The 144,179-nt window shown below is 37.0% G+C and overlaps 1 protein-coding gene and 1 pseudogene across 2 annotated transcripts; both read left to right on the forward strand.

The window, feature by feature from the left end:
• Positions 1 to 38,363: 38,363 nt before the first annotated feature.
• Positions 38,364 to 85,759, forward strand: VGLL3 (vestigial like family member 3). 2 transcript variants are annotated; one of them, XM_028844721.2, is made up of 4 exons: positions 38,364 to 39,311; positions 51,645 to 51,762; positions 61,439 to 61,969; positions 82,931 to 85,759. In XM_028844721.2, exons 1-4 carry the CDS (start codon positions 39,186 to 39,188, stop codon positions 82,972 to 82,974), a joined length of 819 nt encoding a protein of 272 aa, XP_028700554.1. In that variant the 5' UTR covers positions 38,364 to 39,185; the 3' UTR covers positions 82,975 to 85,759. The 2 variants fall into 2 exon arrangements, with proteins under 2 accessions (XP_028700554.1, XP_001104200.1); XM_001104200.5 differs by having other exon boundaries at positions 38,442 to 39,311; positions 51,480 to 51,762.
• LOC106995695 (uncharacterized) lies at positions 84,417 to 91,980 on the forward strand (annotated as a pseudogene).
• The last annotated feature ends 52,199 nt before the right edge of the window (positions 91,981 to 144,179 follow it).

Below are 144,179 nucleotides of genomic sequence, written 5' to 3' on the forward strand. Positions count from 1 at the left end.
ATTTGGCCCAATTCCTTAGGCCCCCATGGCACTTAGTCAGGAAGTGGCCCACTGGGATGGGTCCACAAAGGAGGATGAGGTCTTTGAACAAGCTATAAGTCGCAGTGAAACAAATAAAAGCCTTGAGGGTTCCAGTGCAGGGACAGCCTTGTGAATTAGGCATAGCCCAAGCCCCTGACAAGTTTGGGTGCGGCTTGTGGCAAGGACATAAATGGGTGAATTCAGGATTCTGCTCCCTACTAGGGAAGGGGGATGAAGGTGGATTATGGTGCCATGGAGCAAGAACTCTGAGCTGTGTATTGTGCTTTGCAGCAGGTAGAGGACACTGTAGAGGGGGTCCTGGTGCTAGTGCATACCCAGTACTCCATGACAGGTTGACTCAAGAATGCTTTCCCAGAGACTGAGGTCTGGGAATTCTCAGACACAGACTGTGGCCAGAGGGCATGCATGCCTGCAACAGAGGAGCACATTGACCGGTAGCCCCTTGAACACAAAGCTCCATTGGATATTTGACCCTGTCACCTATATGACAGCTGAAGGACAGTCTTTGATGGAGGCCACTAGACCTCTGTGGATTCCTTCCTTCATATAGGAGGGACTGGGTCCCATTCCTGACTCACCTTTGCCCTACCCTGGGACTCAAGGTAACCTACTATTGCCCTTGCCACAGGAGTGACCCACCACGGAATCCATCATTCCATGGTCCCGGAAGTGGCAAATCAGCCATGGTTTGTTTTTTCTGCTCCATAGAGAAAAAGGCCTAGAACAGGGTATACAGGTCACAGTTGTTTTGCACCCTACTTCCCCTCGTACTTCTAGGATGGTGGGTCCTGGTCCTCTCTTGTGCAGGGGGATGATCGTTCTCTTGCTCTGGAAAAATCATCCTCTTATTGTAGAACATTGTGGTGCCGCTGGTGTCTTACTCTGGCCTCCTGCAGTGCAGAGGGGGGCAAATCCATTTGGTATCATAAACCAGGTACAAGTCCTCTGCCGGAAGTGGTGCTCTCAGAATGACACAACTTCCTGTATCTTGACTGCTCATGAGTACCCTTTCTTATACCACTAAACATCTCACCTTCCACCCATAGATGGTGTACAGCAAACCTCTTTACCAACTGGGCACAACTGGTGGCCTTTCTCTTGAACAAAGTAGACTGTTGGGCCTGCAGAGAGCTTCCCCTCTCCTCCACCACAGGCCTGCCGTGGCGCATCCAGGATCAACTTCCAAGCATTCGGAAGAGCTTTATGATTATCATGATATTTGTTGTTGTAGTTTATATTGTTGCTGGTATCTACTGCTATGCTCCTTTGCATACCTGGCCCTGGGGAAAAATCACGGACCACAGGCGTGATAAGAATGTGAGGGTCATTCAAGGGTATGCTGGAGTGGAGGGTAGGGTAAATGAACCTGAGAGCAAAAAGTTAAACATACCCTTAGGATGGCCCTGTAAGGCAGACACACCCGAATGTATGGAGTGGTCAACCCGGAGATTCATTCCTTGTCTATGAGGAACGTCTGAGTCTCTGTCTCATCCAGTGGAACACAGGCCACACAGAGGATTGAAGCCCTGAGTTTTGGGTTGGATGAAGGTTGCCAGGTGAGATCGTCAAAGGGAGGGTGTTAAGTAAAAATGCTATATAAACTGCATGTTGTTGCCATTTTCCTGCCCAGCCTGCTGCTGTGGCCACTGGGCATTGTGGTTATCTTGTCCAGCCCACCTCCACTGGATGGTATGTAAGGCAGATATCTTGTCCGGCCGGCTGCCACAGGACGATTTCTATATGTAAGGAGGTTCTCCTGTTCTGCCTGCTGCCATTGGACTCTCTACCCTGTTTGTAACCCCCTAAAAAAAACCCACGACTTGTTTTCTGACTCTGCATCTCTTCTTCCACCTCTTGAACCTGGTACCTTCTCTGTTGAGGTTAATAGGTATTCAGCACAACACCTGTCCCTAAGTACTTGGCATTATTTGAGTCTCCTAGAATTTAAACCCAGCCTCAGAAAAAGAAGCAGGAAGCCCAAATTAATTTAGGACAATTTTCTGCTACAATGGCAAAATGAGAGCCGAAAGTAAAATTAATTTGTGTCACAGGAAAAGAAAGAATGCTTCTCCCACAAGCTCTTGCACACTTATTGAGCTTCATACTTGCTATGAACACACACATGCAGCAAATACTCTGCAGTAAGAAAAGGCTTCACACTATTTGTCAATATGATAACATTTAAGCAAAGTTTGAAAGATGAAAAAGAATATGTCAGGTGAATAATAGGTGAGGTGCCTTTAGGGAAACGAAGAGTATATGCAAAGATATGGAAGCATGAAAAGTAACTCTGTGCTTGGGTAGGATCTAGAGATAATTCACAGATGACTGGCACTTAAGAATTAGTAAACAGAGCCATGACAATGGAAAAAGCAGATCTAGCTAGAACATAAAAGTCTTTGCTAAGAAATGTTGGTTTTGTTCTATAGTTGAAAAAGATCTATTAAAATATTTTAAACATAAGAATGGCATGAGCAGATTCAAACTACTATCAAGATAATTTAGGCAGAGTGTATAGGATGAGTTGAAACATGATGACAATAGAAGCAGACAGACCCTTTAGGAAGCTAGTGAGAAATTATTAGGGCCTAAACCATGGGGGTGGAGACAGAAGACTAATTGAGGCTTACTTGACATGTAGAATTGATGGGATTTGGCCAGTTAGATATTAGCTATGAGGGAGAGGTTGATGATCGTTTCCAGTTTCTGTGTGGAATGTTAGTATCATTAATCAAGCAAGATAAGGACTATGGGGAGGAGATATGAAGAGATGACCAGTTGACTATTAGAAAGAGGTACTTGAATCTCTGGAGAGATTTCTGGACTAAAAGTAGATTAGGAAAATTCCATAACCTCAAACTCATAATGATGGTTTGGGGAAATTTATATAGACTTCCATATGTTCAGTCTCTCCCATGAATTGTCTCCTTCTCTGTCATCTTCCGCCTTTGACCTTGGATCAAGCAGCAAAATCTGATATCATCAATGCTGCTCAAATTTGACATCATTTGTGACTCTGACTTTATATTTGGTCCCAGGTTGCATTTTATTGCAGTAGCCCCCTCTGTTGATTTAATTTTGGAATCTTGAACTTAGTTCCCTTGACTCTTGCTTTAGAATGATTTGAAATGACCCCTGTCCTTTTTTATAGTGGGCAATAGGTCATGAATTATACCAGCAAAACAGGAAAATAATAGAGTAGGAGGCAATGTATTTCCATACAGTGTAGACAGAAAATCACTTGGCCAATAGACCAAGCTGCCATTCATATATCAACATAGCAGGTGGCAGCTATGCAGGAACTACATAAGAGTTACCGATTAATGGCCAGATGCGATGACCCATGCCTGTAATCCTAGCACTTTGGGAGACCGAGGCGGGCAGATCACCTGAGGTCGGGAGTTTAAGACCACCCTGACCAGCATGGAGAAAACCCATCTCTACTAAAAATACAAAATTAGCTGGGTGTGGTGGTGCATACCTGTAATCCCAGCTACTCTGGAGGCTGAGGCAGGAGAATCGCTTGAACCTGGGAGGTGGAGGTTGCAATGAGCCGAGATCACGCCATTGCACTCTAGCCTGGGCAACAAAAGCAAAAAACTCTGTCTCGAAAAAAACAAAAAACAAAACAAAAAAACACAAACAAACAAGAGTTACTGATTAACTCTCAGATATGCCAGTTGCTCCAATTCTAAACATAATGTATAATACATATACAGTGATTCTTCATTCAAGGCTCATATTTATGTTTTACACATATTAGTTAATTTAATCCTTGCCTCAACCTTCTGAAATAATTACCATTATTATTCCTATTCTACTGATGAAGAAACTGAAACAGAAAAATTAAATTGAACAATATCACACAGAGATGTGGATTCAAACCCAAACAATCTAGCTCCAGAGATTTCTCTCTTATTTAATTTGTAAACCCATTTGCATTAGTTTCCCATTGATGCTGTATCTAATTACTACCAACTTAAGGACTTAAAAACAACACAAATTTATTATCTCATAGCTCTGGAGGTTAGAAGTCTGAAAGGGTCTTGTGGGCTAAAAGCAAGGGCAACATTCCTTCTGGACTGTAGAGACTAATCTCTTCCTTGTTTCTTTCCATTTCTAGAGGCAATCTGCATTCCTTGTCTTGTAGCCTTTTCATCTTTGAAGTTAGCAATGTAGCATCTTCAGATCTCTCTGACACTGCTTTCATCCTCACATCTCCTTCTCTGACTCTGATTATCCTGAATTCTTCTTATAAGGACAGGTGTGATTACACTGGACCCACCAGATAACCAAGGTTAATCTCCCTAGGTCAAGATCCTTAACTTAGTCATGTTTGCAAAATCCCCTTTGCCACATAAGATAACGTATTCACAGGTTTCAGAGGTTAACATATGGACATCTTTGGAAAGCATTATTTTATTCTATTATATTATTCTTGATATTTTCATAGATAGAGGAGATATATTTTACCTGGAGAATCTCAATATTAACTTTCTACTTTGTCTGCAATTATTTCCTCTAAAAATAACACACATAAAGACGTAAAGACACTTGCCCACTTTTACAACATACTTTTTCAGTGTGCAAAAGAAGTTTGCATTAAACACTTGAAACAACATTAATGATGAGACCTGGTACCCCCTAATGATCAAGACCTATACTCTTTCCTAGATACTCAAAGAGTACCAGAAAATTCAGTCAGCAACCAGTGTGGAGGACCAATTTCATCAATTGTTACTCAGCATGTATTTATCACACCAGATCCCTTGCAAAAGTTTTGGTTTATTTATTTATTTTACCCTATTCTGCTTTCCAGTGAATTTAAAATGATGAATCACTACTGAAGCTAGATAAGAATTAAAATTTTCCATGCTATTATAGTCTTCCTCAACATGTAGGATTATACCAAATAAGTAATGATCTGGAGTTGTCTGTGATTGATTCAAGACTCCTTATAGTTGAGTCAAAGGTGAAAAGATACGTCAGGAATCACCCCATAGCTCTTTCATATGGCATAAAGTTATAGTATCTAGCTGAGGAAGTGTTGGTAAGAGACCAAGGTCATGGATTCCATGGCCTTTGTTTTATGACAGGTAGTACTTAGCTGCCATTTGCTTTAATAAGTTTCTCACAGGCTTATTGCATTCCCAGATGAAACACAGCATAGAATTATACCTTTAAATCAAGTAGTAAAATCTCAAATGTTTTAGTAATCATTGTTTTAAATATTTCCCTTACTTGGGAATATTTTCACAAGATTGAAGTTCTAGATCTTTTCATCTTTTTCATTTCAATAGGGTGAAATGAATCTACATTGAACCATTATTTTGGTTGGGTACAGTCTTGGGTTATGACTCTCTTTGAATGGGTTCAGACCTGAGCTTTATGTTTATCCGTCTATAGAATTTTCATTTTTATATGTACATATTATGTTCAGCTCCCACTACCAAGTGAAAAGAGTCTCCTTTCACTCTTAGTACTGTTAGAAAAATACAGGGGGTTTTTGGACATGAACGTATCTTATTCATGTCCATTAATCTGGCAAATTGGTACAATTCCAGGTTATTTTTAACTCCCCTTCCTAGAATCTACTTATCTATTTTGAAACATTTAGACAATTTTTCTTTCTTTATATGGATTGACAATTCTTGTACATATTCACTTGCTAAATACTTGGGAAAACAAAATGTCAGATTAGAATCTTTCGCATTGCTGGGGTCCAGTTGATTTTCTACATTCATGGAGAAAACAGGTAGCACTTGTTAACTAAAAGAAGGCTAAATTCTTTGACTTTCAGTTTAAAAAAAACAATTGGGAAATAGGCAAAGCAAGTTATCTATTTTTTCTCCAAACTGCTTAGATTTAAACGTATGTCCTAAATCCAGGTTTAAAAAACATATTTTAAGTTACTTTGGAGAACAAGAAGGTACTAGGTCAATGCAAGACCGTATTGACTCTATGAAGTGTGGATTTAGAGATTAAGGCAAGTTGTTGGATATTAAGATTGGCAGAGATGATTCTCTTATGTCTTGCTCTACTTCCAGGAGGTAACAAAATCTACTACTAAGAATACAACATACTTGTTTTAGCTGATGGGATGGATGGAGAGTTCCTGGCCTTTTATAAACTTCCTCACACAACTTACCCAAATTTAGATGTTTGAGCAGGAAGCATTGTGAGCATTGCAAATTAGTGCACATATGACCAGACTCTCATTACATACTTGTTGACTGAGTTGCTAGCTGGAGGAAGAACTGACATTCGAAATATGGCCTGGGAAAAGACTTGAGGAAACTGGTTAAGGAAGAAAAGCAGGGAGCTGTTGGAAAGTATGTTTCTTAGAGCAGAATAAAGCTTCAGACTGATTATGGATTTGTGGTCTAAGTGAGAGGAAGAGCGAAAAGGAGTTTTCTGGTTTGTTTAAAGTTTTATTTTTAAAGAAGAATTTCTCTTTGCAAAATTGGGCCACAACTGGCACTAGACTTGAGCCACAAGATAATTGGATTTTTACAAATTTGAAAGTAGCTGAGTTGTAAGCTGGAGCAAACTGATTCACCAGCACTGAGTCCATACTTTTTATGACTCCACAGGCTGGTATATTTCTCCGGAAGAGCACCCCAAGGCCCTCAGGGTGGCTGTCTCTCTGAGAATAAGCAGCTGGCACTGAAAATCTCTGGGCATCAAATTCTTCATTAAAATAAAAAGGTTGACATTGATATGATCTAAAGTTATTCACAAATTGTTTGACCTAAAAATGAATAAATATCAATGAATCCTGAAATTCTGCTTAATCAATTAGTCAGGTGATATGTGTTCTTTCATTCAGTCATTCATTCTTCAAATATCCATTAAGTGCCTACCATGTGCCAGATATTTTGGCAGCAGTGAAAGTATATTTATGGGTCATAAACAAAAGACTCCTTTCATTTATTATAAAAATAAAAGTATTTATTATATTAATATGTTCTGGTAAGGCCTCTGAGAAGAATTTTGATTCTTCCTTCTGCTTCAGACAGCCAGAATCCAGACATCATCCTCATCCTGAAGAGCTACTTTAATGCGTTTGAGCCAGGTAACCAAGAACAATAAATGAAGAAATAACTTAGAAGTGTGGATCTGTTAAAAACATTTCTATGCTTTTCCCTAAAGGAATTTTGGACTAGAATAACCTGCGATCCTTCATTCTTCTTACCTGTAAGTCTTCAGTATGTTGCTGGGGAGTTTTGCTAGTTTACTTACAGAAAAGAAATATGTTTCTTCAACTGACTTGGAGACGTCTTTTTATAGTACTAGCCAAGTTAGCTGGTGCAAAAAGTTCTGAAAACTTGTAATTAGAGTTTGCTCCATTGAACAGTGAAACAAAGATACCCAGGTATGACAACACTGCAAATACTACTGGAATAGCATAAAATGATAAAATTCAAGCATACAAATAAATGTGGATCATTTGTAAATATACGTATGGTGATAACAAATGCATACATTGTCTGGTTTCTTTGCCATTTTTCTTCTTGATATTTCTAAGCAGTTTTACTAATCATTTTGGGCTTGGGCATGGGGGAGCATAGCGTAGCTACAGGTTTTTGGATTTGTCTTGCATCACAAAGAGTTGCCTTTGCTCTGCTATCCTCATTTAGCATGAACCAGGAGGGAATTTCAAAGTTCTGCTCATTACTTTCTTGGCTCATCACAGTACTTCATAGGGAATAGCAAAATTCCTGAGCCAAGCAACTCAGTCTACAGAAGAGGTCAACTTCAGGAGGGGTGTGTTATTCAGTGTTTAAGTATTTATAGTCCACAAGTGAAATGGCCAACACCATGAGGTAAAGAACATGTGTGGCTACGTGCTGATGCTTTTTCCATAGTGTGATCTTGTCAAACTCTCCTCTAGTCTCTAGAAGGGTGCTTCTAAGAGGAGAGAGAAAGAAACAGAGAGAGAGAGAGAGAGAAACAGAGAGAGAGTGGTGTGGGTCACATGAAGAAAATAAATCTGTGGATTATGTTTCTAAAAGCATCATATACAGAATATATTATCAATACTTACATTTTAATTTAAACCAATGAAATAGACATATCTAAAGTAATGTAAATCCTGAAAGTAAAGATGATAACAGTCTTTGTGGACTGACATAGAATACAGAAAATAATGAATGGCTTTGCTTGAGAGTTCTATCAGGGTTTTCTTCACAATAGTCTGTGATCTTAGGCCCTAGCAATATGGTTCACCAAAAATATACAAATTGACATATAGATAAATAGATAGACCTAGCAATACAATGTATCAAAAATATAAAAATTGACACACACACATATATATATATATATATAGAGAGAGAGAGAGAGAGAGAGAGAGAGGGGGAGGGAGAGAGAGAGATGGAGAGAGATGGGTCTCACTCTGTCACACAGGCTGGTGTGCAGTATTATGATCACAGCTCACTGAAGTCTCAACTGCCTGGGTTCGAGAGATCCTCCCACCTCAGCCTCCTGAGTAGCTGAAACCACAGGTGCACACCACCACGCCTGGATAATTTTTTTATTATATTTATTTGTAGAGACACAGTCTCACTGTTTTCCAGGCTGGAAGTATTTTTTATAAAAGTGTCAAACTATATAATCTTGGGAGAATTTAAAAGTAAATATTGTATCACAACATACTCATAATTGTAACTATCACTTGTAGAGCTTATCCAATATTTTAAATACTATAAAAAGTTTTATTCAAGTATTGATCCATTATTAACTCCTTTGATTCATATGAGTATACAATCATTGACTCAACACATATCATACAAGGGTTCCTCTATATGAGGCATGGTGAATACTGGGACTACAGAAGGAACCAAGCAACACACCTTTATAGAACTTATAGTTCTGGAATTAAATGACACATCCCAAATGCATGAGGCAGATAATTATCAGTACTCACATTTGTAAAAATGGAACCTAAGGCTTCCAGAGAGCAAGTAATTCTCCAAGGATACTTGACTGGTTGGCGGAACCTATGAAGTTTGAAGTCAGCTTGTCAGGTTGAAGAGCTGTCTTCATGGTGTATGCCTCCTTAAACCTTAGTACACAAAGAAGCAGTGCGATTCAGATTCTAGAGTAAAAATAGAAGTGCTTTATTAATGGTTAGCCTAAACAAAAGTGAGGATCTGAAATGTGTTGGATAAATGTTGACAGTCAAAACATAATAGCAATTTCATTCTTGGCTATCAAGAGTCTAGGTTAGAAAAAGGAAAAGTTTTACAACCAGTGGAAAGCAAGATCTATTTCACTGATAACCCTAAAAAAGATCTCCCCAAATGAATTTATTTTCAAAGAAAACTTAAAAGAAGTTAAAAATCAATATGTCATTATAAAAATTGCTGAATAAAATAGAAAAAAATATAAGTGTTCTTTTGGTTGTTCAGTCTATTCAATGATTAGCCTCTAAAATTAGAAACACATGGAAGTCTAAGTTTTTAAAAAAATTTTTACTTGGATTTTTTGACATTGGTATAACTTTTTGGTGATAGTTTTGAAGTTAGAGGAAATATATTTTTAAATTCCTTTTATATTTAAAACATTACCATATAACACATGAAATCATGAAAATGTAGTCAAAAAGGGAAAACTTAGCCATATTTCTTGGAAAAAGGAATGACTTGGAAAATAATATACACAAACACTGCATTTTTAGTAAAATTGAGTCCATGTGCGACATTGTTTTCCAAAAGATAGAAACTAAACCATCTTTTCTGGATATAAATTAAATGCAGAAGAGGAAAATATTCTCTATTATACCCCATTTCTCTTTATGGTTTATATAAAACTAATTTTGAAGTCTTTTTATTTTATTGTAATTGCCTGACATTAAATGGAAGCATACTTGTGCTTCAAGTGTTGTTGATTGTTTTAAAAATAACCCTTCTATCGGGCATATTAATGTAATCGATTTTTGGAAACCATACTTTTATGGCCTGATATTAGACTTGTAATGGACATGTGTTTTCTCCTAAATAAAACAGAATTATGAAATGTAAGTGTTGAACTTAGTCAGCGAAGGCTATGCTACACTGTGTTAACAAATAACCCCCAAATCGGCCGGGTGCGGTGGCTCACGCCTGTAATCCCAGCACTTTGGGAAACCGAGGCGGGAAGATCCCGAGGTCAGGAGATCAAGACCTTCCTGGCTAACATGGTGAAACCCCGTCTCTACTAAAAATACAAAAAATTAACCGGGCGTGGTGGCGGCGCCTGTAGTCCCAGCTACTCGGGAGGCTGAGGCAGGAGAATGGCGGGAACCCGGGAGGCGGAGCTTGCAGTGAGCCGAGATCGCGCCACTCACTCCAGCCTGGGCGACAGAGTGAGACTCCGTCTCAAAAAAACTGCAAAAAACAAAACAAAACAAAAACCCCAAATCTGAAAAACGACAAACATTTTCACTCATGCTGTTTGTCCGACACAGTCCGTTGTGGTTCCTTGCTCTACCTCAATCTCTTCCTCCAGTCACCACAAGGCAGGGAGAAAGAAGGAAAGAGTGAACATTGCAGTGTCTTACCTTGACAAGGGGCATATGTCACTTCTGCTAAAGTCACATGATCATGCCACACTTCAGACTAACATGGGCCTGGTAGGTGGAGCACCAGAATATTTACGAACAAGGCTAATGGCTACCATAAAAGAAATTGTTGAGATCCTCTTATTCATACTCATTTTACATATGTGAAAACTTACTCCTAGCAGAAGGAAAAAGTTTGCTTAAATCATACATCAAATTAACTTAAAATAGTGGTCTTAACCAAGAGTTTCCTTGGTTCTTTTGGAAGGTTTGTATTAAATAGCTTTTATATACCAGCTCTGGGTTAGGATCTGGAAATTAAGAAAGAAGAGCCCCAGAGAGACTGGAGGGTATGGACATGCTATCAAGGGAAAACAAGATAAAATGAGACTACAGGGAGAAGTACAACCTGTAGGTAGCTATTGAAGCAACTTTCACAGAAGAGGTGACTTCAGAGTGACATTTTGAAGGAAAAATGAAGGTTCAGAAAAATACAAAAACACACAGATGAAAAAACCAGGAGTGAAAGAGAATGTTTAGGTAGGCAGAAGTGAATCAAAAAACAAGCATGAAATAGCAGTGTGTTTTCACTGAGCCACACATAGTTTAGTATGGATGACTCCCAAGGTATAAATGAGACTCTGGTCAGTTAGAAAGAAGAAGGACTCTAATATGAGGGAAATGCTAGGAGCTTGAATGCATTTGGTGATCTACTGGTAGGGAGGGTCCTTCTGACTTCCAATCTGACACTACTTTAAAACTTGATGTTACTACCAAATGTAGGTTAATGACCTGATTTTTCCTAAGGCGGAAGGCTATTTTGGGGGCTATATTCTGGTGTCATTTGCATCAGGTTGATACAAGAGAGGTAGGGTTGAATCCATCTTCTGTAACTAGATTTTTTTGGTGTTTCACAGGCTGGAAGAGTAAATCAGTGATTCAAAAGGTCAACTGGCATAGGTCCAGATTCACAGTCCCTAAACAGGATTCAACAGAGTGGGAATGGACACCCCTGAGATTATGCCACAGGCTTTGCAGGCTCTTCTGCATTCCAGAACCAGAGAAAAGCCATACATCCACTTCATATGTATTTAGGAGGTTTCCCTCTTCCAATTCCATGCTCCTTGCTTGATGAAAAAAGGGCTTGATTTTTTCCTCAGCAGGGCCTGGACCCAGCTTGATTAAAGAACTCAGTGGCTCATTTAAAGGACGCTCTCTTCATTTTGCCTTGTATTTCATCCAAACCACATGCTGGGAGGGTATCATTGATTTTCTTGAAAAACAGGGGAAATATGTATGCAGAAAAATGCTAATGTCAGAGAAGCAGAAAAACTGGCTCAAAATATGGTTATCATGAAACTGACTCTCTATGAACTTTAATATATGGAAAAGTACGATTCATGGGTTTTTTGTTTTGCTTTGTTTTTTGTTTTTTTTCAGACCTGAAACTTTCTTTGTGGTAGGCAATTTTACACATTTGATAATATATTATTAACAAACATGGTTGAAACTTTAAAACAACAGAACAAAACAAAGCCCCAAAGAAACCTTTCTACTGCAGTCCAAACACCCCAGACTGCAACAAACTTTAACTCTGACCACATGCAAAGCATGTTGCCTGGAAACCCACAGCAAAGACGTTGCCCAGCAACTTTAGATCCCACCAGCTGCCCTGGTGATGAAACTGATGTTGGTCACCACAACATTAAAACTAGGTATAAATTGAAGTCATCTGAAGAGGATAATAAAAGTAACATAAGCAGGTCTAAATAATTTAGCTTTTGTTTGAAGTTTAAGAAACGATATAAAATCTGAAGCCCTGACTTCAGTGTTTGGGTGTAAGATCAAATTCATAGTGCTTATGAGGGTTACAATCTGTGATGGCTTTCGGCCTCCCTGGTCAGAAACTGTTCACTCTTGACACTAATTTTAAATAGTCAAATTGGGGGTATGTTTAAGTATTTTTTGTACTGGTCTCAAACATAGTCTCACAATCCTATACGGTACTACATGTGGTTATAAACTTCCTTGTGACTTCATATTAGGAATAACCATAACCCAGATATAATAATGAAAGGTTATAGATTGTGTGGAGTAAAGATACTCTTAGCCAGATTATACAGTAGTTCTATCTATTTTATGGTGGTCTGTCCAGTCCTCAGGTCACAGTTTACATTAATAGCAGAGAAAACTTTCTAAAATGCAAATCTGATCTTGTCACTCAGCTACCTGGAAATTGCTATTGGTTCACCCATTAAAACACAATCAAATCTAAACTCTTTAATATAGCATACAAAATGCTGCTATTGCTTCCCAATAATCCATCCTAGTTTCACTGCCCTGTGAACATGCAATGTCCTTTCAAATGTCCGTGTATTTTTTCCAAGCTGTTTTATAGTCCTGGAATGTTTCTCCCCCTGCTCTCAGACTGATGAGCACCTACTCACACTAAAACCCAAGTAAAATATTATTCCTTTGGGGAAAGGTTTCCTGATTTTCCCCAGAGAAACACAGTGTTACCACAAACACAAAGCCTTGCATATGGCCCAATGGAGGAGCTTAATAAAATGTGTTAGCTTGTGAGCGAGATTCCTTTTCCATCACACATTTGACTTTCAGATATCGGTAATCTTCCAGTCATAATGGTAACTTCATTACATGCGTTACAGTCTGGAAATAGCTGTAGTTAAAGAAAGTTAACCTGGCATCACTGTATCAAATAATATCTTCTCATTGACTTACATTTAAATTTTGAAACTATGATCCTTCCAAAGGAGTTATGACCTACTCCCAAATTGATAGAGGTAGTAAAATATTGTTATATACATTCTTTTCTTTAAGTAGCTTTCTGGCTTAATCCAGGTGTAATATCGATTACTCCAATTGTATTTAATTATTTATATGTTTGGTTAGTTAAATAAACACATATTAAAAATCAATTTTTATTTATGAAGAGTTTAGACCATGTGATTATCTGGTCATTCTTATTTTATTTGACGTGAGAATTCTGGGTCTTTATATTTAACTGATTTACCCTCATTCTGCATCCAGTACATCAGACACTCTCATAGAACCAACTGACTTCTTCATAGAGTTATACAAATAAAATGTTAATTATTTATTTGATATGGATTTTTTTCCCTTTAAAATACACAAGACATAAATACTGTGACCTGGATATGATATCTTGCTCCACAGTCTAGCCTTAGTGATTTATCCAGAGTGGGAAGCACATGAGTCTCTTAACAAATGTTTATTGAAGGAATGAAAACAAGGATTGGATGCTTAACACATGTATTCAATTTTCCTTTCTTGAAAATATTAAGCACGGAGTTTTAGCATAAAGGACTTTGTGAATGTTTACTTTAATTGACACAGTATAACTTGCTAATAATCCCACCCTGTCAAACATGATTAATTGATTTTTCCAAAAAGAGAGTTTCAAGTACTTATTATTTATTAAGAACCGCATTTATAATAAAGACTAGACCAAATAGAGATGATAATACCATCACCATAAGCAGCAATTTCAGCAATTTGTGGGCCTGTAATGAATTTTGCAGATGATGAATGTTTTAAAAGTTTCTTTTGTGGCAAACTCTCTGCTACTACAAGCACTGGGAGGTTTTTTTTTCTTTTCAGATATGTGAAACTTTACTAAATGAATGCACAAATATGGACTTTTACAATCTCTGTTGGTGTAGGAGATAAATGGATGCTTAAGCATGAGGAAAAGTTAACTAAATCCACTCTTGCAAATACTACCAGGAAGAAAAGATTAGGTTTTTGTTTAGGAAGAAAGTGGTGTGTTAAAGGCAATGAGGTCTAAAAACAGAGGGTAGAGGGGACTGAGTCTGAAAGAGAGGCCTAGCGGGTGGTTGGAGGGTTGGCGAGAGAGAGAAAGGGTGAGAGAGAGAAGGGAGAGGCAGAGAGAGAAAAAGAGAGAGAGAGATCAAGACAGTTTTGATCTGAGTAATTATATTTCAAACATGGTGAATTTTTTAATGAAAGTATTAATGGATGGGAGATTTTTCATCAAGTTGAAAAAATAAAGAAAATACGGTAGAGGTGGTGTGGGGGGCATTCAATAAGAAAAAAAAGAACATCAATATATTTGTAATTAGAGAGCACTAAGATTCCACATACTTTGAAAAAACCAACGGTAATGCTTTTAGCAGAATAAGAGATATTTGCTCTGATTCTGTCTTCTCGATCAAGGAAGCATTTTATTCAGGAAGAATGGACCTTTAGTAGTTTAGTCTAGTAGTTGAAGAGTCTAACATCTAAGGAATGGCTGGTGTGAACATGATCAGCAATGTGTTCTGGACTGCATTTTTCCCTGCTACTATAAACTTTAATAGCTTTTGTGTGTTGCATTTTTAAGGCTAAAAACGTATTTACATTAAATGCAACTTAGGAAAATTGACAGGGGAAATTAGAGTGTAGTCCAACAGGAAAGTAAAAACTAAGGCTTTTTGTTTTTTCTTTCATGTTTACAATGGCATATTCTGCACATTCTTTCTAACATGAAATACTAGTAATACTGATTAGTTAACATTTTGGTTAACTAAACAGCCCTAGGTTACACAGCTAAGAAATAAAGTTGGGATTTGAACTCAAGTTGGTCTGACTCAAGAGCTTGCACTGTTGACTTTGTGACACTGTCACCACATAAGTAAAAGGAGGCAGCTTGTCCCTAGGTGTGCTGAGTGACCAGATCCCAGGGGAGTGATGTAAAGATGGTGAGAAAAAGCAAGAGAGCTAAGTTAAGTGAACCAAGGAGAGAACATGGATGGACTCAGTGTGGAATAGAGCCGTTTTATGTCTGTGTCTAAGACCCCCACTTAGTGAAAGTTACATAATGATGAAGGAGCAGAGATTTACTTTGCATGAAACCCGATAGTCACATTTTCCTTGAAGGAAGACTGTAAAGAAATGATGGAATGCACAACACCTTGAAGGCCCAACATTCTTGACATGTGATATACCTTAAATATTTTCTTTACCATCTTCCAAGCTGATATTTAAACTCTGCACAAGAATCACTTAATCAATTACTATGCCCAAGCCGTCTTGTGCATAGAACTCAGGGATTAAGTCACCTAACAATTTAATTTAAAGAGAAGAAATTTAAAGTTAATACTTATGCAAAGTAATAACTCATTCACATAATGTTTATGTGGTTACAGTGGAAAGCACTAGGTGGTCTGATAATATTGAAAGTTACCATTGGAATAAAAAGGCGAGTGTAGTGCAAAGCTTTATAATCCTCAAAGAAAGTATGGTTTTGGAGATGTTTCTGTCGCTGGCAAGGTATCCATTAAATTCATCTAAGGACACGAAAGCTATATCTAGATTTTTTAATGTCATAGAAAATTCTCAAACAGTTAACTCATGGGCAACTAAACACAACATTATAACTTATGCAAATAGTGATACTCTAACACACTTATGTCAATTCAGAACCCCTATAGTTGATAAACTACCTGAAACTTCCTAAGGAGTGTCAGAAACACATTTGCAGTTTTACAGATCTGATGCTGGGTTTTACATTAGGATCTCTGGATGATCACAGTTAAAAGATACTTGAAACACTTGATGACAAAAGTCCCCCTGTTGATTTCACTGTTGCTGAGGGTATGCGCAATAGCTTAGACTGTGTTAGATGAGATGGTATTTTATAATGGTTAGCAGTGCAGGCTCTAAGTTCTTAAACATCTCAAGACATTAACCAGAGTTGTCACTTGATAGTTTTGTGACTCTGAGCAAGTTCTTTAATTTGTGCCTTAGTTTTTTCATGTGCCCAAAGTAAATATTCATAGACCCCTCGTCAATAGACAACACTTGGTACCATATGTGACTGACAGTCAGTGCTCAGTGAAGAACAACCGTTATCATTTCAGTGAGTATCAGAGTTATAGTTGCAAGATTTAGTCAATAAAAATAAAAGATTCCCAGTTAAGCTTGAATTTCAGAGAAATCACTCATAAATGTACTATAAGTGTGTCCTAGGCTATACAGAAAGCATACACCAAAAAATTATTCATGGCTGAGATTTTTATCTGGCAATCCTAATCATAGTGCTTGGGATGGTAAGTGCTCAGGAGTTTTTGCTTGAATAGTTTTGTTTATGTAAATGATACTATGGACTAAATTTTTTAAAATAGCAAGATGTTGATGAATTTTAATATATAAATCTGGCTGCATCTACTAACCTTCAGTTGGTGAGTACTCTTATTCACTAATAGCCAGAAAGTATGCATTCATTCAACTAATAACTTAGGACCCTTGGGTGTGTTTGTTGGTATAGCAGTGATGCAAACAAAAAAATGAGCAAGGAAGAATGACAAAGACTTAAATTACAAATCAATACAAGACTGCCAGTTGATATGATAATGCATAACAAATAAAAGATAAAGACAGAAGGAAGAGCCCAGGCATCATGGACTTCAAGTTTTTGAGTTCTAACTGTCAACAAATATTTATTGAGGGTATACAGCATGCCAGATACTGTTCCATGGGTAGGGCAGGTCTATATTGCTGAAGTCCAAGCAGGTAGATAATGTAATAATCAAAAAATAAATACAAAATTACAACAATACTACGTACTCTGAAGGAGGGGTAGATAAATCATGCTATAAAGGCATGATCCAAATAAAAAGTTTGGACCTGCACAGAGAGGTCAGAGATTTTTCTTTGGAAGTAATAAGAGAATTAAGAACTGAAGGACAAGAAGGAGTTAATTAGAGAATGACAAAAGAATCACATTATAGAGCAAATAACAAGCACTGAGATCCTGTGGTGGGAGGGAATATGGTGTTCAATAGAGCCACAAGATGATACCTGTGGCCAGAATGCTAGACAGAGAGTAAAACAGACAATACATCTCTATATTCTTCAAGATCTTTAGTATGTTTTTCCCTAAATGCCCAGTGAAATAATTTAAGTAGGGTAGATAGAAGGGATGAAGGATACGTGTCATTGAAAGGTCATTCTTGCAGCTTTGCAGAGAGTGGCTTGAAGGGGTCAATGGTAACTCAATGAAATCAGTAGAAATAATTTCTTGGAAAGAATGGAATTTAAGATATATGTCTTGGAAGATTTCAAATGATGGAAAGAAATAGGGTTCGAAAGAGATTGAAATATATGCTGCAAATCCTGAAACGAGGAGCATACCCATACAGTTTAAAGAGTGTTAATTCGATAGAGAAATGGAAGATGCTTGCAGTGGTAGAAGTGATAGGGAAGGCAGTTCAGAAACCAACTGAAGGACCTTGTTAACAAAGGTGAGATGGTCAGATTAACCTTATAAGTAATGAGTGGTTACTAATGATTTTTAGTAGAAACATAATATAAGGCAAATATTATTTTTAAAGTTAAATCAAATATCACAAATACATAGTCCAAGCTAGGAGATTAATAGATTCAAAACTGTGAAACAATTAAACAATTACTACAGTACAAGTAGTGTGTGGAGGTAAAGGTGTGATTTACAGATTTAGTTTTGTAAAGAATGGCAGTAGAAAGAAAATCCAATGAAAATAAGAATGAAAAGAGCAAAGAAGAGGTTAGAAAAGAAAAAACAAAAACAAAAAAAACAAGTCATATATCAAGTTAAAGGGAATAAAGAAGGAAGTTCAAGGAAGCGGGTTTCAAATGATACATGAAGTTAAGTGCAGTAGAAAGGAGTTTCCAAAGGTTATCAGTTAGCTTTGGCTAGGTCATGGTGACAAACTCAAAGGTTCAGTTATATACGATGGCAGATGTTTGTTTCTCACTCAGGTTACATGGAGGCTGTGGATTGATTGTGGTTCTGCTTCATCTATCACCTTCAATCCTAGATCCAGGATAAAAGAGCAACTTTATTAAGTACCAGTGGTTCTCTCAGTAGAGAAAAAAGCATGAGGAAGAATCATGCATTCTTTTCTCTCTTTTTTTTAATTTTAATAGAATTTATTCTTTAGAGCAATTGTAGGATCACAGCAAAATTGAGAGCAAATCACAGAGATTTCCCATATATCCCCTTCCTCTCACATGCATAACTTTCTCTATTATCAACACCATCCACATAATGGTATGTTTCTTACAATTGATGAATGTACAATGAAACATCATATTCACCAACGTCCACGGTTTACATCAGGGTACTCTTTTGTTGTTGTACATTCTATGGGTTTGGACAAATTTATAATAGCATTTATGGACCATTATAGTATCATACAGAGTATTTTCACTGCCCTAAAAATCTTTAGTGGTCTGTCTATTCATCCGCTACTTCTGTATTACCCCGGACCCTGGCAACAACTGATCTTCTGTCTCTGTATTTTTTTTGTTTTTCGGAATGTCATGAAGTTGGGATCATATAGTATGTAGGCTTTTCAGATTGACTTCTTCCACTTAACACATGCATATAAGTTTTCTCCAAGTATTTTGAGGGCTTGATAGCTCATATCGTTTTGGTACTGATGGGATTTTCTTGTCTGGATGTATCACAGTTTATTTATTCTTTCCTACTGAAGGACATTTTGGTTGCTTCAAAGGTTTGGCAATTGTAATTAAAGCTGCCATTAACATTTATGTATAGGTTTCTGTGTGGACATATGTTTTCAACTCCTCTCAGTGAATACCAAAGAATAGGATTGCTGGATCATATGCTCAGAGCATGTTTAGTTTTATAAGAAACACTCAACTATCTTCCAAAGTGACTATACCATTTTGCATTCCCATTAGCAATGAATGAGAGTTCCTGTTGCTCTACATCTTTGCCAGTATTTGATATTATCAGTGCTTCAAATTTCTGCCCTTCTAACAGTTGTAGTTGTGTGGTGGTTTCTCATTGTTTTTTAATTTGCATTTCTGATAATATATGATGTGGAGTATGTTTTCATATGCCATTTGTCACCTGAATATCTTCTTTGGTGAGGTATCTTTTAAGGTATCTTTTTGCTCGTTTTTCTTTTCAGGTTGTTTGTATTTTTCATTGTTGAGTTTTAAGAGTTCTTTGCATATTTTGGGTAACAGATTTTTATCAGATACTTCTGCTCTGTGAAAGATACTGTCAAGAAATCTCATTTACAAAAGCTACAAAAGAAATCTAGGAATAAATTTAGCCAACGAAATGAAATATTTCCACAAGAAAAACTATAAAACACTTATAAAAGAAATTGAAGAACACACAAAAATGAAAACTATATCTCATGCTTATGGATTAGAAGAACTAATATTGTAAAAATTTCCATACTACCCAAAGCAATCTACGGATTCAATGCACCCTGTGTCCAAATACCAATGACCTTACTCACAGAACTAGAAAAAACAATCGTGAAATCTGTATGGAAACTCAAAAGACCCTGAGTGGCTAAAGCAATCTTGTGCAAAAAAATAAAACTGGAGGCACTACACTACCTGACTTCACATTATACTACAAATCTGTAATAACCAAACAGCATAGTACTGGCATAAAAACAGACATGTAGACCAATGGAATAGAATACAGAACCTAGAAATAAATTCACTCATTTATAGCCAACTCATTTTCGACAAAGGCACAAAGAACACACACTGTGAAAAGAGCAGTCCCTTTAATAAATGGTACTGGGAAAACTGTATGTTCGTATGCAGAAAAAATAAACTACATCCTATCTTTCACCATATAAAAAATTAGCTCAAAAGGGGTAATGATTTAAATGTAAGACCTAAAACTATGAAACTACTAGTAAAATACTTTGAGGAAACACTGCAGATTTTTTGGATAAGACCTAAAAACCATAGGCAGCAATGGCAAAAATAGGCAAATGAGATTACATAAAACTGAAAAGCTTCTCCACAGCAAAAGAATCAACAATGTGAAGAGATGGCTTAGAGAATGGGAGTCAACATTTGCAAACTATCCATCTGACAATGGATTGATATGTGGAGTATATAATGTGCTAAAATAATTCAATAGCAGCAAAACCAAATAATCCCATTTAAAAATGGACAAAGGACCTGAATAGACATTTTTCAAAAGAAGACATACAAATAGTCAATGAGAAAAAAAAAAATGCTCAGCACCACTAATCATCAGAGACATGCAAATCAGAACCACAATGAGATAGCATCTCACCCAATTAAAATGGCTATGATCAAAAGGAAAAAAAACACAAAAAGAAAAAAAAATAACAGATGAATGAGAGTGGGGAAAAGGGAGAATGCTCTCATACACTGTTGGTAGAAAGAGTATTTCTTGGTAGAAATTTAAGGTAGTACAGCCACTTTGGAGAACAGTATGGAGGTTCCTCAAAAAACTAAAAATAAAACTACTCTGTGACTCAGCAATTTTACTGCTGGGTATATATCCACAAGAAAGGAAATCAGTATATTGGAGAGACATCTGCATGCTCATGTTTATTGTAGCACTAGTCACAATAGCCAAAATATGGAATCAACCTTCATGTCTATCAATGGATGAACTGATACAGAAAATGTTGTATATATACACAATGGAATGCTATTCAGCAGTAAAAAAAGAATACGATTCTGTCATTTGCAGCAACGTAGATAGAACTGGGAGTCATTATGTTAAACAAAATTAGCCTGGCACAGGAAGACAAATATTGCATGTTTTCACTCATATGTGGGAGCTAAAAAAGTGGATCTCATGAAAGTAGAGATGAGAAGAATGGTTACCAGGGAAAAAGGTAGAGAGGAGGGGTGATGAAGAGAAGTTGGTTAATAGGTATAAAAATACAGTTAGAAAGAAGAAATAAATTCAGTATTCAGTAGTATAGTAGGGAGATTAATGGTTAAAATTTATTTTATATTTAAAAATAGTTAGAAGAGAAGGATTGCAATGTTCTCAACAGGAAGAAAAGAGATGGCAGGTATCCCAATTACCCTGATTTGATCATTATACATTATATACACAAAATATCACATGTACCTCAAAGATATATACAATTGTTATACATCAATTAAAAACAAGTAAAAAAAACTAATAGATACTTGAAAATATGTAGTCAAACTAATAAAGACAAAGCAATGTATTCATTTACATATTGTTTTGGAGGAGCAGTAATTTATGAATCTAAATGTAACCTTTGATAACTACCACTTAGATATGAAATTTTGCAATTGAAAATTTAATTTTTATTTTCTTTTTAAAGAAATAATACTTAGCATGTAATGCCTATTATAGATTTTATGGTCTGTGCGTTTTATAAAAGTAGGTCTCAGTAAATAATTATAAAATGCTTTTGAGTCACTCCCATTACTTAAGAAATACTGCATAACCTAAATAAAGAATGCTACACTTCAATGGGCATACTATTTTAATTTGACAGTTTTACAAAATTGTGTTCTGGCAGTTTATAAATTATATAAGCATATGCAGATTCAACTGGCATGCATTATTCAAGAACAAATATTCAGAAATATGAATGGAGAAAAAAGAATGAACTATAACCTCTCTCCCTCTCTCTCTCTCTAAGATAGCATAGTAAATGTAGAAAAAAGGGGGAAATATTATTTATTTATTTTCAGTAACAGTCCAGTAAACACTAAAAATAAGCATTAACAAATAATATAATGAAAAATAGTTCAAATCTTTGATTCGGTCTAAAGTAGAATCATAAAGTGTCTTAGTCCATTCTGGCTACTATAACAAAATACCATAAACTGGGTGGCTTGGAAACACTACAGACTGATTTATTTCTCACAGTTCTGGAGGCTGGGAAGTCCAAGATCAAAGTGCTGGCAGAGTCGTGGTCTGGTGAGGGCCTTCTGTCTGGTTCATAGATGGCACTGTCTAACTCTGTCTGTATATGGTAGAAGGGGCAAGGCAGCTTTCTAGGGCACCTTCTGTAATGGCATCAACTCCATTAATGAGGGCTTCACCATCTAACTACTAATTGCACCCCCCGCAAAGCCCTTACCTCCCAACACCATGACACTGGTGATTAAATTCCAACATATGGGTTTTGGAGGCACACAAACATTTAACTCTAGCATGGAATAAGCAAATATGCTTCCTAAGAAGACTGAAATAATGTGAGTAAGCCATTGATCTCAATCATCTGAAGCCTAAACTGACAGCAGGGAAGGGACATATTTCCATCATGTAATGACTGGGAGGTTGACTGAAATTCAGTTTTTTTGTCCAGCCCAGCTCCTGGACATTAGAATAGTGCTTTTTGTAAGGTCTTCATCCCCACTTCCTTGCCACACGAATTGCTGATCAGTAGATTCACGATAGGACTATATCTAGACTCACTTGACACTTGTTTTCTACACTCCTCTAGGTAGTTTTTCCAACTTCCAGTTTCCAAGAATTTTCACTCACACCCTTTTGCTCCCTTATAAATATATGGATTATTTTTCTGCCTTTTGTTCTCCCATGTTAGGATGGACAGACTCTTAGAGAGGAGCATAACCATGCATTAGAATAAAGCCCAAATCCATTAGTAATTTAAAACAAGTATTTATTTTTCATTAAAGATAAAGAAAACTTTGTTTTAAGAAAATTGATTCTCATGCTTAGCTCAAGTCTTAACAGGAAAAAATAGATACTTCATGTTATTCTGGGAAGGAAGTATGCCCTCAAAGTTGAGACTGAATGGCTCCTTCTAGTGGAATACAAGGGAAACTGGAACTTTTATATAGAAAACACACGTTGAAGTGTTATATATTATCAGGAGAAAGTCAGAATTCACTCAATTTACTTTAAAATTGTTGCTTCATTCTATTTTTTTTCTTTTTTTATCTTTTTCCTTTCTATTTCACATTTTCATAATGTATGTCCACAAAGCAGTTTAGAAAAATTATTGAGATTCTAGGTGAAAAGGAAAAATACACAATTAAGCACAATTAAGCAAGAGCATCTATTGATACACTTTCCTTCAAAAAGCTGAAAAAAATTGAGTTTTTGGAAGGCCATTATAAAATATCCAAATGCTCATTAAAGCATAGAGGCAGTAAAGACAAGCTGAAAGAATACTAGAATGGAGATATTGTTCTATTTTTATGACTTAGTTAAATCTCTCAGTTTCTTTAGTACTCAGCTTCTCCACTTGAAAATCAAATAACTATACTAGAAAAGAATATAGTGCTAACAATCTATGAGCCTACCCCATTCCCAGCTTATTCTCATCTTTAATCATTATAACAGTCTGACAGTATATAAAATCCCTCATATTTATTGACCCTAGACAACTAAAACACTGCACTGATGAGATTCACACCTGATCCCTTTACCCAGCCAATTACACATGACCTTACAGTTGGACAGATTTCCTTAATTTCAGATAAACCCATACTAGGTATTTCATAGCAACGATGAAGCAAGAAATAACATTCATATATCCATATCTAAAAATGAACTTGCCTGAATTGTATGCATAGGACAAAATGGGCACCATTAGTTTTCTGCTTTCTTCTTCTGCTCTATCAAACCTGCTCCTTCTTTGTTCTTATAAATGCATAGATGATTGTAACAAGCCTAGATTTTAATATTGCAGTGGTATGTACATTTTGAAGGAGGACAAATGTGAAACTCTAACCTTGACATTTCAAAAATCAGCTATCGGTAAAGGAAATCCCAGGAGAATCATTCTTTGGGAGCTCTGGAATTATTCAATGACAATTCTGCGTCAGAGAATTCGATGTGTTAACATTCAGGCTCTGTAATGTGAATCTTGCCCAAAAAAGAGAAGGGTGTCTAAAGGCACTATGCACAAGTCCAGAGGAAATGTGAGCTGAAAGAACACACTTGTATAAAATACAGAGAAATAAGCAGTCCTACAAGATGTTCAGTATGAGGCTATTTGCTAAAAACCGTTTTAAATAAAAATAAGGAAGGAAGAAAGGAAAGAAGAAAAGGAAATTGAAAACAGCAAATACAACAACCATAAAAAAAGTAGTTGAAATCATTGGTTATTTTGTTAAGATCATTCAGTCCTTTAAAAATTATGGTTATGAAAACCAAAGAGTCACCTGGGAAAATGATTAAAAGTTTAAAAGATAGCTTTCAAAATTTTATGTATATTATCTAGAAAACCATCTCTAGAATATATGCAGGAATATCTGTTTCATTTTGTATACTGCTATATGCCCAGCACCTTAAACGGTATCTGACATGTAGTAGGTTCTCAATAAATATGTGTTGTGTGAATTTGTTGATGAATTACTTAAATATTGGAGAAAAATATACAAATTAATATGATAATGGTTCTACACTGGGATGTGGAATTATGTGTACATTTATTTAATTTCCTGATTTTCCAAACTCTTTCCTCTTTTTTCCCCACCTTTTTCTCCATTATATCCCCGCTGATATGCAGTAATATGTATTTTTCAGTCTCCTTCTACCCAAATGCATGCCACTTTATATTTACAACCTGGAAAAATGAGATCATTCTATGAAGAGGGGGACTAGAAATGAACAGAGTGTAATTTCTGAAAAACAAAAATCAAGACATAGAGCAGTATATACTTTGTGTAGCTACAGTCGTGTCTATATCCAGGGACGGCTACATAGCACAGAAATGACTTCTCTCTCTTTTAAGCATGAGCTAGTTTTTCCATTGTACATTTATTCCACAGCTAATAAAATAGAGCCATTCTTCTTGTTTTTTAATGTTCTGCCAATGGACACACTGCTAAGAACAATCAGTATGAAATAAATTCTTGCGTTTTTCAGATAGAATTAGTCTTTTACCATAAAGTTTGGCCAAGTCAGGCAAATTAAACCTAGACACTAAAGCTTCCATTAGATATGTTACAGCACAGGCATCTCAGATTCCCTGAGCAGATTGCAGTTACAGAAATCAACAAATAGTAAAACAATATGCATTAGCCTCTGATTTTAATAGTATGTGAGGTCTGGAGAAAGAACTGCACTGTGTTCAAACTCATAATTGCAGCATAATACATAGCTTGATGCATATAATCACAGAGGCTGCTTTTCCATTTCATAATTTTCCAGCCATCTATTAATCCAATGTATTTATTTTAGAAATATATATATTTATGTTGCAACACTTGTTAGTTGTTTGGTCTTAGATGAGTTTCTAAATTCTTTTGACTTGGTGCCAAATGAAGGTAACGTTTGTAACTATATAATAGTAGTTAGAATTGAGTTTACATACACAAGGTTTGAAAAGTCTGACATATGATGAGACCTCAGTAAGTCTTAGCTCCTTATACTGTGCACTAGGCAGTGGGGAAGAAATTGAATATGGTGATGAAAAAGATAGGATCTGGTTCGTGGTAATTTGAAATCTAGCAGGTATGATTATTGCAAGGCAATTTCTGTGAATCTCTAGCGTTTCTGTGTGTCTGGGAACGGAAGTACTGACAGCCTTTTGTTCTATCTTTTCAGATAAGTTTCAGGTTTGTATAGAAGACAACCTTGGAAGATAGAGAGTGTCTCCTTTGAGGGCAGAGACCAGGCTTGTTTGCTATCCATTATGAAAATAAGTAATGTTTCCCTCTGGGACAATGTTTGGGCAGGCTTGCTTGCAGCCCATTCTAAAAGCCTGAGATTTCCTAAATTTGGTATTCCTCCCTGTAATCTAATGCAACCCGTTGCGTGTGCAGGTGCCACGTGGCCCTCATCACATCTACTTATAGGAATTGGGACTCAGGCAACCAGTGTAAATGCTGATATTTTGGTTACTGCTATTGATGTAAGCGATAAACTGTCCTTTGTTTCTGATTCAGGAGTCTTTTGCCTTCTGTTAGCATCCACGAAACTACGGCAAGCTAACTTGTTATCTTACAAGTACGATAAAAATCTCAGATTATTTACAATTCTTAAAAATCATTAGGCAAGTTATCAGAAGTATAAAATTGTGTTTAAATAAAAATGCATAAATATGCATACACACTAATGCATATGGAAAAAAATGAGATGGCTGAATATTATAGGAACTTTAATGGTGCGGTAGGATTTAGGAGTAGCAGTATCCTGTTAAATTATTAAATTGATCCTATAACTTTTAGGATCAGAAGCAAACATAAAAATCACCTAATCGGAACAACCAGTCAATTTTGAGAGGCCAGGCTGATCTTGCCTCCAATTTTTCTTCATCTCATACTAGAATAACAGGCACATATTATGTACTCAATGAAGATACGTATTTTGAGAAATGTAAAAATAAATTTAAGGAAACATTTACTGAATAAATGTATCCTTTTTACTGCTCAATAATTTCCATAATAGAATAGGTGCTTCTGCATGGGAAATCCAGTTCATTGATGAATATCTGTCCCAGGAAATTCTTCCTTACTATACGATTCAAGGTAGGAGAACATGCTGTGATAAAATAAAAATCACAAAATATTAGTGATGGCATTACATAATAAAAATTTTATTTCTCCTTCATATCACCATTTGAAATGTGTAAAATACCTGCCTTCCTCGTGGCCTTTCCCTTCAAATCATATCTCAGGAATTGGGGTTTTTCTATAATGTTGCTCCATCCAGAAGTAAAATGAAAATGGCAATGTTTTCTCTGCCATACTTAATTTGAACTAAAGTTAGATTTCTTAAATTTAATTCACCAATTCTAATTCATTCTGCTCTTGGAACAAGCAATAACAATAGCAAAACTTACTTACTTTTCCCCGTAAATATGATAGATGTTTAAATATTTATTTCCTCTTAGTCTATTTTTTCTAGGCTAAATAATCGTACTTCATATAATCAGACCTCACAGGAGATCATTCCCAGACACCTTTCCATTTTGATTCTTTTCCTAAGACCATCCGTTAGGTTGACAATGACATTTAAAGAGTGGTACTAAGAACTGAATTCAGTATCTAAGATATTCTCAGACAAACAGATTAGATGAGCCTAAGTTTCCATGGTTTAAACTCTAGAAAGTCCAGCGCTCTAGAAGTTCATATATCTCATGAGAATTACAGGTCACCAGAAAGGACAATATTTTTAAATATTAGCCAATGCTTGCCATACCTCATTCCATTTTACCCTGTTACCTCTCCTCCATTTAGGTCACCAGACAGACTTGAAGCAGGCGTTGCCTTAAGGGGAAGTGGCAGCTATGGAAACTGAAAAACAAAACCATCCAAATCCTGACTTTTAAGCTTTAAATTAAAAGCCACATAAAAATACCCGAAGATCTAGTTTTTCTTGCCTTTGAAGAGATAAGAACTCTCTGGGCTAAAAGGAATAGGGAAGAGTTGTACAGGAAACAAAAGAGTAGAGAATTGGTGAAAACATATGAGAGGGGGCACCTCTGGCCTGTCCACTCCTCTCCTGTCCCCACCCTTGCAGTTGGATCCTAAAAGGGAAGAGGAGAAATAGAAGTTGATCATAAGTGGAATTTTAAAGGATGGAATGCCTGTGCCTCTGCTCTCTGCCTAGCATGCCAAGAGGCACAATCTCCCAAGAATGTCACCATGGAAAGGGGAAAGAGTAGAGATGGCTACGTGGGATGTCAGGACTAAGAACCTGAGGCAACCACAGCGTCTCCTCCAAACCATGTCCCCACATATGCACTCCCCTACCCCACCAAATAGCCTAATAACATTTCAGGCGGAATAAGAAGGGAAACATCTGAAATGTCTAGTTTAACCTCAAACCATTGCGTTTATCCAGAAAATGTCAAGAAAATCTTAGAGTGACATGGTTTCCTTGTGCTTGACTAAATCACCTTTTCTACCTTCATGAAGACTGGGAATTGTATTGGGAATACATTGTGTCTTAGAAAAATAGACTGTCAATCCTTCAGCGTTTCCTGAACGCAACTTAAGAATGCTCTGACAACTGCAGATGCTTGTCTCTGGAATGGAAAAGGCCTCACTATGTCTCAAAAGTGAGGGTGTTAAAGTGGATTTGGATTTACAAGATCAAGGTTTAAATTACTACCTCTATGCATTTGTCCCCATGATAATTTCTCTCTTAGCAACAGTTTACCATTAAAAACATGTACATATTCTGAATTTCTCAAAGGCAGAATAAGGATTTTACATGAGGTAAGTGCCTGGGAAAGGGTTTTATAGATTTAAATTGCCATAAATATGTCATAATTAGTCTATTTTTTAAGGTGGCTATGGTCTAAAAATTAGGCTAAAAGGTAATATAAGTGATGTGATGTTACATTTTGATATTGGATATAGAGAAGACATGTTAGTTCAGTGAATATCCAATTTTAATGTGCTTGGAGGATCCTATCAAAATGCAGATTCAGATTCAGCAGATTTGGGTTGGGACCCTGAGATGATTCGTTTCTAACTCAGATAATAACAATCCTGCTGGACCATAGACCACACCTTGAGTAGCAACATTCTAGTTAATGACTAATTTTTGCACATTTCCTGAGCTTAAAAGTAACAATTAATATTCAGCATCATATCTCACATCGTCCAAGAACAGCTCCCACATTTCTTTATTTCTCCCATTTGTTCACATTGAGTTCCTCATATTCTCACCATACCTGAAGTTGATGATGCCATGACCTGATTACCAAATGCTCTGAAATTTCTTTTAGGTTTTCTTTTCAAATTGTTATTATCTATACAGAACATGGTGTGCTCTCAAGGGAAATATAAACAAGCAGTTCAGTCTTTGAGAATTTGTGAGATTTAATCTCACAAAGTTGGCAGCAGGCATGTCATTATTTCAGTTATTCAATTTTAAGAAAGAATGAAATTTATATTTGTATTCTACAAATAAGAGAACTAGGCAAGTATTATATTGAGGCATTAGGTGTTGTTTTCTTTTAGTTGGTTTGTTTACTTTCCTGTCCCTGCCCCCTTGAGATTCGAAGAAGGTGGCATATGTAGGGGACAGGTTATTATCACCTGCAATTTTTCCTTTTAGTGAAGATCATTGATATCTAGAGTACAGAACATCATCTTAGATTTCAGAGATGATGTTATCTACCTAGTTTCTAAGAACAAATTGTAGACAAGAGACTATGACGTTTTATAATAGAATGGGTAAAATGATCTAGAACTGGCAAAATTACACATCAGCTTTCTTCAACACCCTCACCTTTGAGACATAGTATGCACACTGGTTAAGGGCTAAACTGTGGAAACAGGCTGCCTGGCTGCATAACGTTGAGAAAATCATTTAACCACTTAGTGCCTCAATTTTCTAATCTGTATGATGGGGAAAATTATTGTTCTTACCTCGTGAGGTTGTTGTGAGGAATAATTGAGTTAGTACGTGTAAAGCACTTAAGACCTGCCTACAATATTGTAGGCGCTCTAAAGGTTAACTATTATCATCATTATTACTATTGATTGCTATTATTGCTGTTACTTTTTCCTTTATATTCATCAAGTTTACGTTATGGCTACATAATTTCAAGAAGTCTGCCCCTTACTATACCACCAAGATGAACTTGATTTTGCAAGGCCTCAAGATACAAACATATGAAGATGAGCTGCTAATATTTATAGTTACTGAAGGTGATGCATGGCTTCTGAAATAATTTATTTTATATTTTTCAGTTTTATTATAATTGTATTATACTAAAGAAACTGCTGTAGTTAGAATTCTTAGAAAATAAAAAAAAATCTTCAAAAGTATTGTCCATCACATTCAACATTTTGACATTATTCTGTAGATACTTTTTTTCAAAAGAGACACCTACTTGAAGACATAATTTATTCATAAAAGTAAATTAGGCAACTAAGCTAAAACATAATGCAACATGTATTTCTTATATAATGTTCACATAAAAATTCTTAGCATCTCTGTTCTTCTTATTTGATGTTGAAAGAGACCAAAGCAAGAACATCTGTAGATTGACAATCCCACAATATTCACAGATCACAGTTATAATTGCTAAATTCAAATTAAATTCAGCAGATATAAACTTTGTGCCTACCTTTTGTGCTATGTGAGTCATCCAAGAGGTATATCCAACTCTGCCTTTTCCTTTAAGGAATTTGTCTTCTCATTAGGGAGACAATTATGATAATGGAAATGATTGGAGCAAAATAAGGAGCAACAATAATAATTACATACAATCAAGTCTCCAAATATAAGACGCAGGCAACACAAATTATAACAGTATAGGGAAGTCAATTTTCAAATGTTAAGATGCACGTCCTAAAGGAGGTACTACTTATAATGAGCTTTGGAAGTAGATAGGATTTTGAATATATTCCAGAAATCAAAATCCACAGGGACAATAATGTTAAGACATCCTCTCCAGTGACCTATTTATACAATGAGAATGAATTGGGCAGTTGGGATGCAACTAAGTTACTCTTAGGATGTGAAAATACATGCATACCTCATTTTTGGATCAAACACAAAACTGACAATCTGGAAACAGCAACAACAGAGCAGAAAATTTTTGTTTTTCATAACAGTACTTTTTTTTTCATAAAAGTTATTGGCCTTCAAAGTAGTTCAAAAAAGTTTTCCTTAAATACAAAGCCTCTTTTGTGCTTCTTAAATTACTTGAAAGAATTGTGAGTTTCTCTTAACATTCTCAGCTGACACCTCTTGTACAAAGTGAGAGCACATCTCATAGTCTTGCTTTGTGCTGGGATTTCATGTGGGATAGCTTTTCCTCCCTGCTTTCTCACTTCTGAATGACGGCAACATTGCCTTTGGCTTCATTTCTTCCAAAGTTTCTATTTTCTTTTCTCTTTTTTCTTTTTACATTTTTAATTTTAAAATATTTAAATCAAATTATAAAAATAATGTATTGAAAATGAGATATAAATGCAAACCAGATACTTCTGGCTGCTGTGATTTATTCGTCCAATTGGTCTTTGTCTGTGGCTACTTAGCCTGGTGGGTTAGAACACAGTGCTAATGATGCCAAGATCAAGGGTTTAATCCCCCTGGCCTACTTCACTTTGTTCCATTCCATGGACAGAACTGTACTCATACCCAGGCCAGATTTCGTGTGAATATGTTCCTCTGGTCAGAGGCTGAGAGAGACAATGTAGTTACATTAGCCCAGATCTGTCATTACTATGAGGAAAACTAGCAAAGAAACAAACAACAAACTCAAAGTATGCATTGAACTCAAGGTCTGTCATTTGTGATGACAGATAACCCTATTATACAGTTAAGTACATATTCTTTGCTCATATTTTAAAAATAATTAACATTTTAACAGCATATAGTTAAATGATGAGTTGATATTATCTGAATATTTCTAAGACTAACCTGTATTTTTTAAAATTTCATTTTAATCGACCAATAATAATGGTATACACTTAAGGGTGTACAATGTGATGCTATGATATGTTGTAGAATGTAGAATATGTATATATTTTGGAATGATTAAATCAGGTTAATTAACGTATCTATCACCTCACTCTGCTGATAGATCCTAAATAGTGTCTTGACATCTTTTTTTTTTTTTTTTTTTTTTTGAGACGGAGTCTCGCTGTGGTCTTGACATCTTTTAATCTCACCTCACGATTTATCATCTTGGATTCCTCTATGTTTAAGTATCTATAAAATATACTAATAATATAGTATCATACACATATATTTGCATATGTGTGTGTATGCCTTCTAGTGAAATCCTGTAACTCCAGCCAAATTCATGAAAAAATATGAAAATTTTTGATGAAATTATGAGGAAAAAAACACTTAACAGAAAGAGTGTGCTGACTCTTTCAGGAGTGTGTGCTAATGGTAGATAGAGGTGCTAAGAGAGGGTCCTGGCCAACCCTGGCTGGGCTCCCAGCAAATGAGAATCTTGTGTGAAGCAGGTGCTACCATTTGCTATGTGTCTCTGCTGAAATATTTAAAGTCTCATTTTTCATTAAATAAATCAAACCATGAAGATTGAAAGTAGCCCATCATTAATTGTTACAGTTGAAAACCCAGCCTCAGAATCTTTATATGAGGTGTACTCAAATCTAACAACCTCATAAGAGCCATTAATAAGAGAAGGGAGTATTTCACTAGATGTTGTAAACTCATCAGGAAAGAAAATATACTACCTTGAATTAGAGTACATATAAAATCTCTTCAAGAAGTACTACCTAAGGATGAGAAAAGGGTACAGGACCAAATGCTAAGACACTCAGTGTTTAAAGTTTAGGTAGAGGAGGCTGTCACAGAGCAAACAGGAAGAACAGCCAAAGTATAAAGAAACAGATGCAGACAGGAGGATACCATGAAAGGATGTAATTTAAAGAAGGGATTAATTCACAATGGCAAAATTTATAAGGCATCAATTAGGATGAGGTTTTAACAGTTAACTTCGAATTGGACAACATGGTCAGTACTACTGACCTTAATATATGTTGGTGGGGTGATGGAGACAAATAGAGAACAGAGATGGAGAAAGTGGGTAAAATTTTTGAATTGGAGAGATTTGAGAATGGTGGACAAGACAGGAAGCAATAGTTACAAGACGACATGGGTAAGCACATTTAGAGAAACAGTAAAGTTGCAGTGCCATTGAGGAGGGCAGGTGATCCTGAATGACAACTGATTAAAACGATCTTCATTCTTCCGTGCAAGTATTGACCTCCTGTTTTTACTTCTATCCCACTGGCACAATTGATACCACTCTTAGATCCAGGCAGCTAGAGTCCGTCCCTGGCCCTGAGTTTTACAGTACCCCTCACTAGCCCTCTTCCTGTGGTGCCTTTCTCCATTGGAAATTGTAGGGCAAAGGGGAATTGCTCACCAAAACTTCTTCCAGCATCTCCTTCCCCATCCTACCACTGTATTTGGGTTCTATTGCTACTGTCACCAATGATCGCAAACTTAGTGGCTTTAAATAAGGTAAATTTATTATCTTATGGTTCTGGACATCAGAAGTACAAAAACAGGGCTGACATGTGTCCGCAGGGCTGTGTTCTTTCTGGAGACTTTAGGAAAATCCATTTTCTCGCCTTTTTCAGCTTCTGAAGGCTGTCTGCATTCCTTGGATCATGATTCGAATCCCTTCCATTTTCAAAACTAGCAATGGCCTGCAGAGTCATTTTTCTTTCTTTGCATCAATATGGGAGACTCCTCTGTCCCTTGCCTCCCTTATATGAGGAGTCCCACCTCATAATGATTACATTGGGCCCATCCAGAGAATCAAGCTTATCTTCTTAAAATCCTCTCATTAGCAAGCCTTAATTCCATCTGCAATCTTAACTCCCCTTTTCTAAGTAACAGAACATTCAAGAGTTTCAGGAATTAGAATGTGGACATCTTTAGGGAGGGACATAATTCTGCCTAGAACAACTATGTTTCTTTACTCAAGACCTGACAATTTCCTGCACAGATGACGCAGGCCCATTTCCTCAGAGCCACGGTTCCTAGAGCAGGTTGCATTATCAATGGGCTCAGCTTAGGGTAAAGGGCTGGTCAAGACTCAACTGTTTGGTAGCAGGGGGCAGGTAGAGGAGATTTGAATACTTAGTTTGAGATGTCTACATGCATGTACTGCAGGGTCCAGGGAGTTCTCTTACATTGGGAACCCAAGTTAAAGGTAGGCGTGGCTGTCACCACTCAAAAAGTAAGCTGCCCCTGCTTTTTACCCTATCTCATTCCAAAATATATTAGGAAAACCCACTTCAAGTTATCCCTCCAAATAAAACTAGATGCGGGGGGTGGTCCACCTCACTAAATTCCAGCTGGAAAATTTGGAAACAAACATTTTGAGAAATTTGGTGGTGGGGGAGAAATGTAGTGACTGTAAACCCACAATTCAGAAGTTTTGGGAATGTTTCAGGGCAAACTTTGAGGAACTTTAGCTCAGAACTACATAAAATTGAATTCCATACCGTTGCTGCTTTTTCCAAGTAATTGTGACACACTTACATAGTAGAGATAACAATGAGTACACCAGTGGTCAGATCACATTCTCTGATCTGAGTGACTCACTCTTGCTAAATGCAATTGGCCCGCATCCCCACCCCATTCACATACTGCTCTTCTTCAACTCCAAGTTGACCCAAGGAGGATCTGATCAAAAACTTCTTCCTTCGTGTGTGTGTGTGTGTGTGTGTGTGTATGCATAAGTAAATATCTAAGAATATGTACACACATGTATAATGCATGTGTGCATATACATATGCATATGTATTTGTTTATATATCTTTATTATGCGATTATGGAAAGAGAACTAAATCAAGAGTCAAGAGAAATGAGACTTTGGTTTTAGTTCTGCCACTGGTTCCCTAGAAGACATCAATCAGATCGTATATTTACTTATTTATGAAAAAGGATGTTTTAAACTTGATGATCCTTTTTATTATTTTCCATTCTAAAACTCTAAATAGCTACCCAGGGGAAGTCAGGTACATCTGCTTTCTTACTAGAACTCAAATGTAGATTTCCCTAACATTAATTATCAGAATTTTTATTAATGACCTCACGAAGACTACAGCCTTTGACAAACCATTTTCTTTCTCTGTCCATTTCTCTAGATTCTAAGGCAAGGTAGAATTAATCTTTACTCTCTTATTTTCTTCCAGCAGTACAATATAGAAACAAAGACAGGTATCAAAAACAATATTGCATTGTAGGAAGATTTCGCCAAACACCTACGGACTTTTGTGTCCATGACTTATTAGTACCAAGTAACTTTTTTTTGTCATAGAATAAATATTTGCAACACACTGGAGGCCATATGGAGCGTTGAAGATGCAGCAGTAAGGGGTATGGACATGTTGAATCAAGTTCTGGCTTTATTTTATCATTCAGAAAACATAGAATGTCTTCTAAGTGTTAGATATGGAGATGAACAAGATATAAATAACCTCTGTCAAAGTCTAGCTAAATAGACAGATACTGAACTAATAATTGTACAAAAACATCAACTACAGATATAAGTTATTTGAAAAAAGTTGCAGACATTAAACATTTGAACAGCAGGTGTGGCTCTGATAAGTGGCTGTCATTTTCTAAGTCCTTTTTTTTTTTTTTTTAACATCCTAAGGATTTTCTCAATCTAACATACAGTAGAAAGCCTAAAACAGAGTTTGAAATCATATTCTACATTATAGCCTTCACGGATTTCGTATGTGCTCAGATCCCCCCAAGAATTTGTAAGTTATTCTAATAGTTTTGTTTCTCCTCCTATTATAAGCTTTACTTATTCAAAGAACGTTTACTAAGCCAGACACAATATGATTGAAATTTAGAGATAAAAGTCAGTCTTTCCTCTCAAGCAGCCATGGTCATATTGGGGAGACAAGCAAATAAGCAACTTCAAATCAAGTAGTTAACTATTAGTATGATGGGAGCAGTATTCTTAAAAGTACGAGAGCTGGTGAAATAGAGGCATTAAAGCTGATCCTCATCGGATGTTTTGGAGGACAATTACATGAAGAGCAAGAAGGAGTTAACAAGTGAAGAGGGTGGGGGATGTGTGGGTGCACATGTGTAAAATGACATGCTGGTAGAAAGTACCACAGCTTCGCAGAATGCAGATCTCAATTCAGATAGCTGGTAAACATTCGCAGGAGGTAGTGACATAGGCAGGGATCAGAATCAGAAGGTTAAAGAGTTGTTTCTACAGACTGCGGGATGTGAGTGTGAAATTTTTAAAAGAAGAATGAATCATCATTCCACAGTTGGATTTTCAGTGTCATTAAAGAGCAGTAGTATCAACTATGCAGAACAGGAAGAGGGTTCGTCTTAGGGCCCGGAAATCACTCAGGGTCTCTTGCAGGAGTCTGAGTGAGAGATGCCGAGTAAACTAACGATTATAGCAACAGAGATAAGGAGAGAGTCAGTAGAAATGGAAAACTGAGGGTCAACTTGACTCCAAGACCAGGTGTGGGGACTGTGAGGAGAAGGAAGGAGTGCCAGAAGATTCCCACATTTCCAGCTAGGGCAACTGGTAGTGAGGGAGTTTCAGTAGAGATGAAGATTAAACAAGAGGATCAAACTGGGGACATGAGACCATCAGGAGTATTAGGACTGAGGTCCTTATGTAACACCTATGTGGACCTGCCTAGAAAGAACTGAAGAGATAAACCTAGAACACAGGAAAGGGATTTAATCAAAGGATATCAATTTGGGAAAAGACAATAATAAACATTTAAAGTAAATTATGAAACATATCATTGCTGGAAATACTGTTGCACTACAAAGAGCACAATTTAAAGTCCAAAAACTGTGCAAACCCTTAATAAATATGCTTTCAATTTTCAGTGGATAAAACGAGTGAATAAAAGCTGTTATGGCGTGGCGAAAATTTCCTATCCAATTTTTATAGTGTGAGTGTGCGTGTATGCTTGTGTGTTTATACATGTGTATGTATCTGTGTAGCTAGACATGCACACAGACACTTATCTAAACATTAACAATATATGAGAACTGTGTATCTGTATTAGTCTGCTAGGCCCGTGGTAAATACCACAAACTAGGTGACCTAAAAAAACAAATTAAGCTGGGTGCCCTGGCTCACATCTGTAATCCCAGCACTTTGGGAGGCCGAGGCGGGCAGATCACCTGAGGTCAGGAGTTCAAGACCATCCTGGCCAACATGGTGAAACCCTGTCTCTACAAAAATACAAAAAATTAGCCAGGCATGATGGCGGGTGCCTGAAATCCCAGCTACTACCAAGGCTGGGGCGGAAGAATCGCTTGAATGGGGGAGGCGGAGGTTGCAGGGAGCCGAGATCCTGACATTGCACTCCAGCCTGGGCAACAGAGTGAGACTTCGTCTCAAAAGAAGAAGTTAATTTTTTCATAGTTCTGGGGGCTAGAAGCATAAGATGAGGTGTGGTCAGTGTTAGTTTCAAGGTGAGACCTTTCTTCCTGGCTTGTAGGCAACTCACTAGGACTTCAGATGACCTTTCCTCTTTGGCAGAGCAGGGAGTGCTGTTTGGGGGAGAGACAGATATATCTGGTGTGTTTTGTCTTCTTATAAGGAACCTAGTCCTATCAGATTAGGGCCCAACCTTTTACATCTCATTTAACCTTATCACCTCTTTCTATGTCCTATCTTCAAATACAGCCTTATTGTGGGTTAAGGTTTCAATATATAAATTTTGGGGGAAGATACAATTCAATCTATAAAAACATTAGTACATTTGACTTTCAAATTGACTTTTTCTCTGAGAAAAGATAGTCTGTGAAAATGAGAGATTGCTTTGAGTCATAAAAGAGGATGCCTATGTACAAGAAAAGATGTGTTTGCTGAACCTCAGAACTAGAGTTTGCTCATTTATAAAATGAGGCCCAGTACGGTGCATCATGCCTGTTATCCCAACACTTTGGGAGACCGAAGCAGGAGGATCCCTTGAGCCTAGGAGCTAGAGACCCCCCTAGGTAACATAGCAAGACCCTCTACAAAAATTTAAAAAAAAAAAAAAAAGCTGGGCGTGGTACTGCAGGCCTGTAGTCCCAGCTACTCCAGAGGCTGAGATGGGAGGATCTCTTGAGCGTAGGGGTGGTAGCTGCAGTGAGCTGTGCTCATGCCACTGCACTCTAGCTCGGGCAACAGAGGGGAACCCTGTCTCAAAATAAATAAAATAATGTGAGTATAATTATTTCTACTGATTACGTCGGAATGCAAGTATATTCTCACAGATTTTTCCCCCCATTTGGAGAGGGTCAGATCCAATTGCAAATAGATAAACCTTTATTAGCTGAATGGGCTTAATCAACTACCCTTTATTGCTCTATGAAAACCAGGCTGTAAAAGCCAGAAATGGTGGACGTCCCACAGCAGTGTCATACCATGAAGATGTAAACTTAAAGCAGAGATTGCTTGTGGAAAACTGTGTTGCATTCTTGGCCTGTGCGCACTTGTAGTGATGTTAACTTTCACTTATGATTATTTTAGTGTAGGAGCTAATCCCCGTGTATTCTGCGCCTGCTCTGTTTTACCCTCTTTGTACACTTGGCTTTTGTTTGGCCCCAGCCTCTGAGTTGGTGTTCCCTGTAAAATCTCCTTGGAGCTGGGAAGCCCTTGCCCTGGCGGCCAGGTGACAGAGACAGGGTGGGAACCTGCCGAGCATCGAGGGCGCGGAGCCTCTGCATACCATTCCCCTCCCACCACCATCCAGTGCTGAGAGGCGGAGAGGGCTGCAAACTTCGCTCCAATCCGCAGCCAGCCTTCGCCGGGGTCCCCCTGCAGGGTGACCCGCCGGCTGCAAAGCAAGTTGGAGAAACTTCGCAAAGTTCCGCGTCAGAGCCTGGGGAGGCGAAGTGCTCCCCCTCCTCCCCGGCGTTCCCCCTCCCTCTGCCCCCGCCTCCCGGTCCTCTCACAGCCGGGAGCACTCGTGATAGGACGAGCCCCGGGCGTGCATTGTGTATATGCAAACCAGAACCGGGCTCCCCACGGCTGGCCGACCCGGGCCTGGGCTGTGGCTGTGACTGGCGCTGCCGTGGGCGCCGCAGCCCTCGCGGGAGCCGGACGCGGTAATGCCCCAGCGGCGCAGCGGGCGGCTGCGTCCCTGAGCCGCTATATAAGCGCGGCAGGGGACACCCGGAGGGGCTGAAGATGAAGGTGCCCGCGCACGGGCCCCCGCTGATTGCCTGTCCCTCCCGAGCCCGCGCCCCGCGCGGAGCCCGAGGCCGCCGAGGACCCGCCTTCGCCGCAGTAGCAGCTGGAGCAGCGACAGAGGCGGCAGCTGCGGCGGCGGCGCCCGCGCCCCTCGCGCCAGCGCGTAGAGCGGCGGCCGCAGCTCGGGGGCCGCCACTGCCCCGGCTGCCATGAGTTGTGCGGAGGTGATGTATCACCCCCAGCCGTATGGAGCGTCCCAGTATCTGCCCAACCCCATGGCAGCGACAACCTGCCCCACAGCCTACTACCAGCCGGCGCCCCAACCTGGCCAGCAGGTGAGTCACCGGCCGGGCAGCCTGCCGGGGGCGGGGGCGAAGGGCATCGAGAGTATCGGTCTGGGGCTCGGCGACGTCCCGCCGGCACGCGTGGCGCGGAGGATGCGCTGGGACCTGCGGGAGCGTCCTTGAGCAGAAGCCATCCCGAGAGAGCCGGGAAGGGAGAGCAGCGGGGTGTACGGGTGGGTGAGGCATGACCTGGCTGGGGGCTTCATTGAGCTGTGGTCACCGGAGCTCAGAGGCTGCGCCTCATAGCCACCCGAGCTCTTAGGACTCAGTTCTCTGAAGCTCACCAAGGGCATCTGTCTTAGGACTATGTGAGTAAACTTCCTTTACACCAACTATTTTGTTTGTTTGGAAAGTTGGAATGTTTGAGGGTTTTATTGATGAGGAAGATGAAGTGCGCTGACAGAGGTAGGGGAGGCTATCTGGAGAGTGAGTTCACGAAATGATCTGGGACTTTCATCGGGGAACACTGGTCTAGCATCATGTCTATCGGGTGTTACTAGAACTTCTCCACAGAATGTTTCTCCCTGTGACTGTGACTTAGAGGACAGGGATGGATTCCAAGGTTCTTCATTCATTTTTTCATCCCAGCAAAGCACAGAGCTTGTTATATAGTACGTGCTCAGTCTGTTGACAGTGTGTCCCTAGGCCAAAAGGTTACCTTGGATCTCTGAATGCTGGGTCTCCACTCTTCCAAGAGTGACTGAAGATGTCCGTAATAAGGGGTCGTGAACTGAGGAGATGATATCGTTACTTTAGAAGGAACAGTAGAGTTCTGGGGAATTTGGCACGAGGCGCCCTTGGACATTACTCTCTGGATACAATGGAGAGTGTGCCAAGGCTTAGTTAGTGCTACATTAAAATAAAAAATGTATGTGGCAAGGGCTGTACCAAAATAGAGTCCACCTCAGACTATGGGAATTAGGGTGGGTGGATTTGGAGAAACTTAAAAATGTATAACTAGATTTGGTTAGGAAATTACCATCCGTAGAATACATTGATTTATTTCTTTTTACTTTCTTAGGAACCACATGTTTTATTGCAAACCTTCATAGGTTTGGGCTGTTAATTAATCTGACTTTTTACTTTCTATATTTCCTCTACGTCTGTCTGTTTGCTAGAATTACAGTGCTATGCCTTAGAAAGAAATCTAACTTTCTGTTTAGAATTTAGGAACTATGAAATTCAGCTAACTCTGGAAGGGTACATGTCCCAGATTCATCTGCTGAATAGTACCAGCTTCACTAGGACCAATTAGGGCCAAAGAGGAAGGAGCCCTACTTTCCTGCTATCCTGTTTAAAAAAAAAAATATTCAACAGCACCAGCATTTCAAAGCATCTCTGATATTATAGAGGCCTTCAATTATCATTTGGAATGTGGATGAGCAGCAAACTAAAACTTCTCTACATATTCAGAAAGATACTTTCCTCCTTTATAAAATAACAAACTAGTAGAAGTTGTTTCAAATACGGCTTCATTTTTTTAGGGTTGTGAAATTAATGAATCTGTGGTGGAGTTAATCCTATAACACTTTTTTTTTTGAGCTAGAAAATAACATTCGGTATCAGAGAAAATGGCAAATTACCAATCATAAAAGTTTTCAATAAGAAATGACTCCAAATACTTTATATAATGTTTGCAATGGCCCTGAGACTCTGTCCCCAATTCATTTCTCTTGCTAAAACCATCAACATACTGAAGACAACAATTTTAAAAAGTAAACAATAAAATAAAATAAAATAAAAATTAGAAAAACTCTGACCAATGAGCTTCTTAAAAAGAAAACAATTTATCTACATTGATTAGTTCAACTTCTATATTTTGGACTTTTGTAGACATTGCTTAGCTGGATTAACTAGATGTTTGGCTGAGTCAACCATAAGAATGTAGTCAAGAGATGTGCTTGGAAATTTTCTTGTTGCTTTTACTAAAACAGCTTGTTCAAGATTTAGTTCTTTCTTCTTCTTTTTCTTCTTCTTCTTTTTTTTTTTTTTTTTTTTTTTTTTCTTTTGGTTACGTAAAGAAACTATTTGATCATAACCGGCTGGTGAAATGAAAAAAAAAAGACTTGATGGTGTAACTGTTCTTTTACTGTCAGAAGTTTATTTTGATGACCTACATTTTCTATTGGAAAAGAGAGTAAATCAGGAAATTCTTATCAGGCTGACAGCATTTTTAGACTATGTGATGCGTGGGTGAAGTGGGACTAATATTGACTTGGCCCTAATGCAGTCATCTGAGAATACATATTTTGGTTGTTTTTGCATTCCATAAGGTTTTATCATTATTATCCATGAAGATTGCTTTCTCCGTACATGGGAAGTGACCCCTAATAGAATCTTGCCTGGGAGACAAAAGTAAGGGCTACAACTCCTACTGAATTTGAAAAAATGATTTTTTTGAGAAGGAAAAAATGGAAAAGGAGCAAAGAAAAGTAACAGTAATCAAGAAATTTTAATGGTCGTTTAAAGAAATGCTAGAAAAGACAACATTAAAGTTTTGTATTACTTCTGTATTCAATTATAATAGTGTATCTGTCAACTAATTTTCCCCACAAACTGTGTAGCTCTGAAGTCCTTATTAATTACTATATCAGAATTATTCATTATGATGGATTTTAAACACAGGTATATTTTCCCTCTTAACAAATGATCGTATAATATTGAGAATTATTTTGGAAATAACAGAACTTTATTATCCAGGCACGTGTATTCTCACCTGTTTCCCTATAAGCACAAATGTGCACTTGAAATTTAAGTTTAGGTTTTTGTTGAATATATTGTATGTTGTAGGTGGGTAATAAGTGAATGTCGTTTTAAAAACCTAGTGAACTGTATATATATTTATATTAGCTTGTACTGCAGTGTGTTACTTAGGTATACATTGGGCTAAAAATTCAAAGTAAGCTAAAATATGTCCAAAGTATAAATTTTATAGTCCCTGACATCAATTACTAGAGATTGCATGGCTGGGTATAAATCATACAGTGGGGTTTATAGAGCCAAAATTGCTGAGGGATGCTGGGTGACCTGTTTCCCATGCCCACCATCTCATCCTGGCTTTAATATGTCAGTCTCTAACATCTCCTCAGTAGAACTCTTGACTCGATCTCTCAGCACATGCTGTCAAATGTTTCAGAATTATGCAGTTTATAGATGAGGCAGAGAACAGTCACCGGCTTTCTAATTGCACATGGGGATTTTTTAACAATCACACTTTGGGCTTCATATAAAATAGAGTATATTTACTCTGTCTTCTTCCAGGGTAACAGCTGGATGAATCTGCATGCATGCTTTCACTTGAAAAAATTAAGTGCCCTTGGAGGCAGAACTTCAGTTATAAGTTTTGCAAGGTGTTTTTTCAAACTCTGTCTGGACTCTGCTACCTTGGTTGAGTCATACAATTGTTCTGAGATTCAGTTTGTTAGAGAAAAAAGCCCTGGAAAAACATAACTTCAACTCTTCCTTTTACAAGTGAGAAAATGGATTTTTATAGGACTGAAATGCCTGGCTAAAGATTTCAAAGCTGGTGACAAAATTAGGACCACCAGATCTCCCTTTCTCCAGTGTAGCATCTTTGTACAATGCCGTGAAGTTTCCTAAAGCTTTTTAAACTTTTTTAATGTTTTGCTGTTGCACAATAGGCTTATTTTTGTCTTTAGATCCCCAATCAATTTGTTTTGATAATGAAGATTAATATGCAGTAGATTCTTTGGCCTTGGAGTGCGAGATTCTTTCCAAGTCCTTGGTAGTGTACTTTCTTAAGTTTAGGCATTCCAAGGCCTTTAGCAAGCATTTGGATTATGCTAATGACTTATGCTACCCATGTTGCACCCCGTGTTGATGAAATAGTATATCCACTTAGCAAATGAATATTTATTTATCCAAAATAAAATACAGGAAGTGGTATTAGCAGTTAATTTTAAGTGCCTCATCTATTATAGCTCTTCCAATGTAAGTTTAGATTCATTAAGATTAAATAATACAATTATAACCCAAGTAGTTTCCATTCACAGACAACTTATTTGAGGCAGAGGATCTATTTTTCTTGCAACTGTAAGTAAGGACTTAAGTGGATTTATAAAAATTCATACAGGATTTCTTTGAGAAAGAACAGCCCCTATAACTTCACACTACACAAATTAACTTCACTGTAGAGACTTAGAGACTTGAAGTGCCCCAGAGCTTCATGCTCCCAATGACTTCCCAGCCAGAAAATCCAAACCGGAGGAAAAATTAACTGTTAACATAACTGAACTGTTATCGCTGGCGGTCAACCAGAATGGAGATTACAATAATGATGGTAAGGGCAAGACTGAGATCCATAAAATCATGCATAGTGAGGATGTGTTCACCAAGAAACCAAATGCCAGGACAAGGTGACTCTCTGGAAATTTATCTAAAGGGCATTTTGACTAAATGCAACGAAGTCCTACCTTATCTGGCCCTTAGTAAAATTTTGCATCTCACAAAGCCGGAGATGGCAAGGAGACCTATAAGATGGTAAAAGAGGTGTTTAGAGTGGAAAACCTTGTTCTCCTATGCACCGTTTCTTCAGGCTACTGCAGAAGAGGCGGGGCTGTGTATATCACAAGTATATATATTTGTCATATCTATCTTTGCAAAGTGATTTTTCAGTGGAAATAAAACTCTTAAGCTTATGATACCTAAGACAGATCTTAAAGCAAACTTGTAAGCTAGGTGACTGTCATTCTAAGACCTGAGTGCTTAGCTTGGATCTCATTTCCATAGGCTCTGTGTCCAACTAACTTTTTAAAAAGCTGAAAATGAATATATCCTGTAATAGATAATACGTTAGGGTATTAGCTCCAAGAAAACATTTTTATTCAAGAAACAAAGACTCTCTAAGAGTTGAATTTGAGGCTCTGTCAGGGACAGTGAGAGCAAAACTTTTGAGCTAAGCTCTGCTTTGAACCTTTCAAAACACATCTCTTTAAGCAGCTGGTTTTCTGCTCTGACTACTCATTTAGGAAGACCCTAAGAGTGCCCTGAACCATTAGACCTAAACAGCTGCTGCTAGAACAACTCATAAATCCATATTTACTGATAGTTCAGTGGATAGCAGATTTACTCCAGTAATTTACAAGTGTGGTCTGAACTGGGAGAGCTGAACTGCTTTTCACTTGTCTCCTTCTTGAGTAGAAGAAGAAAAAAAAAATGACCTAAATTCAACAGGTGTCATTTCTCCTTAAAACTATATGATTTCAGTGTGCCAAAACACTTGTCATTGGAGGATGAAGTAGGGGGACTCTAAAAGTGTGTCCTTTCTTGTTAATATGAAGACAGATAAAGGAAGCACCGTAACTAATTCCTAGGAATTGGGCTAGATGACCCATGTCTGAAAATAAATTATTCTTCAATGATCTGTAGGGTTTTTTTTTTTGGCTAAATATCAGAAGAGGCAGCCAATCTGAGAAACAAAATTAAGTGTGAATTTGTCTAGAGCTCCAGCATGTTGCTTATTAAGATATAGAGTTGGATCAGAGACCTCTGAGACCATCAAATCAAAGTTTCTTGTTTTCAAAAGAGGAAGCTAAGGGCCAGAAGCTTCAGTGGCTCGCTCAGACTCATGGAAATCGTTTTGGTCAAATCTTCTTTCCCATTTCAGTTCTCTTTCTATTGAATTCCCTTCCCATCGGTGCTGCTTTAGAAACAAGAAAACAGTAATTAACCTAGTGTTATCTTTTGAATTTTCTTACTTTTAAATTTTGGAATATTAGCCACTTAGAGAATCTAATGCAATCAGCCATGTCAATAAATCATGAGGCTCTCTTTATTTATGATTGCCTTTACCATACTCTTGCAACTAACTAGGAGAAGTTTGAGTTTAGGAACAGGCTATGACTCTCATCTTTGTGACTCCGAGTCTTTGCATAATTTCTGACCCAAAGTAGGTATTAATTGACAATTAGATAAATTAATGAATAATGGATAAATAACCTTAAAAATGTAATTACACCCTAAGTCCAGTAATAGAATTATACAAACTCACTAGAAATTTATATGTTGGAAACTGTTTTCTCCTTCAAAGTAGTTGGTTTGAGGGAGAACACATACCCTCATGATATGATCATTGCTTAAAACATTTTGGGAATGTAAATTTTGAAATCGCCTCTAAGCCTGTGGCACATTTTTTTGAACATCATTAAAACTGGAAATTTTTCTTCCTTGGAGGGGTTAGATTTGATTTTTTGATAGTGACAAGAATCGTTTAGAGGCAAATGCACTCGAAAGTAACTCATCATGTTGTTATATGATTTTTGGTTGACTCCTCCCTACTGTTAAGAAAAACAGACAAACAAACACAGAATCGTGAGGTGTGATTTTGTCTCACAGACTGACTCTCGTCAAATTTCCAAAATGGGATTTTCAGAAAAATTGTAGACAATTGTTTTATGTATCTGATTTGTCAAGGAGATAATATATTCTTAGATATAGAAGTTCAATTTCATCTAGAATGATGTATGTTTTTAAAAGCATGGCATTGATTAATTTCTATTTTTTTAATGTCATGAGTTTTAGACTGTCCTAGTTAGTATGTGATGCCACGCTGACTGATGTTTACGGCTTGTTTATTCAGTTAAAATAAATACCATAGAGACACATTTTCTTTAGTCTATTTTCTGGGCACATGCTTTGTAAACAAACAGAAATAGGTTCTAATCCCATCTCTGCCACTTACTATTATAATTAGACCATCCTGACCCAGTAATTTGCATATTAACTTATTACTTGGGAGTACTTATTCTGACAAAATATTTGTGTGTGGGAGGACAGTTATGTGAAACGAAATATACCAAAGGTTTGTGACATATGTTCCTTAACTTGACCCAACCTCATATAAGCTGATCTAGCCTTCTCCAAACAGGCGAAGAAGCAAAAGCTGTTATCCAAGTAAATTAAGAAATATGTGGCCAGGCACGGTGGCTCATGTTTGTAATCCCAACACTTCTGGGAGGCTGAGGCAGGAGGATCTAAATAAGGCTAGGAATTTGAGACCAACCCTGGCAACACTGTGAGATCCTGTCACTACAAAAAAAATAAGAAAAAAAATAAGGCCAGCATGGTGGCACGCATCTGTAGTCCCAACTGAAGTGGGATAGCCATGTGAGCCTGAGAGGTGGAGGCTGCAGGGAGCCGTGGTCACACCATTGCACTCCAGCCTGGGTGACAGAGCAAGAACCTGTCTCAAAAGAAAAAAATACATATGGTCAAAGAGCAATGTGCTGCTTTTATGGCCTCTACGATTTTGAAATATTTAGAGAGAGCGATTTCTTCTTATAGCTCCAATCGTGTTTTTGAATATAAAAAAATCATTGTATTTTAAAAAGCTAGCCAGTAGATTTTCTTTTTAAATCTGTTTCTAAATATCCAAAGACTCCAGTGATTCATTAAAATACTTTTGTTTCCCTAGGAAAAAAGTTTCCACATATGCACGGTAATCATTTGGCATTTTGTAGGCTTAAGCCTTGGGGAGTTAGTGGTATTTGGCTCCTGACATGGAAGTCTTTCTCTTGTCAGACAAATCCTTCCCCGGCACATTCCTGCTGAAAAGTTTGTTACTGTTGTGCCTAGTGGCAAGCAGCGTGGCGGTTGGATATGGTCTGTACTGCCCAAGCGAACTCTCCACATTGATACTTTAACCTCTTTGTGAGTTAGCGTTCACTTTATAGCTATTAACCCATTTATTGTTTCATCTTACTCCAGAGTCATTTTACCTAGGGAAAAAGTGTCATAACTATATTGTGGTGAAGAGACATAAATGTGCATTAAAAAAACCCAACAACTTGTAGTCTTTAAAGTCCCTTTAGATGACTTTATTTTTGTTAACATTTCTTCAGGGTCTTCTAAGCAAAACATAAATATTTCTGCGAAATCTGGATATTTTTAGGAAGTGATTGTGCATTTTGAGAAAAATACCAATTAGATTACATTTTGACCTTGAATCAGGAAATCTGGGTTCTGATGATTTGATATTTAGTCTCAATGTTTTGAATTTTATATATTATTTCCAAGAAAGAATGTAACACTAGGAACGTTTCACTGAAGGAGCAAAGACCAAGTGAATACAGAATGTGGCAGAAGTGCTCATGAGTAAAATACTTAGTTAAAAAAAAAAAAAAAAAAAAGCAGAGCTGGACGCCGTGGCTCACGCCTGTAATCCCAGCACTTTGGGAGACTGAGGGGGGTGAATCACCTGAGGTCAGGAGTTTGAGACCAGCCTGGCCAACATAGTGAAACCCCGTCTCTACTAAAAATACAAAAAATTAGCTGGGCATCGTGGCGGACACCTGTAATCCCAGCTACTAGGGAGGCTGAGGCAGGAGAATCACTTGAACCCGGGAGGCGGAGGTTGCAGTGATCCAAGAACGCTCCATTGCACTCCAGCCTGGACAACAAGAGCAAAAGTCCGTTTCAGAAAAGAAAAAAAAAAAAACCCAAACAAAACAAACAACAAAAAAAATTGATTTACAGTCAACAAAATACAGATATTAGAAAGTAATTGAGGCACGAGAGTCTATGGAGAATGGCGAATGAAATTAAGATGGGATGAATGGCAGCATTTGAATCGATTGCTGTTTAAATGTTGTATTTCTGTTTTCTTCATGATCACATTTAATGTTAAAACAAAAGTATGCAAATTCAACCTTAGCACATTAGTTAGTTATCAGGTCATTTGATACTTTGAAATTCTTATTTTAACCAGTACTGTTGATCGTGAGGCTATGTCTGTGTGTGTGTGTGTGTGTATGTGTTGTGAACGTAAATGTTTAAATTGGTTCATTATAATCTGCGAAAATTAAATTAACCTAACTTTATCCTTTTTTTTTTTTTTTTTGAGACGGAGTCTCGCTGTGTCTCCCAGGCTGGAGTGAGTGGCGCCATCTTGGCTCACTGCAAGCTCCGCCCCCCGGGTTGCCGCCATTCTCCTGCCTCAGCCTCCCGAGTAGCTGGGACCACAGGCGCCGCCACCACGCCCGGCTAATTTTTTGTATTTTTTAGTAGAGACGGGGTTTCACCGTGTTAGCCAGGATGGTCTCAATCTCCTGACCTCGTGATCCACCCGCCTCGGCCTCCGAAAGTGCTGGGATTACAGGCATGAGCCACCGCGCCCGGCCCAATCTAACTTTATCTAAAAAAAAAGTGCAAGTGGCAATGGTAGAGTTCTTGTGTCCTGCCTATTGGTAGATATAAGCTTTTTTCATTTTATTTGTTTGATAGTTTTCTAGCAAATTTATTTAATTAGTAAAAGAATCTGGCTTAAAGAACCCAGAGAGAGAAAAAGAAAACAGAAAGTATATTTTATAATCATTCCAAAAAAATTTATTTAAGTAGAGGAATCAGTATAGATATTTTAAAGAACCATATATGTTTGCCATATCAAAAAGGAATATTTCAGTATATGTATTTATGTAAATATAGATATATTACATATATGAAATAAAAATATAAAGAATGCATACATTGAGATAATTCTTTTTCTAAAATAAACTGATGAGCTTTTTAATGCAGGGGCAGCTTTTGCTTACTATTCCCCATTGCATATTGAAAAATATAATTTTTAGGTTAGTTTATTTCTATCCAACCATTCAAAAATTGGTAGGAAAGGTAACACAATATTATGAAGCATTTAGAAAACTGAAATCTTAAATAGATTGAAATTCTATAGTTTAAATACAATAATTGATTTAAAAATATCAATTTTAAAATTGATATTTTATGATTGCACTATTGATCAGAATACTATTTGACATTTGTATCAGGATTCATGGCTTTCAAATCCTTTATATATATATATATATATATATGTATATATATATAAAACTTCACTTTTATTTCATCTGAGAATTAATTGCTGTCAATTAAAGATAAAATAAAACATTGACTTTATTTGGATTGTTAACATAGCTAGGCTCTTCTATTTAAAGAATGAATGTTACAATTAAACAAATAAAGCATTTATATGCAGAGCCCCACTCTCACAAACTGATGCTGGGCTGGACAATAACAGAAAAAAGAAATTAGTTTCACGAATAATAATGAACATTTGTGGACAATGATGCCACCATGTAGATAGGTTTTAGGGTTTTTGTTTTCATGTAAATACAGAGCGGCTTTTAATGTTCCAGAATATTCAACAGAGAGTGTGTGCATACGGTTAAAACAGTACATGTTTTAGGTAAATACACATGCACCGAAAGAAGCAGCACTGTGATTTGACTAATAAATTATAATATTCATTTAATTTTAGGATGGAATTTAAAACTAGGAGTGGCTTTAGAGGTTATTTAGCTCGATTCCCTAATTTTACACATACCATATGGTTCTATGGTGTTTTTACTATTGAAGTTAAATATAAAAATGTTCAAATCTGTGCAGAAGTAGATTATGAGAAAGGAAAGCACTCGGTCATTGCAATTACCTATTCATCAGCAAGGCACATTCACTTACAAAGAATGAATTATCTATTCATCAACAAATCATAACCATACTGACACAAATTTTAAATAAAAGCAAAATATATATTTATAAATAACCATCCTGAAACGATAACTAGAAGCTCATCGTATTTCTGAATATTTCAGTACTCACCTTATACAAGAGCAACATATTCACTGCTGGGGAAAGGGGCCAAATTGTTGAATGGTGCATTTATAATTTGGAGCTATAGATATTGAAGCTAGTAATTACATTAGAAATACAGAGTCTGGGGTAGGTATTTTGCTAACATATGAAAAATTACTGGGTATTCTGGAGTGATTTATCTTTTTCTATTCACATTCATTTTCCAGCATGCATTTTTTTCAAAGTAAAAAAAAATGGTATGATCAAGGATCAGGTTTTGCAGACATAAGGATGACAGAGAAAGCTCGTTTGGTCACTAGAATAATACATTTCACAATCTTTAGCATTATCTTCTTATATGTAATTCGCTTTGAAGTTGATAATAAATGTAATATGTGCTCAGGGAAAAATGTTTGGAAATATTGAAAAGCAGGAATAATAAAATATCTATTAACTATAAATGTATTACACAGAAAAACAATACAAAATACATTTTTGTAATTGTTTTACTCTTGATGTCCCTCCCTGCCTTTCCCTACCACATGTATGCACATGCATATCTATACTCTAGATACCCCTCTCTGCCATTCCCCAGCACATGTGTGCACACACATGTCTATACCTGTCTGATTTTCTTATGCATTTGGACTCTGCAGCTCACACGATTTGTGACTTTTGGCAAGTAACTTAACTTTTCTGTGCTTTAGCTTTTTAATCTTTACAATATGGATAGTATTAATAGCCATGTTATAGAATTATAAAGATTCAATGAGGTGATAAATAGAAAGTTTTAGAAGCTTGTCTGACATAATGTATATTATGAGAGTTATCATATATTTTAAACATTTTAAGTTAACAAATCTTTCTCATTTTTATTTGAAAGATTAACCCGCTACTAGTATTTTATAATATTTTCAGCAAGCCATAATAAAACTTTTTCCCCTCATGATAATGATGGTAAGTGGAACATCTGAAAAATATGTTCCATGTAAAATGCATCTTCACACAGACTTATTTTGTCATTTTAGTTTGATTTTTGAGAAATGAGTTCAGCACATCTGCCAAATCCTTTTATAAGATGCTACATTCCTGTTTTTATTTTAGTTTATTTTATTTATGAAAAGTTCTTTTCTTCTCCACCCCACCCCCAGACAGTCATTCCTCTCTGTCCTAAACCGTAACACTGCTGTATGTTACATTTTTAAAAGTAAACCAAAACTGGGAAGAAAAACTTTTTTTAAAATGTCATTCTCCCGTTGGCCTAGCTAGATGAAAAAACAAAAAGCAAAAACAAAAACAAAATCCTATTTTGAAAATATGCTATTTGATAATGGGCTTTTATGTTTGTTTGCCAAATGTAGAATCACAGACATTTTATTAATATTATTTTTTTTTAGTGCGGGAAGGAGGCAACTGGTTTGGGGAGGAAAAAGATGGAATAAAGCAGATGAAGTAGAATCCGTTTGCAAACATATGTTAATATTTAGATTGTTTTTTTTTTAAAGTGAAAACTTAACTAGTGAATGCCTTTTTACAAACTGTCTTTGATACCGTGTTTTGTTTATTCCATCCCAGAAGAAGTTAGCGGTATTCAGCAAGATGCAGGACTCTCTGGAAGTCACCCTTCCCAGCAAACAAGAGGAGGAGGATGAGGAGGAGGAGGAGGAGGAGGAGGAGAAAGACCAGCCTGCCGAGATGGAGTACCTTAACTCTCGCTGTGTCCTTTTCACTTATTTCCAGGGAGACATTGGGTCAGTAGTGGATGAACACTTCTCAAGAGCTTTGGGCCAAGCCATCACCCTCCATCCAGAATCTGCCATTTCAAAAAGCAAGATGGGGCTAACCCCCCTATGGCGAGGTAAGAATTCAAAAGCAGATGCTCTCCAGGGCACTGTCTTTGTTTCGCAACTGCCTGTACCAGGTTCCAGCTGGAGACTTGCCCCTGAGGATGGATATCCACTTGCTTTTTAATATTTAAGGACAGCGAGGAATTTCTTTCAGACAAACAGCTGGATCGGTTTTGTCACATGTGGAATGCAGGGTTGGAAAGGATGCAGTCACACCCCTTAAATTCCTCATGGAAAGGAGTGATACAACCGGCTTGAGTTTATAGTGGCCGCATTGAGCTGCGAAGCACCATTCCTAAAGCCCCAGTGGCCCAATTTGGATCTCTAAATAATAGGCGTGTCTAAATCAGCTTTTAAAAACTTAGCTCTTGCTCATTCCAGTAGGTGCTACGTGATGACATACCAGAGACCTGAATCTGACCCAGGAACACAGACATTGAAAGCTGTCTGTGTTCTTTTAATAGACTTCTCTATCCTGATTGGTGGTTGTATTAACTCTTTGTAGTATACAATCTAGGCATTTTTGGCAGCCTCTACATGGTTTAAACTAGTGTTTTTACCTTGATAAAGAAAGAGCTGCACGTTGGACTCCTTTATTTCTCTCTATATTGAGGTCACAGAGATATGTTTGAAACTGATTTCTGACTCACAGAAAATTATTGGTGACATCTAAATCAGGGTAATTACAGGGTTGGAGAAAAACATAATATGTCATTTCAATGACAGCTTCAGAGAAATTTGTTACAGTGATGATTTCTTCCAAACTCACCTGGTTATAGGAATGATCTAGTAAAATGGTTCTCGAGGTATGATGTTCCTGACCAGGAACATCGGTGCCACATGGGAGCTTGTTAGAAGTGCAAATTCTTGGGCTCCACCCCAGACGTGCAGAATCAGAAACTCTGGGATGGGGCAGTCTGTGTTTTAACCAGCCCTCCCAGTAACTCCAATGCAGGCTTGAGTTTGATAATCATTGATCTAGTCCTGTTAAGGACAGTTTGCAGGACCCCCTTATCTTGAGTCTGTTGAACTGGAATCTTCAAGTGTGGGAATCACACTTGAACAAGGGCTCTGGGTGATTCCTGTCATGAGGAAAAGCTGGCCACCTGTGGGCAGGGCCAGGTGAGCAGTGAGCAGTGACTAGTGGTACCTTCTCTGAAGCACTGGAATGGTTCTGCTCCACTGTAGAAGTCCTGGCCACGTGGAATTGCTGGGCCTGATCTTTTCTTACCTACTTTATCTTTCTTTTCTTCTCTCCCTCCCTCCCTTCTTACCCTCTCTCCTTCATTCCCTCTCTGCTTGCCTCCTCAGCTCTCCTTTTTTTTTTTCTTTCCTTCCTTCTTTATTTTTCTCTTCAGTAAATATAAACAACACTAAACAGTGACTATAAAGGGTAAGGTGGATTACAAATAATATATCCAAGGCCTTGATGGAAGTGAATTGAAAAACATTCTACTTATTTGATTAGTGAGCATTATGGACTTACTATGAGAACTGAGACTTAGTCCTTGGAAGCCTATGATGCTTACGTAATAGACTAATGTCCTATTTAACAGGATGTGATGAATAATTTTAATAATTTGTAGAGGAAGAAAATAAGAAAACATTAGTGAATTAGATGGCTTTAATAAATAATTTGATATATTAATAATGAATCCTATTAAGATAATCAGTCCCAAGAGACTAATACATATAATGTCTACTTCTTTTAGCACATGGGCATATGCAACCTTGTTATCATTTAATGTGAGAAATCAGAATTAATGTCCTAAATTATTTCTTGGTGCCAGGGTGATTATCTATGGTATCATATTCAAAATAATTTTCAGTGGGATGTTGTGAATGTGTGGAAACCCTACAACATATCAGCATTTTCCCTGTAATTTGCATAACACACTACACAAGGTCCTTTAGCAGATGTTAAAAGTGTAACATAGAAAGGGCTAATCAAGGCAATGTTTTCATAACTATTATTAAAATTTTCTTGGAACCATCTTAAATTTGATCTTTAAATATGTCACCTGTTTTATTCATTGACATACTCGGCAAACATTTATTAACCTCCTGCTATGTGTTACGCAATGTGCTAAGTCCTGAGACAGCCCAAGGCTCTGCCCTCATGGAGCTGACGTCTTGGGGTAGAAACAGGAAACAAACAATTGTTACAAAAGATGTTATTTTACCTAAGGTGATGACAAAAGCCCTGTAGGGCACAGTTGCGTTTGAGCAGATAGCTGAAGGAAATAAGAATGCTCATCATGTGGTTACCTAGGGGAAAATAATTCTACACACGGGACAGACAGTACAAAGGCCCTGAAGATGGAATGGGCTTGGAATATTTAATGAGAAGCAAAGATGCTGATGTGAGGCGAATGGAATGCAAAGTGATAGGTGGAGAACAGATGTTTTAGAACTTTTTTTTTGGAGGAGTTTCGCTCTTGTCACCCAGGCTGGAGTGCATTGACGCGATCCCGGCTCACTACAATCTCCGCCTCCCCAGTTCCAGCGATTCTCCTGCCTCAGCCTCCAGAGTAGCTGGGATTACAGAGGGCCTCCACCATGCCCAGCTAATTTTTGTATTTTTTTAGTAGAGACAGGGTTTTACCATGCTGGCCAGGCTGGTCTTGAACTCCTGACCTCAGGTGATCCACCTGCCTTGGCCTCCCAAAGTACTGGGATGACAGGCGCAAGCTACCCCTCCCGGCTATTTTACAGGTTTTTACATCAGTTTTTCAGAGTATACCAGGAGAACACAGCATGCACTTCAATTTTTAGCTCCTATTCTCCCACGGAGTCTACAAATACTGTATCTTCTTATGGTACCTAAGTTTTTCTGATGCTCACGACAATGTGTTTCTATGTGGAAAATCTGAAATAGATATTAATGTAATGATTAAGTGACTGAATTAAATGAACCAATTTCATACCATGTATCCAGAATTAGAAGACAAAAGAGTCTTTAGAAGACAAAAGAGCAAATTTCTTGGAAATAAGTTACATGAAATCTTTGGGTATAGTTTTCTTATTTATAAAATAAGGGGGTTGAAGCAAAGAATTGGTAAAAATCTTTTCTCCTGTAAAGTTCTATAATTTCAAAGGTATTATGTGCTTTTCTTAGATCTTTGCCATAATTGTCTTCAGTTGTGAATTAGTCATATTTAGATAAATATATAAAACTTGTGTAGGATTTATAGGACAGCCATAAACGATAAATAAAGATATAGAAAATGTCTTAAAGAAGAGGTTCAGGCCGGGCGCGGTGGCTCAAGCCTGTAATCCCAGCACTTTGGGAGGCCGAGACGGGCGGATCACTAGGTCAGGAGATCGAGACCATCCTGGCTAACACGGTGAAACCCCGTCTCTACTAAAAAATACAAAAAACTAGCCGCGAGGTGGCGGGCGCCTGTAGTCCCAGCTACTCGGGAGGCTGAGACAGGAGAATGGCCCGAACCCGGGAGGCGGAGCTTGCAGTGAGCTGAGATCCGGCCACTGCACTCCAGCCTGGGCGACAGAGCGAGACTCCGTCTCAAAAAAAAAAAAAAAAAAAAAAAAAAGAAGAGGTTCAATAAAATGAGATTCACACTTTTATTCTCATAAAACAGGAGAGTTGGTGGCAATTTAATATTAATTGGCAAGGCTACACAGAATTGGAAAATGCAGTCTTTGGAGTCCATTGGTTTTAGATTCATGTTCCAGCCTTTACCTTCTGCTTGCAATGTGATCTTGGATTACTAAATTGAAATCTCTTACGTCGACTTCCTCAACTGTAATATGTGTTTATTGATACCCATCTCCTAGAGTTATTGTAAAGATTTTTAAATAATGTATATGAATAATTTAGCATAGAGGTTGACTCAAGGTGCTAAATGAAAGTCAGATGCCTTTTCTCTTTTCCTGAAGTAAATTTCCACTCATTTGGCACATGGAAAACAAACCCTGAGCCTTTATCCAGGAACATTGTTTTCTGGAACTTTGTGTTTTTGGTAGAAAACACAGAGTCTTAGATAATAGTAGATACTAAAGGCTAACGATGATGTTAGTGGCCATGGCGATGATGCTTAGAAAGGAACTGCTGACCAAGTGTTAAAGGGTCTAGTTTACAGCATAAAGTTATTACAGTGCCACAGAAGTGCTACTATGCCACAAACAAATTAAATAACTGAATCAAGTTTAACTGCAGAATAGATTTCCATGGTAAATCTTTAAACAAAGAATAGTGTGTGTCAGCTAATAATGGAATAATGGTTATACTTTGAATGTATGTCTCCTTGATGAAGCTAGGAAAGTTTTTTTAGGTGTTTTTCAGCTGTAAGGCAAACACTTAATGACAGGAAGTACATGTATTTTATTTGGCAATGTCTTACCAGTTACCTCTAATCCTGCTATATGTTCTAACAGGGTTGAAAGAATTTCATTTCTTTCTATTAAGAAAAGCTAATGAGGCCGGGCGCGGTGGCTCATGCCTGTAATCCCAGCACTTTGGGAGTCCGAGGCGGGCGGATCACCTGAGGTCAGGAGTTTGAGACCAGTCTGGGCAACATTGTGAAACCCCGTCTCTACTAAAAATACAAGAAATTAGCCAGGCGTGGTGGCAGCCACCTGTAATCTCAGCTACTTGGGAGGCTGAGACAGGAGAATCACTTGAACCCGGGAGGCAGAGGTTGCAGTGAGTTGAGATTGTGCCATTGCACTCCAGCCTGGGTGACAGGGCAAGACTCCATCACAAAAAAAAAAAAAAAAAAAAAAGAAAACCTAATGAATATGATTGTTCCCTTATCTCCATACAAATACGTGTTTACTGATACCCTTCTCCTAGTGTTATCATAAAGATTTTTAAAGTAATCTATATGATTAATTTGGCGCAGAGCTAAACATTGGCTTCAAATACGTCTATGCACTGATCTTCACAGAAATGAGTGTGTGTGTACCTGTAGAAAAGGGCAGGACTTATGTCAAGCCATAGCAGAGTAGATCACTGACTTAAAACCATCCTGAATGCTAATCTTACTGATACTGTAGCTGCAAAGAAAATTATCTGTTGGCTCATTGATGTACATAGGGTCTGCTTGAGCAATTCATTCTCATGGGAAAAAAAAAACTCTCGAAATAAATACGAAACCTAAATAGTCGAATGGAGAAAGGAAAAGGAGGGCCTGTCTGATGAGCTGGCTGATACTGGAAATGAACAGAATGTCCATAGGACCAAGACATGGGGAAAAAAGTGAGGCGTGACTAACCTCACCCTGCTGCCTCCAAGGAGTATCAGCCTCTGACATCATCCCTTGAAACTCTCATTGTAGAGTCACAAGACCCATTTTGAGCAACTCTAGAAGAAAGTAACTAGAGGGCAATCTTCGGACATAATGGTAATGCATAATTACTGAATGACAGAAAACACTGGAACACATGTCATTTCACCTCTGACCCAGCCATTTATTTTCGTGGGAAGAACAACAAGAGAATGGCAATGAAATTACAGCAAGAACGCTTTAGGTTAAGAATTGAGTAGAATTTTGTTTTTTTACTGATATTAATAAAAAATGTAAAAATGTTACCTTTTAACATTTAATAATGATGTTTTAATCAATTTTGATTCTAATGTGGTTTCTGGAAATTTTTAAGATGACTTAGAGTTTCTGCAACACTTCATTGTCCCGTTTTCCTTTTAATTTAGTTGTTGTTATTTTCAAAATTAATAAGCTATATCATTCTTTAAATTTTGAATCTTATCTTTCTTAACTTTTTTACCCTGAGATTTTTTAAAATTGTTTTTTGGGGGTGTGTGTGTGTGTGTGTTTTAAAGAGACATTTAGAATCAGTGTAAAAAGTATCCCAGCTATTATGAAATTGAAAGAAATACCTGGTGTACCATGTTCCAGTCTAAATCAGATAGTGAGATTACTAGGTTTGCTTTGAGTGGATTGTATTAGACAATGTATCAATATTACCATTTTCTTTTTTGTCTAGAAATAAACTTGTGTGTATGTATGTGTGTGTAATATTTTTAACCCCAAATGCATATTGAATCAAAATTACAGTTGGGCTTTTTGTATGTGTTAGACTGTCAGTGTCAACATCATCCAAATATCAGTTAACATCATCTGTGTATCAGGTAATATTGAATCCAAAATCACCATATAATGTTAATAGCATAAAGTACTGTATTGCCTTCACTAACCTGAAATGTAATATTGCATAGAAATAGCTCACACAGCTTTTCATATGTTTTCTTCATCCAACAAATATGGCTGTGATTAAGTACTCATAAGCAAAGAATCATGTAATGAAAAAAATTTACATACATATGAAATAAGCACACTGATTCTCAGGCATGAAACAAAGCATATCATCTCTTCCTTTGCATCAAGACTTTTTTCTTTAAACAAGTAAGACACCGAATAGTGATTCTGAAGTATAAGCTTCTTCATAAACTTATTTTCAATTCAATATTGTTTCAATTGTAAATGCAACAGGTTTTTTTTCAAGGGCTGCATAGATCTTTGCAAACTTTATATTAATCTCAAGAGACATATTGACTGGGAAAATATTAAGTTCCTTTTAATTTTATTTTTCCCTGGAGCATTTTTAAACTCTGTTCATTCTTTATGGAGTGCATTTTCAAAAATAGATTTCTACTTTCAATAATAATGTATTCACTAATCATGGTACAGTACTTCATAAATATACCAATAATATTTTTGATAAGGAATTCATTCATTATTCCCTTTTGTGCCTGCATATTCAAACTGCATAAGCATCTATAAAATAAGATTGGCTCCATGTACATATAAATGAGCCTAAAAGCATACAGAGAAATGGTATATACTCTGTACTTTTGACATCTTAATAGTGGATTTTAATAAGGGAAATTCTGTATCTCTGGCACTTACTTGTGGTTGGGGTTAACTAGTTTTCATAATAGGATTCTAGCCCCCCAGGAGATGGAAGTTAGGAGCAGAATGAAGGCTTTGGTCCCACCAGATGGGGGTTGTGAGAGCAAAGTGGCAGACGTGTGGTAGCAGGGATGAACTATGTAGAACAAGGAGCCTCTCTAAACTCTGTGCATGGCTTTTAAGTTTAAACATTGATGGCTTTCATTGTGGGTGTGACTGAAATATTCTACAAATGACCATCACGTGAGGCATATTGAATTTTCTTCTTACAACTTATATGACTTTCCTTCTTGTCATTAATAGCATTTTTCATATGTTGCAAAGAGACGATTGTTAATTCAAGAAAACATATTTACCTCAATGCCAGTAAGGTTGATCATAGGGGGTGTTTTTGGATAGATTTTGATTTTAACAAAACCATTCAATTACAAGTTTCCTGAGGTTGGTTGAAGATTTAAAGTGTGCACTTCCATTCTTTGCCTTTTGAAGAACATCATCTCCTAGATTTCCCCCGAGTGTTTTGAGATCGATGAAGATGTTGTGAGGGAGGGAATTGACTGTGAATAGCTGTTTGACCACAGGATGGATGGGATAAATGATCACAGCTCTGGTGCCCATGCCTGGCTGAAGGGGAGAGAATGGAAGAGCTTGCAGTGCTGCTGCCACAGCCGTTAGGGGAGAAGAGATGTTCAAACACCACATTAATAGCCTAATCATGTTAACCAAATGATATATGTGGTGGTTGATTGAAGTTTTTTAAGCTTTCCCTGAGGTAAGAAAAGTATGGCCTGGAAGTTTATGAAGTGAGAACATAGATAATGTTTTGAATATTCTTATTTTAAAATACTTCCTAAGATATTCTCCACTCTTACCCTTCATTCAATGGAAAGATCTAGCAGGTTTCTTTTATGTGGAACTCAGTATACAAATACTCTCTTTAAACTTGCATGACTAATGTCTTTAGAAGATATCTTCTTCTATAGTTAAAAATAATCCATGGGGCACTTCACAGACTGTTAGCAGTATTAAGCCGGTAGATAATTTGAATTAATGGATTCAAATACTTCATTTTCTTAGTAAAAAAAAGTAAGCCATGGAAAGATCAATGGGTCCATATGGGGTGATAAAACGAGGGTCCTAGGGTAAGACCTAGGATGAAAGCTGGGCTCCTTGGTCTCCCAGCCCAGTGCTTGTTCAGTTACACAACACTGTAGGCACCAGGCTACAGGTGGAGACACTGACCTTTCTACAAATGGATTTGACTATGTCACTTCCTAGATTAAAACCCTTCAAAGCCCATTGAGACCCTATCACCTCAGAATAGAATTTACATTCAGTACCATGGCCAGCAAGTCTACACCCGTCTGCGTCCTTATTTCAATAGTCTCATTTTTTCTTTTGCCACCTTCTGCGTACCGAACTCTTTTTGTCTTTCAAATGCTGCTGTTGTCGTGTGTGTGTGTGTGTGTGTGTGTGTGTGTGTGTGTAATATATGACCTTTTCTTATGTGCTGATCCATTTGCCTAAAGCTCTCTTCCCAGGGCTAGCCCCTGCTCAGCCTGTCAGCTTCCACTTACCTATCACTTTCTAAGCTGGGTCGGTGCTCTCTGTGCTTCCTTTTGGGAGAATACCTACCGTGTCACCTTGCACATGTCTGGTTTTACTTATCTATCCTTCTGCAGATTGTGACTAAAAATGGTGTCCATTTGGTCATCCCTGATGCCTACGTTTGATACACAGTAGGTCATGTATAAATGTGTTATGATCGAGTAGGAAATTGAATTGATGAAGAGTTAGGGGATGATTTTCTTTCTTATTTGTCTCTAAGTGCTATTCTTTGATATTTCCGTCTCCCCAAAATAGTTCCTCAAACCCGTGACCTCTACTTGAATTTCCTCCACTTATCATTTCCATAGGATCTTCACCAAATTCGAGACATTGAAGTTCATAGTTTCAATTGTGCCCTCTTGTGGCACTTTATGAAGAGGACCAGCCATTGGCCATTTAGGACACCTGGCTTCAAAGCCTAGTCCCATTCTTGCCATCTTAAGCCTTAGACTTCTTCTCTGCTGGGATTTTCTCATCATGGGGATAATAACAATAATTACCCCATAGGCCTGGAATGAAACTCCTGTGAGATTATCTATGAAAAGCCCCTGGCATAGTGTTGGACATTTGATACTGTATTAAATATTGACCGTTTTTATTCTCGGTCTAGAGACTCCCAGATCTCCACAGAAAATAAACAAATAAAATGAGGCTAGAATACACTCTTCTTAATGGAAAATGAGTGTTAGTGAGTATAAGTAATTGTGATCTTACTTTCATTGTTACCTTCGGCATTAAAATATTTCCTTTAAATGAAAATCGTATTTGCATTTAGAAGTTGGTAAAAATGATCATTTCCAACTTATATAAACCTCATTTATGGCATAAGCTTTCTTTACCAGTGAAGTGGGTAGCTATGACCTCCTCTTACGCCTAATGGCTGCAAGGTACTCAGAAGGAAATGAAATTTTTCAATCCCCAAATTGCAAACCTTAGCACAGACTGTGACGGCATAAGCCAAGCAAAGCAAATGGAGGGAGGCTCATTCAACACTTTGGATCCTGCACACGGACCCATTGGCTTGCGAGCCCAGAGGCCAACCTGATATCAGTTCACCCCTGTTTGGGAAGAATAAGAGTGCATGCTCGTTTGACTGCTTGTAAAATATTATTGGACAATTAGAGGCAAGTCTATCCCAAAACTGAGTCTTATGTTAATCGTGTTTTTTTATTTTCTGTCTTCTCAGACAGCTCAGCTCTCTCAAGCCAACGGAGTAGTTTCCCAACTTCCTTTTGGACCAGCTCTTACCAGCCCCCACCTGCACCTTGTCTGGGGGCAGTTCATCCTGACTTCCAGGTCACTGGACCCCCTGGCACCTTTTCTGCAGCTGATCCCAGTCCTTGGCCAGGACACAGCCTGCATCAGACTGGCCCAGCCCCTCCCCCTGCTGTGTCTGAGTCCTGGCCTTATCCTTTGACATCTCAGGTGAGCCCATCCTACAGCCATATGCATGACGTGTACATGCGGCACCACCACCCTCATGCCCACATGCGCCACCGCCACCATCATCACCACCATCACCACCCTCCTGCCGGTTCTGCCCTGGATCCATCCTATGGGCCTCTGCTGATGCCTTCAGTGCATGCGGCCAGGATTCCTGCTCCCCAGTGTGACATCACAAAGACAGAACCGAGTACAGTCACCTCTGCTACCTCAGCATGGGCTGGAGCCTTTCATGGGACAGTAGACATAGTGCCAAGTGTGGGATTTGATACAGGTAAGCTGCTGGATTTCTTTCTTTCTCTAACAAGATAAAGTTAATTTAAGGAAAGGTGGAAATTTGTTTTGAAATTATTTTTTCTTATCTGTAAAGTTAAACTTTACCAACATGTTTATGGAACCTAGCCATTTTGTAATAATTTCTGCATTCCTGCAGAAACTGGTATGACTAGCTCATGCAATACAGCCTGAGAAAGGTCTCAGAGCTCTTCTCTTATCTCTTAGGCTAGTAGTCTGTCCCTTTGAAATGGACTCTCTGGTAACTTCTGTTTACAAAGAACTGAGCCCATTATTTAAATCTCCCATGTCTCTGTACATTATACCATGTGTCAGGCCTAATAGAATTCAGAAATAGTATACTTGAGTAATTTTTCTTTCTTTCCTTTTTTTTTGTTAGGCCTCATGTATGACTTATAAAAACTGCTTTCTGAAATATAGTCTATAGTGTAGCCTTTTGAGCAAGAATTAGGGAACATATTTTAAAAGAATGATGTTTTCTTCATTTTCTTCCTCCCCTCCCCTCCCCTGCCCTCCTTTCCCTGATTTTACCCTCCTTTGCCTTTCCTTCTTTTCTCTTTCTTATTCCTCTTCCTTTGTTCCTCTCCTCTCTTCCTGTCTGATTTAAATAATACAAGACTTAAAAGACTACTATAAAATTTATATTCAACAGATTTAGAAACGAATAGTAAGGAAATGATTTCTTCACAGAGCATTCATCTCCTCTCTGGAATTCACTAGTTCTGAAGGTTACGTGTTAACTGTCTGAGCTTGGTTTTTGAACCAGACTAGTTATATTAATAGTATTCATAGTTCTGAGCTCATGAAATCACAGGCATCAGAGCCCAAAACGACAAATTGATCATTGCATCCCTAGAGTCCAAAGTGGTGGGTCCCAGATTCTTTCGCTAGAACATTTTGCGGCACACTGGAACTCTCTTTCCAAAAGCTTAAAGAAATTCTTTCCTTCCTCAGCTTTTGTGTAGTATGGAGAACCCTTAGTCATGTGCTGGTTCACAACAAATAATTCCCCAGAGTCATAAATGCTCAGCTTTATTTCACCTCTCCCGTGACGTGAGTGGAACATTCTTATTTTGGTTAACTTGAGCTTTCCATTGTTGATCATTGGAAATGATCACTGAGCTTTCCATTGTTGATCATTGCCCCATCTAACCCATTTCAGCTTCCTATTGAGACTGGGTTCAAGCTGCTTTTCTAAACAAAGTATCAGGGGACTTGGTACTCCCTCTGCAGGAGAGGGTGTGATGGGACAGCCAGCGCCGACTTCCCTTCTTTCTTTGCCACACACTAACAGAATAAAGAGAACTTGGGAGTCATGTGACGCCTGAGGCCAGATCTTATTAGAGTTCCCAATTTGGCAGCTGCCTTCATGCCTTCATGGACAGCCGGTCTCAGGAGGCTCTTTGTCTCATGTGGTACCTATGTGGCAACAGTAACAATGCTCTTTTCAGGTAAAGGGCATGCTCTTCCCTCTACGAATTCTACCAATAAGGGGGAAATGGATGTGATTATTGCTCTTTCATTTTGATGGCCTGCTTTGTACTTGTTCACTTCAGCGTGAGCTTGATTCACTGACTTGTTACAGAATTTCAGGTTGAAATAATCTCATCAACATGAAAAGCCATTCTCACACCTTTTGGAAGTAGACAAGAGGGATTTTTCCCCCTGGAAATTCTTGAGAGGACCCAGTTGGATATCATTTATGATAATTCTTCATACTTACAGAGCTATGAATGAGCATTTATTACTCACAATATGAGGCATTACCTGGGGTACTTTATATATAAATGCTCACACACATACACACACACACACACACACACACACACACACACACATTACTTTAAATTCTTAAACTAAATCTGAGATAGTTCTTGTTAGTTTCATTTATGAATAAGAAACCTGAGGCTCAGAAAACTACTAGCTTAAGTTGCATTGTTATGTGTCCAAGCTGAAGTTTGAACTAAGACGTGTCCCTCTCTAAGGGATTACTGGGATACCATCACCTTGTGTAAGTAAATCAGGTAAAATTAGGTGAATTCGACTATTAAAATGGTTAATAGTGAAAGATGAAGGTTTTCCTATTGCATGCATGGCGTGCTGCTCTTTGTCAGTGTAGGTTTAGGATGACAATCAAGATTCGTTTCATAAATTTTGACCCAATTGAGAAAACAAAGGAATCATGAAAATAAAGATAAAATTATTAGCATAATCATTGATCAGGCAGAATTGGAGATTCTAGATTAGACTTAATGCCACAATTAGACCTCCTGCTGCCTTCAGCTATATTTAGATTCTGGTACATGCAGTTCTGGGGAAAATCTCGACTTCAGAGAAGATTCCTATGGACACCTTCCTTGTTATACAGCTTAGAGCTCCATTACTATGAAGAGATTGATGATTGATCAGATTTTTCTCTGAAAAACATAACCTGAAGCCTAACTCTTGTACAGTTTCCCTACAAAAGGCACAAGCAGAGCAGTGCACCAACATGCATCGAGGCTGGCCTGAAAAAGAGAGAGTGGAAGGGGCTGAGCCATACGTGGTCATTTTATTCTGCTAAACTCAGATATAATAACAAATATTACATCTCTCTTTCTTTGAGAGGAGTTAGAGAGGGTTGTTGCAGGTCAATTTTTCTAGGAAACAGATTCTGAGACTCAGATTGGCTTGTAGACAATTTATGGGGTAATGTTCTCAGGGCAACATCTTTGGAGGATAAGAGATTTGGGCAGAAGAAGTCTCACCGATGAGGTTAATAGAGGCCTGGATTCTACAAGGCGCTCCAGAGTGAGATGGTTCTTCATAACTGTTCTGCCTCGGGCCAAGGGGGTTGGGCTTTTACATTCCTGAATTGACCAGTTAGAAGTTGTGATCTGCTTCTGGGAAGGGGACATGATATTAGGCGAGGTGGGTTTGTTCAGCTGAAGGCAATTCCCAAAGAGAGAAGCAACTGAGAGTCAGAAATTGCCAGCAACAGGAGAATAAATGCTTCAGTCCTAAAGGGATGGGGATCTGGTTGTACACCACACTATCCTCTAAAGAGGGGCAGCAAAAGGGTAGTAGCCACTCTACCACTTTTCCAACTACTTTTAAATGAACAGAAGTTTCTGCATAATAGGACCAAGCTAGGAAGGGGTAGTAGAGCAGTTGAGAACAGTGAAACTTGGGTCCCTCTATATAACCTCTGCCACATTGACCTGACCACACAGCCTGAAACAGTGACTCAGCTGAAAATTCAGCATCAATAATTGGGTGACTACGAAGCAGCCAAGAGAAGAACCTTCATATAGTCATAAAACTTCTCAAAGTCCCGGTGACCTGGACCATTAAAATATAGGTCAATTTCACATCCATTAGAAAATAAATACATTAATCCAATTATTTTTAGTGGAACTTGCTAAAAACATGAAATTTTCTTTTTCTTTCTTTCTTTCTTTTTTTTTTTTTTTTTTTTTGAGACAGAGTCTCGCTCTGTCTGTCGCCCAGGCTGGAGTGCAGTGCTGCGATCTCAGCTCACCACAACCTCTACTTCCTAGGTTCAAGCAATTTTCCTGTCTGAGCCTCCTGAGTAGCTGGGACTACAGGTGCATGCCACCCTGCCCAGCTAATTTTTGTATTTTTAGTAGAGATGGGGTTTCATTGTGTTGGCCAGGCTGATCTCGAACTCCTGACCTCATGATCCACCCACCGTGGCCTCCCAAAGTGCTGAGATTAAGGTATGAGCCACTGCGCCCAGCCTAAAAACATGAAATTTTCATTAGTAGAGAAATGATGTCTTAGTGCTTTCAAGCTGTTATAATAAAATACCATACACTGGGTAGCTTGTAAACAACAGAAATTTACTGTCATAGTTTTGGAGGCTGCGAAATCCAAGATCATGGTTCTAAAAGATTTGATGTCTGGTAAGGGCCTGTTTTCTAGGTGCCCATCTTTTCATTGTAACCTCATATGATGAAACGGGCAAAGTAACCTTGAAGATCTCTTCTATAAGGGCAATAATGCCATTCACGAGGGCTCCACCCTCATAACCTAATTACCTTCTAAGGCTCCCTTTCTTATACCATCACCTTGGGGGTTAGGATTTCAACATCTGAATGTATTTGGAGGGGAGTCATAAACATTCAATTCATTGCAAATAGTTTAATAATTTTAGGTGCTTTTTTTCATTGTATCTACTTAAAGAAATTAAGGAAACCTTGAAATCTAGAAGGTTGAACATAATATAATGTGTAGTGACAAACTGAAGTTTTATAGTATCATGTATGGCATCATCCAGGGGTTAGCAAAATTTTTCTGTAAAGAAACAGATCAAAATATTTTATGCTTTGTGGTGCCATACAGGTCTCTTGTTACCACTGCCTAATTCTACTCTGCTCATGTGGTGCAGAAACAGCTGTAGACAAAATTGGTATGAAGATGGTTGTGTTCCAATAAAACTTTATTGATTCACACTGAAATTTGAGTTTTATATATTTCTCATGTGTCATCAAATGCTACTCTGCTTTTTTCCTTCTTTTCTTCCAACCACTGAAAAATTCACTCTTGCATTCTTAACTCATGGGTGTACATAAACAGGTGATGCCGAATTTGGCCTGTGGGTAGTGCCGACCCTCAGTATCTATCATCCTTGTGTATAACTGTTATCTTCTACACACACTCATGCATCTGGGCGCATGCACTTCCTCAGTGAAAGTTATCCTGAAGTGTATATACCAACTTTTAATGGTAGTTACTCATGGTAAGTTAGTGGATAGCATGAGCTTTGAAGCCAGACTGCCTGATTTTGTAAGCCCAGCTTTGCCAAAAGAAGCAGACTTTGGACCAATGACTTTGCCCTCCTTCTACTTCAACTTCTTTATAGGTAAACGATGCCTAATAGGATTGTTTTGAGATTAAATTAGTTCATTCAGTAAAGCATTTACAAATATACCGGGCATATAACAAGTACTCTGTAAATTCTAGCTATGTAAGAGAAGATGGACAGACTTTCACTTTTTTTAACTTCTAAAAATTTATTATTTAGATATATTTCACAATAGCATATGCTTCACCATTTTCGTAAGTATAACTGATGGGTCTTATATTCACAATATTGTGCAACCTTCTAATTACAGAACATTCCATCACCTCAACAAGAACTCCTATTCCTCTTAGGAATCTCTCCCAATTTTCCCTATCCCCTATGCCTGGCAAATATTAGTCTGCTTTCTACTTCTGTGGAATTTTTTATTTTGGACGTTTCATACAAATGGAATTGTATGATATGTGGCTTTTTGTGTCTTTTTTCACTTAGTATACACGTTTTCAAGTTTCATGTGTATTGTAGCATCTATCATAAAGTCATTCTTTTTTGGAGCTGGGTACGATTTCACTGTGTGGATAATACCACATTTTGCTTATGCATTTGATGCATAAACAAATGAATATGGACATTAGATTTGTTTCTACTTTTTGGCTAATAGGAATAATACTGTGATGAACACTCATGTGCAAGATTTTGTTTTGTTTTGTTTTGTTTCGTTTTGTGACGGAGTTTCAGTCTTATCGCCCAGGCTGGAGTGTAGTGGCAAGATCTCGGCTCTCTGCAACCTCTGCCTCCCGAGTTCAACCGATTGTCCTGCCTCAGCCTCCTGAGTAGCTAGAATTACAGGTGTCTGCCACCATGCCCGGCTAATATTTTGCATTTTTAGTAGATAGAGATGGGGTTTCACTATGTTGGCCAGGCTGGTCTCAAACTCCTGACCTCGTGATCTGCCTGCGTCGGACTCCCAAAGTGCTGGGATTACAGGTGTGAGCCACCGCATCCAGCCCTCATGTACAAATGTTTATGTAAATGTGTGTTTAGTTCTCTTGGAAATATATCTAGGAGTATAACTGTGGGATTGAGAGAACCTCACTTTTTATTTTATATATTTCTGTATTTTATATATTTTCTGTATTTTTTTTCAAAGAGCATATATCTGTGATTTTTAAAATATTTACCTTTAAATTTTTAATTCTTAATTTTTTTTAAGTATTTAAATTGTTAAGATTCATTACAATATATTATAATAGGGTTTGAGGTTTGGTAGGCAAAGCTGCCATAGGAAAGAAGTAAGGTGGTCCAGTTTTTCTGACGGGCTGAGTGGTGGTGAGGGGAGTGAGGTGCCTCTGGAACAAAATTTAAAGGGATCCATACTGTCAGGGCTGTGCAAGTGTATGCCACCCCATGTTTCACACCCAGGGCTCCTTATTTCTCTAACCTTTGTCTTGGTGTTGCTTTGCTGTCATGCTAGCTCACTCTTATTTTTTGCTCCCTCTGTTGAACAGGTATTACATACAGGTACCTTGGAATGATCAGTATGGTATGATCATATGTCATTTGTATTTGCCCTCCACGCCACGGGAAAAATGCCCATCTTTACCAAGAGGGTGTTATCACAGATCTCACATTTGGCTTTTTTCCCTTTCCTTTCTCAATCTTTAAACTGAGTTCCATGGTTTCCATAGGAAAAATACTCAGAATGTGATAATACGGGCTTAATTGAGAAAACAAAAGATCTATTATCAACTGAATTTATTTACATTGCCCACATATACCTCTTAGAGATCACAGTTCCCTATAGCATATAAAATGTTTTGTATATTCCTCAGTAAAAAAGCATTTTAAATTGTGTTTAGCAGGAGATTTTTCCACTCCACTCTGCTTTTATTATGAACACATTTTTGGGGGTATACTTATTAACTTCTCATTTAACTTTGTTTCTTCCCCATAATAGAAGCTATGGTTTTCAGCTTTTTGAATGACTTTCACCTTACTTTAAGCTGCGTGTAACCTAGGTTAACAAGGGTAGGTGGGGCCGAGATAACACCTAGAATCGTACAGTGAATAAGGAAGGGTCACAGGATGTGGAGGACTGATTGCAGCTATCTCAGAGTATTACACTGGGCCCCTTTGTGTGTAAGGAGGGGGAGAGTTAAATGTGGAAATATTTGTGATCATGTACAACATATTACCAGGCATTCACGTGTGAATGCCAGAATATGTCTCCTCTTATCATCCTCAGATTTTTTAGTGATGACATTAAGTAAATTCTGACATAGTAGTCCTCTTTCAGTGGTCACAATCATTCCATGCATTCTACTGAAATGCTGTCATTCTTACTTCCTGTTATTGCCAATAATTTACCTAATGTAAGACATACAACCTTGTACATTTCAGCCAAGTTTAAATTAATTTTTCAAGTGAAGATTTGCTAATAAGGGCTTTTTACTGAAATTTAAACTTGACTTTCACAATTTCCACTTCATCCACTTTATTTAAATGTACCCAAAACAAAAGTAGTCATGCTTTGTGGTGTGACTTTTTTATAAACACAAGCTGCTCATGGCATGAGATTGTATTCATCTGTAGATCTACAGATTTATTTTTCTTGGGATCCCTCATGTTATTTTAGCTACAATTTTGTTATAAATATCTATTTTTACTTTGAGGAATGTCACAATAATGCAATATACAGTATACATAAACAACTTAGAATTGAGGTATTCATATACTTTTTGCTAGGATACAGTTAGGTAACCTAATATTAAACAAACAAAACAACATCATATTCATATATATATATATACATATATATATAACAATTACTTTTTCATAAACTATTATTTCTCAGGTCCATGAAATCTAGAACTTAGAGGGAGTAAACATATGCTGATGTACCTTTTGTTTCTCAAAAAAACACATCCTAATTACTAGCCATTAATTTGTGTAAGTAGCCACCTAATAGTGGATTCTCTCAGTGAGTCATTATATGAGCTGGCCCCAAATGTGATTATATCCAGATATTAAACACTATCTTGTTCATCTCTCACTTAGCAAGATATCTTTAGCTATCAAGTGAAATCAAGACTGTGTGTCACAGACTGGGACAATGTTTTTTTGCCAGACAGAGGAAACAACACTACAATAGCTACTGGTCCACAAATTACTTGCAAAGCACAGACTGAGAAGTTTGTCATAAGTACAGAAAGTTGTTTCTAGTATTCTCTCTGAAGAGATTTTCATAGCAATAAGCTTTACTCTCTAACCTGTGAATGAAGTTCGTCTGTTAAGAAAACTGGAAAAAATTGTTTGAGGTTCTCCATTTTGATATGAGATAGGGAGGACTGGGTACTACCGGGGAAGTCAGGAGTAGATAAATGTCCTAATCTACCCTTTTCTCTACGTGGACAGCTTGTGCCTGATGATATCATAAAAGCAGAATCATATTAAATGGTATTATTAAATGGTATTCCAAATTATTTATGGTTTAAGGCCAGTAAGCTATATTTAAAAACAACATTCCGATTTAATCTGAATATTCTGTGAAAGGGACATTATTCACAAGTGACAAAAATTATATTTTAAAGGATTTAAGTTGTAATCATCATTGCTCGAAATTGTTATATAGTATTCACTTTGGAACAGACTAATTAAACTGCTTTAGTGTTTAAGATTATGGTGGCTGGCCCTACAATGATGCTTTATAATGAAGTCTATTAGTTAAAAACATAAATATCTTGGTTTTGTTAGGTACAGGAAATACAAAAAACAGGGTGAGAATAGCAAATATACTAGAGAAGCAAATGTAGAGGCAGTTTCTCTCCACGAAAGAGAGATCTATTTACTTCTTACTTTTCCATTCCACCCATAAATTTGCCAAAACTTACTCACATCTCAAGACCCATGATTTCTTTTAGGTGGTCTGGTGCTAATCCAGCTGGGTAAAAATCACTAGTTGCATGAAAGTTCAACAAATAACCTTGCTAAATAACACTCTTTAAAAGTTACTGATGAGTTAACTTCATTGGGGTACTAATGTTATTAAAATTATGGAATTTTATACCCACTAACATCTTAGAAATAATTTCTCTTTCTAAACATTTACATTTACAAAAAGGATTACAGGAAACGTAGATTTACAACTCAAGACCCTTGAATATTTACTAAATATTATAATGCTCCAATTCCAGGCTTCACAATGAAAGCAGGATGCAATAAATTTGGAGATGAATCATTAGAGAGCCGCAATAATAATAAACAGAATAGTTTGATTTATGTTAAAATATTAAAGCACTGTGATATTTTTCACCCTAAAGATTAGAGGGCATCAAAATATCATATATTGTAGATGTTCAACTAAAAATAGTTTCCCTCCTTTCTACTTCACTTCTCAGGGAGCATACATTAGCCATCTGAATCCTAAGGATTATGGCATTAGGGATTCATTGAGGCCTTTCTTGACAATATTAATAATTTGTATACATGATTAGGAAATTATGAAGATGTTTAAAAATGGCATTAAAAATATAATAGGCATAAAAGTTTACTTATAATCATTTGATCTCAGTATGTAGACAGATAAAATGACGTTTCTCTCTGGAAGCCAGCCTAGGACTATATGATGTTCTTCCCTCTCATTATTATGGTTCAAAAAAGATTTACAGAATTTTGTATACTTACCCTGAGGGCATTATCTCAGCTAGGAAAGTTAAACATCACAAAGCAATAGGTGCAGATTATTTTTAAAAACACCAGGCAGAATGTTTATGAATAATGGAAATACTTTTTCTGGACTTTGTTGTCATTGTCGAGTTTATGATGATTTGGTAACAATAAAAATTTTTCTAATCAACACCCAATTGCTTCACACTTTCTACAAAACTTTTTCTTTTTCTCTGGCATATGTCATAAGCCTATTACTGAGGAAAAAAACATCAGAGTTATGTTAAAATATTTACAAACTCTTGATTGGTGTTAGTTGTGTAGGGCACGTGTCCAGAATGACAATTTCATGACCAGAAGGGTAATGGAAACCATCTTTGAGATGCATGCAAAATGCCAGGAGATCCCAGCCAGTGAGATCTGCGTGAAAAGTAACTGGATGATGAATAAGAGGGGAGAAATGCATTCCAGAACATTGCCGTCAGTTTCAAGCATTCAAAGCTGGATGCTGTAGGACCGTAATGAAATTCCCCTGCCCTCTGAGAGCCATGCAGCTATCATGCCCATGGGCTTCTGTGGCCTTTCCTCCATAAAATGGTGCCATAATGTCGCAATGCCTAAACTATGGGGATTTGCCTCAGATTCTTCTCCTGCTTGGTAGAACAGGTGCAGGAGCTTTCTAAAAGTGTTATGTTTTAGGATGTGTTTGCATAATAATACAAATAGTTATGTGGCGTAAATTTGAGTCATTGTAAAAGATGTCTTGCTAAAAGAAAATGCTATTTCTCATAGATTACTGGTAGAAAATTAGAGTTTTAGTTTTTTAAAGAAGTAGACTGGAAAATGTAGTAACAGTAATAATATTTATAAACTTTGGCTGAGCATTCTTACTCCTATGAGTCTACCTCCCATAAATACAAGCCGCAGCATATGATACATGTACAAAATGTTTATTGTGACAATGTTTGCAGTAAGAAAAAAAGTGGAATTGAGCAATTACCATCAAGAGGTGGGATCTATGAGTGAACTGTGTTCCATATGGTATTGCTAACTGAAAAAGAAAAACTCAGGAAAAGCACATATATGTCCTTTTTGGAAAATAATAACAAAAAAGTTTGCATATTTGTCTGTATCATATGTGCACATACATATCATTCAATGAAAGCAGAGAAGACTAGTTTGTCAAATTGTGTTTTCTTTTGGGGCAGCAGGTATTGAGGTCAGTAATATGAGTTTGAGGAAGAAAGGAGAAGGACTTTAGAAGATGAATATATATACATATTTATTTATGTACATATCCATATGTATGCATTGAAAGAGAGAGAAGGGCAGACAGGGAAAAAGAGAAAAGAGATACATTAATTTTATTAGTAATTTATTCCCCCCCCTCCCAAATTCACTTAGGGGCTCATAAAAATCCTGGTCAATGTAGGCATCTCTAATATTTGCAGAGAGGCAGAAATGTCTGTCCAGATATAGGTAGGGAAAAACGGGACTGAAAAACAGATTCTGGACACATATCACCACTTATTAGCTGCATTATGTTGCGTAAACCTATAACCCCTCAGCTCCTCCTCTTCCTTAGCTGCAAAATGGAGAGGACACTTCCTCCCCTGACACAGCTGGAAGAACCCAATGAGCTCGTGTTTTCTAGATGGTGATACATGACACAGAATGAAAACTGTCATGATTCTGAATCTGAGATATGGTTCACTGTGACAAAAAATTAATTCACGCTGGAGGTTTGAGACATCCTAAAAAATTGAGGTGCAAGCTGTGAATGCATCTGTCATTTTTATTTTGTCTGTGTCTGACTTAATCCTTTCCTGTTCTTGAAGATTAGCTGTGATATTTGTCACAGTTAAATTTCCTGATAGTGGTTTTGCTGATATTGGCCATACAGCGAAAACTGGGTGCTTTTGTATTGATTGGACAGACAATGGAAAAGAAGATAAAAATATTGAGGGATTAACATCTTCAAGACATTTTTAAACATTTGAACATTTTCTCTGTCTAGAATATCCTGCCACGTGGAATGAGAGGGTACTAAAAAAAAAAAAACCTATCCCTTTATGCTTATGTATTGAGATATTCATCCTTGTCACTCATATAAAACAAAAGAAAATTTTAAGTACAAAAAAGGAAGTTAGACTATGAATTAGGCTCAACAAAACTCCAATAATAAATGCTAATCCTTAAAAGTTGCAAATCTAAACTAATCAGTTTTTTTATCTTAGCATTAATTTTATGAAGGAGTTTTAAAGCTCCTTTACCATATAAATTACTATGTAAATTGGATAGCATCCCTTGTTAGCTTAAGTATTTTCTTAAAAACTGCAAGCAAGATTAGGCAATGCCATCATCATTTGACCCTTTTCTTAAAGGAATTGTCATCAACTAGCTGTGGTTGGGAGGTGGAGACCTTTTCAGAGTAAAACTTGTCTTCCCAAAAGAAACTGATGTGCTCACGATAGAAGGAAGTCATAACTCCCAGGCTGTCCTGATATGACTCTCAGTAGAGAATTACACAAAGCATTGAAAAGGCTGTTTCAGTGGTCAGGTTCTTATCAGCAAATACTACTTTCAGCTTTGCTGTTTCTCATCTCTCATATAGGGGTGCATCTAAAAGAACAGATCAAATGAAGAAATCTGTTTCAGAACTTGTTCCCAGACAATTTTATATCCATTTTCCAACAGTCTGCAAAGATTATATACAAAAATTCTCTATGGCCTGAGGAATTTACAGATACAGTTTATTCCCTTTCAGGCTGCTTAACTATCCTTTTCTTGTTCTCTTTATCAATAGTATAAGGTTTCACAAACAGTTGTCTGCAGGCAACATGTTCTGAATTTCTTGGCAAAAAGGACTGATGAGAAACAAAATATGCTGGGTATTTTTTTTTATTTTTGTGATACAGTCTGATATGCTGGAGATTTAACTTCGTAATTTTTTTTTAACACAAGTGTGTTTCGTAGTGTTATTTTCATGCCTGGTTTACTTGAGCACTATTAGGTGATGCTTAGCATCTTCATAATCATTGAAGCCGTATTTATGTTTGCTCGAATTGGACAGTCTCTTGGAAAATGTCAGAGAGTGAGCTTCTGTTCATGCCACGTAAAAGTGAGATGAGGCTGGGCGTGGCGGCTCACGCCTGTGATCCCAACACTTTGGGAGGCTAAGGCGGGTGGATCACCTGAGGTCAGGAGTTTGAGACCAGTCTGGACAACATGGTGAAATTCTGTCTCTACTAAAAATACAAAAAATTAGCCAGGCATGGTGGTGCACACCTGTAGTCTCAGCTACTGGGGAGGCTGAGGCACGAGAATCGTTTGAACCTGGGAGGCAGAGGTTGCAGCGAGCCAGGATTGTGCCTTGCACTCCAGCCTGGGTGGCAGAGTGAGACTTTGTCTCAAAGAAAAAAAAAAAAAGAGAGATAGAGAGAGAGATGAATATTTTCTGATGTCAACTCAAAAATTGATATAGATGCAACATATCTCATTCTAATGGAATGCTTTCCAATATATCTTGCATTTGTAGAGAGATTGATTGGCATTAAATCAAGTACATTTACACCAAATAGACATTAAAATGCAAGTATATTTCAGCAGTTTTTAAGCATCTTTTAAAAATTTTAGAATAGTAAACGTTACAATTCATACTTCTAGGTATCATGTTTCCTATGTTGGTGTTATGTCCTTAATTATGTTTTTCTTTTGGGGTAAGAAATGGATCCAGATTAGCTCTTTCTCTGATTGGATTATCTGTTTTCTGGAATGTAAAGCTGTCACTGCATAACCTAGAAACCTCTTTAAAGACGCATGTTTGGCTACATCTGTTATCCAACAGATGTCTGGATAGTTAGAATCTCTTGAGAGTATTATAACTTGTGGTTTTGGTTACAATAAGTGATCCAAGCTTTTTATTTTTTTTATTTATTTTATTTTTTTTTTATTTTGCTCCTCCCCAGTTCTGGGAGAAAGTCTGTAGAAGAAATTACAAAGAGTATTCCATTTCATTTTCCCCACTCCCTTCTGCTTCCCTTTATTCTTTGTCTCTGGCTTCAAAGTTTCTTTATATCTGCTTTTGAAATGGAAGTCACTGAATTCGTAAGCGGTGTCTAAATTCCATATCGTTCCATATAGTCCCCAGTCACCCAAGAGGTTATTGGCCACATTGACATTCACATTTTGAGACTGGTAAATTGCCACTATGATAAAAAACAACAACAAACCCAAAAACAAACACACAAAAAAACAAAACTACCTAACTCTATGATTTATATTTTATATATATATCCACAAGGTCAGATTTTAAACAACTGGTTCAGATTTGTAACTTTATATCCTGATGTTTTAAGTACTTGCCAATTTACCCTCCAGCTGTGCATTTTAATATGCACATGTCTGAGGAAGTGGATGTCACTAAAGGCAAAGGCTAGAGATTCTGTGCACAGGAGAGTTTGTGGTTTTGGAGGGAGGTAGGTACTGAGAGAGCAAACAGAATAAAGTGGCTTGCTGTCTGGGTCTGGGAAACACCAGCAAGGAGAAACACCTGGGTGGCTGAACTTTTGTCACCTGCATGTTTGCCTCAGGTGAGCAGGTGCTGTGCTTCTTGAAATACCTTAGTGAATTATGGTTTTCTAGTAACATCAGGTTCAGTGGGTTTTACATTTCTACCCTCTTTTGAATCTGAGCTTAAAGACATTTTGACAAGTTCAGACAGTTTTTAACCTCGCTGTTTCTGACAATACTAGTATGTGGAGATTTTAAGTGCATTCTAAATGTGCCTGGAGAAAATACCTCTATACACGGAAAATCTCCCTCTGCCAGAACATTATTATGCTGCCATACTAGGTATCTTTTGTAATGATTTTGGTGTGCAAGAATTGTAATTATAAGAGAATAATTGCACTTGAAATATCATAATAAATTTAACCTTTGGTCTGGTTTAAGAAAATACATCTTATTTGTGATTACTTTAAAAAGAATTATTGTTCAAAATTTGCATATTAAATATGGAGAGAAGTCATCAAACTGGCAAAAATATTTGTAATACATGGGAAAAAATGCTAGGATACCTAAAAGTATACTAAATGCTAGTATACAAAAAGCATTTAAAAATCAACGAGAAAATTACTTTTTGAAAAGCATAAGCATTTGGCCAGAGTTAAAACACAGAGGAATAAATGCCATAATCACACAATATCCAGCCTCACTAACAGTGAAAGAAACTCACATTGAAACAATTAGATGCTTTTAATCTATAATATTGATCATACATAGCAAAAAAATATAAATATGGGTACAAAGTTCCTGAGCACATTTAGTCATCACAATTAAATACGTAAATGTCAATGTTCACATGCTTGGATTCAGCAATTATACATATGTGTATTTTTGTAAGAAATTTAACTCCTAAATATTCACACAACAGCAACTTTGTAAACCTCTTTGTGTGTGTGTGTGTGTGTGTGTATCTAAATGATGTACATCTATAGAGAACTGGGTAATAGTATACTATAGAATAAATATTGTGCAGCCTTCCAAAAGGATGGGGTCGAGGTACACATACTGACATAGTATGATTTTCCAAGATAATACTGCTGGGGAAATAGGCAAGTGGTATGTGTGTGTATATGTAGATCGGGTACACTTAGCAAATTGTCTGATGATAGGTGATATTATGTAGGCTTTTTACTTTCTAAATACTGTTTAACTTGATTTTTTAAGCAAGAATTCCATGATGTTTCAAGAGTTTTAAAAATGTTTTAAAATGTGGCACCTATATGTTAATCTTGATATTCACCTGCAATGAAATCATAGTTCTCAGATTGGGTAGCCTTCTGTCTTACATTTTTCTCTTGCAAGTGTTAAGGTGCTACCCCTACATAGATCTTATTTAGAAATTCTTAGCTAGTATTTAAAGTGATTGCCCCAAGGCTCAGACAAACAAATGCAATTCTATGATCATTAACAATGATAATTTCATAAAGCAATAGAAAATAGTATGACTGTCTCTTGCACCTTTTTGTGATCATATATCAATGTGTCAGTGTTAGCTGTCAAGTTGCTGGTGAAGTTTGGATATTTTGATGTAGCATCTGACACAGTGTTGTATATATTTAGCTTTGTAATAAGTATTTCTTATCTTTATTAAAGGATGATTGAAAAGGGAGATCTATTTTTTAAATATAGAAATGTTACCAGGTTCTTAGCCTAATAGTAAGCATTCTAATCCACATGGCTTCTTGACTTTTAATATGTATGAAATGAAAAGTTTACATTTACCCATATAAATGCTGTCTTTACTTTTAGATCTTCAAAGTTTCTACATACACTTTCAGGCTTTATGTTCCTATTTATGTTCCTTTTTTTCAATCAACAGCATGTTTCCCATTGTATGGTTACCTCTTTTATCTCCCACAATAAAATTAATTGAAAGCATATTCAGCTTACTTAAAGAGCCACGATCAGTGGTGTTGTCAAATGACTGTGCTTTCTCAGAAGTAGAACATGTTTATTTAGTGGGTTATGACTGAAAAACAAACAGTACCTAAAACTCAGCTGTATATTAGTGTCACTTTTTTGTTACCCAATGTTTATTTATTATTTCTATCTAGTGGTCAAAGACTTACCCTCATCAATTATGTTTATTCTTAGTTCAATCCACTGGCAGCTCCATTATTCTCAGTTTAAAACAAAATCCCATTTGAATTGAAATGTCTTTTCAGATTCTTTTCTCATTTTTTCCTTGGGGTTGCCTCTGTTCCTAGAAAGTTATTCACATCACAAAAACTGTCCAGTTGATAAGTTGTTGTCTGCTTTTTGGTTCTGTCTTTTCATTCTTATCCTGGACTGCTGTTTCCAATATACCCTCCTCCTCTAATCTGTTTCTCCAGCCATTCTCTATACAATATTCTTTCTAATGTGCTTTCTAATAATGGCCTGCTCAACTTGGCCTGTTTGAATTCAGTTCCTAGTGTTTGTGATCCCTCCAAGACGCCCATCTGGGGTGGCCCATGCTATTTCTTCTGCTGTGGGATACCCATATCACAGCTAATACTGACAGGACCCCAGAATTCTCACTGAACTGTCTCCTTTACCATTGGTGGGGAGCGTAGGCGAGCTTTAAGACTTTTTGGAGAAAAAGAAAAACAGGGCTTGAGGGAAACTAAGGAGGAGGAAGTCTCTAGGCTGTTCACACTCAGACCTACCATGTCACCATTTCTATTTTCTTATCTCTATAGCATTTTACAAGAGGTAGATCTGTGAAGCTGCTGCCTCCCTGAATCTCAGTTAGAAAATGAGTCATGATGCCTTGTTATATACAGTCAGTGCTATGATCTGAATAACTACAACTCCCCCAGATTCATATGTTGAAATCCTAGCCCCCAGGTAATGGTATTAGAAGGCTGGGCCTTTGGGAGGTGATCGGGTCATGGGGGCAGAGCTTTCATGAGTGTAAATCAATGCCCTTCTAAAGGAGATCTGAGATCTCAGGTGATCACACAGCCAAAGGCACTCTCTGTGAACCAGAAAACAGGCTCTCACCAAACACCAAATCTGCTGGCACCTTGGCCTTAGATTTCCCAGCCTTCAGAACTGTGGTAAATAAGATTTGGTTGTTTATAAGCTATCTAGTTTGTAGTATTTTCGTATAGCAGCCCAAATGGACTAAGACTGTTTAGAATCTTCAAATTTTTAAGGAAAATCATGTTCTCATCCTCTTCCTTGACCAAGACTTCTCACTTGCCCCTATGCAAAGGTTTGTTGTTGTTGTTGTTGTTGCTTTTTGTTGTGGTGGTGGTGGTGGGTTTTTTTGTTTTGTTTTGTTTTTGTTTTTGTTTTTGTTTTGTATGTTCATATTTCCTTTGCTCTCATCCTGGCTCTGAATAGTTTTTTTTTTTTTTTTTTTCCTTTTCTTTTGGTGGTCAGGCAGTAGTGGTGTTGTAATTGAAGTAAAGAAATGGGTCTGTCTATGGACCTTCAGTTTCTTTCAGGCTTTTGTCCTAACTGAATTTCAGACTCAAACTCTGGAGTATACAATTGATCTCTTTGTTTCTTAGTTCATTTTTGACAACCACCTCAAGAGCCAACTGACCACTCTATGTTTTTAAAGTTCACACTGGAGAAGTCTGGCAGGGGGTGTGGTGGTTAAATTAAAGATACATGTAGAGAGACACATCAGTTAAATATGACACATCCTATCACATCATTGAAGTGGGCTTCATCAAAAGTGTAACAGACTACTATGTCATCATTTATGTCATCTTAGGAAAAATGTGACAAATGGAGAATTTTTAAAAAATCACTGAGGGCCATTTTGTTAATCTGGATCAGTTCTGTTACATCAGGGTGTTTCTAAGCAGTGCAAAAAGAAGTATAAAAATCTATTAAGTTTTCCTTGAATTGATTTTGTGATAATTTTGACTTAGGCTACAGCCAGTATAATTCTTATAAGGTGAACACATATATGATGTTTAAGACCCTTGACTCTGACATCAGACCACCTCTTTTAAAATCCTATTTCTCTCACTTAATAATTGCATAAATTATCTTAACTTAAATTTTCTCATTTGTAAAATGGATATTATTTCAGCATGATTAAGAGCATGAAGTATGATGTTTCATATAAAGTACTTAGCACCATTCCTAATATAATCATTAAGGCCCTAAGAAAATGTTAGCTCACCTCATTTTTATGATTTTTTTTTCCTTTCTACTGAAAAATCTCATGATCTGAACAATAGAACTAAAAGAAAATGGCTACCGTAAAGAAGGTAAACAGATGTGGTTTCAGACAGCCAGTGGGGAAATCTCAGGATATGTTATGAATTAATTTCAAGTAGGTTTGATTTGGGTAAGTGAGGAAGCAGAAAAGTCTGAATAGGAGCAGAACCTGTAGCAGAGTGGATTTTATTCCGGCAAGAAAAATCATGGGAAATACCAAATAAATGTAGACCACGTACGATTCGTGGGTTAACAATTTTGCCCCACTCCGCCCTCGCTGGGAAAAACTAAATGTACTTATTGACTCTTAATTATCCCGATCTACCATTACCAGTTGTCTTAATAAAAAAAAATTGTAGCCCTGCTTTTCTTTTGCAACTTATTAGTAGGTTTTTTTGTTTGTAGTTGCTCATTTTCTTGTGCTTTACGTATGCCTATTTTGAGATTTACAAATGAATGCCTGGTAATTAAAGCAAAGTTGTTTATGTTCCATCACCAAGAAGTTTAACCACAAGGATCCATTAGATATCTGATACATTTCAGGCCACAGAGGAATTGACTTTTTAAGATTCACATTGTCGAAATGCAGATACATGGAAACAAGAAATTGAATAGATGAATTTATAAAGAGAGAATGACTTCTGTTATTCTGATTGGAAAATCTGGGGCGATCTTAAGTAATGCATACTTGTCCGCAGCAAAAGGCTCACGTGATTTTGAAAGAGTCATATGTCTTTGCAAAGCAAATAAGAAATTGCCTTTATCTAAAAGCAAAAATAAGACAGGCAAACCACTTGATGATTACAACAGTATTCATGACTTGCAGTGCTGACATTCTGTAGATTGATGCAGTCTTCAAGTGTGGAAATCCTGAGTCATACAGAAGATGAGATGTTTTAATAATGAAAAAAATATTTATATAGTCAGCAGATTGTCAGTAAAGGTGGTTTAGATTACAAGAGTTACCCAACAGAGACTATGTCAGGTTGCAAATTATTCTAACCAGAAACCATTTGAAAATGAATAAAGCAAACTTAGAGTGGATTGACATACCCCAGATCCTTTTATTTTTTTTCTCTCCCTCATTGTCCTCTTTTATCCTTCTCCTCCTCTTCTTTCGAAATGGAAAAGGAAAACTATTGCCTCTTTATCAAGCGTAATACCAGTATGCTTCTGGAAAAAAGAAAAGTGGAGCCAATCTTTCGGCATTCAGGAAGTGTTGCTTGTTCCCGTTATACAAATGCTACATAGTACGCAGATTGTGACTTGTAATTTTGTGAAGTGCTTCTTTATCTCCTTCTATTTGTTCTTTTGCCCTTTGTGTAGTCCGTTTTGTAGATTGTCTTAATGTCCCCAAACACTAATTGTGTCCGATTTTGTAATGACATCCATATTTTACAAAATTCTTTTACTAGTTGAGGGATAAGAAAAGTTGTTTAATAATAGAAAAACTTTGAACCAAATTGGCTCATTTAGCTATTCAGTTTCTGACATCCATCTTGGATTACAACAGTTTTAGATCAAAGGCCAAGAAAACAACTTAAGATCCTTGCACCCACACAACAGCAACCTTGCCGCATTTCTACCTACATGTTTAAAGAGTTTTGCTTCATGTTTTGTTATTTAGTTTTAAGCAACATAAAAGCACCTATTACTCTGTGTTTTCGCTCTTCCAAACAATGATACTTCAGGTACAACAACAAAGGGAACTAAAACGGGTGCCAGATGTATTAACTAAATTTATTGAGGTAATAATTTCACAATATATAAGTTCATCAAAATATCTTATTACACACCTTAAATATATATAATTTTAATTTTCAATTATACGTCAATGAAGCTGAAAGGAAAAAAACAAAAGTAATTTCGAGTAGGTGCAAACTGAAGATGCCATGTGAATAGCCCGTATCAGATATTAGTCAATTAACTGTATTAGACACAGATAAAAGTCACATTTCCTGTTTTCTCTTTGATAAATTATTACTGATTTTAGCTTTGAGTTCGAATTAATCTATGTCCTATTAATCTATGTATACCTTCCTTTCGTCACTATTTTTAACTTCTAAATTTTAATTTTTGCTATCTGGTATGATTTTTTAAATCCACTTTAAATATTTTTTGGAGGAAGATAAGATAAAATAAGTAAATTAATAAATAGAATATAGGTCTGGACTGTTAATTATGAACCAACTGTATTTATTTTACCGACAATAGTAGACTCAGTTTTTAGCCATCTAATTGCTCACATAATTTATAGTAATCCCATTGTGGAGTACATTTCAAAATAACAACTGAATTTATTTGTCACGTTAGTCTAAAAGAATAATTTTGATTGTTACTGAAAGTATTAATTGAAGCACTGCATAAATGCTCCAAAGATTATTTACATCATCTTTTTTCTCCCAATATCACCTCCTTTTGAAATTACAAATGTTTCATGTTTTTCTATTTGCTATCCACTCATACTCCAAGAAAATAAAAAAAAAATAGCAAAGAATTTGTATTGTTTAAATAGCACTTCTCTAGTCTTGTGTTTTTGTCATATACTGTGTTCGTTGGCTTTTTGAAAATTGTGAGCTCTAGCACAGAATTTGCTTAGAGATCATGTTGTCTTCAGGTCAGACCTCACAGTTGCCTGGATTATCTTTTTGGTTTCTACATCCGATGTATTGCAGATTACGCTAATTTTTGGTACTATGTGTATTAATGTTCTTTATTGTTTCTCATTGTCATTTGTTCCAGGTCTACAGCATCAAGACAAGAGTAAGGAATCACCATGGTACTGAAACGCACAATCTTAGTGAGTTAAGTTGCAGCATAAATCCAAGGGCCCACTGGGAAAAGATACCGTCGGAATTTTCCATTTAGCAATAGGACACGAAAGGCATGGAAGGAGAAGACAAAGTGTCACGCAGTTGACTGGGTGTCGACCTTTCTTGAGAAAGCAAAGTGGGTCCTAGACATTGAAGAAAAGCATTTTTATTTGTTTTTTTCCTCATCTGAGCCTTTGCCAACTGTGCAACTCTCTCCTTTTGTTATCTTGCTTTTGCCAGTATATAGCTAAGTTTTTGTTTCATTTTAATTTTTTTTTTTTTTCGCCAACCACCTTGTCAGGAAAGGATGAACCACACATTAAAATGCTCATTCTTTCAAGAATACAAGTTTGTAGCTCTATGTGCATCTATTTTTGTAGAAATACAAAAAAGTTGGTTTAGCATTGATGGGCTATTTTTGAGGGATGTATTTTTTTTAATATTGTAAAAATTGTTGAGTTCTGTTTAAAGAACTTGCTCTCAGAGAAGCACTGGCACAAATGTTTAAAATGCTTATCTCTCAGATGTCTATTATATGCTCTGTCCGTGCTTTCTAACTTACCTCAAATGTTTTATGTTTTTTCCTTTTTACAAAAGTAGCTATACCATAGACAAACCAATGCAGTATTGTTTTTACGTTGAATCGCAGTAAAGATTTAATTCCACACTAGCTCAATTAGTTTTAAATTATATGTATAGCTTGAAAAGTTTTTTTTAAATGACTACACTAAAGAAATGATATTTCATTGCTTTGATTTCTCCCAAAGAATAACTTGGAGGTTGACTAATAAGAAAGTTGGCATAAACTTTCAATTAGATGAAGAATTTGCCTACAGGAGACTAATTATGTTTCTAGCCCATCCAAATTTGATAAATGGAACCAGAGTTTATATACAACTACAAGAAAAAAAAACTGCATTTAACCATGCTACCTGTGAGCGCCAGTGACTTATTTTACTTGTTTCTAATTGTTCATTCATGGCAATTTAAAAAGTCATATTTTAAGTGGGGTTTGTTTTTCCTGAAGAGCATTTGAAGGAACAATATCTGGGAAGGCACTAGAGAAATTACAGAGCCCTAGCTCTTTCTTATAATGCCACCTATCACTGTAAACTAAAACAAACAAACACAAAATTCTATATGTAATAGTTTAAACACAGAACTTAACAAATCTTTTTGTTTGTTTGTTTAAATCTGGCTTTACTTGATTTAATTATTTTTAGAAAGAAATTTAGGGCAAAATAAAGTGTATATTAGGATTTAAATTTATGCCACAATTTAAAAATAAAACCAGAGGTCATATACAATTTAAATTGTGCTAAAAATTAAAAATTTGAGAATTTAACTTGATATGAACCAGGATCTAAATAAACTTGAAATTATCATTAAGACACTGCTAGGAGAAGATTACGATTATGAACGTAGCAGTTATTGATACTGTTAAGACTTCAAAGGCAAAGTTCATTTCTTCCATCAACTGCTTCCAGAGATGTCATGTAAAAAAGTTAGTGTAATATGGAAGTTTTTTAGTTTTATGAAGAGGTGTTTTTCAAATTTCTCCCATTTTTCTCTCCACCACATAAAATAGTATGATCAGTGAAATGCCACTTTCTGTCTTTGATTATTCATATGTTATATGTGAGCTTTTTAGACATGAACATGGCATGTTCAAATAGGCAGAGTTATCATATATAATTTTCAAATATTTTCCTTGGCCGTAATTCATGTATTCATTTATATACTATCCATCTTTTGAGTTTCAGATCTATATATTCTCTTGTACTGTCATCACTCCGCACTTTGCTGTTTCTTACCTAGACTCTCTTTTACACAATATGCACATTTTTACCAATGTGGGGTCCAAATTTAAAATACCTTCCACTCACTAATAATATGAACCTATATTTCCTGGGAGTAGCCCGGTTAAATTTTCTGTACTTTGGTCCACAATTTGATTTGATATGATTGTTTTGTTTATAATTTGCCCAAACGCATGGAGCACAAAATTGTGTGAATTTATAAATCTGGTTTTGCCTTGTGTCCTTCTGAATTTTCAAAGCCAAGTGTTCAACAATTCCCATGTGATGACTCACAGGGTTATTTGCCTCATCCGCGTCCACCTTTGGAATACATTAACTTCCTTTGTAATTTATTTGAAAGTAATGTTATACTCAAACTCATCCAGATCATTCAGTTGGATTTTCCCAGTGAAGCGGAGAAGGAAAGTAGTTACTCCTTGCTCCATTTCTTATTTTCCACCAAAGTTAATTGAAGGGCATTACTTAGATGTCTTCTCCCTGAATTTAGACTTTGCTCTGTGTCTATCCTGATAACTGTCAGATAAAAAATGTATCAGCTCTGAGGACCAGAGAAACGTTGGGAACCTGGTTTCTGCTGTACAGCGGAACGATTTGTAAGTGAGCTGTCTCTTTGAAAACAGGACCCAGGCTGGGTACGGCGGCTCATGCCTGTAATCCTAGCATGATGGGAGGCAGAGGCTCAGGAGGATTGCTTGAGCCCAAGAGTTCAAGGTCGGCCTGGGCAACGTGGGGAGACCCTGTCCCTACAAAAAATTTCTGAAAAACTACCTGGGCATTGTGGTGCACAACTGTTCTCCCAGCTACTCTGGAGGCTGAGTCAGGAGGACCATTTGAGCCTGGGAGTTTGAGTTTGCAGTTTGCAGTGAGCTGTGATTGCACCACTATACTCCAACTTGGGCAACAGAGCAAGATCCTGTCTCAAAAAGAAAAAGGAAAAAGGAAACAGGCCCTAGGTGTTTGGGATACACTGCCACCCAGAGAGTGGATCAAAAATATAAATAGAGAATGAGCATGTCTCTACAATTGTCTTCTAGGACCATATTGCTGTTACCACCAGAAGTCCTAAAAGAGGATGGGTTGTAATTTAGCATAATATTCTGAATTCATTCCAAGTTTAAAATTCTGTCATTCTCTGGCTCTTCTTTTTTCACATCAAAATGATGCTGTTGGACTTAGAGGCTGCTGAACTGCTTTAATGAGGGCTACCATCTGCCTCCACAATTTTATTAAAACCACTCCACCTTTAGACAAAGGTGACTTTTGTCTGATTTTACAAATCAGATTTATTCAAGCTTTCTAAATATCTGTGAACTAGAGCCTAGAAAATCATCTCATTTATTTTAAATAGAATATGTGCTTTCACCAATAAACCATCGGGAGCTAAGAAACAACATAATGTTGACAAATCAGGATCCTAACAGATTATTTTGTCTCTCATTGTTAATTTGAAAGAGACTCTGAACTTTTGAGAAATCAATGTGTCTTCTTAAGAAAGTTAAGCACCCTCTCTTAACTTTCCCGTCTATTTGCTCTCTTTTCTCTTTCTTCTTAAGAGTATTTGTATTATTTTGTTAAGCAAAAATTGCCAAAATTGCTCTAAAATTTGCAAAATGAGAACGAATGGATTGCAAATAATTGAGGGATTTATTTCTTTAACTTTATAAGACTTTAAAAAAAAAACAAATTCTAGGCACTGACGTGAAAGTTGTCTTTGAGAAGTTTGTTATTCATTTTGCAAAAAGTATTTGCCCATTCCTATTCTAAGATTTGCAGAATAAGTCACACTATCTGGCTTTTGAGTTTGCTATCTGGTTTAATGTTGTATTTATAATTTAAAGTGGCAATCAGAAACTGTATTTCAAAGACCTGTATTCTATCCCTTACTGAGTGTCCCTTCTTTAAATAGTGTTTGCTGAATTAAGCCGGTGGGGGCAGTGGCATTAAGTGGTGGAAAAAGGAAAGTACATATGTTAGAGTTTTGACTGACGGATAAATAGAAAGCAGAATGAATTAATGGAAAAGAGTTTGGCTGTTAGGCCATTCTCTAAATTCTAGTTTAGCCACAATTTTATGTGTGGTTTGGGGTTTTATTTATTTATCTCATGAGTAAAATGGGATAATACCTAACAGGCAGGCTGTGGAAGTTGTAAATCACATACACGCACACACAGACACACACACACACACACACACACGATCAATCATCTGGCTCATATTAGATGTTCAATAAATAACAGCTACTAGAGATGCCTATCAGTTGAGTAAGTAGTTCCTTAAATTGAGCTCCCAAAGGTCTCTTCTCTTCACGTCCGTATTCGTTTCTGTAGCAATCAAATAGATACATGATTGTTTTTCTGTAAGAAATTACTACAAAGAGAATCTTTGTCTCCTACTAACTGTCCCTCCTACCTGGTATAGGAGATAAATATACATTTCCTAATTAGCTGACTTTTTAGTGTATCATTTCTGAAGGAAAAAGAAATTAACCGTATAGTGGCGTGTAGGTCCAACTCCGTTTTCTTACATGTTCCAAAATTTTATTTAAAGTACTGTGTCCAAAATTATGAGGACAGTGTCATTCATTCACCATGGTTTATATTTTTAGTTCTATATCGAACTTCCTTGGCACCTAGGATAAGAACATTTCTTTTGAAGTTCTCCGATTTTTTTTATTTTTACTTGACTTGAAGGAAAGTTGCAAAATATGGTGGAAAAAATCTTCCGCATGAAAAGGGGGAAAAAACACAACCATTTACGATCTCAGTCAGCAGATTTACTCTACTCAAGGAAAAAAAAGAAACCACCTTATTGGAAGCAGATGTTGACACTTAGTTATTGAAGATGGAAGGAGTTCACTTGAGCCATTGCAGTTACAAAGGGGTATTGATGGCGTTCGAATTCCTGATTGATCACCTTTGCAGCCAAGGGAAAGACAGCAGAAACTGTATGGGATCAGAAATGAAATCAGCCTGCCAGTTTAATGGAGAGGCTCCTAGAAACTCATTTTTTTTCTTTCCTGTAAGATAAAAGACATCTTTCAGAATAAGAAAGGCTTGTTTGAGAGAGAAATTACAGTTTATTCTCTGAAAATATTTAAAGGCCAAAGTGCCCTTTAAATCTATTGTTAAAACATTAAAAGTATTATTAAAATCATTTTAGAAAAATTGGGCAAAAGTTTTAGCCTTTCAACATCCATTCAAAAATGGATGTTGAAAACAAACATAGAACTTATAAAAAAGTGAATGGTTCTGGCAAGTGGGGGCATGAGTGGAGCCTATAAGGAAACCTCAGTCTCGATAACTTCAAAATGTTACTTTCCTTGGTAACTTGATCATGGAGATTGGTCACAGCACAGACATTTAGAATTTTTTAGCAGGATTTTTTTTTTCTTTTTAATCTTATAGTGCTCTCTGGGAATTGCACCATGTACACTTTTCCAACCTATTGAAATCGTCATTATTGTTAAATTATCTCAATTTTTGTATTTCTTTTATTGTCTATTGTGCTTTTTTGTTTAAAAATACTTTTATAGTTTTAAAGTATTGATCAAAGTAGTATTCTCTTGAAGTCGTAGTCAATTTAATTTGATCCAGTAAGTTTTTCTGAATCTCCTTTTTACGTTCCAATAAATTCTATTATAATTAAGTGTACTTTTACCAATTCCATTGTATAAGCAAACAGACACCTTTTAGAAAAGGATAAGTAATCATCAATTTGTTTTTTTTAAAAAAAACAATTTCTAGACTACTAAATTTGGCATAAGAATAATGCTTTTAAAATGCAAATACTTTAGTTTTTTGGTATATACATAAGATGTGAACTTTCCTATTGATATCTCTTTATATTAATAGAGATGTACATTTCTTTCTATGCTGTGGCTAGAGCAAAAGTTAATAATGATTATTTACACAATTGATTTAATTTCTTAGGATATGTACAATATTGGATATTATATCTGATTTAAAAATACTATTCCATACATTTTTTTTCAGGAGATAAAACATAGGGAAAAGTTTTCATGTGAATTCTTTGTATCATTTTAAAGTACATATATGTAAAGGGAAGATATGGATACAATTTGTTTTTATTATATAAATCTAGGTAAGGTGAAATGCTTTTGTGAACAAAAATACAGTGTAGTGAATTTTATATCTGTCACTTGATTAAACTGAAAACTAATAGAAATATTATTTTAGTGCATTGAAATGCCATGAAATTTCAGACTTATTAGTTCTACAAGCAGTTATGCTACCTTAATTTTGTGTTTCCAGAAATAAAAATTAACCTTAGTTATGCTGTCATTCTTAATTAATAAAAAATGTATAACTCATAAAATTTTTGGCTTTATAAGATAATTATGAAATTATATATTTTTTCTGTTTTTGTGGGGCTGGGAAAACATTTTGTTATTTCTGTTCACTCTTCAAATGCAGGTCTCATAATATGTGTCAATGATACCAGATGATGGAAGACTTTGTAATAAAAACAGATGTCATTATCTTCAACTTGTTCAATAAATAATTTAATGTGAATTGAATGTTTATATTTGAATGTAGTATTTGGATTTGGTCTGCATTTCTTGAGAATTTAAAGCTCTTTTTGTTTCCTTCTTATTCAGTTAAGCATCTTATAAATATTTTGGAAATTACAACATCTTAGGTGTTTTTAATTAAGAAGTTAATTTCTAGAGCCAAGAAGTCTATATGTTACAGCAAGGAATAGATTATGAAGCACATGTTTATAATGGAAAAGCAAATGAAATGGGGTATATTAATTACATAACAGTAAGAGTCTTGAGAATTTTATAATGCAATGCTTTTAAGGATATTGGTTGACCAAGGTGTATTTTATTGTTTTTACATTTGCTGACAGGGACCCTGCCATAAGTAATATGAAAAAACAAACAAAAACTTTTCCACGATGCATTAACATTGAAAAGAGAATTCCAAGACCGTGTATTCTGAAGAAAGCTAGAGTTTCTCTACGTGGGCCCTCAATTTTCTTATTACACGTATCTTTAATGTGAAAGTACTAAAGTCCGAAAATCAGCATTTAAATAATAGACTTTCCAGCATTACAGATGAAATAATTTGGCACAGGCTTTTTAACTGTTTACCACATTTAGAATGTGGTGTCAAAATGAGCTTTTTAGAACTGCTGTAAAATATCACTACATTGCTACAATGATAATGGCCTAAAAGAACACACATTTACTATCTTACAGCTCTTGTGGGTCAGACATTCGGCGAAGATCTTAGTCTTGGTGGGCTACACAATGTAGGCGGCATTTCTTCTGGATACTTCCTAGAGAGAATCTTGCTGTTTCCTGCTTCTAGAGTCCTTTGCTTAGCTTCCTTCCATCTTCAAATCCAGCAACCTGGTCAAGGCCTTCTCACATGGCATCACTGGCTTTCTCTTCTTCCTCTCCCTTACATGTGTAAGGACTCATGTGATTACAATAGCTGCATCTGTATAATCCAGAATAATCTCATCATCTCAAGGTTTTGTTTTATTTTGTTTTGATGGCGTCTTGCTCTGTCGCCAGGCTGGAGTTCTGTGGCGCGATCGGCTCCCTCCAGCCTCCGCCTCCTGGGTTCAAAGGATCCCCCTGCCTCAGCCTCCCAAGTAGCTGGGACTACAGACGCGTGCTACCACACACGGCTCGTATTTTGTATTTTAGTAGAGACGGGGTTTCACCATGTTGGCCACGATGGTCTCCAACTCCTGACTTCCTGACCTACCCGCCCTGGCCTCCCAAAGTGCTGGGATTACAGGCGAATGCCACCGTGCCCGGCTCAAGGTTCTTAATTACATCTTTAAAGTCCCTTTTTCCATGTAAAATTACATATTCAGTGGTTCTGGGGATTAGGACTTGGAGCCATTATTCTACCTACAACAATTAGTATTGGACTTCCGTCATTTTCCATCACTCTTGTAATCAAGAAGGACTATTTCACTGGGAGTAGCAAGTCATAATGCTTGCGTTGGCATTTGTGTGGGGGTTTGTCTTCATTCATCAAATAATTGCATATAAAGAAAATTTCTGTCACTATTTCAAATGTTTCATGTAGTTTCTATAGTACTTCAGAATCCAAAGGGTTATGTATTACTTATGTAAGATGAGCAGTCTGGGGGGCGGAGAGCAGGTCATCTAGTGCAGATTCTTCCTAGCTGAAGTGTGTTTTCTCTGGGGACAACCAAGTACGATTTCATTGTTTTGCTTCCTTTTTTGGGAACATAGGCCCATCTTGTGATGTCCTAAGTCTCCAAGCATCTTATTTGACCTGCTTATACACATTTGACTAAATAGCTAAATATGACCACATTGACGTGGTAAAGCTTTAACACTTTTGTCCAGATTGAATCACTCCATCTGCTATCAGTTAAGCAGTGGAAAAACTTATGGAAAAGCAAACATGTTTTGATAGATTTAATGTGTAAAGAGGGTATCCACACTCTGGAATGCTGCTGATCAATACATGAACTGCAAGACTTTGTTCGAAACAACACTCAAACACAATTGTTTTACTTTCCATACCAAGTTTGGCTGTGACTGAATGAAGAACACCAGCATTGATCTTTGCTTTGCACTTGTACAAGAGACTATTTGCAGAGAGCCAAATATAGCAACAGAGGATTTAATATCTTGCCAAAAAATACAAAATCTGTTCCCCTTTAAGCATGACACTCTATCCTTTCTTGTGGATCTTGCTAAAAGGAAAATATAGCTTTAAACTCCCCGATTCTTTCTGTTGAAAACTCACGAATCTTTTTCAAATGAGCTCTGTATGGTTTTGTGGTGTTTTATGTTTCCGAAAGAAAATGGCTACATGAGAAATCTGTCCAATGTTATTTTTCCTACAAAAAATACGTCTGGTGATGGCTGTATTAATTAATTTGATTGTGTTTACACAATGTTTACCCATGTCAAACCATCGTATGGTATACCTTAAATATATACAACTTTTATTTGTCAATGATAACTCAGTAAGTCTGGGAAAATATCTTTAAGTCAAAGGTTAGAGTCATCAGAAATAAAGAAAAATCATACTTCGATAACCTCAAGACTAATCAAGGATAATTGGGTGACATGATATCATGCTGTGTGCCATTTTGTATTAAACAAATTACACCAACAATAAAAAAAAATTGGCTTCAATCAACGAGGTGCTTTCTTTGTCTTAGAACATGGATGCTTTGTTCTGAGTGTTGTCTGATGGGTAGGCAGATTAGTTCAGATTTCTCTATAATGTGGTTAATGACAATAGCTCTTCTGCTCAGTTTATGATGCATATAAAGAATTTTGAAGATAGTCTTGCAAACTTCACCATGAAGTTTCCGCAGTGACAGCTTTACCAGACATCTCCGTGTGGGATTTTAAAACAAACACAAGGCTGTTTGGAAATACTTGGTATATGTAAATATGCAAAATATGCTGAACAGTGCTAACAGCTGTAGGGTGTACTCCCTCATCCTTGAGCAGAATATTTTGGTGGCAGTGTGGTTATTTTTTCCATCTTTGCTTTTAATTCCCCCCTTCTTGTCTCCACCCACTCACCCATCTACAATCTGCTCCAAAAGCACAAATTTAACACCCTTCCCCCTACTTCCACACTGCTTCCAAGAGAATCATTTTAGTGAATTCCCAATGGAAAAGGTGGGTGGTGGCTTGATGGAATGTTTCTGAGTTACATGATGTTGTAAAGCCTGAGCTTCGGGGAACTTGCTTGGACTTGATCTGACACCAAGCTCACACACAGCCCAGACACTCTGCAGGCCAGATTCCATTAAGGCTTATCATTGCAAGAAGAGGAAAAGTCCTGTTGTGAGTGGCCCTTCAACCACAATGATTCCAAAGATCGCAAAGTAGTCATTTTAAATGTGCGCTATCAGGTTCTGTAACATCCTTTTATGAAAATAAGCATATGCCCTATTTTCATATGCCTTTCCTCAGAGACCCAAATGGAGGGAGGACACAAGAAAAGCTAAAATTCAAAGTCTCTTCTTATGGCATCTTGAGGGATTGAAGGTTTGAAGGAAAAAAGATACCAAATATGAAGAGAGAAGGCCCACATCCTAGGACGATTTCCACTGGTGATTTGTTGATATCATTGAATCTTATATTTCTGTTTATCTGTCCAAGGAAGATCAAGTGAAATAAGAAAATCTAAACAGATTTGGGAAAAATAAAGTACTATACAAATACAAATAAATAGGAACCAATATTTAATGAAAGTCCTTGATCTATCATGAGTATTACATGAATTCATCTCAAGTAACTCTCACAAATAGTAATATGCAGATAGCATTATTTGGGAAGCTGTTAGCAATATAAAAATGGGGGTTGAGTTTCAGCAATGCTACTTAGAAGCTGTATATTTTGGATAATTTTCTTGACCTCTTTAAATCACAGGGTGGTCATCTGTATGTAAAATGAAGTTTTGTTTTGTTTTGTTTTTTTGAACTGGAGTCTAGCTCTGTCACCCAGGCTGGAGTGCAGTGGCTCGATCTCAGCTCACTGCAACCTCCGCCTCCTGAGTTCAAGGGATCCTCCTGCCTCAGCCTCCCAAGTAGCTGGGATTACAGGCACCTGCTAATTTTGATATTTTTAGTAGAGACTGGGTTTCACTGGCCAGACTGGTCTCGAACTCCTGACTTCGTGATCTGCCCGCCTCAGCCTCCCAAAGTGCTGGGACTACAAGTGTGAGCCACTGTGCTCAGCTGTAAAATGAAGATATTAAAGGAAACTACTTCACAGAGTTGTTACAGGGATTATCTATTTAATTTACTTATCACTAAGTAAATATTGTTGTTTCTCTTTAGTTAATCTCACTTTTCAGTAATTGAGGAAATCATCAGTAAAGTCCATTCCAAAAGGCAATGATATAATTTGGCTCTGTGTTCCCACTCATATCTCATCTTGTAGCTCCCATAATTACCAAGAGTTGTGGAAGGGACCCAGTGGGAGATATTGAATCATGGAAGCAGGTCTTTCCCTTGCTCTTCTTCTGATAGTGAATGAGTCTCACAAAATCTGATGGTTTTAAAAAGGGGAGTTTCCCTGCACAAGCTCTCTGTCTGCTGCCATCCATGTAAGATGTAACTTGCTCCTCCTTGCCTTCCACCATGATTATGAGGACTCCCCAATCATGTGGAAGTGTAAGTTCATTAAACCTCTTTCTTTTGTAAATTGCCCAGTCTCGGGTATGTCTTTATCAGCAGCATGAAAATGTCCTAATACAGTAAATTGGTACCAGTAGAGTGGGGGCACTGCTGAAAAGATACCCAGTAGTGTGGAAACAACTTTGGAAATGGGTAACAGGCATAGGTTGGAACAGTTTGGAGGGGTCAGAAGAAGACAGGAAAACATGGGAAAGTTTGGAACTTCCTAGAGATTTGTTGACTAGCTTTGACCAAAAGGCTCATAGTGATATGGACAATGAAATCCAAGATGAGATGGTCTCAGATGGAGAGGAGGAACTTGTTGGGAATTGGAGCAAAGGTGACTCTTGTTATGTTTCAGCAAAAAGACTGGAGGAATTTTGTCCCTGCCCTAGAGATTTGTGGAACTTTGAACTTGAGAGAGATGAATTAGGGTATCTGGTGGAATAGATTTCTAAGCAGCGAAGCATTCAAGAGGTGACTTGTGTGCTGTTAAAGGCATTCAGTTTTATAAGGGAAGCAGAGCATAAAAGTTCAGAAAATTTGCAGCCTGACAATGTGATAGAAAAGGAAAATCCATTTTCTGAGGAGAAATTCAAGCCGGCTGCAGAAATTTGCATAAATAACAAGGAGCTGAATGTTAATCCCCAAGCCAATGGGGAAAATGTCTCCAGGGCATATCAGAGGTCTTCACAGCAGTCCTCCCATCTCAGGAGGCTTAGGGGGAAAACGTGGTTTTATGGGCTGGGCCCAGGGTCCCTGTGCTGTGTGCAGCCTAAGGTCTTGGTGCATCCTAGCTGCTCTAACAGTGGTTGAAAGGGCCTAACGTAGAGGCTGGGCTGTGACTTAAAGCCTTGGCAGCTTCTGTGCGAGTGCGCAGAAGTCAAGAGCTGATGGTTGGATAACTCCACCAGGGGAAAAAACCATGACGTGCCAAGGTGCTTGCTAAAGGCAAAGGGAATACAGAATGAGTAGCAGAAGAAGGTAGTCATCAATACCAGCTAAGACCATGTGACCAGTTGCAGAAACGGGGACTGTCATTGTCATGAGTATTTCCTTCTCCTTTTGTTAGAAACATGTTTGTGAACGTATACACTTGTACTAAGAAAATACCTTCATTTTTTTTCTTTTTCCTTTATCATGTGACGTAAGATTTATTGACTTCATATCAGGATTTAAGTTTATGTAATAGCATTTGGGTTGGGAACTGTTGCATTTCTGGTTGTATGAAGGAGAGTTGTATTATGTTAGGTCTAATTATGACCTTATTATTGTCTTTATTTGAAGTTATGTGTGATTTCAGGAGACGTGTATGGGTTTAAGTCGACAGACAGTGGACTTGTGATGGCTAATACTGAGTGTCAACTCAAACGGATTGAAAGATGCAAAGTATTGATCCTGGATGTGTCTGTGAGGTGCTGCCAAAAGAGATTAACATTTGAGTCAGTGGGCTGGGATATATATATATAAATATATAAAATATATTTATTATATATAAATATACAATAAATATTTTATATAAATATATAATATAATATTTACAGTATATTACATTATATTATATATTTTATAATTATAATTATATATGATTATAATTATATATAAATTATATATAAATAATATATAATATTTTCATATTATTATATATTATATAAATATATGTGATAATTATATATTATATAAATATATATATATTTTTATATACATATATTCTATTAGTTCTTCTCCTCTAGATAATCCCAATATAGGCACTCAGTTGGGAGTGACAGAGCCAGGATCCAAACCCAGATTTAGCCAAACAGAAATCTCAGAACTGCATACCACCTCCAAATTTTTGCTATGAGATTATAAAATCTCAAAATTCAGACGTTGTCACGTCTGAATGTATTTGCTGTGAGAGGATTGTATAATCTCATAGTCAACTGGGATAAAAAGAGATAGTAGGAGGAGGTAAAAATGGCCAGAAAGGGCAGGGCACTTTGGAAGAGTGAGGGAGAGTAATGTGGCTTTCACGAATGAGAGTTATGAGAGACTTTGGAGTTGTAGAACACTATTTGCAACTTGGGGATACAGAATAAACTCATCTGACATTTTCTTCTGGTCTCAAGGAATGTGATTATTCCTTTACTCAGTTCATCCTCAAATCTCATTAAAATAGTGCATAATGGATTGGAAGAATTATAGCTTTTTGATGCTGACATCTTATTTTTCATCTGAAACTGTCAACTCCCTAATCTCTGTAAGTGTTCAGCGCTTGTTTGGTCTGCTAGAAAAAAATTCAAAATTACAATTTAGTCCTGAAATTTTTTTTTAATGAAGTATCCTCATTTCTCACACTTAGAGTATGTGTTTGGGCAAGACTTTAATAAACACGAACAGAATAAATCATCTGAAAACACTTATCTTAACCTGCAGCTTCTGTGTCAGAAAGCTGAGGCTATAAGATTCTAGCGTCACCTTACTCCTCACTTGCCAGTTGTTTGACATGGGAAATGTACCCTTCCTCATTAGTAAAAAGGAGAGGGCAATACCTGTATTATAGGATAGATATGTGGATTACATGGGATAATGTGTAAGTACCTGTTAACTACCAGACTTCCCAGGAAGATTAGAATTTTATGCATCAATTGGTATTGGCTCAAATTTACTAGGCATCTATAATCAGAAACTTTACGGAAGTCACCTCTTTGAATCCTCAGAACAACTTTTCAAGGCGGGTTTCCTTATTTTCACATTAGAGATGAAAACCTGAGTTGCAGGGATTTTAAATAACATGACAAAGAAGAATCCGGATTAAAAGTCCAGTGTAATTTCACATCTTGTGTATTTTCCGCTACACCAACCTCCATCTCAATCTACTATACAATTAACATTGAGTGCCTAATGTTTGCTCACATTCACATATAAAATATAAGTAAGGGCCGGGTGCGGTGGCTCACACCTGTAATCCCAGCACTTTGGGAGGCCGAGGCGGGCGGATCACAAAGTCAGGAGATCGAGACCACGGTGAAACCCCGTCTCTACTAAAAATGCAAAAAATTAGCCGGGCGCAGTGGCGGCACCTGTGGTCCCAGCTACTCGGGAGGCTGAGGCAGGAGAATGGCGGGAACCCGGGAGGCGGAGCTTGCAGTGAGCAGAGATCGCGCCACTGCACTCCAGCCTGGGCGACAGAGAGAGACTGAAAGCCTGGTTTTTAACCTGTTTATACCACAAATTAGCTGTACTCTGCACTACTGTCTTACTTTCTTAAAATTGAATTATGAGACTGACACATCATAAGTAATTGGACAATCTAGTTCAATATCTGCATGAAAATTCAGATTATTGTGAATTATAATACCCATTTCCTTCTTTCTCTAAACTCATGAAAATAAAGCAGGAGAAATCATCCTACCCCCAGAACTTGTGTGTGTGTGAGTGTGTGAGTGTGAGTATGTGTGTGTGTGTGAGTGTGTGTGTCATATTTTTTTCTCTTTATTTAGACTTTCTATAGGGTCAACTATATGTGGTAAAAATACTAATAGAAGTAAAACAAAGTAGTGATTCCAACCCCTAGAAGTTCTGATTTGAAGTCATATGGGTGTTTAATCCATTTCCCTTGTCAATGTCGACAGCGAATATGGTGTCTGTATTGACTATTTGTAATAGGCTAAACCACTCTCTCCGATCAGGCAGTGCACATTCATAAAAACAAGTCTCAGAAATGACAGCTTTTTCATGGAAATATTTTTGGATGCAACCACTGCACCTTGCTTTCTGCTGTGGACCTGTGAGGCTTCTAAACTTGTCCCTGTTCGGTGGCCCTATGACAGTTCTCTTAGCCTTGTCAAAAAATTCAGCTTCTCTGATGTGGAACTTTTTATCGCACGCCACAGAAGAGATTTTTACCTGTTTTTATTTTTTATTGTTCTGCTAGGTCTTTGCTATCCCAGCCCTGCTAAACTTTGGCGGCTACAGCGAGCCAGGAACAGACTTTCCCTCTGAAGTCTAAAAGGATTAGCTTTGGAAAGTTAATCACCTAGTGGCAGATCCAGGATTTGTGGGGCCTGAGACTTAGGAAAGCTGGGGAGAGGATGACCTTTTAAGAAAAAGAATCCCAAATGAATACTAAGTTATGTACATAAGTGAATGCTGAAAATGAGAAATCACAATGGACACATTTTGAAAAGAAAATCAATGCCATAAAACACAAAATTCAGAAAAATAATGTACATTTTCCTTAATTACTTGTTTAAAAATGCATATGTGATGCACTGTATTTCTAACGACTAGTTTTAATCCTCTGCACGCTTTAAACCTGTTTTTTACTTTTTTTTCACTACACTCTTGTGCTTGCTGATAGAACACTGATAGGATATGTTCATAGAGAGAGGTCATCTCAGGCCCATTTGAAACATTGCAATGGAGGGGTTGAAGTATTCCTAGAAGCCATTTCTACACCAGCAAATGATTATTTAATTGTACATAGATATATCTGAAAATGGCATAAATACATCCACTAAATCTCAGTTGTATGTATTGACCAACTCAACCTTGTCTTAGTTTCATCCCTACCACCCCATAACTGGAACATGTGATGGAAAAGACAGTGTATGTGAGTGAAGGAGACAGTGTTCTTAAACAATAGTGCTTAAAACAGCTAATTTTTGAGAATATTACAAAAACATATGTCAACGTGAGCTCTAGATTCACCCCAAGACCTGGGAAAGGGCCTGTGCAAGTAAGACCTGGAAGCTTTAGCTGGTTAGCCTCACGGCAACTCTCCTATGCACATGTCACTTAAGCACGACTCCCATGATAAAAACGGAAGTTCTGCTTAGAAAGGCATCAGATTGTGGATTTGCACCTTTACTTTCTGGTTCCTATCTGTTGCAGTACATTAAACTGAAAATTCAAAGATAATAAGGTGGAATGTGGTGGCTCACACCTGTAATCCAGAGTGTGGTGGCTCACACCTGTAATCCAGAGTGTGGTGGCTCACACCTGTAATCCCAGCACTTTGGGAGGCCAAGGGGGCAGATCACTTGTGGTCAGGAGTTTGAGGCCACCCTGGACAAAATGATGGAACCTTGTCTCTATGTCTCTACAAAAAAATACAAAAAGTAGCCAGGTGTGGTGGTGCATGCCTGTAACTCCAGCTACTTGGGAGGCTGAAGTGGGAAGATCACTTGAGCCCGGGAGACGGAGGTCAAAGTGAGCCAAGATCGTGCCACTGCACTCCAGGCTAGGTGACAGAGCAAGACCCTGCCTCAAACAAAACCCTAACATGATAAGAGAGTTACATACTGAATAACTAAGATGTAACAAGACCAGGTTGAGGGAGAGGGACAGAAGGGAAAATTAAAAATGTTTGGAATAAATTTTAAGTAGACAAACAAGGAAAAAGTCTGTAAGATGACGCTGAACTGGGCTGGGTGCGGTGGCTCACGCCTGTAATCCCAGCACGTTGGGAGGCCGAGGCAGGCAGGTCACGAGGTCAGGAGATCGAGACCATCCTGGCTAACACGGTGAAACCCCGTCTCTAATAAGAATACAAAAAACTAGCTGGGCGAGGTGGCGGCGCCTGTGGTCCCAGTTACTCTGGAGGCTGAGGCAGGAGAATGGCGGGAACCCGGGAGGCGGAGCTTGCGGTGAGCCCAGATCGTGCCACTGCACTTCAGCCTGGGCGACAGAGTGAGACTCCATCTCAAAAAAAAAAAAAAAAAAAAAAAAAGGCTCTGAACTGAAGAATTTGTGTGCAAATAACCTGATGCTGAGAACTATGAGGAATGAGTTATCCTCTGGATAAAGCAGTCTTGTTGTTCTTAAGAATAAAACTATATGTTGTTTGCAACTATGCGTGATCATGAACCAGAACTACATCACATGTTAAAGTAACGGAATTTTACTGAATAGTGACGAGTTACCTAAAGAATCCTTTCTTAGATTATCTGAAAGAAAATCTATTCCCGACCTGTTTTTGTCACTAACAACCCGTGTGCTCCTAGAAAAAAAATATCACTAAACTTCTTTGGTGTGTTTTCTTCTCTATAAAATAGGAACAACACTACTAGACAATCTTTAAGGCTTCTTCTAGTTCTAAAAGTTTTTGTACATGTATTTTCTTTAAATATGACAACGTACCCTATTTAGACATCATCATTCATATTTTCCTGGAGCTAGAATAGTTTGGAAAGAAGAATCCAATTGGAAAATATTATTTAACAACTTCTTCAGATGTTAATGCAAGTTGGAGCTGTAAAAATTCAATAATGACAATGTTGTTCAGAGTGGAACAAAGACAAATTCCAAACAATCTCTGCAACAAATGCCATTGCCATTTATGTAATCTGAAGTTAAAAAAAAAAAGAGAGAGAGAAAAGAAATAGCAAGAAGGACATGATTCTTTAAGGAATTTGACATCCTGGAATTGTGTTTTTAACAGTTTTTCTTTCAAGGAGCCAATAGGCAAACCTGTGCACAATTTAGATGTTTTGCTCATCCCATATGTTTCATGTGCTGGTCTGAATTATTCAGTGGTGGAAAATAGAAATGTAGAATTAAAAAAAAAAAAAGCATTCACAGCATTCCTATTACTAATTACAGGCAGCACAGTAGACAAAGTTACAGACATATATCATTAAAGACATAACAGGTTATCCAGCTCAGTCAACTCTGCTGCATTTTACAAAACAAAATCCTTGTTATGTGTCCAGCTTAATTTCAATGATCCATGTTGGCTTCTATAGATTCTTCTGGGACACTAATAAATGACTCAATTTCAATATAAATTTCCTGCATTTGCTGACGGCTTAATCTCGCGACTGAATTCCATGTAATTACCTACAGTCATTCACACTTTCATTAGGAAGAACAGTTTATCATGATAATTCAAAGGCATTTACCACCTGCTCATGATGCCATCCAGCATGTAGACAAAGCAAGTTAAATGAACACAGTCTCTGTGCCCTAAAAACATCCTCAACCTCCTTGATCTGGCTGTTTCATGTATATGGATCTCTAGCACATTGTCTTCTATCAATAATGTTTCCATATTAGTCAATCTGACTTGCTTCATTGCTCATAAGTACGTCTTTCTCAGCAAATGTCCTAACACATACTTCATCTGTTTTTACCCTCATCATAGCTTTATTGTAAATAGATTGATCACATCAAGCCTGAGGTCCCCTAACTGCGCAGTGGTGGTTACAAATTATGGCCAGAGCAGTCCATTCTGAGGTGGAGGAAGACATAGTTTCTCTTCCTGAATAAACCACTCTGTTCTGGAAAGGGAAATATTAGTTTCCTTGCAGGTACTGAAACTGCTTTCCCGAGACTGATCCCTTCCTAGACTTTCCAATGTCCCAAGTAGTATTACCAGTGGGTGGAGCCTTGGCCCTGGCAGGAGATTGAAGGGTGAGACCGGGTACTAGGACAAGCCAGGATATTTCTCTGTCTCCTGCTCTGCTTTGGACAGCATCTCTGGCAGCAGCTGTGTCTCCTGCAGTGACTGTGACTCCTCTGAGGCCTCAGCTGCTGACACACTCCCAACTACTGCTGGGTACCCTGGTGTCTGGGCTCCCTTTAGAATGCTTCTCTTTGTTGCCCCTATGGCTGGGAGTGGCTTCCTGATGTTGCTAATCTCTGGTTTGTTTGACCATCTCTGCAGCTCTTCTATCACTATATAACCAAGTTCCTGCTTCAAATTTGCTATTTAAGAGCTCAGAGTGGTTTCTACTTACCTGGTTGAAATATGGTATATACAATTTTGCCCATAAGGAGTGATCCCAGGAAACAAATCCTCAAGAAAGGATTGTATGTTAGATCTTGAAAGTAGGAATGACCCGCATGAAGGCAGAGAGGGAATTTTAGTAATCCATGGTATGTAGGGGCATCACAACCACCTGGATTTTCCAGGCTCTAAGAAATTAAGTAATCTGCTGTACTCTGCCACTATGGCAGTAACAATGATTACAAGTATTGTGGAGCTTGATAAAGTATTTGAGACAACACAACAGGGTTTCCAAAAAAAAAAAAAAAAAAAAAGCCAATGCAAGACTTATAAGTTTCAGCTCAAACACAGGTAGAAAACCAGAGTACTTGATGACAGCTTTCAGTGAATTATTTTTATCCATTATACATACAGGACAGCATGGCTGAAAGTCAGGACTAATGTCTTGTGGTGTAGTCTGGAGAATTTTGAAGCAAGTTGGTCAGATAACTTTGCTGAATTTCTTCCGTTAATATTCAGGGGTTAGTGAGAAAGCAATGATTCTCTTAGAAATGCACAGAAAACTGTTTGTTCACATCAAGCTGGACACTGGACTTACACAATGAAATGAGTTCCATAATTGAATATCAAAACTGATATCCTAATAGACACACCTCTCCCTCTTTTCATTTTCCTGAGGAAACTAGCCGTCTTTTGTAATTCACACACATCGCACTTCATTGCTTATAGATCCAAAACTGGAGTCAGATTCCAGTAAGACCAGGGCAGAATCACGAGTTATCTTGGAAGAAGGCAGCATATAGACCACCAGGAATTGCAAAAACTTGTCCATATTGATTAATGGAAATTTAAAGAGCACATATATAAATGAATCGTCAGCATGTGAAAGGAAGAAAATGAAATATACAGTTAGGTTGGCTGTATCTATTGGATTCATGATTTAATGTATTAACTTGATCATCTGGAAATGGCTCTAATACTTCACTTGGTTGACTGACTAAAGCATGGATTCCACAAAGGGCTATGTCTAAAAAGGTCAAGATGTGAAAACTTTCCTGTAATTATTTAGAGCAAGGAGTCCAACAGATATACAAACATGATAATTTTAGAGTAAAATAATTAAGGACAATTTGCTTTCTCTTCTTCTGACAATTTTATCTGAAAGTTACAAAAAAACACATCACCAGGGCATTGAGAAATGCTTTATGAGGGAAATACCAGCATTTTTGAAAACTTGGTTCTGGATTTCAACTGGAAATATGGGTTGATGGTGGGAGTTGCCACTTGTGAAGTAATCTATGTGATTTTAATGGAAATTGTGGGATTCCAGAGTGACAGAGGCCAGGTGGCAGTGCTTAAGCATCAGAGATAAGGATGGCTTAATTACCATGACTGGTTGTAAAGATGGACTGCCATCCAGAGTGTTTTAAACTCGAGGGACCTGAGTCATGGATAATTGATTACTGGGACCTAGGGACAAAATACATAGGCATAAATATTACTTGATTTGTATTGTAGAGAATACACTGGGGAGCAGAGGTCTTATTTGAGTCACTGCAGTAAGAAGTCATGGCATCTCCAATTCCTCTATCTAAACTAGTCTATAAACCTGGATTACTTAATTGAAGGAGAGACCAGGCCCCCTTGAGGAAGGCCTTGCAACATTCTCATGTATACAGACTCGAAATCTTCCTCTATGCATACCCTGAAGGAGTATATGGCCATTTCACCTATGACTTTGCACTGGAGAAAGGGAAAATTCTAGACACTGGCTCTGAGTTGACACTCATCCCTGAGCACCTGAAGTGCCACTATAGTCTTCTGGGACTTATGGAAATTGGCTGATGAGTAAAGTTTTGGGCCAAGTCTATCTCAAAGTGGTCCTATTGGGTCCAGAATCCTCCTTTGGATATTTTCCCAGTTCCTAATAGCATAGTTGGGTAAAGTACATTAGGAAACTAACAGAAGCCTCTCATTGTCCATTATGATAAGAAGTCCCAAGGGTTAGCACCTGGAAGTGCCATCTGTACCTGCATAGCAAACCAAAAGCAAAGCCTCGTCCCCGGAGGGCCACAGCAAGTTTACTTTTGGGAAAAAAACAGAAGGAGTCATAAAGAATGACTGAGGGCTGTCGTAAACCCAGGTGGTTACTCCAATTGTAACTGCTATTCCACATAGGTATTCTGAGTACAATAAATCAAAGACGGTTTTTGAATTTAGTACACATCTATTGATCTGGATTGAAAATGCTTTTTTCTTCTTCTCCATAGCAATTTGAAGGGTTGACCAGAAGCAGCTCACTTTCTCTTGTCAGAGATATCAGTGTATTGTATGTGTAAACATAGTATATAAGGTATGGCCACAGCATATAATATGCTTCTATATTATAAAAGGTATGGGAGTGTTCATATCTTATATAATATGCTTATACATACTCAGGACCTTGATTAGGACCTTTCACAGAACATCACATTTGTCTATGACTTAGATGCTGATTGAATCTGGTTAGGGGGAAGTAGCAAGAATATCCTGAATGATTAGGAAGTCATTTGTGTGTATAGAGGAAGAGATAAAATGAAATTTCAGGCTTCTGCCTTTAGAGAAGTTTCTAAGGGCATTCTTTTTAGGGTGAAAGACATGCACGATATCCCACTCAAAAGGAGAAACAAGTCTTAGTGAGCAAAATTTTTTTAATATAAATAGATACATTTTCAAAATTGAATTTGACTTATCAATGCACCTTGCTTCTAGAACTATCATCCAAGCAATTATAGAATGGCTTATTTACAAGTTATGGTATCCCACACCTCATTGCTTGTAATCTAGAAACATAGAAGAGTGGCAATGAATTCCTGTCTATATACTAGCTGATCTAGTAGACAAGTGGAATGGCTGAAGCTTCGGTTAGGGTGCCATCTAGGAGACAGCACGCTCCAAGGTTGGATTTGCTGTCACGCAAGATGCATAATTTGCTTTGAAATAGCAACTAATCTGCAGTTGTATTTTTCCCATAGTCAGAATGTACAGGTAGGGGAACTGAGTCAAAAAGTGGAAGTGACTCATGTCACTCATACTTAAGACCCTGTTGGGAAACAAGCCTACATGGCTCTAGAGGCTAATTTTCTCCTCTTTATTGGTGTCTGGGCAGGGAGCCGGCTCAGTTGGTGTCATGGCCCACAGAGAGAAAAGATCTTTGATGTCTGCATTCCTAGCGTGCGCAGCTTTCCAGACCCACCTGATTTGTATGCTTTCTCTGCAGCATCCTACCTGGGCTCAGAGATATCCTAAAATATTTTTTGTTCTTTGTGAAACTAGGTGACCCCTAGCCCCTCGCAGGTTAACCAAAAAAATATGTAATGCAGTGTGGGTTCCAGGCTGACTCGCTGTCCCGGCGTGTTCTCAGTTTCTCTTCCAGCTTCTCATCCAGGCAGACGCCTCCTGCTGAAACCATGGCCGGGGTGCATTCAGACCATCTATACCCCGCTTAAGTTGTAGAATAATGAGCTTGGGAGACAGCATGCGCTATACTATTTCTTTAGTTTGAATTTTTTCTCCAATAACCTCTTTATATGCATATTTCCCCCAATAAACTCTGCATATATATTATGACCACATGTTGTTCTTGGTGTGTGTTTGTAATTCTTCTGCAGCACACAGTCCATTTGCATGTTTGCAAGGATGTTATTCAGGAACCTGCTGTGTATTTGGTATTATGGAATTTTATATTTCTAAAGATATACATATGCACACGTTCACAAAAGAGAGATTTAAGGAATTGGCTCAGGTGATTATGGAGGCTGGAAAGTCCAAAATCTTCAGAGGAGGTTGAGAGGCTAGATACCCATGGAAAAGTTGATGTTGCAATATGACTGTGAAGGCAGATTGCTAATAGAATTTCCTTTTCCTTAAGGGATATTAGGCTTTTTTCTCTTAAGGCCTTTAACTGATTGGACGAGGCCCACCTGCACTGTGAGAGCAATTTGCTTTGCTCAACGAATACTGATTTAAATGTTAATGTTATCTAAATAAATACTTCACAAAAACATCTAGACTGGTGTTTGACCAAATACCTGGGTACCATGGCCCAGCCAAGTTAATACGTAAATCAACCATCACAAATTAGAAAGCTACTGGTAAAGACTTAGAAAATTATTTTAAAAAGTGTTTTCCCCATATTAATATAATCTTCATGTTTAACATATTTTTTAGAATAAGCGCATAGCATAGCACTTTTTAGTCACACTGTACATTGAAATATATGTAAACAAATATGCACAACTTAGTCCAACCTACAGAATTTTTACTAAAAATTAGTAGTTAACATTGTTGATCAAACCCATTTGTTGCCGGAAGTCAGGGACCCCAAATGGAGGGACTGGCTGAGGCCATGGCAGAAGAATATAAATTGTGAAGATTTCATGGACATTTATTAGTTCCCCAAATTAATACTTTTATAATTTCTTACTCCTGTAAGAAATTATAAAATTTCTTTACTGTAATCTCTGAACATAAATTGTGAAGATTTCATGGACACTTACCACTTCCCCAATCAATACCCTTGTGATTTCTCCTATGCCTGTCTTTACTTTATTCTCTCAATCCCGCCATCTTCATAAGCTGAGGAGGATGTATGTCACCTCAGGACCCTGTGATGATTGCGTTAACTGCACAAATTGTTTGTAGAGCATGTGTGCTTGAACAATATGAAATCTGCGCACCTTGAAAAAAGAACAGGATAACAGCAATGTTCAGATAACAGCAAAATTGTTTGATTTTATAAAAATGACTTCTCAGTGGTTCCTCGATTAGCCAAAGATCAGCCCATTCCTGAGGCCTTTACAGTGTTCACTGATGACTCCAGTAATGGCAATGCTGGTTATGTAGGTCCTACAGAGAAGCTTATTTCTACCTTTTTTATCTCTGCTCAAAAGACAGAGTTAATTGCTGTCATTACTGCCTTGCGGGATTTCCCCAAACCTTTAGATATTGTCTCTGATTCTACTTAACGTGGGAAAGAGGATATGTTTGTGTTTCACCAGGAGATCATCAAAAGAAAACCACAGGGAAAAGACATCCATGTCAGAGACCGCCCTCGGACGTGGTGAGATCTGTGCCAACTCCTCAGAAGCAGGCACACCAAATCGCAATGGGTCTGATTCAATCCTCTCTGTTGGCAGTGGAGACCCATCTAACTAATCCCACTTCTAATTACCTTTCTTTTTCTCCTTACAAACCTAAAAATCTCACCATTTCTATTAGCCTGAAAATAACATCCCTCTGTTTTTATCTTCCTCTTTCAGCACTCAATCTCGCTTACAACGGGTTTTATTTAATGATTCTCCTTATAATTTCTCTCTCACCAGTTTCTTCTCACACTGATTTACCTGCTACACACAATTATTCTTGTTGGGCTTATGTGCCTTTTCCTCCACTTATTCGACCTATCACCTGGATGGATGCTCCTGAGGAAATCTACACTAACGATAGTTTGTGGATGCCTGGAGCTACAGATGACCGTTGCCTCGCTCAACCAGGAGAAGAAGGCACTGCGTTTAATGTTACCATGTGTTATAAATACCCCCCTCTGTGCCTTGGACATGCACCTGGTTGTTTCCATCTAGAAACTCACGTCTGGTCTGCTTACCTTCTGGATAAATCAGCTACTGAGGAACTGGGACATTTGGTCTCTGGCCTCTCCCTTTCTCCTTTAAAACAAATGAAAAGGGGAGTAATGGGAGATACCCCATACTTTCAATGTAAACATGCAGGAAAACCATGCCCTAAAAATTTTGAGGGTCCATCTAAAACTTTAATTTGGGAAGACTGTGTTAACTCACATGCAGTAATATCAAAAAATGACTCATATGGTTTAGTAAGAGACTGGGCACCAAAGGGCTATTTAAAAACAATTGCTTCTCTGGTGGAAGGGAATGCCCGGAGGCTACTTATTTTCTTTCTTGTCAGGAGAAGGAGAATCATCATTCTACTTTGCATAGGAGGTTCAGCTCATTCTCTCCCGTAAAATGGGAAGATAAAGGCATTACCCCCCACCAAGGCCTCATACGATACTCCCCATTCTGAGCCCAGAACACCCAGAACTTTGGAAATTGGCTATTGCTATGTCTGCACTACGAGTATGGGAAGAGGAAACTATTTTGTCTATTGTCCCCGCTACTGCCCCCATCTCTCAGTATCAACGTAGATCCAGACATTCTGCTTTACTTACCTCCAACCTGACAGTTCCCATACAGAGTTGTGTTAAGCCTCCTTACATGCTGTTAGTGGGAAATATCAAAATTTGGGCAAACAATCAAACTGTCCAGTGCATTAATTGTCATTTATACACTTGTATTAACTCCCATGTTGACTCCAGGAAAAGTGTAACGTAGGTTTGAGCTCGAGAAGGTCTGGATTCCAGTAACTTTGCCCAGACCTTGGGAATCCTCCCTCTTGATACATTTAATTAATGAAGTGTTACAGTGAATTCTGAAAAGATCTAAGAGATTTGTTTTCACTTTAATTGCTATGATCATGGGTCTAATTATAGTCACTGCAATGGCCACCACTGCCGGAATGGCGTTACATACATCTATTCAAACAGCTCACTTTGTTAATGATTGGCAAGCCAATTCCACCCAAATGTGGAATTCTCAGCAAGGCATTAATCAAAAATTGGTTAATCAAATTAATGATTTAAGACAGTCTGTTATTTGGCTTGGAGATCAGGTAGTGATTCTTGAACACCACAGGCAAATGCACTGCAACTGGAATACCTCTGATTTCTGTATCACCCTGTATTCCTATAACGAGACTGATCATTCATGGGAAATGGTCAAAGGACACCTTCTGGGTAGGGAAGATAATTTATCATTGGACATAACTAAATTAAAGAAACAAATTTTTGAAGCCTCTCAAGCTCACTTATCCATTGTGCCTGGAGCTGAGGCGTTAGATCAGGTGGCAGAAAGTCTTTCTGGACTAAACCCCATGACTTGGATTAAGTCTATTGGGGGCTCCACTGTAGTAAATTTTAGAATTATGTTTCTCTGTTTAATTGGCTTATTTTTAGTGTGCTGGACCAGCCAAAGAATCCTGTGTCAAAATCAAGAGAATGAACAAGCCTTCATTGCCATGGCACATTTATATAAAAAGAAAGGGAGAGATGCTGCAGGAAGTCAGGGACCCTGAATGGAGGGAACGGCTGAAGCCCCGGCAGAAGAACATAAATTGTGAAGATTTCATGGACATTTATTAGTTCCCCAAATTAATACCTTTGTAATTTGTTATGCCTGTCTTTACTGCAATCTCTAAACATAAATTGTGAAGATTTCATGGACACTTATCACTTCCCCAATCAATACCCTTGTAATTTCTCCTATGCCTGTCTTTAATCTCTCAATCCCATGATCTTCATAAGCTGAGGAGGATGTATGTTGCCTCAGGACCCTGTGATGATTGCGTTAACTGCACAAATTGTTTGTAGAGCATGTGTACTTGAACAATATGAAATCTGGGCACCTTGAAAAAAGAACAGGATTAACAGCAATGTTCAGGGAACAAGGGAGATAACCTTAAACTCTGACTGCCAGTGAGTCAGGTGGAACAGAGCCATATTTCTCTTCTTTCAAAAGCAGATGGGAGAAATGTCACTGAATTCTTTTTCTTAACAAGGAACATCCCTGAGAAAGAGAAAGTGCCCCTGAGAGTAGGCCTCTAAAATGGCCGCTTTGAGGGCGACTATCTTTTATGGTCAAAGACAAAGGGATGAAATAAGCCCTGGTCTCCTGTAGCACTCCCAGGCTTATTAGGATGAGGAAATTCCCACCTAATAAATTTTGGTCAGACCAGTTGTCTGCTCTCAAACCCTGGCTCCTGATAAGATGTTATCAACAACAATGTATGCCCAAAACTTCATTAGCAATTTTAATTTTGCCCCGTCCTGTGGTCCTGTGACCTCGCCCTGTCTCCACTTGCTTTGTGATATTTTATTACCTTGTGAAGCATGTGAATCTCTGTGACCTACCCCCTATTTTTACACTCCCTCTGCTTTTGAAAATCACTAATAAAAACTTGCTGGTTTTACAGTTCATTGGGCATCACAGAACCTGCTGACATATGATGTCTCCCCCAGGCCCCAGCTTTAAAATTTCTCTCTCATACTCTTTCTCTTTATTTCTCAGACCAGCCTACACTTAGGGAAATAGAAAAGAACCCATGTTGAATATCAGGGGTGGGGTTTCCCACGATACCCATTGTTTTTCCCATAGAGAAGCTGCTCTCCAAGTGAATACAACTCAATGCAACTCAACAAGTGTTTGCAGAGCACCTGCAGAAAGTCAAGGAGAAGCCTTACTCACTTCCATATCAACTGTACCATTCACTTTCTGTCATGCACAACCTCCCAATATGAAATACCTTTTCACATTCGAAGGCCTTGATTCCTCAAGGTAATTTTCCAAGACAATTATATGCTTCTTGAGACAGGGACTGTATCTTTTCTTTGTAGGCTCTGCAACATAGTGCACAAAGCACGTGCTTTAAAGTATTGGTTTGATATGTTAAAATGAATATTCATGCCTGTAATCCGAGCACTTTGGGAGGCCGAGGCGGGCAGATCATGAGGTCAGGAGATTGAGACCATCCTGGGGAACACAGTGAAACCCCGTCTCTACTGAAAATACAAAAAAATTAGCCAGGCGTGGTGGTGGGTGCCTGTAGTCCCAGCTTCTAGGGAGGCTGAGGCAGCAGAATGGCTTGAACCCGGGAGGCAGTGGAGCTTGCAGTGAGCAGAGATTGCGCTACTGCACTCCAACCTGGGTGACAGAGCAAGACTCCTTCTCAAAAAAACAAAAAAACAAAAAAAACATTTTTCTATTTCAGAAACCTTGAGAGAGAAATTCGGTTATTATAAAACACAGACTCATTTTAGAAGAAAGATTTTTTGTGACTTAGGTGTCAAAAGTACATAGTACTAAATTGGGCATCAGTAGGACTGGCATTTCCTTCTGGCTCACTGGGAAACAAAATTGGTCACTCAAGGCATGGTGAACCTCCCTGCCTCTAGCAAAAGAGAGATTTGGACAAGCAAACTTTAAGGCTCCAAAGAGTCTAAGATTTGTAATTCTCTGAAATATTCTAGAAACCTATTTACATTTTGATTTCCCCTAAATTATCTTGGTTCTCATATTCACACTGAGATAATACGTAAAGTATAATGAATATTGAAGTGCTATCTTTAAATTGCTTTGCAATTTTCAGAAGAAAGTTCTTGTAGAAAGAAGAAATATATAATTAATCAAGGAAACCCAGATGGCACAAAATAAACAGAAACATTGTGGTGGTGTAGCATCCTGTTGTAGTTGAAAGATATTTTGAAAAAATAAAAACAAGATCAGTGCTAATGGTTTTGAAAGGACTGACTTCTTTTTGCACTTATGACTGACGTTTCTGACTATTATCTATGCCATTATGATTGACAATTAGAATAAATCCAGCCCCAAATACTGTCAAAACCTCCATGTCCAGAATGAGGGTCAAACTCTCAACATAATCCACAATTACCAGACTCCCTTGCAAATCACAATTCTGTCATTTTTTTATGGGAAATCTACAAGCACAGTAATTGCCTCTTAATAGGATACTTTTTTTTAAAGGGGTCAAATTTAAACCATCTGTAGACAGATGGAAGGGAAAGTGGAATTAGGGCTGTTACCAAAAACTCTGCAGCTGTCAGGGTGCGTTTGAGGCAATCCTAGTGGTTCATTAGCAACAGGCAACACTACGTCCAGGCTACAAGCAGGGCCTGGGGGGAGATGGGCATCCTTCTTACGGCTGGTTGTTTTGGCAAACGTCAGTGAGTGATGGCTGGACTCATCACTGCGGAACACTCTTCCCATGGGCCCAGACTGCAGATTCTGCTCAAAGTCTTTGTTGTTCATTCTGGTCATCAAGCCACACTGTGCTTTTCAATCATTTCAGGGAAGAACCAACTCAGGCCCCAGGCACTGATTTCCTCACACCTCCTACGCCCACATTCTTTCTGTTATGATCATCACCCAATCTCCCCTGCTTGTTTTAACCTTTGAAGGGAAGGAGAAAAGAACAAAGAGTCCAATATGTCAAAGGGCTGGAACATTTTATGAAACACGACAAAACTCACCTGTACAGTAGAGGTAGGACCCTTCTAGAGATACCAGCATCCATTTCACAGTGGATACAGCACCCACTCACTTCTCAGTTTCTGGCTTCTTCAAGTGAAAATCATTCTAGGTTTTATTTATTTATTTTTATTTTCTATTTTTCTGTTTCATGTAAACAAATTAAAGATGCCATCACTTGGTGTCTGGTAGAGCTTGCCAAAGTCAAATGGATTCTTGGAACATTAAGTCCCCATTAAGAAGGAAGAAAAAAAAATACAAAAGTCTTTGTTTACAAGAATATTCACCTAGCAGCCATTATTGTAGCTCTGCTGATGTTTGGGAGTTCTTTTCTCTTCCTTCAGAACTCTTTGTAGTTTTTACTAGTGAGAAAAATTATTCTATATAAAAATTCCTCATTGTGGCCCAAATCACCTCCTATTGTTTCCCAGGCTTGCCATGTGCCTTCCCAACTCCACACAGGCAAGCACCACACACTTCCTGTTGAAGACGCTGTGATACACTGACTTCCTTTACCTCAATCTTATTCATCTTTTAAGACCATTCAAAGTCATTTTCTACTCTATGAACAGCATTAATTACAATTTTTCTGTGCTTGTAGAATTTCCCCAAATAGACTCTTAGCCTCCTAGTGAGAAAGATCCTTTGATTTTAGTCACGTGCAATATCTTTTCAGTAGATACAATATCTTTAGAGCACCTTATGCAGAGTTGGAGTCCATGGAATGATGATGATAGCAATAATTTGAGGTCCTGTTTGGAACAGAAAACCAGTTTTAAAATACTTGTGGAAATAGTTGCATCATATAATATGTTCAAGATGTCAGGGTAAAAATATGTTTAAAGATAAAAGTTCTGTGGGCTTAATTTTCACCATTTATCATGACTAAGTAGTATCTGTTTGCCTTTCATTTAAAGTCAATTTTCCGTTTCAACAAAAGGGTGAAATACAATGCAGTTCTCAGAACTAGAACAAGAAAGCAGTTTAACCTTTACAACTTTGAAAGTAAAAAGAAGAGGCATTAATGGAAATGTAGACAAAAGGCAAAGAAAGAGCTTGCAAGTAGAAAATATGAGGTTGGTCTCACACATACTCTTGGGGCACAGGGTACAGATTTAGTTCTGTACCAAGAATCTGTAAAAGTAGGGGCTAAGTAGGGTCTGACTTTCTCCATTGGGTCAACTGAGTTGGGAATGAGTTGGTAACGTCGATGGCTGTCCAAGAACATCACAGAAGTACTTCAAGTGTTAACCTTATGGCTACTAAAAGTCAGAGTAATTATTAAAATGAGAGCTATTAATATCAATCTACTAATTGATACACTAATTAGTTACCAGAATCTTGGTATTTTTACTTCACATATATATTTTTAATTAATTTAGATTTAATCCAAATAATACAATTTGAAAATTTGTATCCCAAAGCACCAAAGACCACCTCTGATAAATCCAAACCTGTTTTAGAAAGCAAAATAATAGTAAACATGACTCCCAAACTATTATATAAAACCTTTTTGATTTTAGGCAAGTAAAAAATAAAATTGAGTTTTTAGAAAGTATTCTATCTATCCAGATTTTTCTAATAAACTATGTTGAGGTTTCTTGGTACCATTTTTGTGGAGAGGGTTAACATTTTCCACGTAACATTCTATAGAGCTTTCCTTCCACCCATCTAGTGCAGTACTTCCAGAAGCCAACTGAGAAATTATTTTCCTTAAAGCCTCATACACACTATGGGAAGTGCTTTGTGTCATCCTCAGGCTCCTCCCATGGGGAGTGGCCATGAGGTGATGCATAGTCAAGAAATGAACTCAAACTAAAAACTTCAGTGCATTCACTTGCTGTACCATTGGAAAATTAATTAAACTTTTTCAGATTTCTTCTGAAACTCTTTCCATAACTGGAAAAGAATCTCTCAATTTGCAATACCTCTATTCTCTCTCATTCTTCTTTCCCAATCTCATTCTGGTCACATAGGAAATAAAACCTCTTTAATCCAATCCATAACTATGCCTGTCTTCCTAGAAATCTTCACTTCTTGGTAAGAAGGAGTATTAACTTTTAGTTCTATCTAATTTGAAACTAAATAAGCTGTCTATTTTAGTGGTATTTATGTTCAGATATTCTGCACCTCCTTCACCTGGTATGAACTTAAGTTTTCAGACAGAGAAAAGGGAATGTTCACATCTTTGTGGTGGCTCTTAGTTTTGTATTACTTTAATTTGGTGAGAGGTACAATGGGGAGGACTCCTCCGACCTTTGCTTCTTTGTTAGATATGCACTTGCTGATATTTTTCCTGTCACTCTTGTCCACTTTGTAGGTGGGCCTCGTACATGCCTCCTAAACTAAAATTTGAGGTTTTAAACTTAGGGCTGTAATCAAGTCCTTCCAGAAGCACAGCCCTCTCCCACCTGGTTTGCTCAGCTTACCCAAGTTTCAGCTGGCAAAGATGTACCAATTCTCTTCCATTCATCACTCTGGCCTTGACAAGAATGTGACTTATGCCACTTCAGTAGGCTGCTCACAGATTTGGTGACCTCCACCATAGTCTCCCTGCCATCAAAGAATGGCAGGAACTAGGGGGTGCCCACTGTGCTCCTCTTTTCCCACGCCACTCCATCTTTTTCACTAAACTGGCTGCCTCATGCTAGTGCAGGGCACGGTGCATAGTGGCTCCTCCCAAATTATTTCAAGTGAAATAACAAGTTCCCTGAACTTTCTACCCTCCCCTAATTATCTAATCGACTTTCCTCATCCTGAGGTCAAATCCAGAGAGGGAATACTGAGACATAAGTCAAATAGTTTCTCTCTCTCCCCAACTCCATTCTCTGACCAAACTTCAAGTCAGTGTGAAGTGTTTTTATGTATCACATTATCACTTTTCTTTCTGTTCTAACCTCAGGGAATGGTTGCCTTTTCCAAACTTTGGGAAACATCTAGTTTAGTCCTTCATATATAAATGAAAATTAAAGATGTCAAAGTAACCTTTATTTTTCTCTATGATGTTGGAACTTACAATCACTATCTTGCTGTAAATCATTATTGATATAACTATTATCATCTTCTTTCTCTACTTTTCTTCTGAAACATTTTCATCTTCTCACCCACCACTGATACCAATATCTCCGGACCCCAGATCAATCAGAATAATGGCTATATATGCAGAAAAGTAAAAGGAAAATTTCCTAATGCTTTTCAAATCATTACTATTATTGTCATTATTATCTGCCTTATCTTTCCTATTCAGATGCATATATTAACTGCTCATCTAAAAACATCTACTACTGGGAAATCCAATAATCAGTAAAAGTGTTTATGCAAAATCTTAATTTTTTATTTCCTCCACTACCTCTCAAACTCTCCAATAAATCTCATTTACTGTTATAATTTCTTCCACAATTCCCTACTCCAGAAACCACAGTCATTCTTGACTTCATTTCTTCCCTTTCATCCTCCCCTTCAATTAAGAAATTACTCTCAAACACACTGCTTCCAGAGTAATCTTTCCAAAATTTCTAGGAAAGTGATTAACCTCTAAACTTCCAAGGATTCTATTAGGTATATAACATGCTATTGGGACAGGCAATTGAGATTATGAGTAGATATAAATTCTTAAGAATGGTAACAATCATTCTTATTTCTCTCTTTTAAAAGCTTCTCTTTTCCACTGGGACCTACTATATTATGTTCACCCTTTTAGCAGAGTATTGAAGGTTCTTCACCATCAGCTGCCATCACCTGCACACACTCAGTGCTTGAGCTGCTTTGAACATTTTTTTCCACTCATCACAATGCATTATAGTTTAGGTATGCTCTCCAGTGCTTGTCCCATTACTTAAAATGGATTTCCGCCTGTGCTAACTTTCTGTCTCTGCCATCTACTCCTTGAGTAACCTTGGAAAATTTCATAATCTCTCAGGGCCTCAGTATCATGTCCTCAAGAGTAAAGATAAAAATGAAACTTGACTCATGGATCTTTCTCAGCATTAAACAAAATAACACAATTAGCCAATAGTAACTATCCAATAAATTTTAGCAATTAATAATTATATTATCAATTCATTATTTATTGTCATCACTGTCATTATCATCATCATCAATGGCAACAACAGCAGTAGCAGCAGCAACATATTAGCAAGCTTTTACTCAACCTTCAAGATCTGGATAAACTATCATCTCCTCTGTAAATATCGTTTCAGGGAAATGTGCCCATTCACACCACTGTGGTGTCCATCTCCTCAAGGTTTTCAGCATCCTGAGGACAGAAACCACAACAAATCTTCTTTTCATTTCTAGTTCCTGGTCAATGATTTCATGTAGTAGGTTCTCAACGAAACATCACTGCAGAAAAACACATACACACACACTTACTGTGCTATTAGTGTGTGTCAATTTCTTCTAGATCCACCATGTATTCAGCCACTTAATTCTTCAACAGCCCTGTAATTAGGTGCTTCTATTATCCTTCTCCTTGCACAGGTGGGAAACTGAGAGATGGAGACATTAGGTAACTTCGCCACAGCCAGGACTAAAACTAAGGTTGTTTGGCTCCAGATTCTGCATGTTTAACCTTAATGCTACGTAGCTTTTCCTGGGCAAGAAGGAGGATCTAAGAACAGAGGATGGAATTGAATACTCCCTAAAATACCCCCTGTTCTAACATTCTGTGATCTTAGGATTTCTCTTAGAGTCTTTGAAACTAATATATACAGGAATAATATATGAAAATATCTATTATTTCTTCAGAAATTTTTTGAAAGGTTCTAACTATTCATATTTATTCACTGAGCATGTCTAGTCTGATAAAATAACTACGTTTCTCATCGATTAACCACAGCATGCCTACTCATACTCTCACCTATTTATAATTTTATTCAAGTTCATTTTCTTGAAATAAGTGGTTATGTTTTAAATGAAATCAATTAGAGAGGAGTCACCTTGAATTTGGAATTTTATAGTTCCCAAAGTTTGAGCTTTAACTGCCTTCACCTCCAATAAAAGTTTTACTCCAGGTTTGACTGTTAGATTGATCCATTTAAAAACGCATAGCATTCAGGTTGGTGCTCTTGGGAAGATTATGGTGTATGCAAAGAAGCAGGCATTTCTCTTATTGTTTTCATCAACTACCAGTATTCCTGAAAAGAAAAAACAAAAGGATAAAGTTTGTTAATATAACTGTTTGTTAATATAAATATTGGGGAAGTAGTGATGGAAGAAAAACTGTATGATGAAGCAAGCTGACAGTTTTGTTATGTCATGTCACTGTTATAAAAGAGGATTGCCAGCTAAGATTGAGTTAGCAGGCCGGGCGCGGTGGCACACGAAAAAATGTTCATCATCACTGGCCATCAGAGAAATGCAAATCAAAACCACAATGAGATACCATCTCACACCAGTTAGAATGGCGATCATTAAAAAGTCAGGAAACAACAGGTGCTAGAGAGGATGTGGAGAAACATGAACACTTTTACACTGTTGGTGGGACTGCAAACTAGTTCAACCATTGTGGAAGACAGTGTGGTGATTCCTCAAGGATCTAGAACTAGAAATAACATTTGACCCAGCCATCCCATTACTGGATATATACCGAAAGGATTATAAATCATGCTGCTATAACAACACATGCACACGTATGTTTACTATGGCACTGTTCACAATAGTAAAGACTTGGAACCAACCCGAATATCCATCAGTGACAGACTGGATTAAGAAAATGTGGCACATATACACCATGGAATACTATGCAGCCATAAAAAAGGATGAGTTCATGTCCTTTGTGGGGATGCAGCTGGAAACCATCATTCTCAGCAAACTATCGCAAGAACAGAAAACCAAACACCGCATGTTCTCACTCATAGGTGGGAACTGAACAATGAGATCGCTTGGACACAGGAAGGGGAACATCACACACCGGGGCCTGCTGTGGGGTCGGGGGAGTGGGGAGGGATAGCATTAGGAGATATACCTGATGTAAATGATGAGTTAATGGGTACAGCACACCAACACGGCACATGTATACGTATGTAACAAACCTGCACATTGTGCACATGTGCCCTAGAACTTAAAGTATAATTTTAAAAAAGTATAAAATAAATAAATAAATAGATAAATAAATAAATAAAAGTCTTTTAAATACTTTTAAATACTTCCGGGAAGATCTTCTGTTTCTCCAAGGTTTTCAATGCAAATTAAATGTCAACTAATTTTACAATCTTTTAAATTATCATTGCCCCCACACAGTTCAAGTATCAGAGCTACTCCATAAGCCAATGTTTCCCTCTTTTCTACCTCTTACCCCATTTCAAAATAGGTGAGACTATCAGTAATTGTGATGCAAAATTAGTTTGAGAAAAGAACTTATGAAAAGAGAGTTTATTTGAAAGGGTCCAAGAAGCAGAAGCAAAGGTGTGGCGGGGCAGGGGGGAAGGAAACTAAAAAAAGAGGAAAGCTTGTTACCACTGAGAACAACTGGAATTCCATCTGCTATGGGCCTCAGTCCCTCTGAAGAACTGTGTTGAGGTTGGGTGCGGTGGCTCACGCCTGTAATCCTAGCATTTTGGAAGGCTAAGGGGGGAGAATTGCCTGAGTTCAGGAGTTGGAGACCAGTCTGGGCAACATGGTGAAGCCTTCTCTCTATGAAGATACACAAAATTAGCCAGGCATGGGACACATGCCTATAATCCCCGCTACTAGGGAGACTGAGGCATGGAAATCACTTGAATCTGGGAGGTGGAGGTTCCAGTGAGCCAAGATCGGGCCACTGCACTCCAGCCTGGGTGACAGAGCAAGACTCTGCCTCCAATAACAAACAAACAAACAAATCCTGTTGAATGTGTTGAATGCAGTTTTAAATAAAGAATGAGAGCCTGAGACCTTTTCTTACAGCTCTTGAGATCTGCTAATTGAGCGATTTGTCCCTAGCTCATCCCTGCATTTTTGGGCTGCTTTTTTGGTGTTATCTGAGTTGTGGTAATAGAAAAGCATAAAAAGCACTGTTTCCCTTATATCCATGTTCTCATTTATACACACAATATCAATTTTACAGGTGAAAAAAATTAAGTTTGGACCCTGAAGTAATTTACTCAAGGTCACACAAAAAGTAAATGACAATGCAATTAAAGCTTACTAGAAATGAAGACTTTCTAGACCAAATCCAGACCTAGTGAATTGAAATTTGCAATTTAACAGGATGCCCAGATGTGACATATGCATATTTAGGTTTGCTATGAACTAGTTTAAAATATTTTTCTTTATTAAATGTCCATAGCCATAAATCAAACAAGAACATCTTATATATAATGGCAAGTCATCAAACCAAAGAGATTCTCTCGGGTATTTTCTTTTTCAAACATTAATTAATTAAGAATATTTGGCTGTAAGGAACACACTGCAATTTTTTCCAAGATGTTTGTGTGGATTAGGGATGGACCTGAAGGTGATACAGAAGGTATACTATTGCCATAGGTAAGTAGCATGCCAGGTAGAGCTGAGGAGGCAATGGGCATAACTGAAGAACAGCATGTTTGAGAGTGTATTATTTTCCTGTTGCTGCTGTAAGAAATTATCACAAATTTGCTTAAAACAGCACAAACTTATCCCATTGTTTTGTTGGCTCAGCTGGTTTCTCTGCTCTGGATTTCAGCTTTTTCACAAGCCTGAAGTAAATATATGGGCAAACTGGGTTCTTATCAGGAGGCACAAGGAAGTGTTCGCTTCCAAACTCACTTGGGCTCTTGTAAGAATACAGTTTTCTGCACTTGTAAGATTGAGGTCACCCTCTCTGTTAGGGGCTGCCATTAGCTCCCAGTGGCCCCTGAGGTCCTTGCCTGTGTACTCCTGCTTCTCAAAGCCAGCAAGGGCACGGCAAATCTGCGGATACTTGGAATCTCTCTGACTTTTTCTTCAGTCATATATTTCTTGCTTCACCTTCTGCCACATTTTTTTTTTACTAAAAGCCAAAAAGATTCCTTGCTTTAAGCAGCCATGTAGTTAGATTGAGAGCCCACCTGGATAGTGGATCCTCTCCCCTTCCATTTTAAGGTTTGTAACCTTAATTACATCTGCAAAGTCTCTTTTGCTATGTAACATAGCATATTCAGTTTCCAAGTATTAGTGGCTGGGCCACTAAGTTCTGCTTACCACAAAGAGTTTATATACTTCAAAAAGTAGTGGAGAGAGTGAGAAGATAGGTTTTAGAGAGCTATGCAAGAGAGAAATGCATTTGTTTCTTCAACAAATATTTACTGAATAAACACTGCCTTCTAATATTGTGATGTAAGATTTAGCTTTTGAGTAATACGATGCCATTGAAGGTTATAAAGCAGAAAGTGGTAGAATAATTTTTCATTTTTTAGAAATATTAGATTGCTGTTAACAAGTTATGGGGCATATGTAAAATAGCAGAGACTGATGCTTTCTCTCTTTCACAAGTACAGTCTAGATATAGAGAGATGAGAGCCTACCTCAGGAAGCTGGCAGTAGGAAAATAAAGGAAAGGATGACTTTGAGAAAAGCACTAGGAAATAATTGACAGGACTCAGTGTGATATGGTGTGGCTGTGCCCTATCCAAATCTCATCTTGAATTGTAATCCCCAGGTATTGAGGGAGAGACCTGGTGGAAGGCAAATGGATCACGGGGCCAGTTCTCCCCATGCTGTTCTTGTGATAGTTGAGTGTGTTCTCATGAGATCTGATGGTTTTATAAGTGTTTTGGTAGTTCCTCGATTGCTCTCTTCTCCTGCTTATTTTTCCTGCCACCATGTGAAGAAAGTTCATGCTCCCCCTTCGCCTTCGACCATAACTGTGTTTCCTGAGACCTCCCCAGCCATTCAGAACTGTGAGTCAATTAAACCTCTTTCCTTTATAAATTACCGATTCTCAGGCAGTTCTTTATAGCAATGTGAAAACTGACTGATACACAGTGCTTTGTGCTTGGAAAACAGGATAAAGGAGATGGAGGTAATGTGCGATGACTGGGAGAATTTGTAGAACAGCAAAAACCACTGAAATGCCATGCTCAATAGAGGACCAGGTAAGCCAGCAGCACACAACAAAAATAAAACACTAATTTTACAGTTCCATTTTATTGTTTTTTTTTCCACTTGTTACAGGTTGTTAAAATGGTCGTTGCCTGTTATAGTGCATGTTCTATCACCTTAACTTACCCACCAATAAATCTCAACACAACCCAGCTATTTATGTTTTATAATTCTTGCCTATGGACAGAAACAAAATATCATTATCAGAAAGTGTCTTTTCAACAAATACATAGGGAGAAATTAGAACAAAGTGTGGACCAAAAGCATTGAAAAATGACTCCATCTCAGAACACATTTGAAACCGTTGAAGAGCACAAGTTGTAGTTAATCTTACCATTAGGGGAGGGTTGACATTTTTCTTATACATATTCAGATGTCTCCTCTTCTACGTGAACCAGAAACCTTATGAAGAAATAAAGCAATAGACACAGAGCATGACACATGTGGTGGGCATTTGCTTGAAATCTCAGACTGGAAGATTTTTTTTTTTAGAAAAAAGAAAAAAATTCAGTAAATCCTCATAAAATTTTTCATTCAGGTCCATACCTTGCTGCAGGTTTTACTGCTTCAGTTCCAGCTATGGATAGTGTTTATTTTTAGATTCATTTAATGCCCAGAAACACAAGCAACGCTGAAGGTCACACTCCAATCTGAAACTGTCTCAAATGTTTCTGGTTTGGCTTCACCAAAAATGCACTGTGCCAAACACTTTTTCGTCCTTAATTTTTAAACCGTTGTATATTTTTAAAGAAAATGCAATCCACATGTTTCTTATACATTTACACTTAACTCATCAAATTCCTCTTGTGTAAAGAGTGACTTGGAGACCAAAAAGGAATTGGAAATTATTTATTTGCCTTTGAAGTTTTTTTGTTAGGAAAGGAACAGCATGTTCTTTAGAATAATTCACATTAGACAACCAGGTGTTCAGTAAACCTGAAGTATTTAAATAACATACTCTAGAAAATCTATATTTGTCTATTCATCTTGCTTCCCCTTGATTACTAATATAATAATAATATTCATCGTTTTTCATCATCATCAGTCATAAAGCTATTATGTTATCATTTACTATTACTGTTAGAAACTTAGGAACATTGGTGGCATTATAAGCATATGTACATTTTATAACTTCTTCATTTATGAAGTACTTTTACCTCATTCATTCTTAAATACTTCAATCGTGAAAGACTTCCATGCTCTGTGGTATACCTTTTTTCATTTCCTGTTGCACCATCAGACACAGAAAAAGAATTTGCCAGTTGCTTTATGTCCTCCACAAAGCTTCTTTTTGGTAATATTAATCTCATTTCTACTTTTATGACTTTGAGTGTTCTCTTCATCTCCCTTAACTTTTTTAACCTTCTTGTTTCAGAGCCTTGTCTCTGTCTTTCTAATTTGAATTAAGACTAATATCATCCTAAAATATTTCATTGCTGAGCCGAAAGTTCCTGTCATAATGGTTCCATTTGTTTTAATTTGCTTATCCTCTGAATTGTACGTTGTTACAGATCTCTACATGTGTCTAAATAATCTTGGGGGTGTGTGCTCTGAAGCCAAAGAGACCCCCAAGAAGCCTGCAAAGTAAGTTCTATGTCTTTTTCCTTCATGTCTTCTCATGGTGTTTACTTGCAATTGCTCCAACATACAATTTCAGTCAATGTGCCTGCTTGGCTGTTCATTTTCACCGTATTTATTACACGACATGTGCTATTTCTTTTCTCCATGAAAATATTACAATAAAATATCAGATAAAAGTACATTTTGACTCTGTCTCCCTTTGAAATTAGATTACGTGTTTTTAATTTATTATGTAAAGCTTAGACCTTAAATATATATATGTGTGTGTGTATATATATGTGTGTGTATATATACACATATACATATATATATTTATTTTTTAATTTAAGGTCTTGAAAACATATTGCACAGCAAAAGAAGAATGGTAAATAAGATCTTCATCAAAACTACCATTTATCAAACATTGTTCATTCATAAAACAGATACTGATGCAAAACAATTTAGGACATAGCTTAAGCTTTCTGCTCGATGCTGGTGACAAAGAGGAGAAAGACAACCTCTGCTCTCAGACAAGTTAGTCTGTTTCAGGAGTTACAAACAGACAGTTTCAATGCTGGATGAAAATGATGGGACAAAGGTAAAAGGAGAGAGGAACGCATCTCAGCCGAGTTTCAGAAAAAAAAAATAATAATTTTGGAGAGCTCTCAATGTTAGGTAAGCTGTGCAAGTTAACCAATATAATGTGCAGGTAAAACAGAAAGCCATTATTTAATACACATAGTAATTAGTTAATAACCATAAAAATTAATCCTTCTAATGATCGTAGAGGTAAATACTGTTATTATCCTAATTTTACAAGTGAGAAAACATAAAAGTTACATATAACATTTAAGTGGTTCATGCCTGTAATCTTAACACTTTGGGAGGCCGAAGTGGGTGGATCACTTGAGGCCAGGGGCTTAAGACCACCCTGGCTAACATAGTGAAACCCTGTCTCTACTAAAAACACAAAAACTAGTTGGGCATGGTGGTGTACACCTGTAGTCCCAGCTACTCGGGAGGCAGAAATGAGAGAATCTCTGGAACCTGCCCAACCAGGGCCACACCACAAGAGTCTATCTCCAAAAAAAAAAAAAAAAAGTTAAGTGAATTGTGCAAGGACAACAGCTGGCACAGCTAAGACTTAACTACAGGCAGTATTCACCCAGAGCCCTGCTCTGAGCCCCTACGTGAGGATTCCAATATGGAACTTACCCACTCATGGAGAAGCAGCAAACAGTCAAGGAACAGCAAGTGTTTGGCATTGCCCCAGGGCAAGCTACGTCTGAGATAATGTCAAGAGATGAATGAAGCTGAAAAAGTAAAGGGAACAGTGTTATATGGAAAAACTAGGATTTTATCTTAAATGAATCATTGTGATCCTACGAGTCACAGGGTTTTATATCAATATTGGGAAGAAAATTCTGACAGGATCATGGGATGTGGAATATCAAATGACTAAAGTGAAGGTCAAAAGACCTGCTGAAAGGTATTTATGGTAATACAAGTGAACAGGAGAAGAAATACGACTGGAGGGGAGCTGAAACTTACAAGCATTATTCTACAGGACTTGGTAAGCTGCTGGTGCTGGACAAAAGAAAGAAGGTCATGTCTGGAGTGATTCCCATGAGTTTTTGATGAGAGCAACGTTGTTGATAGTAGCCAATCTCTGAAATAGGGAAGAAAAAAAAGACACTCAAAAATTAGAAAATGCAGCCGGGCGCGATGGCTCACGCCTGTAATCCCAGCACTTTGGGAGGCCAAGGCGGGGGGATCACGAGGTCAAGAGATTGAGACCATCCTGTCCAACATGGTGAAATCCCGTCTCTACTAAAAATACAAAAATTAGCCGGATGTGGTGGCGGGCACCTGTAGTCTCAGCTACTTGGGAGGCTGAGGCAGGAGAAATCACTTGAACCTGGGAGGTGGAGGTTGCAGTGAGCCAAGATCATACCACTGCACTCCAGCCTGGGTGACAGAGCGAGACTCCGCCTTAAAAAAAATTATGAAATTTTTTTTCACACTCACTTACAATACAATGTCAAAAGAGTTTGAAATTTTGTATTACCTTTTAAAAATAGTGTGTTTAATATATACATAAACTCTGCTGAGAAAACGAGCAGTCACTAATTGTGAATGGCAAAATTTATTCAGATTTTTCATTTTCTTCTGCATTTTCTAAATTTTCTTCAATGAACATGCATTAATTGTATTTCCATTGAACTAAAATTCAATTTCACCAGAATTCTTCTATTTTCATTTATTTTTTCCACCAGCTTTATTGAAGTACAACTGACAAAAACTGATTTTTTTTAAGGTGTACAACAAGATGAATGAGGTGATTGATATATTACTGGAAATATTTTAAACAGTGATGTTACTTACTGTTGCCTGGTATAAACTTCCTGAAAAACAAAATACAGCACTTACCAAAAGAAAACGCGTTATTAACTTTAGATCAGAAATTCTCTTCTTAGGAAGGTATTTAAGGTTATACATAATTGCCATCTATTTGCCTATAAATATCTTTATTGTTATGACATTTATAATAATGAAAAATTGGCATCAACAATTGGGTTATTGAAATGAATTATAGGATGAATGTGTAAACATGTATTACTCATTAGAATAGTTATTTACAAAAGTATTTAGTTACCAGAGAAAATATTTGTGATATATGGAAATAGCAGGGTATTTATTTTTCTTTCTTGTGTGCATGTAGGACATCTCTGAGTGCAAGGTAATACTGATTTTCTTCTTTGACTTTGTTTTGTATATTTCAAAATCTATGTAATGTACCTACATATTATTTATAAAATATGTGAGTAAAAGAACATTTCATTTGTAACCTGAGCAGTGTTATTGCCCTTTATTCATTTCAAACAGGAGCCAACAAGGCCTGCAAAAGTCACCTAGATTATAAAATTGACTATGTCAGGGGAGGTCATTGGTCACAATCATGCTCGAAAATGAGAATAAACATGAGAGTCAATGATTACATTTCAAAATGCCCTTCATGGGTATGTGAATATGACAGTAGGAATCTTAGCTCCTCACTTAAGGAAAGAAGCATTAAAATTTGGAATTTCATAGAGTGAGATGATAAAAAGATATGTGGTATGGTATTACCATCTTTTTGGAATTTCTGAAAAACAATGTTCAGGACCTATACATAGATTACTGACTCTTTCATTTGAATTTTAGATAGGCAGTACCTGTGTTATTGTGTTTAGTTTCTGAGATAAATTGATGAACATTCAGAAGTGCCTGGTGATATGAGTTCATTTCTATAAAAAATGTGATGCTTCAGGTAATCGTGTTTTCTATAAAAGTAACAGAATTTGTAGAAAATTAATTTGTTATTATGTCTGAACCTTAATCAGTTGTTGAAGGAAAAAAAATAGCTATTTTAGATTAATTTGACAGACCCCAAAATCCTAGGGTGTTAAAATGACTGAAATTATGGTATTCAAATAGGAATATTTTTAACTGCACGTCAACTGCACACTTGTATGTGAATTCTTTAGTATTAATAAAGCTAGTATTTATTGAAAGACTACTATATGTAGATATTTTAAACACACTGTCTCATGTAATCCCCAAAATAAACAACACTTAGAGACATCTCAGAAACTGGGCTTGAAGTATTTAAATGTTTTGTTAGGTGGTCACTTGAGTAATAAGCAACAGATTCATTAGAGAAGCAGGTAGTATTATTTACATTTGGTAAATGAGGGAATTAAGGTTGAGAGGGTGTAATTACCTGGATCAAAGTCACATTACTGGATTACACAAGTGCTGGAATCAAGATTCAAGTAAAATTTGCTTTGAGCCTCAATGCCCAGCTGTATCTGCATTCTTAGAAAACAGTATGGTGCTTCACATCCTTTAAAGACACTGGGGAATTTGACATGTTAATGATTAATTTCTTCTTTTTAAAGTGCACATGTAAAAATATAGATACCTGTTAAATATTAATATTTCTTGTACTGCTTATGTTTTTTCCCTCTGTAGTCATACTTTTCATATGGAACTGTTGACAATTTAATTTTTATAGTATGTAACTTTTCATATGTTCTATATATTCTTGTACTGCCATGATTTGATTTAGTCATTTTGGATTAAAGAAAAGTAGTTCTTTTCTAGAATTAAAAGGCATGTCTTTTCATTCCTACCTCTCTTCCTCCTTTGATTTTTCCATCTCTTTCCATCTGTTCATTTCTTCTTTCCTTCCTTTTTAAAACAATTTCTTTTACCTTTCTTTTCAAAGCAATTTCATTTCCCTTTCTTTTTAAAGCAATTTATACCTTTTAGGGTTTGGTACGGGAAGATTTGAAATGGAAGTTGGTATGGATTTTAACTCTGTAGGGTTTTTACCTTACCATGCACACAAAAATGGGCAAAATGTTTTGCTTCAGTGACTTGAAAAAAATTTACCTTGGAACTTGTTCTTCAGTTTTATCTGTTCCTATGAAATAAGGATTATTGTCCTCATTTTGCAAATAAAGTCCCCTGAAACTCTGAGAGATTAAACAGTGTACCCAAAATCATCCAATAAGTGAGCATTCTGAAAGTGAGTGGTTTTCAAGCCAGATCTTCCCTGTGTCAATACTGATGATTACTCACATTGTTTTTTCTTTATTCTAAAAGACAGATTTCAGATATGAAAGTATATTTGAAATTACTTATTTTAACTATTTCAATTGTATGTTTTAGGAAACTACATCCCAAAAGAGGCCACTTACTTAAGATCGTGCAACCTACTACTACAGTACCAGCAATATGAAGGTGGTTGCTTTTTCTCCAGATTTTAGACCTAACCAATTTAACCCAATTCTTTGGCTTACGGGGTTTGAATGAAAAAATATAGATTCCTGAAGTGAGGAGATAAATTAGAAAGGGATGTGCTGTCTAGACAAATTATTATTTTGTGCCAACTTCAGCATCAGATATGAGTGTGCAAGTATTAGAGGTAGTTGTTTTTCTTTTTTTTTTTTTTTTTGAGACGGAATCTTGCTCTTGTCACCCAGGTTGGAGTGTAGTGGCACAATCTCAGCTCACTGCTACCTCTGCCTCCTGGGTTCAAGCAATTCTCTTGCCTCAGCCTCCCAAGTAGCTGGGATTACAGGAGTGCTCCACTATGCTGGCTAATTTTTGTATTTTTGTAGAGACAGGGTTTCACCATGTTGGCTAGACTGGTCTCAAACTCCTGACCTCTGGTGATCCACCTGTCTCAGCCTCCCAAAGTGCTGGGATCACAAGCATGAGCCACCGCCCCCAGCCTGGAGGTCTCCTTCTGTCAGCTTCTGCTCAATACCCTTGTGCTATGTACCAATTCATGACCTTTTGCAGTAGCTCTTCAAAGAGAGACACTTCAAAGACAGTTCTTTGGTCTCTTCTTATGTGATGTCTTCTTTCGCATATGTGACCTAATGTTGCTTTGCTACCCCAGTCTTCATTTTGGAGGGACTGTCGTTGTATTACCACAACCAAGGTCCTGATGGTTTCCTTAATTATTGCTCCTAGCCAGAACTTGATCTTATGTCAATTTCAACAGGACTTTCATCCTTAGGGCTATGAACAAGCATCCTGTTAGATTGTCAAATGAACTCCAGACTTCATTGTAAAAAATCCTTTCTTAACAGTCCTTTCAGGCCTACAGTTAATTACCTTTGAAAACACATGATTTCAACATCGCAGGCCAACATTGAACATCTTATTTTACGAATTACAAACATTAAAACTTTTTACATTCTGCATTTAAAATCAGCAACTCCTGTGCCTCTAAACTAGTTGTTCTCTAAGTGTGTTTTCTGAGATAGAAGTGCTAGGGTTACCCGGGCACTTGTCAGAAGTGAAAATTCTTGGGCCCACCTGGGAATCACTACTGAGTGGTACTAAAATTTGAGAGCAATGGATCTAACCATGATGCCTCACTTACTTTCTTCCTCAAATATTCTGTACTACAATTGCACAAGATGACACACTCATTTCCAAATATGCCATACACTTTCACACCTTTGCGCCTTTTCTCAAATTGTTTCTTCTACCTCAATAGTCCGTTCCCCATTTTCAGATATTCACTGGTTCTTTTTAAAGCTGCATCTAATGCCAGCTCCTCCCAGCTTTCTCCAACTTGTATCACGCGCTCTTCTTTCGGTGCATTCAATGGTTTTTGTATATCTAGCATGCTTAGATAGCTTGTACTTATTCCATGGTTTGTCTTAAGTTGTTTGTTTATAGCTATCCTATAACATAATAGATTGCAAGCTTTATTGAGTGCAAGGTCTATCTCTTTTATTACTGTATATCTTTAGTCTTAGTTTCCTTGCTTATCAAATGGAGATAATATTTATCTTACTGGGTTCTTTTGAAAATGGAAGTGTATAATTAATGCAGAATAGATATTAGTGGTTGCTAATATTATTAGCAGGTACTATATAAGTGTTTGTTGAAGTAGATGGAATTTTAGGACTCTAGTTTGCACATCAAGTATCCTCACAAAAAGAGGAAGAAAACAAAAAAATAAAGTGAAAGGAGTCTGTGCAGAAACTTTTTAAATAATAGAAGAAATTATCTTTTGTTACTAGACTTACAATGCAATCTCAATATTAAATCTGTTTTAAATAGGATCTCTGCAACATGGTGCATTATATTTTTACATATAAAGCATTATATTCTTTACAGATGTTTAAGATTGTGGAGACTACTTAAGTAGAGTTGGGCATTCCTGAAAACAAGTCTTTACTCCTCAAAGATGGATGAAAGACAAAGTGTTTCTTTGCTAGGTGTCAGTTTGTCTTAAATATATTTAGACACAGTTAATTGCAAAAGCTGTTAGCATTCTTATTGTAGAAGATGATGGAGCCAAAGGATCAGGTCAACTAATGAGCTCAACCACAAAAGTTGATCAGGGATTGAATTGAATTCAAATAGATAACAACATGTTACAAGCTTTGAGCTCACTTGAAGAATAGATGGTTTTGTGTATATACTGTTTTAATGTAAATAAAATATCTGAATAAATAACTTATTCTTTGTTTCTAGTCCATCTCTACAAATGGATCATGAAATTCTACTGTTTAGAAGCCAGGTTAAAAGTGTATTTCTCAATTTAACAGATAGGGTTAATAGTCTCTAAAACAATAAAGGTATCAATTCATTATATATTTATGAAATGCTTATGGAAAGTTATTAAATTATTTTAAACGAGGAAGATAATGATGGCAACAATGATATTAATGTTAATAGTTCCATATATTAGGCCTTTTCTATTTTTCCAGTCTCTATGCCAAGAATATCACAAATAATAATACTTTGCTTAATTATGCATAGAATGGTAAAAGGACAGCATTAATTTTTCTTATTGTTTACACATAAGGAAATGAGGCTAAGAAACTTTAAGTGACTAACCCCAAATCACACATCCAGTAAGTGACAAGGATAGGTCAGAATTAAAACTCAAGTATAACAGATTTGAAGTCTGTCAAATGTCTGAACTTCTTTGAAATGAGGCACAATAAATAAGAAGTTCATGATAAAATATTTGCTTGAAAGCAGACTTAGGGATACAATTCATTTTTCTTCTTTATATAAATTTGGAGCTTTAATGAGCAGTGAAATCCAGGTTACTGTAAAGGTTTAGTGTGTAGCAAAACCTTCCTACATTTGAATCATGTCTTCACAATTTATGTGCTTTTGATCTCTGAAAAGTTAATTAAATTCTTGGTGCCAGTTTCTCGTTTGTGAAATTCAGGTAATAATAGTATTTATCTCATATAGATTGTAGTAAAGTCTCTCTCTCTTCCTCCCCCCATATATATAAAATAAAATTTGTTATTGTATTATTAATTGTGCTGTGGCTAATTATAAGAGCAGACACTAAGAGTGAAAAGTCTGTTGGAATAAATGAGCTGACTGAAAAAAGATCATTAATTTATTTTTAGTTATATTTCTCCAATAGCAAAGTAGATAGGTATATTTGAAACGAAGAAAGGATTAACCCTAAAATCAGTTAACATTAGTTTCCAAAAAATCCCTTACCTTCAAAAACATTACAGTACGTTACTTTCATTATCAAAGCCCTAATGTGCTGTCTAATTTTGAGTATCTTGACCACTGAGCTGTAAAATACACGGAAAATTTTGCACCATTCCAATATAATTAGATAGCTGATTACACTAACAGACCATCACAGATGCTGGAGCCCAGTAATACTTAAACATTGACATCCTCAATTTCTTAATAGATAAAAAGAGTGCCTATATGCGATGTTCATAAATTAGTTCCTTGCCATTTGTATTGCTAAATTTGATTTTATATTTCAAGACTGAATGTACTTTTGCAGCAAAAGAAATAGCATGTATTATTTTAATTAACTACTGGAAAACAAAGTGGGATATTATAACATTTGCTTGCTTTCTTTCTTTGTACATCATAATTGCTAATGATACTTAGATATTTTGGAGAGTGTTGTTACTTAAGCATGAAAACAAGTTTATCTTATCTCTGCAGCTGAAATATCAATTAGAGGTAAAGTCAATGAGTGTGAAATTCCCCTACTCTTTCTTGTGTAGTCCTTGAACTCCTTGGAGCACTTTGTATTGTAACAACAGATGTGTGCTGTCCATTATGCACTACTGTCTCATTTTATCTAATTGGTCCCAATATATTGTAGCCATCAGATATGCTTCCTTTTATTGCCATCTGATCCCATTTACAATGAGGACCATCCATCATTTCTACATGAGAACATAAAACGTGTTATCATTTTAAGACTGGTCCTTTGGACAAGATGGTTATTTCTCCTGTATAATGTCTTCCTGCTCTTCAGTCCTGCAGGTAAACATAAATCTATTTTCTTTGTCTGAGGAGTTTTCTTTAAAACTGTTGGCTCAGAATAGTTTCTACATGTAGTAGATTATTCGGAAATTAAAGATTTGCGTATTTTTGTGAATGGATAATAAGCATTTATTATAAAGCCAAAAATTCAGACAAATATACAGAGAAGCACACATAAGCACAAACACACAGACACATACACACGATTATTGATGTCAGTTTGGGTACATGAGACCATAGGCAATCTGGAATGATGGCTTCAGTTTAGTCATCTGATCTTATGACAAGTGCACACTTTCCTTCTTCATCTCTATTATCTCTAAACCCTTCAAGGAAATTTCCCACTCACTATTATTGAGTGTAGACATGGAAAATTCCAAAGATTCAAAACGGAGCAAGTTACTGGGGGATAAGAGTTTATCCAAAAGAGGCAAACTCCAGAAAATCTTCAACTTTATATTTATAAGAAAAATCTGTTAAAAAGGCTCTGTAGTTTATAATGTGGCTTTTAAAAAACAGGATCTTACAACTTTTGGTAGTCACCATAAAGTTGTAAGTCAAGGAAAGCTGTGACAGTTCCCATGAAGAAACTGGAACCCAAAATGGTTAAATACATGGCAACAGGTTACACAGCATTACACGGCTGAATCAACAAGTATCCAGGCCTCTGACTCTTAAATCAGTCATCTTCAAATTATGCCACCAACAAATATCAAAAGTTAAAATAAGGGAAGAATATTCTCTCTCTCTCAGTACCTGTGATATTCAAATAGGCATCCATGATCCTTTACCAAGGCCTTACTTCCTTATTGGTTTGGTTTCCCCCACAAACAGTTGAGATGGACTCAGTTTATTCATTTGTTCTCTAACTTACTCAACAAATATGTGAATTGATTACTATAGAAATTGTAATTCCTCTTTTTTTTTTTTTGAGACGGAGTCTCACTCTGTCGCCCAGGCTGGAGTGAGCGGCGCCATCTTGGCTCACTGCAAGCTCTGGCCCCCGGGTTCCTGCCATTCTCCTGCCTCAGCCTCCCGAGTAGCTGGGACCACAGGCGCCGCCACCTCGCCCGGCTAATTTTTTCGTGTTTTAAGTTGAGAGAGGGTTTCACCGTGTTAGCCAGGATGGTCTCGATCTCCTGACCTCGTGACCCGCCCACCTCAGCCTCCCAAAGTGCTGGGATTACAGGCTTGAGCCATCGCGCCCGGCCAGAAATTGTTAATTTCTATACACAATCAGGAATATCTTTTCATCTACATTTTTGGATTTATTGACTTGTAAGCCAATAAGCTACATGTTGATAAAATTAGTCAATTTATTTGTCCATCTAGACAGTATAAAGCAAAACTATGGAAACTAAAAGTATGATAATAGAATAGGATTTAATATTGACTACCCTAAATCAGTTGTTACATGTCTACAATAAATTTTCAGTTCTATAGTTACTTCTTTTGCTTTGGATATAATGATCACCCTGATGAATGCTCAACTTTGAAAATGGAAGCAACTTATGATAATAATGAAAATGTCAAAAACGTGAACATGACAGTGCTTTGTCTCTTTTTTTATGGAGAACTGTGTTGCCGGGCTGCTGCTTTCCACAGGAAACAGTCTGTTCTATGGCCATGATGTGGCTCCTGAGACACAAGCAGCTAAGAGCATCCAAATGGTATAATAGAAATACAATTATGGCTCTCAGAGAGTTTCTTCCATCACTAGTTATATCTGAATCATACCAACTGAAGAAGCAAAATGAGCACTTTTCCGGGTAATTTAAATACATGTGTTTTTTACTCATTTGCAGACAATAATGGGTTCAGATTTGTTTTCTAGTTCAATCTTTCTTTAGAATTTTTAGTGGTACATTGACGTTTTAATAAAAGTATGAAAAACAAAATAAACTTCTCTTTGTCTGAAAAACTAGAATAACATAAACAACTTGACTTGTAACCAGGCACACCTATGTAAGCATTTTGGGAAGCAGAAGGAAAAAATAAAACAAATCAAAGTAATTACTGTATGGGAAACAGATCTGGTGCTTAAAAATAAACCAGTTCAGTCTTATTTTTTAGGTTTTTATATTTCACCGTTAATAATGTGGAAAAGTTTTTAAATTTCATATTTAAAACATTGAAATAAATTATATTTTTGTTATAAAATACTTTGAAAAAATGACATTTGCTGCCATGTACTTTTTTTTTTTTTTTTTTTTTTTGAGACGGAGTCTTGCTCTGTCGCCCAGGCCGGGGTGCAGTAGCTGGATCTCAGCTCACTGCAAGCTCCGCCTCCCAGATTCAGGCCATTCTCCTGCCTCAGCTTCTGGAGTAGCTGGGACTACAGGCGCCGCCACCTCGCCCGGCTAGTTTTTTTGTATTTTTTTTAGTAGAGACGGGGTTTCACCGTGTTAGCCAGGATGGTCTCAATCTCCTGACCTCGTGATACGTCTGTCTCGGCCTCCCAAAGTGCTGGGATTACAGGCTTGAGCCCCCGCGCCTGGTCGCCATGTACTTTTTTAAACACAATTTTTATTTTTTTGAGAGAGGGTCTTACTCTGTCCCCCAGGCTGGAGTGCAGTTGGCTCACTGCAACTTCTACCTCCCAGGCTCAGGTCATTCTCCTGCCACAGCCTCCTGAGTAGCTGGGACTACAGGTGTGTGCCACTACTACTGCCTAATTTTTGTATTTTTTGTAGACACACGGTTTTGCCATGTTGCCCAGGCTGGTCTGGAACTCCTGGACTCAAGGAATCCTCCCGCCTCAGCCTCCCAAGTAGTTGGAACTACAGATGTGCATCACTACACCCACCTTAGCCATGCACTTTTGTTTCTAGACTTAGTCGAAGGACTTAACATGCTGAGGTAAGGACTCTAAATAGTCTGATATATATTAGAAAAAAAAAGTGTGTGAGTGTGTGTGTATATATATATATACACACACTCACACAGATGCACACACACAGAGACACACAGTGAGAAATGAATGTGGTACAAACACTACAATCCCAACACAAAGTAGCTTTGCCAAAGACCATAATAAAGACATTATTAGTTGAACGAACTGGGACAAACTGTTTTAACATCTCTAGACCTAACTAAAGAGGAATGGTAACCATAACACCTACATCTTAGGATTGTTGTGAGGTTTCTGCACAATATTCAAAATTGCTAAGTGGTACTTAATTTAATAGGAATAATTGTTTTAAGAAAAACTGCTGGCCGGGGGCGGTGGCTTACACGTGTAATCCCAGCACTTTGGGAGGCTAAGGTGGGTGGATCACCTGACGTCAGGAGTTCGAGACCAGCCTGACCAACATGGAGAAACCCTGTCTCTTCTAGAAATACAAAATCAGCCGGGCGTGGTGGCGCATGCCTATAATCTCAGCTGCTCAGAAAGGTTGAGACAGGAGAATCGCTTGAACCCGGGAAGTGGAGTTTGCGGTGAGCCGAGATCACACCATTGCACTCCAGCCTGGGCAGCAAGAGTAAAACTCCGTCTCAAAAAATAAAAAAGAAGAAGAAGAAGAAGAAGAAGAAGAAGAAAAACTGCTTATAATCATAGGCATACTATATAAAAACTATTAATGATACTTTATCAAATGGAAAATTCAACACTCTACAAAGAGAAAAACTGAAAATGCAAACTTAAGTCCTTTTCAATTTAACCAGACTTCCAAGGTGCTTATATTAAAAAAATAAAATAAAATAAAGATTACTAGAGCTTTTGGCACAATGGGAAACTGACATACTGATCAAAAAATCCTTGGACATTTGTGAAAGGAAAATATTTGCTGCCGTATTCAATGAGTATATTCGTCACTCTAACAGTTTTAAAAATAACCTCTAAATGCTAAACTGGAACAGTTAAGTACATTCAGCCATTCAGTCATTTTTCATTCAGCAAATATTTTTTAACTGCCTACTATGTGTCAGAAATTGTGCTAGACTCAAGATATAAAACATATGGTCTTAGCCTCGGGCAACGCTGTCACAATGCACAGCCAACATCATGTCTCAAAAATTCTTGCTCCTTTACTTCTATACCTAGCACCAAATCTATCCATAGAGATTATAACGTTTATATTTATTGATTCACTGGCCAAACGCTAAAGCTAAACAATATCTGGAAAAAACAGTTCACTTCTGAAGAGATCATAAGGAAAACATATTATGAGATCTAGTAGTAATGTTTTTCAAATAAAATTTTTTGAACTTATACTTTAATGAGTCTAAGTCTTGCATAGTCAGAGCACAAAAATGTCACACAGCATAATAGTGATTTAAATATAATTTGTGAGTTATTTCCCACACACTATAAGTTAGCAAACATATTTTGTTGATGTGTTAAATTTTTAATTCCACAAGAAAGGCTCTGTCTTAACAAGTCACAAAAAAAAGCTATCCTGAAATATTTTATCTTAATATTTCTATTTTATTTTCTTTGAGAAATATTTCCATGGTCTATAGAGACTTGTTATTTTAAAGCTTTTCTCAAAACTGAATAATTTTTAAAATCATTATAAAAATTCCACAAAGTGAATTTTGTTGAACCTGATAAATAGCTCTTCTGAAATTACAATGTCAATTATATCTAAGACTATATGTTTGATACATCCATGAAGTAAAAATTTACTTAAAGGCTATAAGAGATATATAAGAGAAACAATTACTATTTTAACATTATACTTTCACTTTTCTTAGGCATTGTATCAAAATACATGAAATGGTTCTGCCTTTCAAATATGTCCCTCCCTTTCACTGTCTGAGATATCTACTTGAGGTCACCAAAAGTAGAACGTTAATTTAGAAAAAAATAAATCCCAAAATATAATTTGTCTCATTATATCTTTATAGACACTCTAAGAACAAGGTATAATTAGAAGAAAAATTATGTTTTAAAATATAATAATAGTGACAATATTACCCCCGAACATTTGTGTGTATGAATGTGTGTGTGTGTGTGTGTGTATATATATTTGTGTCTCCAAGTGGTATCATATATTGTACATGAAAAGTGATCAAGGGATGTGTCAATCACCAAAAAAAGTTATAATCAGATATTTCTACATGGTCTCAGGTGGTGAGTTTGTAGGCCTGAACACTTAAAAACTCCAAATGACTCACACCAAGCAATTTTGAATATATAGGTTCTGCCATGACTTATCTTAAGGCCACTGAGTCTTTACAAATAATTTCTTCCTAAATTTATGTAGAGAGCAAAAACAATACAGCAGTTAAAAAAAAGGCAAAACAAACAGCCCGATTTCAAATCCTGATTCTGCCATTTATAAGCTTTGTGATCTTCTCTGGGAGAGAATGTCCATGTAGAAATGGATATGACTCTCTCTCCTTCAAAACCAGCATCTTTTTTTGTAGAAATGTAATGAGGATTAAATAACTCAATATACAAAGAAGCACTAGAGAAACACTTGGATTTGAAGTAGTGCTCAGGAAGCGTTAGTTCGTATTTTTTAAAGCTCATGGGTCCACAGCTATGAAAAGAACACCTGGTTTCTAGAAAATAAAATTAACTAATTGAAGTGAACATTCAGGGCTGTAAGTGTTTCCTATGAATTGTTCAGTGGTATGAGTGCTTCCTACAAATACTATTTGTTGTTCAGTAGTTTATAGTTAGGCTTCTATAATGCTAAAGGCACAGAAAATAAAGCATTTGAAAAAAGAAAAAAAAATTCAGATATCCCCAAATATCTAGACCCAGATATTCCCACAACAGTGATATCAAACCAAGCAGATATTATTCTCATCTCTACGTGATTATATGGATAGACATTTAAATGTTGGCACAGAATTTTTATGACACTTGCAAAAAAGGAACTAAAGTAGCTGTTAATTAAGTGCACAACTAATTTGAGACTGTGAATACCAAAAGGAAAATTGCCCAGCAGACCCACCCATTTCAAAGACAAGAGATTGTAATAATGTCCTCGTAACTTTCTGGCCAAGGTCAAACTTGAAAGACATATTTAAAGAATGAATGAGACTATTTCATAAGATCAGCACAAGGTGAGTGGAAAGTACTTTTCTTCTAAATTTATTTCCACTTGACAATTTCTGAGTTGCTTCCGTTTGTTTAATAAGGAAAACTGCAAGAAGAATTTTTGTTTTCTAACTCATGGCAATGTTAAGAATTTAATTATTAGAATTTAGGTATTGAGAAATCTTATCTAATTAATATAGGGCATAGTTATACCTAGTGTCTGGGAGACATAGATCAAAGAAAAAAAAATTGCTGAAGTAAGTATCCAGTTGCACATTGCTATCCTCAAACTGGCATGAAGAGAAATAAGAATTCCTGTTAAAAGTCAAGTGAATTCTGGAATGTATAGTTCCTTGCTGTCAACACAGACCAGAAATTTGGATAATTCAAGCTAACTGCTACAATGGATGGAATGCCATTCCTAGAATTCTACTGTTCTCATTTAAAGTGTCATAGTAGAATGTTGGCAATTTAAATATCATAGACAGCATTTTTACATAGAAAATAAAATTATCTTAAAATAATACCTCAGAGTTCTATTAGATAGCAAATTAAAAGTTCTTATAATTTCCCAAATTAAGAATTTTCATGGCTGTAGGAATTATTCTAAATGATATTGTCTGTCATTTCAAAGTTGATCTAGTAAATGAATAACCACAGTTACAGAGAATGCTAGAATGAATTTATTGCTGCTGTAGGTGAAACTGATTGGGTGGATACTTCGCTTGTAACTTAAAGTTACCTGCCAAAGGAAATATCAGAAGCAGAGGCCATAATGATTGGATTGACAGCACAGAGCTTTCAAAATTTTTTCTCAAGTAGACACAAAATTGCCTTTGAGTTAAATAGGGACAGGTGATACAATGTCCATCATAATGTTGGCATTGCAAATACCTGTTTTAATGATTTTCAGTGGGAATTTAAACATACAGGAGATCATTATGTTGTAGTTAGTTGGTGTTATACCCTTTATGTAAGAATTAAAAGATGCTAAAATAAATAAATGGACAACTAAAAATTGTATATATTTATGGTGCTCAACATGATGTTTGGAATAATGGATACATTGTGGAATGGCCAAAATCGAGCTAATTAGCATATGCATTACCTCACATACTTATTGTTTTGTGGTAAGAACATTTAAAATACATCCTCTTAGCAATTTTAGAATATAACATATTAACTATAAGCTATTAATTATGTTGTATAACATAAATATTGAGACGAAAATAAGCCATCTAATGAAATCCTTTCTGTAAGACAAATACCAACAGTGAATTAGCTTTTCCTGCATTTTGGACTCAGGTTACCACCCGGAACATACAAATAAACAATATTTCTCTGGCTGGATTTTAATTTGTGAGTTCTACAGTACAAAATTGGGGAAATGACATATTCTATTGACAGCTATATCATTTTAGGTTTACTACACACACACACACACACACACACACACACACACGTAACAGAGTCTTTAGAACTATCCAAGCACCTTAGGCAAATTCGCTTTCTGGTCACTGTATTTGAATACGTTTCGTAAGTGGCCAATTAAAGATGGTCACCATCTCTTTGCCTTTACTTCCATGAAAACAAGGAGCCCATGTCAACCTTCTTGATCTGGGTGAGCTCCATGAGGCTTTACTCAATAGCATAAAGCCAAAATGATATCATGACAGATGTTAGGGCTGTGTCTTAAGAGACTGGGAGCATCTACGTTTCTTCTCTAGGACTACTTCCTCTGGCATCCCTGAACAACCACGTTAGAATTCTGATGACTGAAAGACTGCTGTACTGGAGCTGCACATATAAGCGCCTTGATTGACAACCCCGGGCCAAACTTGGTCTTTCAGCCTTCCCCACTAAGGACTCAATGTGTGAGAGAAGCTGCCTTGGATCCTTACACCAACCTATATGCTGCTGAATATCAGAACGGCCTTAGCCAAAGCCATGTGTAACAAAACAGGAAGCCAAGCTCTGGCTCAATTCTTGACCCATAAGATCATGAGATATAACAAATTAAAAATGGCTCTAAATATCGTCTACTGATTTACTTAAATCCATGTTTTCTTCACAAATGAAGCCAACAAAAGCATTTCTGTCAACCTCAGCTGTACATAGCTGAGAGACCTGGTTTGGTTTCCTGTGATAAACAGAACAGGATTGCTTCAATCATATCCTACATTTTTCAAGCAGTATTGTTTCTCCTCAATTTCAGAATAATAAAAATATTAAAGGATTCTCAATAAAAAAATAAATAAGAGACTGGACTCTGCTCAAATGTCATCGCCTCGGAAAGGCCTTCCCTGACTAACCTACTTAAAGTAGCACATCCTTCATTGATACCCTTACTCTGCCTTTTGTCTCTTCACTGCATTTATTACTACTGATATGACATTAAATGTGTAATGTCCACCTTCACTTTTGCATATCCCTTCCCTGAAAGTAGTTTCTCTATTTTGTTTACTGTATAGAATAGTGACTGGCACATAGTAGCCTTAATATATATTTGTTGAAGAAGTAAAACTTTGCCTTCAGATATTTTGCCTGTAAGTTACAAACTTTGCTTTTACAAATGAAAATACAGGTTATCCCAATAATTTTAAAGAGTACATTATAGTGACATTGTCTAAAAATAGAAACTTTCAGTTTCCAGGAAACGATAATTATATTCATTTATCAATGCTTTTGTTTTGTGGGACGATTACAACAAATATTTACCTGATATTTATTTGAATAATGAAAAACCACTTAAAAACTAACCTGCATTTAAATAATCATTAAAAATTAAAATGTGTTTCTTTCCAGAGTTAATAATCAGCTAAACATTTTTCTTTGTCTTCCCTTGATTTATGTTTAATTTATATGACAGTGAATTGTATATGAAATACTAGCACCCATATTTTATGTGATAATTTGTATAAGACATGATCATGAGGATGTTAAGACATTTATTTTAGCACCTGTGAGTTTATAACAGCATTGAAAGGTTATGTTGATAAAACTAATTGTCCTATTTGACAAAGAGTGGAAAAAAATCTAGAAGGCCTTTAAGTAAAAGAGAAATTGACTTTAAAATGGCAAAACATATAGTGGTTCCTTATTTGGCTTAAATGAACACACTATTATCAATCTATTCACACAGTCTCAGTGTGGCACCATTTCCCTATTACAGCTTTATGCGAAGGAGTGGGGCTACTTTGTATGCTTATTCTTTGTTCTTCTACCGCTTTCTCTTTCCCATGTTTACATTACAAGGGAGAAGTTAAGAAAATAAAAGAAGCCAACTGGGAAAGGCCACATAGCAGATTTGATGCTTTGGGAGTAGGAGCAAGGAGCACAAATTCTCCAGGCATGTTGCTTGCATGCCTAACAATACATTTCGCTTTAAAATGCAGTTAAATGACATGAGAAGCTGCATCATTATTTTCCTGAATTAATTTCTCTTTCCCATGCAACAGTGACTGTTCTTCTTATCAACCACTTTCATAATGGGGAGTAAACAACCAACCACCTCAGCAACATATATTATTAAGATTCTTCCCTTTTCAGGCCAGCTGTCCCTGCAATTATATTTTACAAATACAATTCTACACAGCTTCTCTCAGTTGAACACAATAATGTAATTTTACTGAATGACTCTGCAGAAAGCCTAATTATTTCTTGAAGCAGGGCTCCTGATGTTATTTTGCATTTAATTCACGACCACATGCTGTAGGTTATTATCTGTGTAGCAACCAATTGAAATGTTTTCTGAAAAGTATTTCACATACTTTTTAACCTGTGACTTTTCAAAACAATTGTACTTTGCTTCTCAAACACACTAGAAGAACTTAAATCTAATAAAGAACTAAATTATCAACTTTGTATACATTGAATTAGATCTATTTTTTATTCAAAAACCATGTACAAATTCTATTATTCTTGAATAATAATGCATCTGTGTCATCCTGTCAATTGTTTATAAAATTTATAGCAATAAAAAATAAAAACATTAATAACGTTATAGATATCGGTGTCAGTGTCTGGGAAGGGTGTTATTAATTCATGGAATCTTTTTAAAAAACATTAATTAAAAATTCTTTCTTTCTTCTGAGTCTTCGAGCCTGTATAAATTTGCTTGCGAAATCCATCATATGCCAGCTTAAACTGCTTTTTAACAGACACACATACTTTTATGCATACGATTATCTCTCATTTAAAAATATATTGATAGGAAAAAGATACCTCAAAAAATAATAGTTAAGATATGGTCAGTGCTTAATATGTACCAGGAATATGATCGCTCTAAATCTTCACAATAGTCCTAAGTAAAATCTCATTTTACAGACAAGAATTTCAAAACTTAGACTGAGTAGCTTACAAAAGGATAAACAGGTAGTAAATGGAGAACGCAGAATTTTATTCAAGAGATCTGATATCACAGCTCTAATTCATAACACTGTACCTACTGACATATATTTATCTTAACTTTTCAATTGCTGAGACACTGCATGTGTGTGTATGTGTGTATGTGTTTATTCTCCTTCAAGATGTGTAGATACTTTTGAAAGGAATGTAAGGATAACATTAAAATATTCCATATGGATTTTTGGTCTTTAAAAACAAACACTATAGTAATACTATTAACAAAGTGTATCTCTAAATTCTAGAATTAGAAGGTATAATAAAATGTGTATTTTCTATATGGCTTATTTACGTGGGGGGATTAAATGTAGTGCATTATTTTCCTGTAGATGACAATACAAGCAATTCACTTTAATATAGTACTTAGTTACTTTTTGAGGAAAAAAAAATGCTCTGCTCAAGATTGAAGATGAAAATTATATTTAAAGTCAGAATAAAAGAGAAGTAAAATTACAAATAAAAGTGTAATAGTAAACTTGAAATATGAACATATTTCACAGAAAAAAATCAAAGTATCCTTTACTTTTCAAATAGTTCTGGAACCCCAGCAAACCATCTCTAAAATCTAGGCTTATTCTCTTGTTACAGAGGTACATTTGTTGGAATGGCATTATAATATACCTACAAACCTCACAAATTCTACTACAGAGGCTTGTCTGTAAGAATAATTAGCTATTAGTCAACCTTGTGTGCAAAAATGTATTATTTATTTATATTACCTAGGAAACATTCAATCACACTGAATTTATCCATGTGATGATTTGAAGTGTAATTCCAAATCAAGAAGATGGAAAAATATCTATGTTAATGAAGTTCACAGAGAAACTATTCTGTTACATAGAAATAAACTATAAGTCATTTTCTTAGTATGCAAATGATGAAAGTCAAATATTGTTGTCACTTTTTTACATTGTATATGGAGATCTCATGAACATTTTTTAACTTATCAATAAGAACCTTAGGAAATATTACTTAACCGTTGATGTGCTGAAATATTAACTGTGTTAAATAATACATGTCAATGAAACTTACGATAGCAGTGTAAAAATAAATCCTGAGGTCAATTCTGCAAAAAAAGAAAAGTCAAAAGAGATGATATGTGATTTCAGTAAGTACCCTCAGACGGCAATGCTGTTAACATGATTAATATAGTTATTTCCATGCTTCATCCAGGTGGATAAAATGATTACAATTGATGAGGTCATAAAACATGAATATTTAAGATGCATTTTATTATGGGAAGACTTACATTGTTAAAGATGCAAGTGTAGGAAGAGACATTCTGTGAATAATATGGAAACTGTCTTTTTAGGTTTTATAAATTTCAATGTATTTTTTTAAGTATTAGGAAGAGATAAATTGAATTCAGCAACATAACTTTTAATACTTAGTTATATATTAAGTAATACATAATTTAGAGTTAGATCACAGAGTGATTCTAAATGTAAGAGGCTAATACATTGTCAATATTATACTTACAGGAAAATCTTAGAATGGCCTTTTAGGTTGAAATCACAGAATGGCCTTATAGGTTGTTTGTATGACTTCACAATGAATCAGTTTTTCAGATTACATTTTGGTAAATACAACTAATTCTATAGTGATAGGTCATTACTTTAACTGAAAATATTACACTTCTACAAATGAGATGCTGTTGTCAAAGGTACTGTACCTGGCCAAACTTCAGTCAAGTTCCTCTAAGCCGTCCACTCAAGTAGGCTCAAACTTGGGCTTTGGTCTTAGTCCTTGTAGGGTCTAATCAACCTCAATATCTGGACAATTTCCTCCTTTCTACCATCCCCTTCATGATGTCTGATCACCGTAGATTACGTTTAGCAAGAGTCTTGACAGGTAAGTTTAGCAAAGAATTACTTTACTCTCTTAGTAGTTTTCCATCCACCAATCTTTTCACCCTACTTCTTAGCTGTAAATCATTATGTGATATTCAGAATTGAGCCTAGTTTCTTTCTCCTACTGTAAAATCCCACTGCAGTAGTCCCTTGTATTCCCCTCGATTCTTCCTTATCATCTTTAACAAGTGTCATGAACAATTTTTTCCTTAATGCTATATATGTCAGTTCTCAGTCATAAATCTGGCGTGATAATTTCGTTCCACACTAAAAACTGTAGCCAGTCAAGTAACTGGCATAATATCATAAAATAAGAGTAAAGAATCACTAGGTTAAATTAAAGGCATGCATTGAACCTAACAACCTATAACTTAGAATAAGAACTATGTAAGAGTTCATTAAAAATTCTTCAGAAAAGTGAATTTAGATTGTCACAAAGAAAATCTCAGTGTATTTCTCGAAGAAATTTTAAAGTTCTCATTTTTTAAAATCAACAAAATAGCAGTTAATAGCAAAAGTGAACAACTAGGACACACCTTAGGTGTGACTTAAGGTGTGTCCAAGAATATATCCAGAGGCACAAACATAGTTTTAAACATTTTAATAATTAAAAATTATTTAAAACTTAAATTTAAAAAT

The sequence above is a fragment of the Macaca mulatta genome, chromosome 2 (genome assembly GCF_049350105.2).
Source record: "Macaca mulatta isolate MMU2019108-1 chromosome 2, T2T-MMU8v2.0, whole genome shotgun sequence".
NCBI classification, from domain to species: Eukaryota; Metazoa; Chordata; class Mammalia; order Primates; family Cercopithecidae; genus Macaca; species Macaca mulatta.

Excerpts from the sequence above, each read along its gene's own strand:
- VGLL3 (XM_001104200.5), top strand. The coding sequence starts at position 39,186 with ATGAGTTGTGCGGAGGTGATGTATCACCCCCAGCCGTATGGAGCGTCC. Across the intron at positions 39,312-51,479 it reads CGCCCCAACCTGGCCAGCAG|AAGAAGTTAGCGGTATTCAG; the intron begins GTGAGTCACCGG and ends ATTCCATCCCAG. Across the intron at positions 51,763-61,438 it reads GCTAACCCCCCTATGGCGAG|ACAGCTCAGCTCTCTCAAGC; the intron begins GTAAGAATTCAA and ends CTGTCTTCTCAG.